General features: G+C 40.3%; 1 protein-coding gene across 8 annotated transcripts; it reads left to right on the top strand.

The window, feature by feature from the left end:
- The first annotated feature begins 32,587 nt into the window (after nt 1-32,587).
- pbx3b (pre-B-cell leukemia homeobox 3b) lies at nt 32,588-92,598 on the top strand. 8 transcript variants are annotated; one of them, XM_050051382.1, is made up of 10 exons: nt 32,590-34,097; nt 34,691-34,770; nt 79,626-79,867; nt 80,853-81,043; nt 82,079-82,214; nt 83,001-83,030; nt 86,909-87,074; nt 87,680-87,757; nt 89,160-89,249; nt 90,873-92,598. In XM_050051382.1, the coding sequence occupies exons 1-9, from the start codon at nt 33,850-33,852 to the stop codon at nt 89,204-89,206; spliced, it is 1,218 nt and encodes a 405-aa protein (XP_049907339.1). In that variant the 5' UTR covers nt 32,590-33,849; the 3' UTR covers nt 89,207-89,249; nt 90,873-92,598. The 8 variants fall into 8 exon arrangements, with proteins under 8 accessions (XP_049907344.1, XP_049907347.1, XP_049907339.1 ...); XM_050051383.1 differs by having other exon boundaries at nt 32,592-34,097; nt 34,697-34,770; XM_050051387.1 differs by lacking the exon at nt 87,680-87,757 and having other exon boundaries at nt 32,588-34,097.
- The last annotated feature ends 17,561 nt before the right edge of the window (nt 92,599-110,159 follow it).

The raw sequence follows: 110,159 nt of genomic DNA, 5'->3' as shown, positions 1-110,159 counted from the left end.
TTGTTTAGTGGACTAACTTTGCACTTGAAGGGATGCCCGTTCAATTACGTTTTAACAGATCTGACGCTACGGCTGTATCTAGGCTAACGGCTAACATGCTAACTATTATCTGTATGTCACTAGTCACTTGAACCAAATTTAGGACGATAGGAGACGGGTTGAAATAAACCGAAATTTCCCTTTAATTCACTCATTGTTTTCCGTTATTAGGATGTATAAAGCTGCTAAATGCACACTGTGTTCAGAACAGATGAATAGACCTGCTTGTGTTAACGTCATATTTTGATATTGCTAGGATGCCTAGGAATATACACCTGGGTGTAAGTAGCCACATTGGCCTTTTACACCACAGGTGCAAACAGCATTGTTGGGTACTTGGTGCAAATAGCATCTGCCTTATCAAGAGTCAGTATTGGCCAGACAAATGCTAAAGATATTCCTTGCCTACTGGATGTTTTAATAAGCCAATGCTGACTTTTCAGCTTCCTCCAGTGCTCCCAAACGTGGGTTATTGCTGCTTTAATGGTGTATGTAAATATAAAATCTAAACAGTTTTAAGTTCTTTTTTCTTGTGTCCTGCTCATATATATAACCCCATTTGTCACTTTAGAATTACAAGTTTCTGAACACCGCACAGTATGAAATATATTAAACATCTTTAGCAGAAAATCCTTTATAGCAATAAAAACAATTGAGGTCTTGTGTCCTTCCGACACAGATAGAGGTAAAGCTTCCTCTTGATAACAGACTTTACAGAGTGAAATGCTGATGGCAACATGTAAACCTTGTGCCACAGCAGAGGCATCTCTAGCAAAGGGGTTTATGGGAAATGTGGTCTTGATTTTGATAAGCGTGAACATCAATAAATGTGGTGTGAGACAGGGGCAACCAATCATCTGGACTGTTGTCTCATTTGTTTGTGGTAATTATACCAAGGTGTCACAATTAATTTGACAATGACAAATTGATGTTTAAAAATGCAACACACTGCACCTTTAAGCAGTGCTTCAGATATTTTATGTAGTACTTAGTGGCTATTCAATATTACTGCTGCTAATGATGACCTTAGTATGTCCCGAAAAATAAAAAAAGTTTTCAAGTGCATGTGTGTCTGTGTGTGTGTCAAAAATGTCCTAAAGACCACGCTGGACCCCAGGCCAGCTTCCAGCCTCTCTCCTAATTGCATTGATTTTTAGCACAGTAAATCTCGCTGTGTCACAATCTGCACTCCCCAGGCATGATGTACTGCTCCAACGCCAGCCTGCACGTCTGCTCCCAAATTTGCTGGCTTAAAATTTGAACTGTAATGGCGTGATTAATGGTTAAATTAATTAATTGCTAAATGTATGCTAATTGTTTAATTGGTTGCCTGATCTATATAAGATCATTTATAAATTAAATGAGTTGATTTACAAAGTTTATTGATTAAATGTGACAATGAGTTATACGGCTGACTACCTGATTTGCAATTTTCCCAATTAAATTCACAAAGTGTGGTTTTGCAAAGTGTGCCCTATCCAAAGTGATCTATACCAGACCTGACACTGCTGTACTTATTTATGAAATCAGACAGCTGATAATGATGCATTAATATTAATGCCAACTGTAAATTTTCATATTGCTCTGCAGAAACCAATCCAAGAACATTTGTCACTGTAAATCCATCTATATTTCACATTTTTAATGCAAATTAAAGTGGAAGTCCTCTGTAAGGTCAAGTATCTGGGAGGAATCTGATTTTTTGGTTCAATGAGCTACAGGTGAATTATCTCGGGAAGACGTGTGAAGGGCAATTTTAAGGAAGCGTTCATGAATAAGCTGTGATTTCTCCTTCACGGTAAAAATTTTAACACTTAGTAAATACATTTTGTCTCATATTTCATACATTTCTGTAACACTCTCCTTAAGACATTAAGGAATGCTTTGGCATTTCCAGCACACATAGCATAATGCTATGCATGCTTTCAAACTGTTGAACAAAAATACTGATGAAAGACTTTAGAATATTTTCAACAGGTCCAGACTCAATATGCTCATTTTGATTAATATCTGGTTACAATTCTCTCCAATGATGAATGGAATTTATAAGACCTGTATGAAGATACAACACGGCTAAATCCTCATTATGCTTTGATCCTCTCAATAAAATAAATAATCCACAGAAACAATCACCTGTAGTTTAGTATTATGACCCTACCCTACACTCATCCCTCTGTCTGTACCATTTTTGTTGTTTCTCCCTTGGGGGCTGGAGGACATGCAGGGATGTTGGGAGTTATGGCATTATGTCAACCAATACGTGAATTGTCGCTTTAGACATGATGGTGGAGGACTGTGTATGTGTGATGATCTATTCTTGGCTCGGTAATGAACCAATTTTCCTCTGATTCCAGGTCATACAGATCATATATATTATTGTTACAATAACACTGACTGTGATTCTTAGTGTTGTATTTTGATAACACTGTTTGAATTTACATATGTGCATTTTTAAATGTTCAGTGATGTATATTTTAACATCTATAACTCTTCCTATAAAGCAAGCATTGTTTTTAAATTTATGAATCAATTAATTGTAGATATTTATTGTAATAAATTATTACATACATTTTTTAATTATATTTATTAATCAAGTATTTATGAATACATGACAACTGAGCAAACTGATACAGATGTGGCTGAAAGCTTCAGAAGAAATCTAGTAAGAGGACATTTATTTCTTCTTTTCCCCCCCTTTGGTTAACGTACTATTTCAAATGTGTCAAGAATTGAACCTTTGTTAGTGTACTTGTGTAATCATTCACATAAATTAAGGTGATTACAGCTGTATCATACTACTATCAATAATTCAGCCTTGTCTCACACCCAGGGCGTCCAAATACGCCGCTTAGGCAGTTTCCTGGCGGCACCACTGGTCGTGGTGTTTATGCCATGAAAGCTGATTGTTTTTTAGCAACATTCACAGTCGTTTTCTGACCAAGTAACCAAGTAGTTTTGTTGCCTAAACCTAACTACTAACCTCTTCTTACCACTGAATCCTCTGCATAAAGATACAAAGCAAAAGGCTGCCCCTAGTATTACTGTGCCAATGCTTCTGCCCAAACAGCATAATATGATTAGATACATAAATTATGGATCTTTTAAACAAATACATCAACAGACTCTAAAAGCCCTTTCAGACAACATGATTTGAGCTGCGCTTGCTGCTGGGTTCAGCGCACATATGACTCAGTGTTCAGGTAAGTCCAGGAGGACAGAGCAAAATAGGCGCATCTTCAAAACTTCTACGTCATTTTGTTGTTGCCAACAATAAAGATGCATCTGACCCATGTTGTAAACCATATAACAAACTATATTTATCATGTAGGCTACACATATTGCCAACCTGTAAGCTACTTGTTAAAACACACCTGATAAGCCTACTCGGTTGGAGGCATGTTTCATAAACAGGGCTTTTCTCCTGAGGTTTAGATACAAGTGCAAGCTTGTGTTGTACAGATCAGGGAATTCACACACACACACACACCAACACACACACTCAATGTTAGTTTTTCCTCAATATTGCCTTCTGTACCCGGCTGCCTGCCTCGTTTCGTTTGGCCACAGCATGCAGTGTCAGAACTTGCTGAGCGGCATACTGCACACATGCTTTGCCCGATGCAGTAAGCAGTTGGCCAGGTTTCACTCCCAGAGCGTCAAAATATGCTGCTTGTGTTGTTTAGCATCTATGTGAGATGCATTAGGCTTTCCACCAACTTTACTGTAAACCCATTTGCATCATCATTAGAGGCTCAGAGCATTGGACGTAGTTTAAAAAGAGTTAAAGTCCGCTCAGGTTTGGTGGGAGGGGAAGTGGATGGGTCAAACAAACACCGGACTTTGACCCAGGAGAGCTCGGTGATTTTTAGCATCAGCTGCGATATTTTCTTTGCGATAACCAAGTAGTTTGGTTGCCTAATCCTAACCACTGATCCCTTCGTACTGCCAACCCATTTTGCATGAAGACATGCAAAAGGTTGCCTCAGGCCTCATTTTAGTAATGCTGGGGCTTCTTCTCAAGTGGCAAAATATGAAAAGTAGGGATAAGAATTATTACTTTCAATAATGTTGTTGTAAGCTACTGTTATTACCTGCATCTCTCTCTCTGTGTGTGTGTCTCTCTCTCTNGTGATATTGGGCTTTATAAATAAAATTGATTGATTGATTGATTGATCATGTTAGGAAAATGGTCATGGAGTTGTTGGAAATTATGGCTTTCAAAATGACGTGGTGTTGTCGTATAAGGACCTTTACAGATGTCCTTTTTGTGCTTACAGTTGTATGATAGTTTATTAGCTGTTTATATACTGCTTATAAATGCTAAATAATGCTGGGAGGCTTATGGGGAGCCATCATTAAGTTTGATGAAGAATCAGGAGTCTGAATGAATTTATCAAAAACCTCAAAATGAGGGCTGATCATTTTTTAAACTTGCTCTTAAGTAATATATTAAAAAGGTGTGAAAAGATGAAGAGTAGCTGTCACTCTTTTGTTAATGGCCTTCCGTGCCAGAAGTTAGGATTAGCCATCTATACATGACAGATCATACTTTTTGCTAATGTGCACTGATGTAAATATTTTAAATAAATACCGTAGGTAATAAATAAAGCTGTGGTCCAATCTAGCTTGCTAAGCTCAGCACTAGATTGATAGGGAGGGTAATTTACTGTATTGAGCTACAGGGAAACACTTTTAGATAAATACATGGCGCATGGGGCAGCCACTGTCTGCTGCAGAGTATCTGGATGTGGTGGCAGTGTGCAGAGAAGGAGAGATGGAAGCCGAACATGAAAGCAGTAAGGAAATCTGAGTCAATTTCAGCACTTTTTTTCCCTAACTGATGAGTTAATTGTAAATACTGAACTGTTCAAATGTGGAATAATCCACTAGGCAGATTTTTTTCTATCCAAAACTGTTATTCCAACTGTGCAGTATTAACACATTTGGACGCATAAATGTTTTTTCTACCTTCACCATTTGTATCCATGGTGGGCAAAGCTGTGTCATACTGAAGCTGGCAGGTGAATCAAAGAAGATAAACAAAAACACATGCTCAAAGAGAGGGACAGGGAGACTTGGGCTGTCTATGACCAGTTTGGCTAATTTGTTGTGGTCCACGGCCAAAACTCCCATGTATAAAGCATGTGAAAGTGCACCATTGTCTGGACAAACACTGGAAGTCCTTTTCATGCAAACAGATGATTCCAAAAATGAAATCCAGGTTTTTCGCTGAATTCAGACCTGCCAAGAATCCTACCTTTCAGACACATTCATCTTCGTCTTTGTCTTGTCTCCCACCGTCTGTTTATTCTGGCATTCATCAGCGCCATTACTGCCATGCCCGTCAGATCCCTCCGAGGGAAATGAAAAAGCAGTCATTTTACGGTGCAGGCTAAAGGTTAGTTCATGTAGAGGGAGTCTGGCACATCATTTCTTGTGTGCATCTCTCCCATGCTGGTGTATTCTGTATTGCACTGTGCACACCGGAGCAAAAGTACAATGAAAGTTCACAAAATGCCTCTGAATTTGGGAGCAAGGTTTTAGAAAAGGTTACTGGGGGAAAAAATGGAGAGAATACAGAAAAGTGTTCTGAAACTAAGAGACACATTGGGATTTGATTTTATAGGCTGTCAGGATTAGTTCATGAAGTTAAAAAGACCAAAAAAAAAAAAAAAAAAAATCCACCACAGTGTCCTTAACTTCGCACTCGACACTTAAGAAGAGATTTACGCTTTGAAAAATCTTTCCATGTGAGAAAGTCATATTTTCCGTCTCAGATGCCTCATTAGATTATATCCATCCCTGCGAGTAAATGAAGAGCAATTAGCTCTGTTAGGTTCTCCAAAAGGCCACATGGGCAATAAAAAGGAATGATTGTATAGGTGGCAAACATTGCCTTCTCTTTGAGAGAGGAATGCACTTTTGCTAATGTTGGTGGTGTTGGTCCAGAGGTTACATGGGTAGCTCGTGGTGAATTTTTTTTTTTTAGCTTTTTGTAGTTCCTCGGAGGTGATGAATGGCAATGGGTATAGTGCCAGTAGCGATGTCTCTAGAAGTAGCTTATTCTGTGCTGCCAAGCATGATTTATGACAAGAAAGGGAGGGGGGAATCTCTGACTTCACCATTTGCCCTCCTGCACTTTTCCATATCGTCCAAGAGGAGTTTGGGGGTATTGGATTGACACAGCAACTGCACACATCTGGTTTGGAGATATAGCCAGACCGTTTTCAAGCCAACAACCATTTGAAGGGAATAGGTGGAAATGGGAAAATGGAAATATGATGTGGCAAAAAAGGAGTGTTCTAGACAAAGATTATTATTGCTTCTTTTAGAGATTCTACATTGTTGGATTTCAGGAGTTTGTTGTCTTCTCCATAACTCAGACTAAGAATAAATCAGTAAATGTAGATTACGGAGAGGATGTATCTTTAAAGCATGTGTTACACACAGACGTATTGGATGCTGACTGGTGATTGAAATAACATTGCTGAGTGCAGCTTTTCTGTTGGGTGTGTCAGTTGAAATATTACTGCGACCTGACTGACTGGATGATTTAAGTCTGTTTTTTTATTTCTGAGATGGAAATCACGTCAAAATGTGATGCATTTATGGCAGCTGGAGCTAATCTAAATCAACAGGATTTCTCCTTTTTCAGAAGAAGCAGTAACATCACTTTTTCGCAATATATAATTTATTGAAAGGGAGTTAAATACACAAAGTGCAACTCCACCATGTTTTTTTCTTTTTCATTTTTCTCCTCTAAAGTCGAATTGCTCCACCCATGATACTTTAAGACATAAAATAAAAAAATAAAAAAATATGGTCACTTCCCAATACTGGGTTGTTGTTGTTTTTTTAGACCAAGTTATTTGTCAGTTAACCAAGTAAATAATAATAATAATAATGCAGCTCAGAGGAAACTAATCTTGTTTTTTCTATAAAAGTTACCAGCACATTTTAGCTATTAAGCATTTGTAAATTGCAGTCTTGAAATGCGAAAAAAAAAACATTTACTGCAGTACTGCATTTATGTTCTGTTTTGTTTTTCATCCTCCTATTCCACTTTTCCATTTCCATTTCATTGGTAAATAACACACTCTTTTACCACATTTACTTGAAAGTTACTTTGCAGATTAAGATTTAACAAACTAAACCCATGATCAAAATAAGCATGGGTCTTCAACAGGGGGTCCTCAGAGTTACTGCAGGGGGGCTGCCAAATTATTGTTTGATAGCTTTTCAAAAAAATTTAAATCGGTCTGGAAATGCACATGAACAGGAATCCTTCATATTATAATTTTTTTTAAATCCAATCCATTTAATCAACAGTACACAACACTGATCAATACAGGCTAACTGTTACACATTAACTCTTGTCAAATGAATAAATGATGTATAGATATAAGACTCTGTCAATAATTATCATTAAGATAAGTTAGTATTGTATGCACCATACAAAGGATTGTTTATACATGGCACTTGAGGCCACCCTACATATTATTGTAGACCCAGTTTAATATGCAACTCAATTTAATATATGTATTCGGAGGTCCCTGCTCCGACTCTTTCAGCTAAGGAGTCTTTGACCCGAGAAATGCTGAAACAATTAAATAACCAGCAATTAGAGCAGTTTAAGTCAGTTCCTTCAGCTACCACATTTAAATGCTGCTAACATGTGAACACATCACTAAGTATAATACCATAAAATAATACACAATAATATAAAACTGACAGGGTCCATACTGTTGTGCTATAAACATGTTTACTTTTTGATACCTAATGTACAATTAGCTGATGATACATTAAGTAGGGGTCTGAATGCAGGACTTTTATTTTTGAAAAGTAAAAAAAGAAAAAGAAAACTAACAACAACAACAAAGGTCCTCTAATAAACCATTTTTTAAAGTGTTCTCTCTCAATTTAATTATGCTTTTGGTATTAACTAGACTGTAAAGAAGAAGATATGATAGAGATGTTTACACTGGGGCAAGTGCTGTGTTCAAACTCATAAAGATATGGTAAATACTGTAACCTCTGATGCCAAAGAGCTCCTTATCTGCCCCATAAACTTTGCACTTAAACAGATTTGTAGCATTAAAGAGGTATACAGTGTCCCTGTAACCTCAGGCCATTCGTCCATTCAAACAGGACTTGAGAATTTACTTTAGTTTGTTTTTCCCCTCAGCCGTAAAGCTCAGACATCTATTGACAAAGTTCCAAACAATCCACTCTAATATACAGCAGCTATGATAAATTTAATGCTAATGATGCAACTTCAGTCTCAAGTAATTCAGGTTGAGCATTTTATTGTTCAGACATGCTTTTAAGGACCTCTGTCTTCCTAAATAATATTCATATAAAATCAATGCGGTTAAAATGTTCAAGGAGGATTTTAGCACCATAAGGATGAATTAGACATTCAGAAACTCTATTAATTTCATCAGTACGTGGCGTCATATTTAGATTTAATAGAAAGTTTTTAATGAAGCAGATTGGAAAAGGGATCCTTGCCTCCATTACCGGATGATGGATAACTGAGAAAGGTTAGCACCAACTCATTAACACTCTCTTAAATTACGAAAGTACTTGCCGCTCTTTTTTCTCCACCTTTCATTTTTTCCCTTAAATGAGATAAAATAATATTGAGAGGATGAGCGTTGAATCAAGTCCAACCATAATTAAATACACTGATGGGGTTAAAGTGTTCTCTAGTGCTGCCGCTGTTTGAAAATGTTGCTGTGAGTTAAGATCATGCGAGGCACTTAATGTTTCAATCCGCACGGCTGTCTGTGGGAGTGTGATGGATAAGTGCGGAGTACAGATCCATGTGTTCGCAAAGAAATATGGTGAAAAGTAGACACTTGTATGTGTTGTTAACCCTTTAATGGCCCCATCCATAAAAAGAAAATAATGTTTTGCATCTTTGCCTTTTACATAACATAAAAATACCTCTCTTTTTCCAACTGACCACACCTTTTTCATGAGCCTCTACCAGACTGTAGCCATCTATTTAAAGTAGCAGTACAAGTAAGACCCAGATTTGTGCTACTTTCATTTTATTAGCCCCTTAAAGTTGCTAATTAGCTTAAAAAAATAGATGACAGGCTGTGGTGACACTGGAATGAACTGTGGGCCCAAAACAGCCTCAAAATCAAAAAGTAAAATTGACAAAATCTACAAAAGTGAAACAACAACAACAACAAAAATCAATAAAAGCAACTTTTACTCAGGTAAACACCATGCCATTAAAATTCTGATTTCAGGTGTCCACTGTTAGAATCTGAAACATTTACAAAAGCAACATAACCAACAGTGAAGTCTTAACAGAATGGGACACAACCAAACTTTAATGCTTACATTTTGATTTGTTCGCTGTAATAACATTATAGCCCTTAACAACGTTAAAGGGTTTTTTTGGGGAGTTTTTCCTTATCTGCTGCGAGAGTCCTAAGGACACAGGGATGTCGTATGCTGTAAAGCCCGAGGCAAATTGTAATTTGTGATATTGGGCTTTATAAATAAAATTGATTGATTGATTGATTGATTGATTGAATAACACACAACTATGGGTTACAAGCAAGCATAATAACTCATTTTGCCTTTAAGGACCAGAGCTAGAGCTGAACAGTTAATCAAAATTTTGTCAAAATCGCAATATGGACCACTGCAATTTTCAAATCGCAGAAGGTGCAATATTTGTTAAAGGCAAATGTGTGTCAAAATGCCCTTTTAAATTACTGTACTTTATTTAATTTATGAGGACAACACACATTAATCAACAATCTTTAAATGTGCCAGTGTTAGCCAGCTCGCTAATTTTCAACTGCAGTCCTTTGGCAAGATGTTTTGAAAGCAATACAAGGATAAAATTCACGGGATAGTTCACAGACAAAGACAGCATAAAAACATTAAGACTTTAAAGATTAACTACAATAAATTAAATATCGTCATGCATTAGGAATCATCACATTCTGCAGACTTTAGAAAACATCTTCGTCATCCTACCTTGCAAAAATCACACCATCAGATTTTATGTTTTTCAGTTAAAATGAGAATAAAAATTCCCCTCAATACTGCAACTGTAATATCGGCCAGAATAATTACAATTGGATATTTAAAAAAAAAAAAAAAAAAAAAAATTCAAAATCAAAAACTCTGCCCAAACTAGAGCTATTGACATTTGGATTGAAGGTAAGATAGACCGATTCATATGCAAGCTTCAAACAGTAGGTGGGACACCAGTGTCCTGCTGAGACTGATAGTGTTATGGTAAAACTAACATTATTCTCTTTGTAATGGACAAGAGCAATGTGTTTAACTCAAGGAACAAAACGTTTTAAATTTAATATAAACATGAAACATTAATGTTTGAAGATAAATAAGATGAAAAAAATCATACAATCTGCAGTTTGGTCTTTGTAAAACTGAATTAAAGTTGCTCATCTGTGGTGCGCCAACAGCCAAAAGTGTTCTGGGTGATGGATCCTCTTTTCGTGACTTGTAAAAAGTTATTGCTGGCTTGTTTTCCTAAAGTATTTCCTATATATTTTGATAAAGCCACACCCTACTGGGCAGTAGTTTCTCCACCCAGAGTGATCAGAGTGAGGTTTGTCCACAACTTTAATTGTGCATCAGTTTGTTTGGGTTTTTTTTGGAAATATTATCATCAATATTATCAACATCTCCCTGGATTTGTCTGATTGGTATTTTTATTTAAATGTCAAACAAAAGAAAGAGAAAATCATACTGATATAATAACTTCTCCTCTATACAGTGAAAGAGCGTTGGATTTATCACAGCTTATAATCAGAAAACTTTGTTCTCCATGGCAATATTTAGTTTTTGTAAATGTGCTCTGCCAAACGATAGAAAACACCATTAAAGGGATATTAATTGAGTCAGCAAATGGAGTCATCTGCTCCAAATTACTATAATATCCTGAAAGAAAAGGATGAGGCTTTAATGTTCTCAGTTTTTAAATGTTCTGAATATATACATTGCATACATTCTAACCTGTCAGATTTATTCTCACGGCAGGTTAAGAACTACAGTAGATACAGAAAAGGGAGACAGGGGTAACAGAGCATCTGATAAAAATAGAGGTCATAAGGTATTCTTCATTTCGCTGAGTGCTACAGAATTGGAACCACTTGGGATGTTGGTATATAGGACACCCGCTGCTAAAACACCGGCATGCAGCACCATGATTACGACTTGATCCTTCCTCCACTGAAAGCTCATGCTGGCGGAAATCAAGTACCCCGAGGCTTACAGCTCGCAGCCCAAGGCCTAAAAGGTAATAGCATGAAATATAGATACGGAGGTGACAGATGTTTACAGTGCGTCGCGAGATGGCATTGAGACACAACACAGTGGCTCCCTCCATTGGAGAGGAACCTGATGAGTGGTATATAGTAAAGAGATGGAGTGATATAGGAGGCGCTCCGGCAGTGTTTGCAGGCAGATCATTAGGGCCCCTCTTTAACTCAACCCCCAGTGACAATCTATTGCTCTCCTCCCCTGTCAGCGAATCATTATGGTCTGATCATTAGTGACATCGCCACATGCCCATCACTCAGGCTGGTGCCATATTGGCAGATGAACAGCCTCTGCCCCAGGCCCACTAATCTAGAGACTTCAGACAGGGAGGATGAAGGAATGTTCGCCGAGCATCAAAAAGACCGGACTCACTCTTTCTGCTCAGATCAAATGTGGACTCCTCAGCATAAATGCACATAGAGGGGAGCTATTGTAGGTGTTATAGTGAAAATGAAGTGCACATGATTATAGTCTTGAGTTTTGTTGTTTATTTTATGCTTACATTTTGTTCCTCAGTGACTTATGAGGCTCAGGTATATGCAGAATTACATGTGACTACTCCCATACTGGTGTCTTCTGATACCTTTAAAAAGTCACTATCCCTCAGGTCAGCTTGTACTTTTTCTCACAACAGCAGATGAACGAAGGAGAACATGATGAATTTGTTAGAACTCCCTAAATTTCAAGTTTCCAAAGACACCAAATACATCAAATCTTTCAAAAATGATGCACAGGACCTCTGAGAATATTTCTATTTGTTGGGATGGTGCTGCTATAAAACACATGAAGTCTTTTATTAGATTTCACTCAGTGTAAACATCATATAACTTCAGCAAGGAGAATATATATGTGATGTTGTCTAAGGCGTAGGTGATTCTTCCAATATGGAAAAAGGTGTTAAGGGATTCAGTTGTTTTAATAAATCTTTACAGTTTTTCTGTTTTTCACGAAGGTTTGCAGCATTTTTCATTTGCACTGTCTCTTATTTCAAGACACACACTGGTTTGAAACAGTTTTTAGTACGTACTCTTCTAATCATTCAATTTCAACATCCACACAGCAGCAACACTTAATGGAGGGAAAGTAAGCAGTTTAATTAGTTTGACTGTAACATACATTTTCTTCATACACATGGCTGATGGAATTTCAGCCCAGTCACCAGCAGAAGATGCTGGCATTGTATGTTTCTGCCAAACATGAATATGTTACATTTGTCCGGTTCATGTTTTATATCAACCTTTCAAAAGTGACGTAGTTTATGAGCTGATTTTGTCATCAGGACGTGGAAAGGATGGTGGATGGTGGAGGTGGAATGAGACGGCTAAGCCGCACCCACTGTTTGAAACCAACAATCACCAACACCAGTTGTTTTTAGCAAGTCATCGCTGTTTTTCAAGCGCTTTTTAGCCACCAAATGTGGGTGTTTTTTAGCGATCTGCTGTTGTTGTGGTTCCAGCGAGGATGGTGCCAAAAAAAGTGGTTGTTTTGTATGTAAACATCCCTGCTTTTCCAGCGGGGATTGTACCCTCATGACCACAGATTTTAAGCCAAAACCTCTTCATCTTTTCCTAACAAAGTGTTTGTGTACCTAAACATAACCACAAGTTAACCCAAAAAGTTTGGAAACGTAAAGTTTCAATGTATCGAATATAGTAACATTCAAATGTAATGTGTCTGTGCTTTGCAGTAATGTACAATGCCAACAAGTTTTCTGGTGATTAGGTTAGGAATTAAAATTCAGCCAAGAGAGATCAAGTTTGAAGTCTGATTTCAAGCTAGGTTACAGTCCTGACTTACAGCTGACACACTGACCAGTGTGCTTAAATGATAAACTCTCACACCAGTGTAAATGCTGCTGTACTGACATCACATTAACATGTTTATCATTGCACTGTTATTGCTGTTGATTCAAGTTTTTCACAATAGATTTTATAATTAATGTCATCAATAAATAAATATATAAATAAATTCAGATTGCAGTTCATTTTTACTTTTACCACCTTTGTTTTAAAATCATTACACATATCAACATTGTCAATATTGCATGCAGTACCCTTTCAATTTCACATTTATTTATGTATTTATCTTTGGTTGGCTCTTTTTCTCATCCATTCACATTTATAATCAAACACTTACATGAGTAAAAACCCAAACCATGCATCCCACTCCAACATGTATACAAATACCGGCACAAAAAAGTCATTAGTTTTGAACATAATATGCATGCTATGATTGATTTCATGTAGAGGAGCTCCAGAGATGCTCTCAGCTCTGAGCTGTATGTTTTGAGGTGATGATGCAATGAAAACAGAAATGCATGGCCTCTGCTCTGTGACCTGTAAATAATTGATAAATCAATTTTCTTGACTAGAACACCAAATAATGAAGCAATGCAATTCTTATCAATTACATTTTCGTCTTAATTGTTGACTTCACTTAGCACAAAGCAGCACAGCGAAACACCATGCCATTTTTCAATTAAAAGGTCCAGATGTTTTTGGAGGCTTCAGTAGACACAGGCAGTTGTGAGAAATGCTTTATCTGCATTGTAATAATCACTAGAACATCAGCTCCAGGCTGCATTTACATACTCATGTTTTATTCCAGCCCTCTTTCTAATGCACCGCTTAATTATACTGAGCGCAGACAATGTCAGACCCCCATAGCCCCAAATTTATTATTGCACTGTGTGAAGCAGCAACCATCAAACCTAGTGCCCCTCATCACAACATACCACACTCATCACCGCTCTCACACTATGAAATACAGTACATAGCTCTCAGCATTGAACACATATCAAAATCTCTGATTTTCTAATCACATTTTATTCCAATTTTCTTCCCCTAGATGAGAGCAGAATGTCTACAACATTTATTCAGTTTTATATATTGTAAAAAAACAAACATTTAAGTACAGTATAAAAATGTAACCATGTCAGGAATGTTTTAAAGTCTCTCTGGTTCGGATAATTCCTCTTAATATACCTGCAAAATCCCATGATTTATTCATCTTTGGCACTCAGTATTGACCCAAACATGCAAAATGGGGAGGCGTTTCATGATGCACAGTGCAGCAACAAGATCTCTGTCTAATGGCTAACTGCACGCTCATTAATGTCTATAGGGTGTCTAAATAATTGCCATTGAGAGTTTGTATTGTTAACTGCACATGCTGTTTTTCACGAGAAAGATTACATTGTTGTGTGAATCAGAATATAAATTGGATTCAAGATGAATAATCATGAGATCTAATTACTTTCAAAGGCCATGTAGCAGTCTATCATAGGGAATGTCTGCCTCAAAACTATTGTCTTATTTATTTCAATAATTTCCTTTAATTGGGGCATTTCAGTTGTAGCCTTCATTCATAAAGCTGTCATGTGCCATGTGCAGTGGGAGAAGAAAATATTTCCTTTGCTAAAGTACAAATACCACACTGTAAAAACACTCCTTTACAAGTAAAACGCAGGCACGGAAAATGTACAGTAAAAGTGTTTATGTGTTATTAGCAAAACTCAAATATATTATTGGAGTATTATTACTAACATGTAAGCAGCATTTTAAAGGTGTAGGTGTTCAAGGTGGAGAAAGTTTTTACTACATTATTTATCGTTTAATCCATAACAACTAGTCACATCATTTTAACATATGTTTTTATAAAAATCTGAATCTTTAAGTAACTAACAACTTAAACATTTTGGGGCAAAAAGGTCCAGTGTTTTCTCTTATGTGAAGTGAAGCAGAAGTGAAGCAGTAGTATAAAGCATGGTTTACACTCGCTGTAGTGGCCTCGGTAAGTATACTGTAGCTGCAGCTGAAGCAGCTGCATGCCTCACCCACCATACCTACATGTCAGTCCATGATCATCCCTCTTCGCTCCTTGGTTTGAAAGCAGAAGCCCTGACAAAAAAAGCTAAGTTAGCGTTTAGCTAACTGTGAGGTATTAGGTTAAAAGAGAGGTGGTTAAGGTTAGGGTACAGGTAATCACGTCTCTCTATATAATGAATTATTACGGGGATTACTGCTACATTACGCCTCATATTTGTTCACTACGAACAGGGTTCAGATAACTGTCTCATTGCTGGGCTTGTCTTGTAATAGTGATGGGCGTGGTTTGTCGGGGTGTTGGGATTCACAGGGGCATGTCATATACGCAAGCTGAAATGTGTCTGCAGCCTTACATTTCTCCCTTGGCGCAAGGTTTATGCACCAGAAAATGTTGTATTCACCCCCTTCGCTTCAAGGGTGAAGGCTCTGAAAGTTGTCGTGGCGCTTGGTCATGCACCTCTAAATTTTTGTAACTAGGCGCCCCCTGCACGCGCCGCACTTTTTAGTTCAACAGGGAAGACTGACCGAGAAGGTTCGCCTGTACAGTCATCTCTACGTCTCTTCATTGAGAGACCAAAGGGACAAATGGTTTTAAATTCTTGAACAGAAATAACCATCACAGTGGGGACAGATGGCTAAAGGCTAAAAGTCATAGAAAGACTTGAAACCCACAGAAAAATAAAGTGATATTAAATAATATCAAATTAAGATGTAAGCAACAGTAATAACTATAGTACACAAATGCAATATCTGTGTTAACTACTGCTGCAAGGTAGCCTAATCTTTGTGCCTGGTTCTTTGTGTTGGCTTCTTGCCTATCCACAGAATATTTTGTTTGCACGCTCCTTGGCATTTCCAAACATATTGAAACAGACAACATGTTTAGATGAAAAACAAAATCATACAATCTGCAGTTCAGTCTTTGTTAAACCGGATTTAAAGTGGTTATCTGTGTGGTGGGCCAATGGCAATAAGTGTTTTGGGTGATGGATCCTCTTTTTGTGATTTCTAAAAAATGATTGCTGGCTTGTTTTCTTAAAGTATTTCCCATACATTTCAATAAAGACACTCTCTTTAAGCGTGTTGTGGTCATAGATCACGTGCTACCTATGGAGGTCCACACCACGGTGTCTCATGTGAGTGTTAACAAAGCTTAAGGTGGCGTAGGATGGAAATAGTAAAATGAAATATCTCAAAATTATATGTTAAAGGACAGTGCTTACAAGTAAATGTTGTTGGTTACATACCAACACTGATTATTTATAAATTGCACACACATCTTACAACTGGCAAGACTGTGTAACATTTAAAATATTGAGTATTTTAGCATTCCTATGTGGTCGGGGGATTATGATTTTAACTGAATTCACCTTCAGAGACACAAATCAAAAAGAAAACTAAGAATAAACCTCTCATGCAACTATAAGTACAGTCAATTCCTATGAAAGGTTGATCTTTGGTTTGGTTCTTATACAGGGCGGCATGTCTTAGAATAAAACAGACATCCTAAGTGCACAGTACATAAAAAAAACACATCTTATAGCAATACAAGCCGACATCTCCAGTTTGGTAAGGTCACATGTTCCGTTACAGTGAGCAGAGAGTGGATCTCCCCCCCCCCCACCTCTACCGTACATCCAACAACTCAGCCCTGCTGCACACCAATCCTTCTGAGGACAGCCAAGCATGGAAGAAATATTCTTATTTAGATGAGGGCTCTGCGAGGGGCATAGTATGGCATAACAGAAGAAGAATACAATGTACTGTGGCATGCATTGAGAGTGACTCCAATACAGCCCCCTTTACAGAAGGCAATCAAATCTGGCAGTCATGTGTAAAGATACTTATCTGCCTGGAGAGGATTTCAACACCATATTTCTGGGAGAAATGGAAATCAATGCTGACAGCAGCTTGTCAGTGTTATATATTCAGAACATCTGATCTCAATAGAGAAACTTCCTCGAGAAAAGGCGAATAATGAAGAGATATTTCGTAGTGAAAGGTCAATCCTACATTGTGAATAAAGTTAAAACACAGAGCAGGGAAGATTTGCTCGGGCTGTAAGTGTTCAGTATCCTGATGAGGATGGATATTTTAAGAAAACACACTGATTTTACAGCTTCAACACACTATATATTTCCTATTGCCTCCTGCTTTTGTTTAAAATTTGGCACATTACACTGCTTCACATATAAGATTTAACATATTTCTGAACTCATAAACAAATACCTCTTTTCAGATATGTTGCTGTACAGAAGCCCCCTGACATATCAATAAATTTAGTGTCAAAACTAACCACAGTGGGGACTCATGAAATATGACAATACTCCAGTAAAGAGAGACTTTGGCATGGACAAAGGCACTTTATGAGCTGGTATTCCTGCAAATGTGGAATTATCACCCAACCAGCGAAACGACTTCACAATCCCAGCAAGCGGCGTTAATCAGATTTTCCCACCAGAGCTGTAGTTCATTGTCATTGCTAATGGAGCCTCCTCTGCAGGTTGTTGCTCTTCACTAAATTAGTGTGAAGTCTTATCCCAAAAACATTGACTAATACCGCACTTAATCTTAGAAACTCTCAACTCCCGTGAAAAATCTCATCTGGAATGACACTGATGCATCGGAGCGTCGCCCCGCATTGCATTCATCATGTTCCTGACAAAATTAATCTTGATAGACTGAAACCAAATTACACCTGAGTTCACACCCATTGCTCACCACAACCGCTGAATAAATATTTATTGATGATATGTGTAATTTTCTTCTTCTGCATGTGGTAGAGTTGTTTTTGCAAAATAAAGATGAAATAAGAAACTTTCAAAACAAAATGTGGGATGTTTTTTTGGTGGTTGAACTCGGATAAAGAAGACGCTCCCAGGCAAAATGTAGAAGAGAGCCACGGGCATTTCCTCAAGGTGGAAACACTTGAAAGACTTCACTGAAGGCAAGTTGAAACTGAAACAATTAAAAACTCAAACACTGCACTGTGCCTTGACCATACTGGATGTCGGAGTTATGAATTATTTTAATATGAACTGACCTTTTAAGACGCTCTTTTATCTTTGACTTTTATCTTGATGCTGCTTTGTAGTAACAGAAAACTCCAAATACTTGAGCTACTTTTAAAACATGCTTGTACTGACACCTCATAGATGAACTCAGTGACAGAAACAAGTAAGCAAAAGTATTCCTGTTTGTCACTGCATGGAGTCATTAACTAACATTTACTAACATTAATCAAGTAGCATTGGGCATGATTACAGTGCGCATATGGCAATATTTTGAGCATGTTTCCAATAAATCCCTTCTACAAACACTTGTTTTATTTGCAGTATACTCTATAATTTTATATTATTTTAAAGGATTATAAAACCATCAGTGCTCCTTTTTAAGTAGCTTCGTAAGCTATGCAAATTGCATCTCTCCTCTGTGAGAGACTGGAGTGAAAAACACCCATCTTTAGCCCTGCCAACCAAAAACAGACATGCACAGCTCATGTTATTTATCTTCCAAATGAACTCATTTTTCACGACTAATTAAAACATGTTGAGATGAGGAGGAACATGGAAGAAGGGAAGCATTTGTTTGAGATCTGCACAGTCACTCATTTAGACACGTGTGTTTGGCTTCTGTTTAAAGAAAGCAAAGTGATGTACGAACACGGAGCAAGTTGTTGTCACTAATAGCGAGAGGGAGTCGTTTGTATTGTTGCCGTGATGCTGACACACCGAATGGATTGACAGACCTTAAAAATATTGGGAGGTTTGCCAACCTTTTCGGGCGCCATGTTTTAAAATAGATCATCCCGTCACTTCTTTAATGTACCTTAATCTATTAGGTACACAGCAAACCAACAAGAATATTTTTAGATGATGGGTTTTTATGGCTTTGTGTTGGTGATTAATTGAATAAAAAGATGGCATTTCACAAATCATCCCTTTAATTAGTCTGCAAGCGTCAGAGAGACGACGCTGCCTCTGTCTGAAAACAGGGAGACAGGGCTGGAGGTACCAGCCAGAGCTCCAGCAGGGGCCGGGGGCCGTTAGGGGCTTTGGAGGAGGGGGGGCATTGGGTAGTGGTGGTGGTGGTGGTGAGGGGGGGTGAAGCGTGCGCAGCCCCCGGCAGCCTGTGCTGCACACCCAGGTGCTGTTGTCAGCTGGAGTCCTGCTCCAGCTGCTCGCCAAAGATTGATTTAATTATTTCCATTCCCTCTGTCCCTGTATTTCTTTAATTCTTTGTCTTCTCTACCTTGTTGCCTTTTGGCTTCTCTCTCACTCTTGACTCCATGGTGATATGAAAACCTAAAGGTCTACTGTTATCAAAACAATATATATTCAAATCTACACGTTTGTTCTCATGCAAATATGAAGCTTCCCCGCAGTCTGTTCTTCACGTTTCAAAGCAGCACACAGAACATCTTTAAATTGAAAAACACTTGATAGCTCATATTTTCTAAGCCAAAATTTGACTCGCGTATCACTTAATCTACTCCTTTCATTTGGTTCATTTTCACACATAATGAGACAGATTCATTTTATAATTACGGATGTACTGTATTGTTACAGTCCATAAGTGCTGAAGGAGATTTCGGCTCCGCTCGCTGACTTTGAGGTCGTAGGACTTGTGTTATCAATTCTCAATGATTTAAATTACTAAAGTTCTTTTTCTCTTATCTGATCTTTTAAAGGGCAATGAAAAGGCCCATCTTTTCACTGAAACCCGTCCTCAATCACTGTTAATGTTAACTCCATGTACACATAAGAGGGCTGATAAAGAATCATTAGTCTCGTTAATGGAATCACAGGTCCAATCCCTCTATCCTTTTCTATTGAAAAGCGCTCTTCATTTCAAAGTTGTTCTGCTTTATTAAAGCTCATTACCATTTCTCTTTTAATAAGCACTCTTTAAAGTCATTACCTGCAGTGGAGTTAAAGGCTCAGCTATTAAAAGGTTACTTTAATGTGAATAATGGCCTCCCGATATACTCAAGTTAATTACTATTGGATACTGGATCTGGTTTAATCTAATGCTTAAACCTTAATGAAAGATATGTCACAGTACAATGAAATGGCAAAAAAATTGTTCCTGATCAACACAACTATTTGTGCTATCTCTCCTCACACAGGCAACATTCCTCCATCTTCAGCTCCAAAGCAGCCCTCCAATACATTGAGTTGCAATATGCACCGTTTTCTCAGAATATCAATAGACACATGGTTAGCATGGTTAATTGCAATTGAAGTCAATCCTATTAACGTTGTCTTCATCAATCACTTTTTCTAACATTATGTTGCAGTCAGTTAGGCTACCGCTCTTTTCTTTAATTCTTTAGGCAAAGACATTATCCTTTTTTTTTTTTCATTTTAAATGAAGACAAATGTGGCAAATGTTGTGTTCATATGTACAATGTGACTTACCTTTTGTTTTTAAACCATTTCTAAAAGGGTTTTTGGTCTGGACTGACAATCTGTTCACTTATAAAAATATTAACAATAATTTGACATTTATATATTGCAAATTTTAACAAGTCCCCCAACCCATATGACTAAAGGGACCCGCAGAAAAATAGCGCCACTACCAGCCACATGCAAGGGCATTCATTTTGGTAAATTTTGAAAAACTAATTGGTGCATTTTCTGTGTCAGAAGAAGAAAAAGAAAAGAAGATATATAGTTTATTAATCCCTGAAGGGAAATTCATTTTTTCCACTCTGTTTATACACACAGGCCCGGAATACATGCACAAACAGGACCTCTACATGCATTACATGGAGAGATGTCAGAGTGAGGGGGCGTCCTTGGACAGGTGCCCCAAGCAGTTGGGGGTTCAATGCTTTGCCCAAGGGCACCTTGGCAGTGCCCAGGAGGCGAACTGGCACCTCTCAAGCTACCAGTGCATGCTCCATACTTGGTTCGTATGGGGACTTGAACCAGCTACCCTCCGGTTGCCAAGCCAAGGCAAGATGGACTGAGGTACTGCCACCCCATTATGATGTAAATGTCTTTAATTCTTTCAAAGTAAAAGTCCTCTGCTCCTGTAAGGCTCCCCCTCAGTCTTCCCTCAATATTCTAAAATATATTCTATATTGAGGTGGACATGTCCCCTGATTCCCCCAGAAAACTATGCCTATGCCTAAATAACAGAATAGGTTGTACATGACTCTGAACAGTCACAGCTTTAAACATGTTAACGTTTTTGGTTTAAGCAACAAAACTACTTGCTTAGGTTCTGGAAAAACATGGTATGGGTTAAAATGCACATGGTTGCTATGTTGTCATGTAATGTAAGTCTTGTATGTCACATGACATTAAGTGACGTTAACTATATTACGTAGTTAAATCAACTCAACATTGACTTCCGATTTCACATGGAACACGAACAGTGGTCTCCTGGGTCAAAGTCCTCTTTGACCCATCCATACGCAGACTTTGTTGCTCTTTGTACTACGTCATCTGACTTTCTCCTTTGCTCCCGTCATAAGTGCTACGATCACTAGAGGTCGTGGCCTAACAATAACTTTTATGTGAATGGTAAAACACTGTTTGTACAAATTAACTATGTGGTTGCATTTTGGTGAAGGTTTTAGAAGTTTTGGGAAAAACAGAATTCTGCCTTAATAACACTGCATTTAACATAATAAAGAAACATTTTTAATTAAGTCGCAAAACGCTGTGAACAAAATGCATCAACATGTTTATTTGTTTTAAGTTTAAGTTTAAGTTTATTTCCTTTATTAATCCCCCTGAGGGGAAATTCAATGTTTTCACTCTTGCTTGTCAATTACACACAGGTCCAAAAGACACACACATGCACAAACAGGACCTATACATGCACAAATTGGAGANGTAAAAAAGCTGTCCGTAGCCAAATGGTTTGTAAACCCATTGTACTGTAGGCCAACACTACCTGGCTAGCATCAAACCATACATGGACAACGTTAGAGACTAGCTAGTAAACACAGTGCTAGAAATTTCTACCAGGAGAAGGTGGAGAACAAAACAGAGCTAAAAGGAGACTGAGTATTGGACATTCACCGAGTCTCGAAAAACTAAAAGGACTCAAAAAAACTGACTCAAAAACTGTGCTGTTTTAATGCCAAGAAAAGATTGAAGTCTTGTTCAGATATTTTCCAAAGTGCTTTTGTTGCCACATGCTAGACTTAAGGCCAAAACACACTGGTGCCGTACGACGCGCGTCAAAACAGCCGCCCCCATTATTTTCTATTTACAAACCCACACCGGCGGCGGCTCCATGCGCATCGACGTGCCGCGCCACACTACACTACTGTCCTATTTTTCCAGTGTCGCCGCCTTGAAAAAGCGGTTGGCAACCAGTACCGTCACCTAGCGGACTGGAGTGTGCAATAGAAATCCGTTTGACGCCCCGCAGCGCGACGCTTTTTGTGTCTGTTGGGGGCGGCACTTGACTCGCGTCAATGACACCACCGTCATATGACGCCACCGGTGTGTTTTGGCCTTAAGAATGTCAACCTTGATCACTGGTGTCAGAGCCCTGCGCTTTGTGTGCCTGACGTCCACCACCATCCCATGATCCCCAGACTGGAACATATTTTGTTCACTGAGAAAAAATGTCTCCACTGAGAACAACCCTGACAACAATTATGTTCAGTAGTATACGTATTTTCAAGGGGACTGAGTTGCATTCAAGGTAACAAATTAGTGCAGAATGAAAGGCCCGTAGAGCACACCAAATATGTGCACATATTTGCAATAAAAACAGTCAAAACCCAGAGGGTGCACATCAAATTATTCACCACTCAGAATTCACTATAATCCTAGCCCTGTAATACGACACCTTTGAACTCTGTGTTATCTTTCTCTTTGAGGGCACACGGTCAGATGATGAAGGCTGACCTCTGCGTTTCAAACAGTTTTAATTCACAAGTGAAAAGCCTAATTGCAGTGATCTGCACAGAAGGCCAGAGGTAAAGGCTCCTGAGAAGCATTAACCTTGAGATCTTAGTGCGGTACACTTTCCAGAGAAATCAGCGCTGCAACTTGGGAGAGAAAATTGAGATAAAATGTGGAACAAATTTTACCAAACATATTACGTCAGGTGCCGCTGATGTGAATCCACAGCATATCTAACAGTGCTGTTAAAAGAAAACCTGAACACCTTTCTTCTAGCACACTCACACTTTCCACCTTCCTGCCAGACTGACATACATAATTACTGAATTTGAAGATGCTCTTGCTGACATACTGAAAACCTCTCAAATCAGCAATTTCCCCTAATTTCACATATTCTCACAAGAAAAATAATTATAGCCATGATGATATCACCATTTAACAAATTACATGTAATTGCGAAAGAGCAGATTCCCTTAATGTTTAAGATAAAGAAAAGAACACATCACTCTAAAGCTCCATTTTTATTTTTCCTGAAGTGAAATATGTGTCGTATTCATGCACAGAATTAATGTGCACCAAATGCACCACATTAGCATTTTCCAGTGATACGTTTCCCTCTCTCTTAAGGTCATGTGGCTTTAACGGGAGGCTTAAGTAAGACTCATGTGCATGTGTATGACCCATTTCATAAATCCCATCGCCTCCTCAGTGAGATAGTGGATACTAAATGTCACAAACCAGTGGGTCATCTAATCCCTTTTCCCCAACAAACTGCATTAAAACAATGATAAGGAATAAGCAGCGGTTGTGTTGGAGGGTCTTCACCGTGCTAAAATACTCTGATGACAACAAGCATTTTCCATCATGTCAACAACAAACGGCACATTCATGAATAGGTTTGTTGAGATGTGGTGGACAGATGTTGTTATAGTCATTGGTCTCCATGCTTGACAGATTATTTGCAGAACTTCAATGTATCTTTGAAGCCCAGGGGTCGCCCACTGCCAGCCAAACAGAAATGGCACTGTCAGAGAAAGGATGGACAAGCGACTTCCAGCAAAGAGCGGCATGATGAAAAGACACAACATTGTTTTTTGATCAAGAGCATGAGGCTTCTATTGAGCATTGGCTTTTAAGATCAAATATTTCAACTGAAAATTGGCTGCAGCACAGGCTGTACAGTGGTGTGCTTCATAAATATTGTACTGTATGTTTCACATGAATGCCTTGCTAACAAGACGAACGGGACACAGACAGATATATTCACCTGGAGATGTCTGAAGAAAGCTGACAATAAAAAGTGTAATCTTGTGACTTCATAAGAAGCTAAAAATAAAGAATTTTGCTTTTAGCATTTATTAAAATGCTCCTGATTACACAAACCAGGCTGACTGCTGAGACGCACCTGATCTCTGTCTTGCTTTCTTTTTGTTTTCATTTTTCTTGTCTTTGAGCTCTCCATCCAGGACACTTAAGAGGAAAAAAGACAGCTATTGGTGAGTACGGTCACATTCGCACCACTGCTTGTCAGCACTCCAACATTAATGAACTCACCATTGAGTTGTTATGTACAATAGGATTATTTTCTATCTGCCATGTTTTCATGAGAAATAAAGGATGACATATGTTTGGAAAGGGGAAAAACAACTGCCTTGACTGCTGCCTGACATGTGTGTCATCACGTCAGAATGAAACATTAAGAAGTAAACCTTATTACTGTAGAAGGAAGAAGCTTATTAAAAGCTTATTATAAGAGTTTCTACTTAAGAATTAGGAAGAAGTCATAAAAAAAGACTGATGTTTTTGGGCTGTCTCTCAGTCATTGGATTGTTGGATTTTTTATGCTGCAGTAATGTGTGCAAAATTAAATAAATAACATTTTTGGAAATACATTTATTCACCTTCTTGCTGAGAGCTGGGACAAATAATACCACTCAATATGGTCAGAATGAAGTTAATAAATTCACCTGCCTGCATCTTTAAAGTTCACGTTATATCTAGTGTTTAATCTTTACAAAAACCAAAGTGCTAAACATCATGCTTCTTCTGTTTTCAGTGTTTGTGGTAAGTTAACTACCCAGGTGCTAGCAGTAGCTTAAAATATACTGTTCAAACATGAGAGTGGTATCAAACTTCTTAGTTAATGCTCAGCAACAAAAACCCTCCTTTAAAAAATCCAGCTGTTAGTAAGCTACCTCCACTATTGCCTTGATCTTTTACCAGTATGCCTCTTTCAAAGGTTTTTTTTAGTTGCATGGCATCAGGCCTTCTGCAAATTGTCATCCCCTCTCTATTCAGATCCTATCTGAAGGACAGGGATGTTGATTGGACATTGTGTTGATTGGTAATTACACATCTGAGCAAAAATAACATGGAGTTCCTCAAGGTTCCGTTTTGGGGCCTCTTCTGTTTAACATATAAATACTTACTTGCTCATATTATGTAAAACAGCAAAATATCCTACATATCTACACAGATGAGTATGAACTAAATTTTAACATCCACATTAAGACAGTTACAAAATCAGCCTGCTATCACCACATGAATATATCAGAAAAATGTGTCTACGTAGGCTCAAGTACTTACTAAGACCAAAAGAGTGGATCACATCTCTCCAGTTCTCAGATCTTTACACTGGCTTCCTGTGGGTCAAAGAATTGTCTTTTGACGTTGACTTTTTATATTGTCTTATGTTTCTCAGTGCCTTTTATGTGTTATGTAAAGCACTCTCAATTGCCTTGTTGTTGAAATGTCACAAATAAACCTGCCTTACTCTCTGCAAGAAAGCAAAATTCAAAATGTCAAACTTTAGCTTTTTGTCACTGGTGAAAACATTGTCAGGATTTACATGCAAAATATGCATTATGCTTCCTTTTGCTATTTTTTCATTACATTTTATCCAGGATGTGATCTGTATGTGTTTGAACCCCACTATTGTTTTTTTCATGCACGAAAGATTTTCAGAACAATGCCAGTTTTAGATAGTAAGACAAGCTATTTCTGAACAATGCACAATATACTGCTCATACTACACTATTTCCCTCAATTGAGAAAAGGGATAGTAATACTGCACCTCCATGAGAGCCTCATAAAAATAATGAAACTCTGGTGCTAGCTGCTCTCGCTGCTTCCAGCAACACTACATTTGAACTGTATGTCGACAAAGCAACAAAGTCATCACTATCTGCAGCGAGCGCTTGCATTTTGCTGATGAATGGAGAGCCCTGCCAGATTACTTGATTTGATAAGCAGTACAACCCATCGGTAACATAATACATCACAAATTGTTTTGTCAACAATTTATGATACCATTTATCAAATGACCATCGCAGTGGGCTGAGTTATGGTGTCATAGCTGGCATAATGTCAATACTCAAGCTGAGTTGAGGGCAGTCTGGCCACAGTGATTTAGACACGCTACACTCTGACCTCTTCAGAGATTTTCTCTTCATTACCAGACAAATTGATGTTGAAGGGAGAAATAAAGTTGTAAAATTTAATGTTTAAATCTTTACAATTAAATATATGAAGGAGATAAAGTAGTGAGATAAAGCCTAAAGTCGATGCTGTGTAGGCTTGCTGCGGTTTGATGAAGACTTCAGTTTCACAAAATGGGCACACAGTTTAGTTTAGGATTTAATTTTAACTTTAAAAATGAAGCAGCTTATGCTCAAAAGAAATTAACATTAAAAGATTTAATTATTGATATTTTAGTTTGACTGGAATTTTTAAATTTTGTCTGAAGATTTTTACATCCATCTGTCCATTTTCTGGTTGTCCCTTTCCCCAGTAACTACCTCCAGTCTTTTGTCAAATAAAAAGTCTTAGTAATCTGCCAAACGAGTGTGAATTTTGCAACGAAAGCACTGCAATCAAGGTCGGATTTTATTCCATGCTTGAGAATCAATTTGGGCTGCAGCCTGGATGTCAATTAAAATGTAAGGCCTTAAAATGCCTCCTCAAGTCAATCCGTGTCTCTGGTATTGACCACAATATATGGCCCGTGTCCAAGCCGCCGCAACTCGCTGGCCAATCTTAAAGGTTACTGCAACCACTACATGGACCCACATTAGCAGGACACTCACCTCTCTGGGTTTATGGCCTGTGTAATAATTTTAAGCAAAGAGAGAAGTGCATTCAGTGGAGACAGTAACAGCGAGAGAGTCGAGGGAGGACAAGTATAGTATGATTGATCGTGGTGAGCAGTGTAGCTGTGTACCTCTCACCTTCCCCCCCTGATTACTGCCTGCTCCTGATCTCTCACATCTGTCTTGACTTCCTAAAGAATCAGATTCTTTAGATATGATACTTTTCACTCCTGGGATTAAAACTTTGTCAAAAGGTCGATTTTTTCCTGAGAAATATCCTGCTTTACATTTGTTGAGGTATACACATGGATGAAGTGTACACTGAAGTTACAGTAGGTGTAATATATTGATTACAGGCATTTAGACCTTAGTAGTTCAGGGAATGGTGAACTCCCCTTTGGATTTTCATCACCCCAAATTTTTCCATCCGCTCCAGACCAAGTCACCGACTACATTCACTCCTGTCCCACAAATACATTGGAGATGTATCAACTCTCTAATTGTGCATTTAACATTCTTAACAGTTTATTAGTTTACCTCCCACACTAACACTTGAAATGATTTAATAACCACAGGGGGAGTTAACTACACTCATTAGCAGATGCAATATTTCCTACATAGTTATCTACCTTTCAAGCACAGTACTATACATGCAGTCTGTGGTGCAGGGATCTAACAGTGTACATTGACTCAAGTACTATGTTTAAGTACAATTTAAGGGTACTTGTACTGCTGCTTTATACGTCAGGGGAAAAATACTACACTTTTTACTCTACTAAATGTATTTCATAGCTACAGTTACTCCTCACTTTGCATTATAATTAATATTTTACATCCAAAACACATGATCAGCTTGTAAAATATGACACATTGCTGTAGATTTAACAACTCAGCAGTATACAAACTATTAAGAATCTGCTCCTTCTCAACCTGATTATCCATAATGAGCACTTTTGATACTTCAAATAAATATTGCTGAATGGAGTTTTCTTCACACTGTTGTGCTGCTTTTTCGTAAAGGTGGACGCAGAGAGATTGTTAATGTTTGATGTCCGCACCCAAACAAGTACAAATAGATTGACAATACTGTCCCGATTGCCTTTCTCTTAATAGACCATTTTCAACATTAACATTCAAAATGGGTCCCTTTGTATTTCTTGTTGGAATGTTTTGCAGTGTATGTGAATGACACCAGCTGACAGGAAGTAGACATGGGCCCCAGCTGTTGCTTGTCAATGCAATTAGACAACTGCAAATTGATTTCAATTGCGGAGATATGTAAAATAGGCAGACTTATTTGTGTCGTCATTTCTAGCCGTATCTTTAACGTTTAAAGATATATAGTTAAACAATGTGGTCTGATGTTTTTGCTATGCTTATTTTATCTACTGTGTTGCTTTGCTAGCATCTTTGATTAACCGAATCTACCGGCACGGAAGCTAAGCAATGTGAAGCAATAACCTATATTAATCCCCTAAAAAAAAAATCAATACTAATTTGAGTGTACGCTATATTTGGAGTATTTTCTCCATGTTACTGTACACATTAACCAGTCGAGGTGGCAGTAGATCAGCAACTCCCTTGTTCAGCAAAGTAAAATGGTAATCTTTGTGAATGTAACATGCTGTAACATAATGACATAATGTAAAGTGGCGTAAATATCCTAAATATAGCGTCCATTTATACTGATACTGATTTTTTTTAGGCTATTTTTTTGGTCGCTAAAACCAACCAATTGAAGCAGGGTTTGTTCAGTGCAGTTTCATTCTATGAACATGATGCAGGGAGTTTTCTTCCCAGAAGTTAGTGTAAATTAACATCTTGATTCGCTCTATGCATCCACCGCCTTTCTTTTTTCCAGTGCACAAGCATGAACATCCGCTGTTGCTGATTGGCTTTAATAGTGTTGTTTGGTTCGATCCAGGCAACGTTGTTTTTTTTCCCCATTTACACAGCTGTATTTGAACACCTGATGTTTTTTTCAGCACACACACACTGGACAGCAGACTGGGAGGAGACATTTGCTAAATTTTCCAAAAACGTGTTTCAGATTAGAATCACTGACTGCACCTTTAAGTTAAGGATCTGGATGCTTCCTCCACCAAAGTCTGCAACACACAACACCTGCTATTTTAAACTCTGAAACATACATCAGAATTTTAAAAGCGCCATTCCTTGGATATTAGTTTACTAAACGAAACCAAGGAGCAGATTCAACAAATATTCATGCTCCCTCTCTCTGCTTTCTCGTGTGCAACCGTAATGAAGACAAAGTGCACGCACACCAGCGACAAATACCAGGAAATAAATAAGAATAAAGTATCCAAACCAAATGAAAGACTGTTCATAATTGGGTTAGTAATGTCTCTGGCACCGTCTGCTCGGTCATTTCCTCCAATCTCCCCGAGCAACAGGGGATCATACAGGCGACACTCAAACCAGGAGGTATCTTGCTGCCGTGTGACAGGCTGCCATCACCGGGCTCCAACATTCTTCCACCGTCTCCAGTACCAACTCTGATACGAGGAAGCTCAGAGAAAAGACGAACACCATCTTCAGATGTAAAACACGCAGCCATTTCACAAATCTTTGAATGATTTGTGACCCCTTTGTGGACAGTGAAATTGTGAAATCATGCACCCATAACTTCTCACTTAATCTGTATTACTCTCATCACAACAGAGCAAGCCACTCTATCAGTAAATGCTAATCTCCTAATTAACAAGCTAATTAGGCAATTACAGCTTTGCAGAAGGATGCCTAAATGAAATATGACAACACAGTCACTTTCTACAGCACCTGTGGGTCTTTTCAGATGTCACAATGAGAAGCATGATGACAAAGTGTTGTCTCTACACTCATAGGTGCTAATTCCTATGCCTCGCTTAGCTCATTTGTAAAAATATTGTCATTTTATTTAACCCAATGTACAGTGCATGTGGACACAACTTGTCAAATTACATGTAATTTATTCCTCTTCAAAGACACTGACCTGCAGCACTGTCAGGACTTTTTTTTTTCTCAACAATCTGATTTTGGAAATGAAATGTACAAAAAACAGTGGAGAGCAAAACCTCTTGGTTATGTAAACAAGGTTTTGTGAACTAGTAGCGCCACAGTGTCTTACTGTAGGGAGCTGTCACATACGGAAATGAATTATGTTGACATATGGCTGAAAACAACGGTGAATAGGCCTGCTATGCAATGCAATGAAGAATCATGCACTGCAACAGAGGAGAGGAGCCCGAGCTGTACCTTTGAGCCCTCCTTGACAGGTATGTAGTGTGACTTGACAGCTCAGTATTTCAATGATAAATGCAGTAGACCTGGGACTCCCATTCACTAAACTCAAGAGTGTGTTGCACCGATACTTCAAGGTCAAATGAACGAGCAGAACCACACAGACTGCTAAAGACAATCTGGATTTTTTTTGTCACATGCGGTGATCTTGTGATTTCTAATATTAGAATTTAACACATATAGTCATAAAACTTCCTCAGTGATTTCCTCAAGGTACCTTTCGATGGCAAACTGACCACCTTAATCCTACTACATGATGCTGAGACTTTCATTAATAAAACTACATGTATTCATACGTTTTGATTATAAATATCAAACTAAATTTACCACATTTACTATATGTTATTGCTCATTTATTTTGGGACATCTTTGACTCATCAGCTACATCCTGGCCTGCAAACTGAGCAGCAGGATCATGTTCTCCTACTTTGCTACTAAGAGAGTTGAGGAGTTATTTTAAGTAGTGACTCACTGTGTCTAAGTTTTAATAAAAGTTTCATACTTTTCTGAAGATTAATCCAGTCACTCAGTTCTGACTCATGAAGATGAATCATATCCTGAGATCAGGTGGTTAGTGATCTATCTATACTTTGCACTGACCAGGAAGAACTTACGTTATCAAGCAGTGTTACAATGGGTACACTTAAGTTGGTATTAAGAAATAAGATGTTTGTATTAATGAATTAATTCAATAGAATTTGATTTAAAAATGTATTTCATTATCAATCACAATTGGAGATCATGTTTGTCTGTATGTGTAACATCACTGTCAAAACACTGTATACCTTACCTTAAAGAAATAAAAGCCTTTCTATCGTAGAGATGATGCTCTGCTTACACTTAATCTCAGTGTCACCCTGTAAGTGTGCTTATTTTTGTACTTAATTTTGTTGAAGAGGATAAAATATAGTGTATTTTTGAGTTATTTCTCTTTTCCTCTATTTTGCTGTGAAGCAGTGAAGCAGATTCCAAGCCAAGTCTGATCCAAAGGCAGCCATTGTAAAATACAGCACAGAGACAGTTACAGACTGCCAGTAAAGCCTGCTGTCTGTCTGTTTGTTGACAACATTTTTTGATAAAATCCATAAACACTGATCACAAAAATGCTACACAGTGCCTTTAAAAGTGAAAACATTACACCATTGCATGTAAAAAAAAATTACATCCACATTACCAGACTGCGTAAAACTACCGCCAACAACAAGACCTCTGAAACATGGAGATTTGTTTTTATATAAATTTCCACAGAAAGCGCACACTGCCACTGGTGCCTGCAAAAACAGTGAAGTTATTTTTCCCCCAGCAGATCAGGTTCCTCAGAGTAAACTGCGGCCTGTGAGGATGAAGTTTGTCAGGACGGACTTCTGTTTGGCTCGTCAGTGTACGACTTCAAAAAGAGACTGAAGAGAGGCGGAATGAGACTGAAATGAAAAACCAAAAAGTGGGAAAAGTGTTGCAGACAGTTAGCAGATTTTCCAGGGATAATGCTGATCATGGCACATTTCTTCAAGTGGAATTTTAGGCAGTTTAACACTTATTGATTCTTTGATGACTAGTTTTGAGAGAAAAGACATCCACAGTGGTTATTTTTGGCTGCTGGAGGATATATGTGAGCAAACAGTACATAAAGCTGCAAAACTGTCCTTTAATGCTGTTTGTGTTGACTTTGTGACTTTGTGGTCATCGTCACATTCATATCAAATAAAAAGTTCAGCATGTAAACCTTTTTTTGCACATGCCCTCCCTTGCAAGACATGCTGTCTTTCTGCAAAACTCCAATGTATAAAAAAACAAACCTGCCTTTAACTGCTCACTCTTTATGCTTATCATGAAATCTCCTCCAAAAATTAAGGCAACCCCCTATTTTTTTTTCTTTATCTTTATAAATCCACACTTAGATGCTTATTGTAGAGGTGCACAGTATATTTGCTGCCTTGCATCCAGCTCAACAACTTGTCTGCTGCCATAGCAACTGCGGAGGAGCACCGAGCAGCGCCGCCTGCTTGTGCAATGGATGTCACTCGTGGCAACGACCAATCAGAAGTTCCCATCCTTTTGTACGAGCGGTGTGAAGATGGAGGGATGGAGTGGGTGGGCTCAGAGCATCATGCATCTGCCAGTAATAGGACACGCGGATCGTCAGTCTTCGTCATTCTGGCCTGCGATTGGTCGAGGAGCTTTACTTTCCAATAATATAAACATGTCTACTGCTTGCCTGGCTTGAACCAAGGCTTACAAGGGACTATGCAGTTCTACATCAAACTGTATAAAAACTCTCATTATGCATTTGCCTGTGTTGTTGCAGGGCTAAATCTTTATTATTGGTAGAGAATATGCACATTGCTGCACGTGCACGCGTGAGGAAACGAGGATACCCTGCTGCCGCTGCAACAAGAAAGAGAGAGGGGGACTCTGCCGTGCTTTCATCAATATAATCACCATCCTAAGTACTAGCTCTTAACATTTTGTTTTTCGGTGTTCAGGCGAGAAGTGACAAGAATATAGACCCCTCCTCTGCAGGGCGGAGCGTGCATTTTCATTTCGTATTTTGTATTTTTTTATTTTTTTTTCTACCCCTGTTCCCTGCTCTGACACGTCTGCACTGAGTGAGTGGCATTGGCACACTGTCAATCGCTCACTACCGCTGCCATCAAACAACATAAAACACACACAGGCAGAGGCTGGAGCTCATAAATTTCAGCAGGGCAAGATATTTTTTTGCGCATCGCCTTTATACAGCGTTGTATCCTAATTAATTTCTTCTCGCTTTTTTTTCTAAAACAGAAAATCTCCCAACTTTTTTTGTACATTTCATATTTTTTATAGTCACATTTGGACACCTTATGCCGCAGATTGTGTATTTTTTTTAACGCTGTCAGTTGTCGCGGGAATCATTTCTGTACATTTATAGTTGGTAACACCTGCGAGATTTTTTTTTTATTTGTTTACACGTTTCCACATTGGATATTTTTTTTTGTTGACGGTGCTTCACTAGCAGGATTTGGACATTTTGGAAGAGGAATGCGCCGGGAATCCCATGAAGAGCGCTAATAAATGAGAGATCACCAAGGAGCGTTTCTGTCTGTACCAGCCGTCAAATCCCAGAGAAAAGACAGATTGGCATGAGGATTCGTGCGGGATACGATGGACCGTCAATTCTGACAAAGAAGTGCTAAGAAGAAGAAACAAGATTTATGCATTTTTGTACAAACACAGACACGCGTTTTGGCACTTTGGACCGCGCGTAAAAAAGCGAAAGGACAGCAAGAACTTGGACACAAGATTTACGCTAAAACATCACCACTAGGCTTTTTTTAAAAGACGTGTGTGCTCTGTTACCGCTGAAGAACCACAGCCGTGCATCCTTCTTGTCTACGGCATATGTTATAACCGATTTCGTATATGAGTTTTTCAATTTGTGTGGCTCAGTGCACAGACTCTTTAGCGGCTACTATGGACGATCAAGCCCGGATCATGCAGTCGATCGGCGGTGTCAGTCTGGCCGGCCACTCGGTACAAGGAGGCATGGCACTGCCGCCTCCACATGGACACGATGGGACAGACGGAGACGGAAGAAAACAAGACATTGGTGACATTCTCCATCAAATAATGACCATAACTGATCAAAGTCTGGACGAGGCGCAAGCAAAGTTGGTTGATTTATATGTTTTATTAACTTCGCCCCCCCTCCTCCAAAACGCTGAACGCATCATTATTGAGATGTGGCCCGCTTAACTTAACTCCCCCATGCATAACAATAGGCTGGAGTGGCTTTAATGATAATCATACACTGAGGTGTATTTACTGCCTCGCAAAGATTTAACACAGGAGAAAGTTGTCACTGAGGGAACAACAGCATTTTATTTAAACTGCTTGTGTGCCAGCGTGAACCTGAGTGAGCTTGTGTTGTGCAGAAAGTTTGTGTGCACACATGTGCTGTAGTAAATGTTCATATATCTGCACAGCTATAGCTGGTGCTGAGAAAATGAGATCCATGTCAACGGGCTCACTATTAAATTAGTTGTCAATTGGCGTTATATTTATATTCAGTCTAACCAAACATACTTTATTTTTTTTACTGTATAGTAGCAAATATAACTTTTGAGAGAAATGTGGGTTGGAACATTGCAAGGCATGACATAGTGACAACTACACTTAACATCTTTAAAAAAAATTACTTGTTAATGTCTTCCATGTGATTTTTCAGTGAATTTATTTCAGTATTTTATTTTGTCTTATACTGAAACAGGAAACATGGACTGAACTGTCACAGAATGAAACCAGCACTCTTCAGCGTTCTCTGTGAAATCAAAGAAAAGACAGGTAAGATCTATGTGTATCAAATATTTCAGTGTGAACTCAAAGACAAAACAATAGTGGAGCCTCGATACAGACGCACACAGACATTCTTACCTCCCCTGTGATCCGATGGCAGCCTGCATCCAGGTTACAGGGGACCTCTGCCCAAATTAATCAATCACTTTTCCAAAAAAAAAAAAAAAAAAATGTCAGTGTGCCACACAGAAACAATCCTGTTGTCATAGCAAAGGTAGATTTTTTTTTTCTCCCCTCCACTGTTTTTGCAGAAGCATCATGTACCAGCACTGGTTGCTTGGATTTACACAGAAAGTGCGCTCCAGCTTTCACCCTCACTACCCTGGCACCGAACAGGATGGGGAAATCCCGTAGCATATGTTCTACATAGCTGAGATCACAATGAATTCATGCTTTATAACCTGACAACAATTGCCACGTTTTCAACGTATGGAGGCAACCACACTCTCAGTCAATAATTGTATTCCAATTGCATGCAGACTCCTGTCCTACAAATGTGGGCAGTCAAACATTGTTAAATGCAAATAAGAGAATCAGCTTGTAGAAAAATATTTTAAAAAATGTATTTAAAGAAAAAATATTTTGTTGCATATTGTGCAGTTGCTTTTAATAAGCATCACCTCTACAGATTTCTATGAATAGAGTTGAAAACTTACAGTCTATGCGTACATTAACACATATATGAGAGACAGCTGAAATTATTGCTCATGTTGTGTGTTGTAACTTTTCTTTTAGCTCAAATTTTGCTGTAGTATATATATTTTTAAAGGCACCTTAGAGCAGAAAGATTTCTGTTTCTACACTTTCCCCACAGTGTGTATGGGACATATCAGAATCTACATCTCTTTAAATTCTTAAATGAAGACAAAATAGATTTTTAGAGATAACAGCTCTTCACAGACCATATTTATTATGCTTTATATTTGTGTGATTGTTCTGTTCTTGAAACTAGAGACAAAGTGCTGCTGCACAGATGCCTCAGATATTCAAACTGCTGCACATCACTTTTTATTCTCCAAGTAATGTATATTTCTCAGTTAAAGAAAATGTGAGAATATGAAGGAAACAACGCTGCCCGTTTGGTGTAATTTAGCAAACCTTGTCAGATTTGTGACCTTTTCGCAGTTTATGAGGAAATTGGCTTGGGAGAGATCATAAAAGTTTATGAACTTCCCCAACACAGGTGGCGTCCACAGGGGCAGGCAGAGGGTCCACAGTCTAGCCGAGGTGCTCTGCTCAGTGTGTGTGTGTGTGTGTGTGTGTGTGTGCCTGTTGAGTTTAGACAATGAAAGAGACCGAGCGAGAGAAACCAGAGGATGCAGATCGCACATCATGCAAGATGCCAGCTTTTATTTTGTGTGCAATCATTGATTTGATTTAGAAGCATTTTACCAGCGCTGAAACATTGCTGCATCAGTGGAACGTGCTGTCGACCTCGGTGTGAAAAATATTAGAGAAATGGTATTATTTTAAAACTTCAGACTAAAACTTCTAATTTCATGTTTGTCAAAACTTGTGTGACGTCTCCAGTTTGAGTGTTTTTGAACTAAGCTCTTGAGTTTAAATGACTCAAAGTGGCATCTGCAAAATTTAAATAGATATATGCACATGTATGTGTGTGAAAGAGTGCATGTTCCCCGGAATGAGTGTGTGTGAGAAAGAGATGAAACGGAGGAGGAGAGGGATAACAAGCGTGTGTGTGTGTATGTGTGTGTGTGTGTGTGTGTGCATGGTTAACCTGTGGTTTAGAGTCACAGCCTCCCCCTCTTAGCCATTGACAGAGCTCAGCTGGTCTGGTGGCCTTGTTGACCGGCCTGTTTTTCCAGCACACAGTGAGCCTTTCACTGGCTCCTGTGGCATCGTTCACAGGGTCTTCCTTGGCCCCTTTCATGTTCGTTCAGATGGCACAGGGGCCGCTGTCTTTTAGCCATGGGATCCACCAGTTGGCTGAAAGTGACTTTTAATAATAAATTTGAAAGCGGTCCAAGAGTCATGGGTGTAATTACCGCGCACATGTATCATGTTATCGAGACTTATTGTCCAGTGAGCGCATGAATAGTGAGTTCAGGGTTCAGCTTCAAAGCTTTTAGTGTTTATGTTCAAAGTGTTATTTTGTGATCAATGGTGAGACGAAATCAAAGTGGTGAGAACGGTCGTACTCTTGATTTCCCTGTCCAAGTTAAGAAATGCATTTTCTAGAAACAGTGAGATATTCTGAAGCCTTTTTTAAGGGTGTTTGGAAGTTTCTGGCTCTCTTCTAACTTGTTATTGTAGAGCTACAACATATTTCTGCATTGCTAATGCCCTAGAAGTATTAATTCACTTTGATATGCTAATTAGAGAGCATTATGCAAGAAATGAGATTAAGTGGCAGCATGAAGTCATTTGCCTGTCACTAAATTGAGTGTTTTTAGCAGGAGGGTTTTTTCCCCCCAAAATTTTCTTGGTTTTGCATTTAGATAAGCTAAACCTGAGATCTGGTCGGCGAGTGGAGTTCTTTGTCCTTCAGTGTGTGATGTTTCTCTTTAAGAACATACATTTTTAAAAATGACAATTAAAATGTTTCATTCTCACATTTCTAAGTGTTTCGGGACAAAGGTTACATTCACGTACCTTTCCCCCTGCAGGCTGCACGAGGAGACAATGAATGCATTGAGTGAAAATTGCCTGCGATTCAGATGAGTTTTGCAGTTATTCCTCTGCGCTGGGGTTTGTTTTATCCTGCTGGCTACTCCCTTGTCTTGCTCTCCTGCTTGGAAGAGAGGCTCACAGCAGCAGCAGCAGCGGGAGCGGCAAGAATAACAAAGGTGAAAGATTACCTCCATATGGTATTTCTGACCAGGAAAAGAGAGGTTCTGTAGCAAGACTCCTCTTTGATGTGAGGTTTAATCAATAGAAAGAGATTACAGAAAACTATTACAGGCTAAATCACGGAGTGCCACAGAGAGGCTTAGCCCTCTCCACAGCTCTCTCAGCTGCATGGCGCTTCTTTTGGCTGCGTATTGACTTGTTGTTTTCCTGACCTTTGACTCATCAGGTTCAGAAACAGGGGGTCTGGAGAGGTAGGGGAGGGAGAGAGGGAGAGAGAGTGTGTGGCAGATTCAGCCTGATAAATGCTCCGATCCAGTGTTTAAAGCAGTGGATTAGGGAGGGACTACACTCACAGTCCGAGCCAATGTCGGCGTTTTGTTGCACACGTTTGATTTGGCTTCTGAAAGCAGCTAAACGTGCTTTCATGTATGTTTATGGGTCGCCCGCGTTATATGTAACATTCAGCTAGGAAAGACTGTGTTAATTAAATACAGTTCAGGATGAGACTGTAATTAACCACATGCAAGGCCAACTAAAAGCATTACCTGGAGTAAATAGAGTTAGGACTGAGGAGGTAAGCATTTCTGAAATCTACAGGAAACATTAATTTCAATGTTCCCTGACAAAGTTAATGACCCCACTCATTTCAATTGGGTTGTTATTATTATTAATAATAATATTAATGATAAGGTTATTATTATTATCATGATTATTATTGATAATAATATTAATTGTTAGAATAATAATAATTATTATTATTTAATTTATTAATTTAATTTTTTATAGCAGCTGCGGTTAAAAATAACAATTCCTTCTTACAGGCCAGGGAACATAAAAATATTTTCTATTTCCACTTTATTTTTCTACCTTATGGGTTTTTTCTCAGTTCTGAAAAAGCTCCAGTAAATGCATGACAGAGAACAGAAAGCTATTCAGCAGGAGAGACAATTGACTTTGGCTGCTTTTTGTCTCAGAGAGCCCCAGTGATGCGGCTGCAGTGACTAGATAGTGTTGTGCCGAATGGCTCGCGCACAGCTGGGTTCCTGACTGGCTCAATGGCAGGGCCACTAGTGCTTCCTCCTCTAAAGCACGAGGGGGACCGGGGAAGATGTGGCTATTATCTAAGTAGCTCCCAAATACCCTCCATTTCCCCATCAGCAAAGATGAAAAGAAGAAGAAGCCAGACAAAGAGGAAAGGGGAGAAAAGAAAAAGAAAGAAAAAAAAAACAAGAATGTATACATCAGTTTCATTTGGAAGGGTAAATGCTTTTGTGCTGTGGAGATAGATGCCTCTGCACCGGTGCTGCCTGGTGTCTGCACGCACGGCTCCTCAAATCTGGTTTTTTGTACGATGATTCAGTGCTGTCCCTCCATCTGCACACACGAGCACCCATCTTGCAAACGTCTCCCTCGCTTCCCCCTCCATCGCTCCAAGCGCTTTCTGCGGGCTCCTGCGCGATCAACAGCTCATAATTGTTTTTTGCACATACGTTATGCAAATGAGTCTTTATGGCAACTGGCATAACAATTAGCATCCTCCAACAATATTTTAGTAGGTTAATTGCGAAATTTCTGAATTGTACATCTGAGTTGTTAATTAGGCATGACAGAGGTGGTGAAATAGTTATCTTCAGGCGGTGGCAGCCAGCAGAGGCTGCTTGGGATGCAAAAAGGAAGGATTGATTGAAATGAGTTTACAGCAGTAGGAGCGTGGCTGTTGGAGACTCTTTGCATGCCCCTTTTGCTTTTGGAGGCGTCTGTCTGTCGCTGGATGTAGAAATATAAACCTGAAGCAGACAGGGAGAAGCCAGTTCAAACTATGACCCCCTGTAGAAATAGATTAAACGTGAACGATACAACTTGTTGTCTTGTCGGCATGAGTTAGCGAGGATTTTTTTTTTCATGCATCACTGAGGCTGCACTCTCTGTCAAAACAGTGAGAGACCTTTGACCTGCCAGGCATAGTTAAACCAAATGTTCCTTTTTTAAGGAGATGCAATGTGGGATTTCCACTGCTTGGAGTAAAGATCATATTTTACACTTTTCATCCAATGAGGCAGATTAACCAAAATAATGATAATAAAATAAAAATGAATAATTAATAAAAAAAATCTAAATAAAAATAAAAATCAAGTTGCACTTCGTCAGTGATTTTTGGCACCAGAAACAAAATTAAATCAACGTGTGTTAATGAAACACACAGTTGCAAAGGTTAAAATGATCTTTTAGCGCTCTTATGTTTGATAGGGTAAAGGTTAGGGTGTATGTCAGCTTTCAGCTATACCCTGTATGTGTTTAAAGTTAAAAAAAATATGTTTTTTTAAACATTAACTTTTCCCTGAGTCTCCTGTGTCATGATGTTCATTACTGTGTCACCCGATGGCCGAGTCTATGTAATGCCATGGAGCCGGTTATTAGTGTAAAAAGGGTTAGAGTGAAAGACTGGTGCAAAGCAAGTCCTCTCTCAGTAATGACTCTGCTATTTATAGGTCCCTATTTCATTAGCTCTAGTGTTTCAGGGAAGAGTTTTCCTCATGGGACAGTAGACACCACAATGTTCATTTACTCTGTACACATTACATGTGGACAACTAAATGACCTATCATTTGTGAGTGCAAGAACACTGAAAACAATCCTGCCTTCATCGCTACTTTCCGCTTTTGCTCGAGTAACCTTTCCTCTATTTAATCTTTTTGACAGATATACTTTTACATTTTTCTGTAGGCAGTTAAATGCCTGTATTTTAGACTGTTTTGTCATGTGTGTGTGGAGCTGTTACTCCTACAGGTGATGGATCTCCGTAGATGAAGTGACGAAGGAATTAGAGGCAGAAGTCAGTAAACGTACACATTTGAAATCTCATTTGTAATATTTTGACACCGCAGCAGTCTGTAGCTTGTTACTCGATGAAAACAGAATGACACATTGTTGTCACCTTTCTTTTCTTTACACAAGATTGTTTTCCAAAAACAGGGGGGAAAAAGGAGTCTTTTCCTCATTTGCGAGCTTGGAAATGAAGCCCCTCTTCCCATTGTTCCATATGCCATTGTTCCACATGTTTCATACATTACAATGATATATTGAAGGCAGAAATGGGAAAAAGACTGCAATGCAATGAAATTTTAATCAGCGTCTTCTGCTGCTTTAATAAGGCAAATAATTCTTATTGGCTGCTGTGTTAAGATTTCTAATATTTAATTCATAACAAACCTTGCATTATTCTGCTTTAGCCCTAAGACAAGCTCCACTCTGCTGCCTGCCAAAAGGCAACTGTGGGGAAAAGAAAGATATAAAGGGAACTGCACACTGAGCATTTTTCTTATCAGTTGTGGAAAAATACTATCACACTGTTTTGTTGTTGTTTGTGAATATAAATATGGATGTAGAATCATTTTAAATAGCGGTGTTACTGGAGCTAATGACAGAGAGGCTGGACTGCTGCTGCTGCTGCTGATGATCTGTGTGAAACACCTGAAAATTCCTCTCTTTGTAACTTTGGCAGCGGTCAGTAAAGTATGACCATCCGCTCCCATCTTTTTTATATTCTGAAGTCCTTGAAGTATATTCTTGTGTCTGAAGTAATGGAAAGATGGCGAGGGGCCAGCAGCTAGGTGCTGGCTCATGTTACAGTGAAACGGCGGGCCCTGTTTTCGTCTCTCGGTGAAATGGCTTAATTGGTGTCAGAGCCCCAGGGATAAAGGCCTCTTGCTCTGAAACACAGCCACACAGGCCCTGTCTTCCCTCAAACCAGGAGGAACGGGCCGGCGTCTGCTGGTGAATGAGGACTAAGCCGTGGCATAACAATACCAAATGATGTTTGGGATGACAGAAATTAATATGCGCTTGCTCCCAGAAAGCTATGATTAATGACAGCGAGCAGGGGAATGCTGTCCCTCCTTTTTTGCTCCTCTTTGATGGGGATTGAAAAGCAAAAAAAAAAAAAAAAGGTTTCTCCTCTCTTTAGAAAGTGGAGGTCATCCAGAGTACATTACTGCTATTCTTCTCTTGCCTTTTCCTCAAGCAGGAGGCAGGAAAGGGCCGAGCGCTTGTAATGAATTTTGGAATGATTCACTAACATTGGGAGTCGGTGTATTGTCCCATGGCATGTGGCTCACACACACACACACACACACACACACACACACACCTGTGTATCATTCCTATCATTCACTACTCACAATTTCAACTGTAATAATTAATAGCCTGAATATCACACTGATAATTACAGATATATTTTTCCAGAACTCATGCAGGATCATTTGAAGTGAAAATCTGCACTCAAAAAGATGCAGTTCTAATTTTAATAATTAAGTTAATATCTGACCGTGTCTTCTTTTCATATGGAATTTCATACACACACATTGATTCGGAGCCAAACGTGTGAACAAAATGGTGGTGTGCTGTTGCCATGATAATGATCTGTATCTGTTGTGTCCTAGGAGGAGACACATGAATATTTAATTGTGTCTGCTCGAGAGATCCCCAGACCCTTCTGTTCATTTCTTACTTTCTCTAATGTGTTTCCACCCTCCCAGGTACTTCCTCTCTTAGTAATGGAGAATTAAAGCACGCATTAAAATGATATAAATTGCAATGTGAGGGATTTCTAAGGACATTTGTCTCCGCACAATGCCGTTGAAAAATTCAAATGGCAAGTTTTGACAACGGACATTCTGCTGACACGGCGTATTTGCCTCACGTTGGCTCCTCAAATAAGCATTTCCTCTGTCAGAGTGATTGATATGTATTAAGCATGCACTTTTTCTTACATCTGGAAGATGATGTGGGTGCAGGGATATGAGTTTTAAACAGTGAATGAGTTCCCCCTCATATTGATCTATTTGTGTTGCCGGAGTGGCAGGTGCTATACGAAGACTGTGTCAGCTTTGATTGTTTGTGTCAGTGATCCGAGCCGACACTGAGCTCTCTTACTGTTCGTCACTGCACTTGCTTCCTCTTGATGAATGGCAGCACACTGCACAGATCCTCAAAAAAACCCTCATGTCTACGCCGTCTCACCGACCCCGTGAATCAGCATTGGTCTTCAGAGATTATTTATCGCTCGATTTCTTTGTGCAAAATTGTAGGGCACACCTGCATTCTTTGCAGGAAATGTCCCGAAGGTTGTTTTTGGTCTTTCAATGCAATTATGTAAAAGCTTTCTACGTGAATGTGAACATCAGTTGTTGAGGGACAGGAGGTGTGGTTTCTCTCCTTCTCTAAATATTCAAGATTAGTTCTTAACCTGTGTGTGTGTGTGTGTGTGTGTGTGTGTGTGTGTGTTTGAGTGTGTGTGAGATGGCAGGCCTGCTAGGTTGTGGCGTGAAGGTGAGGTGCGTGAAGCTCGCAGCCTCTGTAAGTATGCAGAGCACGGCGGGCCTCTCGCGGGTGCTGAAGGAGAGCATGGAGTGGCAGAGTTAATTTATTTAATGACTGAGCGTCTTATATCTCCCCAGCCCTGATTAGAATCCATGCTTGATGAGGGAAGCGATAGAGGGGTGTGCACTGCCCCTAGGCCCTAGCACGTACCTTCATGGTTTTCTTTCTCCAGTGCCTTTTTTTCCTCCTACCCCCAATCCACTGGGGTTTGCAAAAAAAAAAAAAAAAGAAAAGAAAAGAAAAAGGAAAAATGCACCAGCGAGTAGGATAATTTCCACTTCTGTCTGCTGCGATATTTTGTGATTACGTCTGTACGTGTGATCATTTTGTTGCACATTGACAGGAAATGCAGCTCTGAGTCTGATTAAATGTGTGTGTGTGTGTGGGGCGTGCTCCGTGATAAAGACGAAGTGCTGTAGAGCTCTATGAACGTGGGAAAGCCAAACAGAGTGTGTCACTTTGGCAGAACGGGCTGTCAGCATTGGGGAGCTGCAGTTGTAAAAACCATGACCTTCCTCTTTGCCAGCATGTCTCTTGCAGAGCCAAAGCGCTGCCCTGTAGATCTGGGCTGGCTGTGGGAGGGAATACAAACACAGAGAAAGGACAGACAGTGGAAAAAACCAGTAAGAGCCATAATTGTGAAGGGGGGGTGGAGGGGGGTTGAAGTAATGAAATACTTCTTGGAGCTATCATGACTGAGAAGGTGAGGGAGGGAAAGCGAGAGGACCGGCGAAGAGGGAGAAAATACTCCTCGGCTTCTAACATTTCCATGAGCCATCATCAGTAATGCCGCAGCAGCCTCACAAACCAGAAATTATTTCTTCAGGCGTCGCTGTCAAGTGTTATTCAAATAACACCAGCCTCACATTTGAATAACAGCCGACATTTTGAATTAATTAATCAGACAAGATAGTCTGGGCCTTTTCTCATTAGTCTACAGGTCAGGCTGGGGAAGATATATGCGCTGGTGATGATATACTTGTCTTTAATAGTGATTTATGGAGATTTTGGATTGTACTCGATTTGTCAAAGGGCCTGGTAGCAGAAAAATAGGACAGTGCATATTTCATTACCTAATCTCTGATACGTTCCACGATGCTAAAAGATACAATCCCGTTGTTTAGATGCACAGGAAGCTCTTTTACGTTCACTCTTCTTGAATGAAAAGGCACACGCGCGCACACACTCGCTCTTGCACGCATGTACACACACACACAGGCACACTTTTAATCTCCTCTCATAGACCTCTCCCATTTTACTTTTCCTATGCAATTAAGCGAGGGCTGTAAATTATAACTGTGTCGTACTTTAATTATCATGGTGTAAAAATAGAGTTCCTGTCTTTGAGAGGATTTCATTAACTTACTCAATATTCCATGTCAGCGCAGAGAATCACAAGATTGCAGCGAGGTTTGTGTTTAACATGCTCTGAATCAAGGCTGTTATTTATTTGGACTTTACTTTGTAAAGTAAAAAATAATAAGCGGGTTTACATGTAAATGTATAACATATTTTTTCAAGTTTCACCTCAGTGCAGCCTGTTTACTGGCTGCTTGTGACATTTTATTTTGGGTTCATATAGGGTAGTGTGTGTGGTCATGGAGGTGTAAATGAAAATGCATATTTTTGAAAGTGTGCTAACGATGTAGTGTCACCTGGGTGTTATATACTAACGAACACATTCAGTTTACCAACACTATTTTTTTTCATACACAGGTTTTAATTATCCAGTGTAGATATGCAGCACATATGCATCTGTGAATTTGTGGTAGTCCAGGTGTGTGTGTGTTAGCGTATGCATGTGTGTGTGTGTGTGTGTGTGTGTGTGTGTGTGTGTGTGTGTGTGTGCGCGCGCGCGCGCACAAGTGTCAGGAAGCTACGAGCTGTTGCCATTCCGGTGAGCAGCCCACACAAAATGCACCAACACCAGTGTGACAAAACATTCAAATAAATTGCTGTCAGGCTGCCGAAACACCAAGTGCAGCGATTTTTATCTGACATGTGGAAGACCCAGACATGCAGTCCTGACAAGTAACGCCGGAGCACCTGTGAGAGACAGGCGATAAAAATCAGGATATGCCTGATCCTCGGCATAACAATACCTATCATTACTTGATATTATTACTCTTCTTTAAGAGAGAGCTCAAGATGGAAAGATAGTGCGCACGTGTTGGCTTTCTTTAAGTCTTGGATAATAAATGATCTTAGGTCGTCGTTTGCATAGGTGCACTTAAAACGTACACTGAAATTGAATTATGCAGTCTGATGGCACATCAACAAGTACTGAACTGGCTTTTATATTCATGTAGAATTGTTTATTACTCAAACTGCCATGTTTGTTTTTTCCTGCAGGCTCATTGTAAACAAAGTCCAAGGTTAGCAGGTTTATTTATTCTAGTCCAGCATCATTGTTCACAGGTGTATTATTTAGAGAACACAATCAAATTTGTGTATACAGTAACTGAAGGATTTTTTTTTCAAATGACAAAACTTTTCATTTATATTTATATTTTTTCCTGAACATACACTGTTTGAAAAAGCTGCAAGCAGGTAATGATAAATTCAACTTTGTAGCTCTTTGCAGTTTAAATAGAATTTAGTCCAAATTCGATACAACTGATGACACTGATTGACTTTGTTTTACTTTTTAAAGCAGCACGGAGGCACAAATAAATACTAAGGGAGCCTGTGTTGCTTCACTTGTTTTCACTGAGTCTACAAAATTGACTCAGTAATTCTTAAATCCAATTGAGAAGCGTAAAAAAAAAATGCTTTTCAGAAACTCAGAGACAAAGGACTCACTGTGGAATGCGCCATCCATTCTCTACTGTATTGTTATTTTCTCCCTTATAGGTTACTAATGAGGAATCGGCCCTCATTATGATTTTAAGGATGAGAGAGGAAAGCTTTTAATTAATGATATGTAAATGGTTCTGAATTGATTATGTTAGAATATCAAGAGAGATGGGTAGAAGCTGTGGTGTAATATATTTTAATTAAGAATTAATTAAAAATGATGGCAATTTTATAGAGGCTCACAGAAAATAGAAGAATTTATTCTCTGTCACAAGTAAATCAGCCCTTGATTAAATAAACAGACACATGCTGTATTCATTGAAGAGTTATATTTATACTTTGCCAGGAAGAATTATCCTGATTATTAAAAAAAAAAAAAAAAAAAGATCAGCGCGGTATGTCAGTGGTCGACCACAAGCTGGGTTCTCTGGGGTTAATGGTGATTTATCTCATTCCTAATTCATGAGATCCTCCTGGTCTGTGTTAGGTGGATCAATAAAGCTGTGTTTCCTTTTTGAATTCAGTGTCTACAATTAGATTTGCAATGTGGAACACAATTATAAGTAAGACATGAATGCATGTTTTTATCACTTGTGGCAAGTGAATGTGCACCCCCAAACAATATCAATCTGTTTATGAGGTAAAAAGATTTGTGTGAAAAAGATGAGTTGTGACTCGACGTGGACCCTAGTTAACCTTTTTAATTGCTATCTGCTTTCTTTCATTCATTCTTCAGGGCGGAGGAAAACAGAAGACGTTAGCTGCATTAACGGCGTGCGCCACTATTAAAGGGAGAGAGGTCTTTGTTTTCTGCTAACGGTGGCATGCATGCTCTGTGCTAAACTCCGCGATCAATGGCAGAGAGGCTGCTATCACAGCACTCGGAGCAGGCGTAGCTCAGGGGGGAGGGAAGGGGGGTCCCTGGTGGTTCATTTTGATTGGAGCACGGAGTTTTGTGTTGAAAGGCGAGGGAGAGACAGGCTGTTGGAAGCAAATCCCCCTGGATCAGTTAGAGCTTTGCAACAAAAACACCTTGATATTCCTGGGAACATTTGCTTAGGAAAAAGAATGAATTTAAATAAACGGGCAACGAGAGAACGAAATGATCTAAAGCATTTCTGAAGGTTTGTGTGTTCAGAGGAAGCTTGTGTATCTCAGGCTGAGAGTTAATTCAGAAACCACGTTTCAAATCAGAGGAAATCGCTGCAGTGTAAAAAAAAGGAATATCGATCTATCTGTATTTTGTTGATACGTTGTTCCACTTTCCTGAAGAGCTTTTTATAAATGAATAAAGATATATGTTTTTGAAGATGGTGTGATTATACTATAGGGTGACTAGCAGACAGAGGCAGTGTGTGAGTCTGTGGCAGCGCAGAGCCTTTATGAGCAAACCAATCTGTTATGGGCGGCAGGGAGGATGTGCTGCTTGAGATGGAGGGAGTGTTGAATGGATTATTAGTCCGAGTCCCCCCATCGCAGGTCACATGTAAAGGCTTAAAGGCATCATAAACAGGCACATGTGCACACACACATCAAATGTCGGGCGAGCACACACACTCACATGCACGATGTGCTGAGGGACGTGCATTGAGAAAAAAACATGCAGGGGCACAGACGTGTGCATGCATGCATATATACAGAGCATGCACGCCAATGGCTGGCAGAGCATCTTCTTTCTGACACCTGCAACTAGTTGCAATACATCACTGTCAGGATCGCTTTCTCCACCTATCCGCATTTGTGCGTTAGTTATCCGCGGAGGCCTTCGTCAAAAAGTTGAGCAGTCTTGACATCAGCTCCCTAGTGGGAACAGAAAAGGTGAAGTTGTGCTGGGAGGTGCCATGGCGGGTGTCATCGCCAGGCTGTACTCTCTGCACCCAACAGCATCCTAATGACAACTGAAGAGAGAAATGACGGGTTAACACACAAATATTATGCCACAATTAATTCAGTAATTGACACGTGAAGAGAAATTCTGAACAGCGAAAGAAACAAATCTTGTTTTGTTGCTAACATTCATCATGAGTCAGAGAGATAAGTGCACCGTGCATGTGCTGTATTTATGGAATAAAGACAGCGGAATGACGTCATGTGAAGCCAAGTCGAGGTTTATTTTGTTTAGGGCCTCTTGTAGTGAGTGTATGTGCTTGTGTAATTGACAGTGAGTGTAGCTTGTGAGGAGGAAGTGAGGGCAAGGCGCCTCCTGTGTGAGCTCACTGTGGAGACGAGGAGAGTCTGCCAGTGCCACTGCTAGTGGTGAGCACCAACAGCTCCGGCCACGACAGAGAGGAGGTGGGGAGTAAAGGGGGGGGCGGGGGGAGGGTCAGCGTCTGAACTGGCTGATGGGAGCCAGAACATGAAACAATGCCGGGGGAACGTCTGGTGGGTTCGCTGCACAGAATTACAAGCGAGGGAGCAGGCCTGCTGAGGCAATTACAGCTTAATGGGGTCATTTGGAAGGCAATTGCCAGGGGTTAATGTAGTATGGAGAGATGAGGTGAGATTGAAGTGAAATTTTTGGCTAGAAAATGTGTTCAAATGAAAAGGGAGCAGGCAGACAAGTTGTGCACTGATGGGGTGGGAGGTTGATTGGGGGAACTGGAATGCAGGCTTTCACTGCCACACAGATAGACGTGAGGCCTGCTCGCTCACTTGTATGGACACCAGTGCAGGCAAATGCACGCACAGGTGCTTTCTACGTCTTTAACCAATCCTCTGCTCACTTTTCCGGCCTCTCCTTACTGCCTAAACCACGTACAAGAGCGCCACTGTTCTACTTGTACTCCTGATCACTGTCTGTTTTACACACAGCCCTACCTCACGGCTGCTTTCTTTTGTCTTGAATTACCTGTGATATCACTTCCTGTATTGGGAACGCCAACCAGCAGGACACAAAATAGAATTCAAAACTGTTTCTAAGTGATACAGAGAAAGATGTGTCAGAGAGACTACAAGAGGCACCTTAGAGAACGAGGATAAAAAGGATCATTATGCGCTGTTACGTTAGCCAGTTCATTACCTTAATTGCCCAACATAATCCGGTGTTGGAAGGGTGCATTGGAGCTTTGGGAAGGAGTCTTTGCCAGGACCTCCTAGCCCAGGTCTCATCTCCCTGATCCCCTGATCTGTAGCAAGCAAGGCCGATCGTGCTAAACTTTGATCAAAGCCAAACTTATTTAAGGTCAGCCATGTGAAATCCCCTGGGAGCCGCCGTGTTCGCCGAAGCGGACTGCAGTATAGGAAGTAGTACAGCACTGTGCCTTGCTGCTGCTGCCTGTGACCGTGCTGGATCACTGGACAGCAATAGCATTATCATCAGCCCTTTCAAGTCTTCAGCATTTTTTCGTGATTATGCTCAACAGTGGAACTTAACATCATCCATGGGTGGAGATTCCTTGAGAGTTTGCTCTCTCTCCTACCCTTCTCTGTCTGTCTCCCTCTCCCTCTCTCACTTTCTGTCATCTGTGTGAAGTCTAGCCCCCCCTCCCACCCCCCCACCCCTTCCCCTCTACACAGGGTTTTGGCCAAGAGCCGGCCACTTCACTGAGGCAGATTTTCCCAGGCTCCCCAAAGGCTATTTTACCAGGATTCCCATTAGGTCTTTACCCATTACCAATGTTCCAAATCATTTACAGAAGAATCTATTTACTTTATGTGGTAATGGATTCATTTGACGTGGCTTGCTCTGAAGAAACTCAACATTTAACATGCACTTTCCCCCAATTGAATCTCTTACTGTATTTTCTATGTTTTTTTTTTCTTTATCTGTTACAGCTGTGATTGTGTCGTATTTGCCTTCAAATCGTCCCCACACTATGCTTTCCATCACAGTGCAATATTGCACAATGTAGAGGTGGTGGAGCATTGTGTCAGTGCTGCAGGAAAAACAAGTATGATGCAACTCTGTTGTCATTTAAGAGTGACAAATAGACAGTGGCAGACCATCAGAAAGGGGGAGAGAGTGGAATGGTGTCGCTGACAAACTGCTATGACCTTTGGGTCCTTTGGCCTCCAGAGTGCAAGGCACATACAGTGTTTACCTCAGGTCAGCAGCGGCGTGAACATGCTGGTTCCCAACAGAGAAATGCCCGGACTATTGCGCTCATCACATTTGAATCGTCAAAATCAATAATCAGTCAGTTAACCTTCACTCAAATTGGATTCATGTGTATGGAATAACATAAAAAAGGAGACGGAATGTTTGTATGTCTTTATACATTTTAAAATACCATTAGTCGGCTATGCTAGATTATACTTAATTCACAAACGGTCCATAAAGCAAAGCAACAGCAAAAGAAAGGCATAGCGCCTAAAGCTACTGCCCACTTCCCCTGCCTCTATTCCATGTCACCAAAGCATCCCATCAAAGCCTGCCTCCTTCCTGTTGTAAGGTAGGGAAAAAAAATCAATGCTGCAATCTTTTCTTTTTGCCTCCTCCAATCCGTAATTGAAATGGAAAATCAAATGAACGGCAAGCAGATAATTGTTTTATCAATATTCCCTGCCTGCCCTACAAGGGTCAGTGCAGAATGATCATGAGTCGGGGATATGACGAGGACAAAATGTGAAATTGAACAGCTAGGAGGCAATAAATCAGCCCTGACAACTAAGAGTGACCAGCATGTAGCTGCAGCAGGCAGCTCTCCCTTCAGAATTTGTCCTAAAGCTGTCTACACTAAATGGGGAATATTCATCTCATTATTGTTGCACTTAATATTGCTATCAAATATTATTCTTAGAGTCCAGACGGGAAGTCAAGGTCACTGGTGCTATTATTGTTGTCACTGTTAGTGTGTGATATTGGAGTATAATAGAGGGCAGAGCTAGATGGTCTGCAAGGCTTATGAAGACGCAAATAAATAAATAAATTTAGTCATTTGTTAGAGTTGAGGAATAAAGAAGTTTGCTGTTTGGCTTCACTTTGACATGTCCACTATCACTGCTGATTATAAATAGGTTTGGAATTTTGAAAACCAACAGAAATGATACAGAGACACTCAGCTTCTATATCAACATTGCTGTTGTCATCAGTAATACCATTTTCTGACAATGTACCAGCCCGTTCCTTTTGTTGGCTAGTTGATGCAATTATAAGGTTTCACTGCTAAACTAGAGCCAGGTAATCTGGAGAAAATCAAATGTCACAATATTTTTGACCAAACAGCTTTATGTCAATATTGCGTTGAGTTGACAATTGCAGCTTTTACAAAATGTTTACACAATGAGATTTTTGATAAATAGTCAACATTAATGTGGATATGATGTCTAATAATAGACGGCAAATAATATAATAGCTAAAACTGTATGGTAAGTTGTAATGCAGCTTTTAAAAACAGGAAAAGACATTGCTTAAGATGTCTTAAGATGAATTACAATATCCAAAATCTAAGATGGCATCTAGTCCCATATCACAATATCAATATAATATCGATATATTGCCCATCCCTGTGTTAAACTGTCAATGTTTGCAGTATTGTGTGTACACCTATATCTGAAAATAAGAATGAATAGATTCAAAGATTTGACAAGAACGTAATGCCACAACTAATGGAATTGTTAACTGTCCAATAATATTCAGTTTTCTAAGACTTCTGCATAAAAAATGATTAAACAACTACTAAAATATTTGCCTTTTATTTTCTTGTCAATCAACTAATTGATTAATGACTATTTGTTTCATCTCTTTAATAATGCACGCCAGCTTATTTGTCTTACATGTCTTTAAATAAACCCATCGTGCCAGCATTCTAAGTCTTGTAAAAACTGCAGATAAAACTGTTGCCAGAAAATCGACATCCTAAATCATGTGACGTCCCTTCCCATCTGGCTCATCCAGTTGCAAGGCATTGACAAAAATATGAAATTGATTTGGTTGAAGGGTGTTAAAGAGCCGACAGGAGAATGTCACAAACAATGAATGGTCACAGCTTGGAGGAAAATCAATGACAGAGGTTGAAGCCAGTCTAGAGTGCTACTTGGCAGCGTTGCACTCTTCCTGGAAAAGAGCTGTCTTCTGGCCTTGGTTGTCTGATCAAAAGGAAGACTTGATAGGTTTAATGAAGGAGGATACAACTGACAAGTGAAATATAGACGTTGCAGCAAAGATTGTTTGATTTCAGCGTAGGTGGCAGCTATATGCACTGTTTGAAACTCGTTTTTAATTTGCTGCTGTGGGATTGCTTTCTATGGCCATTCTTCATACGTATAGGATTGTAATGCAGCATAACTGGCTAGGTTTACATGCACAAAATATCCCAATTTTTACCCTTACTCTAAATAAGACATTCTCCCCACTAAGCTGTTTACTATGCTGACTAATGAAAATGAATATTCCACTAATATTCTGTTTACATGCAGCTGTGTATACTCCAATAACATGCAATAACATGATGTTTATCACGTCAGAATATGGAAAGGTGTCGCTTGTGCCAAGATTTTTTTTTTTTCCAGTTTCCAGCGATGGTGGACTTGTTCAAATTTGCAAACATAACATTCTTTCAAGCACCTTCTTGAAAAGATCATGTCACGATATCTGCGCATATCCAAAAATCTGTTAATATCGAAGTCTTTCATAATGTTTAAAAGTAGATGTGTTTCTTCTTACAACTAGAAATGTTGGCTTTTCTTTTGGACATGCATCTCTACCCCTGCCTTAAACTGTTGCAAAGTTGTTTTTTGTACAAAAAATCCCTGACCGTAAACAAGCAAGATGCCATGTGACCCAACAGTTGGGTCAATATCAATATACAAGTCCAAAGAATGCTCCAAAAACTCTACTAATACCAGCGCATCAGAAAATGCTAAATTTGGAATTAGGCTTAATTAACAGATATACTGTTTATATGAGCGTGATCAAATTCAGAATATTGTTATATGGGACAGTGACTCCCTGGTAGCTCATATGGCAATACTTGTCACCTTGTAAAGCCTATATGTACTATGATGTGTACATGTCATTAGTGTTTGCGGTACAGTTAAACATTATGGAGATAAATCATACTGAGCCAGAGTCAATGGGTGAGAAAAATGGCTGTATTTTACACAAGTTATGTTAATTTTACTGTGTAGATTATGATCCTTGGAAGGAGAAAAAAAATGAATTGGCAGAGTGTCTTTCAAGTGGACAAAGTGATGAAAATCCCCCCTACTTTGTTGGGATTGCAGTTGTAAGCTTTGCACCATATGCTACTTTCCTCTTTAGCTGGGATTATGCCATCATTATTGCTGATAAAAGCTGTTTACTGCCTTGGCTCCAAATCGATGCTCGGGGCGCTCTGAAACTGGCATTCCCTCTCCAGAAGAGTTCATTCCATGCCAGCTGCTCAGGATTCAACCCCCTTTGTTTAAGATTTCACAGTTTTTGTAATGTTTATTTTCTATTTAGTTTCTACCCCCTTACCCTCACACATGAGGTTTTTCCTGCATTAGCATATGTTTGCAACAATTTGACATTTACATTTGATTTGCTTACAGCAGATTGAAGGTGTCTGAGGCATGGCTATACAATAGTCTTGGAGCTACAGTGCTAGTTATCGAAGCAGAGACTGTAAAATACAGATAATAAGGCCTGTTTTGAGGGGATGTTTTCTGTAGCAAAATGCAATCATGGCATTGCAAAGGCTCTGACTTCAGAGCAGTATCCTAAAGGCTCCCCTCTCACAGTGTTACCAATCAATGGCATAATCAGTCAATGCAGATTCAGCCCGACAGCTGTGTTAAGATAACAACTGGTTCTCATGACTATAGCGGCCCCAATGACCTTGTGTGCCTCAAATTAATAATGTAAAATCAACACAAGACAACCACCCCCCTGGTTCCCACGCAGACAATGATGAACTACCTTTTCGCCTTACCATCAAAGGCCACTCAGACTAAGTCATGTTTCAAGGCATGGACCATAATGTCACGTTTTTTTTTCCTTTTCCCTTTTTTTCAACTTAGGCTCCATGTCCCTTAAATAATGTCCCTCACTCTTCCTCTACAGCTCCCTAGTACCCAGGGAAATCATACTGATCAATATTTCCCATTTTAGAGGAACTGCAGCAAACATTCACACAGGATTTACTGTAGCCCTCTGTTAGACTTTAATCAAGCTATAATTTAGATCCAACAAACAAAAGGTTGTGTTGAAAATAAATGGAAAGTCTATTTACAATTTTACAGATTTCATCCTTCATCAGGCTTATTACTTAATTCCCTTTTAGCCTCATTTTCTTTCTTTCTTTCTATCTATCTATCTATCTATCTATCTATCTTCTTACATTTTCTTATTTTTCAGTGACTTGGTTGGTGTTCATGCATGTGCTTGCATGCATTCATAATGTCTTCACAGGGCATAAATCAGAACATGCTATCTCAGTACTTCTTTATATTGGTCAAGGGCCATTGAGCAAAACAGCTTAATGCGCCCTTAACCATTTCAGTCGTGGCAGGAAGTGGAAAGACTGCTGACTGGCTGGCACTGGGGACGACACCCTCTGCAGTCTGTTTATTGTTTAATAAAGTGAGTCTGGTTTTCTCAAAAAAAAAAAAAAAATGCTCCAAAATAATGTTAAGTTGTTGTTGAGGAGTTTAAACAGTGGATGGAAATTAGATGACAGTGTTTTATTTTAAGCCTTGTATGCAAGCTTTTATAATATGCAAACCATTTTAGTAAGCTAACCTTAGCTGTTACGTTAGCTGTTTTAATCAGGATCCCAGGAAGGGCACCAGACTTTGAAGCTAATTTGACATAGTGGCCAAACGGTGTAACTACAACCTCGGATCCGTCACACGATGTCATTGGGCCCAAAATACATTTTCCCATAGACTTACATTGGGAAAGAGGCGTCTGTAAATTAGTGAATGAATTTTTTGAGTGTCATAACCCCCCCGCAAAATGACTCACTATTGGGATACTTTTTTGGCTTCATGCGCCATAGAGAAACTGTCATAGGAGCGAATGGAGCCCTGTCTCCAATACTTGATCCAGTTCTCTTTATACATCCATGGTTGTGATAAGCAAACCGTTTTAGTAGGTACAGTTTTAGTAAGCTAGCTGTTTTAGCTTGCTAGCACAGAATTCAGGTACATTTCAGGCATAATACAACTACCTAATGTGTTAATGCTGATAGCAAAAGTTATCTAACAGTATCTGACAACAATACAAAACTTCACCTGGAGCCTTTGATCATATCAAAGGCTACCACTCATGTTAAAACTGTCAACAGTACATGGCAAGCCTTCCACTTACCAACCATCAAATCAGTGTGAAACATCAATACATTGTGTTGTGAACTGTAAAAAAAAAAAAAAAAAAGACAGAAGAAACAACCTTAAAAAAAGAGAGAACACAATGATAAATGAAGTGTTTATCTGGTCCTCTAATGCCAAGGTTTTGGCAGTTGATACTCCTTTCATACCTCTTGGGTATAGTGTAGCAGCTCCTAGTTCATGCATGACTGTCGGCACACAAACTCAAGCTTAACCCTATCGAGCGAGCGCTCCCAGAGCTCCCAAAGGTTTGGCAAGCTCAGACAGGATGTGGAGCTGAGGCAAATCCATAATGAACACAGTCGCAATTACATGGGACATATACAGTACAGTCCATATGAATGTATAAGGCGAAAATTGGAGATATGTATGTGCAACTCTTCTTTAAGTCAAGAGTTATTGCTGTGTGCACTATTAACTTGTTAAATCTCTACAAACAAGTATGACCACTGAGCATGTTGTTTAAAGGGTTTTATGACTGGAACAGAGTTTGGCTCTCTTATGATATCTACTTGAACTTGATGATAACTCGATGACCAGAGTGCAGACTGTTGTTGACTCTTCTCCATGGCAGGTGGTGACAGAGCATGTGTGGTCCCCATCACAGGTGTGTGCAATTAGCCTGACAGCTAGTCCTGGATTGCCGTGAAATAAGACCCTCAACTGTTTATCTGTGACCGTGTGTGTGCGTGTGTGTGCGTGTGTGTGCGTGTGTGTGTGTGTTCAGGGGTCTGTCTTTTGTGCGCGTATGTGTGCATAGTTACCAGCAAATACAAACTGTTGTATTTCCACGAGAGTGTTTCACAGAGCACTGTGGTATGTTGTTATACAGCGCACGGTGTAGATCCAAACTGTCTGGGTCTTGTTGCGAGGTAGGAGAATCTGTGTATCATTTATTCAGCCTGCTGTAATGGGGAATGGACTTGGAAGAGAAGAGAGGGTAATGTATTGGAAAATATCCCTTTCAGCACCTCAGCATTACTTGTCATAGGTCAGGCTTAAAACGTAGCTTGATACAGTTATTAACTCTAATCCGGGCATAAACACAAATCCTCAAGCACCAGCCCAATTAATAATTTGCATAATTAACATGCATTTTAAATAGAGGCTGGTCTTGTCGTTGCCAAAGCAGGGATGGGGGTAATTAGGGCTAACGGAGCAGTGCCTAGGGCCCTTACCCGCGGACGTGCTGCAGTCGTTTCCAGGGAAGGGATTGACAACTGCAAGACAAGCTCTCTCGGCTTAGAGCGAAACCCCCTTTGACAGAATTAATAGTTGACAAACTGCTCCTAAAGCCCTGGCATTGTTTCTGTCAGTTGTTTGGTTTGATGTCACTGTTAGACATTATAAATCAATAGTGTCAGGATTTAGTAATGTTTATCGCCATCCATGGTTTATTATTTCATGTGACTGTCATGGACAAATAGTATTTATCATAGCTGTCTATAAATTACTGCAGACAGACTGTTGGTTTACCCAAACCCACTCTGCTCTTACAGGGCCCATTCCAACGTCCACTTACATATTTAGAGTAATTTATTTTCTCAGCCGTAGGCCCACATTAACCCTCTGCTTTCTCACACTCCTCTGAGACTTATTGTGGCTTGATTGCTGCGCCTCAGCTGACACATTAACACATCAAAAAAGCTGATCAAAGCTTGTTCAAAACTGCTTGTCGCATCTATTTCGAGCCCGAACATATTTTATCTGCGAATTTGTTTTCAGAAGGTCTTAAATTCTGATAAACAAACCTGACAGCAAGTTCTTTTCATGTTTTTGCCATATACACTGTCACTGACTTCTCTGTCTGTGGCAGAAAATGGCCATTATGTAGTTCGTTTATTCCCAAATAAGTCATTCTTTAAGTGGTGCGGCGAGAAAGTCCAGTCCTGCTTCATCAGTGTCACACTTTTATGTGACAAATTTATAACGCATTCAGTCAGCTTTCAATGCAACAAAATGGTCCTAACCTTTGCATCACTGCCACACTCATCAAAAACAATTAGAATCATCAGTTTTAATGAGATGATTGATTAGTCAGCTCGCGCAACACTTTGTCAACACAGTGCAAGAACACAATCGCTGTATTCAGTGATTGATGCTATCTGTTAACATTACTTACATTAACACATAGATTTGCCTTGTTTACATTCTCCATCACAATGAACATGTAACAATGAGACGTTATTGACTGATGCGCTTTGTGTTCAGCCGTCGCCATTCAGGTGTATTGATGAGTTTCAAGCTTTTTATGTTGATTTTTTTTTTATATATGTATATTTTAATAAGCATAAACATGTGGCTCCTGTGACAGTTTGGTGTATTTTTTAAATATCTTTTTTAAGGCTGTAAAAGGATTTCAGAAAAAGAGAAGAGAGGATAAGCTGAGCTGAAGCAATGGTATTGATCAGCTGTGCCATGGACTATAAGGTCCACTTTCAGCAGGGAGGTCATTAGTTACTCCTGTGTGCTAATTCATCCCCGGGTTGAGGCGTATCCGTTAGAATGCTAATTCACTACTATGATCTGACAGCTGGGGTAAAGAAAGGGGCAAGGAGGCTGCCGCAGAGAGAGGGGAGGAGGGGGCTGCAGCGGCCTAGTGGTCTGGTCTTGTGTTTGGGTAAAGAGGAGGACTTCAGTACATGGGATGTGGCAGAGTGTGCACAGAAAATAGGGGTGCAGAACTGACCCCTGCTGTCTTTGCCCCCCAGCAGTAATGATGTAAAAGAAAGATGACATTTGGTGTCCACATTTAACTTGCATTTGCAGTCCACTTGAGAGGTCCAGTATGCGTGACCTACCTTGATTAAGCCTGGGGCTGCCTAGGACTGTACCCTTTAGACTGAAACAAAAAGTGGAAGCTCACAGGAGAAAGCTGAGCCTGTATAATTGGGCCAAGTAGAGCTGCGGGAGGCAGCCAGTCTCCGCTTTGCCTTTTGTATATTCATGACCCCCTCGACTTGATTGATGGAAGGATAGCATTTGGTGACACTGTCATTTGCAAGTTGAAAAGGTAGTGCAGTGGCTGGAGCGGCGCTGTGGCTGTGCCTTAGAAGGGGCATCGAGAGGAGGCTCATTTCTATGCTGATGATATCCAGCCCCCTCTCATTTTCTTTGTCTCCGTTAGAAGGACATCTGCTGACAACACGGAGTTTAAAAAGAACCAAGTTGAAAATGAAAAGGGGGGAAAGGAACATGCATCTGCGTGTTTGCATGTGAAAAGCACATGGTTCAAGCCCGATTTTAATCAGGGCAAAAGTTTGCTTTTTGATATCTGCATAATTGTGTCTTACATTTCAGTGAAATGGAGCATTTTGAAGCAGATGGCTTAAGAAACATATTATATAGTAATGGGAGACTCACACAGACTGTTTTTAGTGTTTGGCTTTGAACTCATGTTATTTTAGCTGTCAAAGGATCTAATCACAAAACATTAAATTTCACTAGTATTTTTTTTTCTGTAAGCAGCCTGCTGTGCTGTCAAGACTATTATATTTTTAAGATTATGAATGACCTAATCTTCTGTTAACACTTAAAGGTTGCTTTTTGTAATAACAATATGTAAATACAGACTGATATCTGGCATTTTTACCACCATTATCAACAAATCCAACAAACACCAGCCTTTTAACCAGGAGCCCGCTGTTCATTTCTAGTGTGAAACCAGAAGTCAATGGAGTTATTTTAATAACAACGTAGTGTACTACCACGTGTAGCATTCTACATTAGTGACATATATCACAACATTAACATTATGTCAGTAACAACCGTACTTATTTTAAGCTAAGCTGTGATGTTTTTTCTTAACTTAACCACTTGCTTTTGTTGTCTAAACTTAAGGAAATACACGTAAAAACAAACATGCTGTATGTTTATTGTGAATAAGACTGTATCAATATAATACACAGTTACTCTACATTTCCTGTTGAAACGGATGTTTATTTTGAAAAGGCACAATGCACGTAACAAACGTAAATTGACACACCATCCCGGAATGTCAACAGCAGACGCAGGAGATTACCTATCGCATCATATTTACAAGTAAAAATTCACTGACAAAGCGGCAATAAATGACGATTTGGGATGAGAACACATTGCCATTATTAACTTAGCCAACTACATTACCAACATTTTTGTCTTTGGCCTTTTTATACAGGGTGATTTTGTCGTGTAAGTCCGTATTCATGGTCACAGCTCTCATGCACAATTACATTTGTCAGAGGTTACAGTCATTATGAAGATACCTACAACTCAAAAGCATCACGCAGTTGTTATCATTGTGTTTACAGGTTTTCCTCTCAGCGTTGCTACAAACTTGCCTTTCATCTCAGCTAAATGGGAGTTCTAAAGACTGAAGTTTGCTGGAAAGTAATGGTCCAATATACATAATTGAGGCAAACTAACATGTTTTTAATTCTGAAGACATCAAAGAATAACTTATACACTGAAAAACAGTACTAGAAATCAAGTTGACAAGGTTCTGGTGTTACTGAAAGGTTTGCAGGCTTCTATGAGTAATTGCATGCCATGGTTTTCTAAATATATATATATATAGTGTCTGATTTACTCTAGTCAAATGAAGCAGTTTCAGATCTGATAAAAATGCAGAACTATATTTCATTTAATCCATAATGGTAACACTTTCATGTCTTGACAATTAAGTTTACAACTTGGTCTTGAAATAGTAACTATGACATTTGACATTCAGAGGTAAATGAGACTTTCTAAGCCAGGCCATGCAACGATGTCTTAAGCTGTCCAAATATTTTTCAAGCTGTACTGCGCTTTAAATGTGTAAAGACAGATGAGGGCTGGTGACAGAAATATCAGTTTCCTAGAGACACTTCTATCCCCTCAGCACTGCAACCCACACTTATCAGAGCCACAATTTATAGCCGCGGTGTGAAGTGTTCGCCTGCAACTCCCATCTTTGTATTTACACCAATTAGCACATAAACTCTAATTACCGAGATCAAGGCAGCCGGGAGTCCATAAATGCAAAGCGACACGGAGAACCGAGTCAGCTGACAGAGAGGGAAGGTGACAATAAATAGGGAAGTATCAATTAGGCATCAATGACGCGATGATGCATGTGCGTGCTCTGAGGTGTCACACAGAGGGAGGTGGGAGTGTGAAATGCGTGGGGGCAGCAGGGTCCACAGAAAGTTGCGCAGGCTGTGGGGTCTTGTAACTCACACAGCGCGGTGACACATTGACTGTACAACATGTTTCCGTATTAACACTACGGCACAATCAGGCACTTCTCTTTTGTCTCAGTGAAAAGTAGTATTTATCACAGCACTGCTCTGCATTTTTAGGTAACAATTAACACATGCTAATTTGAGGGGCCGGGTGCAAAGTCAAAGGTTGGCTCAAAATAAGAAGACATTAATATGTTACAGCAAAGGGTCATTAAAGAATCGTCATAATTGCAGGACAGATTTGACAGTTTAAACTTGTGTTTAATTATAAGGACTGGACACTCAGTCACAGCAGTAGAAAATAGAAGCTTCTTGTAATGACTTGAAATGGATCATAGACCACGCTTGAACCTCAGGTTAATCCCAATAAATTGAACTTGATCAAAGACTATAGCAGGAAAAAAAAAGTATGACTGCACATTAATCTAACAAACGCATAAAACAGGACTGGCTCAGCTCTATAAATTAAACTCTGGCTGCAATAATGCTGATCAGGGGAAATTCTGCCAGCATTGGCTCAAGCCGCCTCTGTAAGTCTGAAGTCTTGTTATCCCCTTGTCTTGATGTGGAATGGTGTTATCTGTTCCCCTCTCCTTGTGCAGCTTGGGTTTTTTTTTCCATTGCAGGATGGCCCAATGATGGATTTGCAAAGAGGCTGTTTACAAGAGAGTGTAGAGCATTAAAGAGCTGCCAGAAGGTCCATTAACATAAATGTTTAAATCAGACACACAAACTTATGCGCCCAAAATGAAGATGTTTCCTGCATTAATCTGCCACATCTGCCTTTGGTCCGACAATTAGTCCCCTCTTGTCCCATCCACCTCTCACTCAGTGACCAGTGTTTATAGAAGAGAAAGACATGGAGAAGCGGATATGTGGCGCACAATGTCACTGCTGAGGCAGCAGCTTGCAGGGACCCCACCAGGATTCAGAAAATAATTGTCAGTCTTGTATATTATAATGGAGTTTGTGGCGTTACTGTGAGGTCTCGCAGACCTGGGGTGAAGCACCAGACAGTTTACTTCTTCTTTTTTTCTCTCTCTATCAACACATGGCTCCACTGCTGATTTAAAGCCTTGTAAAAATGTCTCATTTTTAAATACTGTTTGCATGTGGGTCCCTGGAAGACATTTCATACTCAGCAGATTTACATTATGGCCATTATTATGATTTTATGATGCTGAAGCCTCAACAACTATTTCCCTAAAAATGCTTGGGAATCATCAGAGTATTGGCAAGTGTAAATATTTGCCGATGATATGTCTGAGTTTTTCTCCCACCAAAAGCCAGAAGGTCCCAGACTCAGACGTCACTGATCACATATTTTTTTTCCCAAAGAGATAACAGCATCATCCAGTGGGGGTTAATGACATGTTTCTCCCTGGTACAAAAACAGTCTCTCAGGTTTAAGTGGATTTCCAAGAATTTAGAGAAAACAATGAAAGATAAAGCGCCATGTGAATAGATTCCCTACCAGTCTTAGAGGTAATGACCTTAATCATGACAAATTCTATCAGAGCTTCATGTTCTTTGCCTCCAGTGGCAGATCCTCCTATTGACATAGGGGCCTATAGGGCCTGTAGACGTTTTGCCCCCCACCCCCTCCAAACAATCCGACATAAAGGCAAAGTGATCCCAAAGAACTGATGCTACTGGTTGGTCTGTAGTAGGGGGAGCACGTAGTCCATCCAGTTTATCAGTGAGGGATCATCACAGTCAGAACATGCAAGATCATTTCTGGGTATGATGTTGTGAAGAGTATTTGGAGAGCATATTAGAATAAAAGAAAATGGAAAAGCAAAAGCCAACCAGGACGACCAGGACCAGGATTATTTTATTATTGTTTTTTGTTTTTTTTTTTTTGATGGACTCCGAAGGAGCTAGGTCCAGCACTGCTCACCTCTTTGCTGTGATAGCAGATCACATGGATTCTTATGCTGCTAACAGCAAGGATAAGATGACAGGAGTAGATTAAAGTAGAATTAGCCTTCACTTATCCTTATCCTTTCCATTATCTTATGCTCCGAGATATCACACCCTGTTTTATCCAAACTTTACAGCATATTCCATAGACATTTTTCTCTGTCTGCTTCATGTCTTGGAGATCCTGGAAGCACTACTGGAAGCAGGCGAATGTAGCTGAGACAAATAAAGCATGTGAATTGATTCCTCCATCACCTGGATAGGCTGTTGATTTTGGGGAGAGTTATCGCTGTTTTCCTAAGTGTGGCGTGGAGATTTGCTGGAGGGCTGAGTGATCGATTCAGCAGCCTGGAGCATCCTAGTGTGTTTATACATGGCTTGTATGGCAGCTTTCATAAGACATTTACCCCATGATTTGCGATGAGCTTATGTGTGAATAATTAATGGCAATTAATCCTTAATTACAGTAATTAGGCAAGTCACAGGAAATTAGGCTGCAGCTGGAGAAGCCCGTGCCTAGGAAAGGGAGGACTGGGGCTGAGAGAACGTGCCATTTAGTGACAGTGGAGCCGCGGTGCAGTGATTGTGTGGCAGGCCTGCACCAGTGTGTGTCTGCTTGCCAGCAGAGATAAGAGTATAGGAAGACACAGATGCTGCTGGCCAGTGAACCTTTCAGTGGTAAGCCAGGCCTGGAAAGCAATCGCAGGCACAGAGCACCAACACACCCAATAAAACCCAACTATAAATGTCCCAGCAAGGTGACCTCTGACCTCAGCACCGCTTAGATTTCCTAGTTTGTTCAAAATTACATGCTAAGAGGTAGTGAACCACTTCAACAGCTTGTGACTGATGAGCTAACAGTAATTGGTTAATGCTACACAACGAGCTCCTTTTTTCTCACTTTTATAAAGCTAGATTTACCACTTATTGGGGCCCCTGAGGCTGCAGACTTTAGCACCCAATGTGCTGTTAACACCAAGTTTATGAATCTCCTGGGGCTGGAAGGGAAGACAAGTCCAAGAAATATCTATTTGTACCTCTAATAAAACAATTAGCCTGCTTAGAATTATTAAAGGAAACTACAGCAGGCAGAGTTGTTTTGGTTGCTGATTTCATTGTTTGGTAATGGTGGCAGAGATTAGGTGGGTCTGTTCTGGGCAAAAGACGGAGCAGAAGAATAGGGACGAGGCTCTCCGTGTCTCGCTCGGAACTCATTTGTGCTTTTCCATGCTTGCCTTGATGAATTTCCGCTTCTTTCTGCTCCTGTTGCTTTCAATTACACTCTTATTCACAATCCTAATTGATATGCCAGTCTCAGTAGATGAACCATGGACTTTTTACAGTCCATTTTTCTATTCTTAGACTAACGTTTCCCCATGACAAAATGGGACCATGGATATCACAGATGTGAATTTTTTAGCCTTTTGTTTTCCTCTGACGTTTATTTTATCACGTTAGAATAATGTACTGCTTGATTGAAAACATTTGATGTGATTTTAATCTATCACACTGATTCTGTTATGGGGCCCAGTGAAATATGATTTTTTGCAGTAACTCATAACTCGAGTTTTTGTTGGCCGGCTGCCGCTATGGGTTCCCACAATCGTCACCTCCTTTCATGCATTGCATACTTTTTCTTTCTCTTTTTTTTTTTTCCACAGAAGGACTTTTAAGCTAACAGGGAATGTAAGTGAGTTGAGGAGGCATCCAACTGTGATATTACATTAACCCATAGTGCTTGGCCATGTCTGTCAGTGACTGCAGAATAAAGAGAACATGCTCTGCTCTACTCTTTAGCCTTCAGAAGTGCTATTAGAAATAATGAGGATTTATAGTAAGATAAAAGACGCTCTACTTGCTCCTGAATTCTGAATAGCCGGTCATATCCCACCACCAAAAGCTAAATAAGGCTTATTGGTGATGCACACACAACCATAGTAATATGATTAGTGTTTGCATTATGTTATGTATTGCATTGCCTCTCATTTCTCTTGTATTCATACACAACCAGATATTGCCTTTTGCTATGATATGCACTCACCCTGTATATGTAATGAAATCTTTTAATCAGAGCTCAATGGGCATGTTATGTTCCTCAGCCATTCAATAAGCAACGGCTCTGCTGTCACACTCAGAGGCCCTTAGCTTCTCCTTTGTGTATAACACGAGCAGGAAGCCACTGAGCGGTTGGGTAACAGTACCTGAACACCAGCAAGGCTCCTCACTAGCACGAGGGGAGATGCTGCTAACAGTGACAAGGTCAGCATGTTCTACAGGGCGCGCACATACATTCCTCACTATAAGTAATATAAATGAGGTTGTGTTAGCCGTAAACTCACAGCATGTTGCCTGTAAGCTAAAGGGTAACTGCGCAACAGCAACGCCTCCAAATCTTCTCCTGAGCAGGTCTGACTACACGGGAGGCTGCGGAGTGAAATATAGAACCACCTGCTTGAATCTCCTGTATGAAGGTTTTTGCAGAATTTGGCAAATTATTCCAAGTATACTTTGCTAAAAATGGTTAAATTGCAAAGTTGGATATATATACAGAAGCTGCTGGATTTGTTTTCCATGATAAATGTGACAGAATGCAGTTTATGTGCAACATTAGCATGTATCTGGAGACTCATCCAAATTTGTTGAGCGTACAGCTTTAAGTGGGAGCAGCAGAGTTTGTGTTGTTAGGGGCATTCTTGTATCTACAGTGGTGTTTACTCACATTGGCAATTAATTATTAATGCAGAAGCACTGAGAGGTTACAGTGATACGGCGCTCAGGCTTTCCAAGCACTGTCTATATATGAACAGTCAACACAGTGAGAGCTTCAAAGGAGGCCTCTGAAATGTTTCAGACTCTCATGGAGAAAGCTTATTACAGCTGAAATGTTTTTCTAGGAGCCCCAGATATTCTTTGTGAATGCTGGAAAAAAAAATATGGAGTATTTTTTTTTTTTTTTGTTTGTCTATATCAAGAGACATGTGAACAAAGAGACAGTCAGCATTTGCAGCTTTACTTGGCGTGAGGATTGCAGTTCACAAGCGAGAACTTGTTTGTGCAAAAAAAAATTGTTTTTGCGAAAAAACTGTGAAGACTCGACGTAGAGCAGAGTCGCAGGATTCCATTTAGCAGTCCAAGTTTTTTTTTTTTTTTTTCTGTCGAATGCAACTCATCACACGTGACATGTGCACGGCGCAAGGCTAATCAATTTTTCCCATTAATTTCAGAGATGTAATGTCCAAGTAGACGCAGGCTGTGAGTGTTTTAATAATGAGTCCAGAGATAAACATCAATTGGCAATCTGCTCTTTTTGAGGCGTCTTTGTTGCCTGCAGAGCCCTCCTGATGACACCTCTGTGGATCTGCTAATGGAGGAGGACCTGTAAGGCTATCCCCTGGCCTTTGTGTGACCCCTTTGTGGAGCTGAATTCTTCAGATGTTTGCAGGATCAAGTCACTTAATCTGTAGCACAGACTAGGGCCAGAAAAAAAAAGAGGACAGGGGAGAGCATGGGAGAGGGAGGTGGGAGGAGGGGAGGGTAGCAGACAAGCGCCTCACTCTGTCTGAGGGCAGAGCATTCAGCGCGCAGGGTAAAGAACTGCAAATGTCTGCCTGTTCTGTTATGCACCATTGTTTCATACAGAGCTCGAAATAGACAGAAACAGTGTAGCAGGCGAGCTCTGGCAGGCGGTGCGTTTTATTACTGCGAGACCATAGACTTAGACATTAGTGAATATGGCTCATTAAATGGCATGGAATGTTACCATTTTACATAATTCCTCCTGTATCGTTGTTGTAAATGAAATCCTGTTTCTGTCTCTGACTGCACTCAAGTCACTCTACAGCCATTACAGCTTTCCCATCAGACCCTAGCACTCCTTGAAAGCTGCTATCTATAATTTCAGGTCTGTGTCACACACACACACACACAGAAAAAAAAGTGTGCTCTACAAGCCTAATGGTTTGGCGTGGTTGATGTGGAAAGGATGTAGCGCAAATAGGAGGAAATCTGAAGAAATATTTGAGAATTAGGCAATGATGTATTCAGATGGCTGGAGAGACTATGGGTGGGCAACAAATATAAATAATGTATGTGGCAGGCCTCCTGAACGTAAGCTGGAATTTGCCGCCGCACTTTTTTGTTCTCAATCACCTTGATGAAACAATCCCGAAGCAATGGCTGCGTGAATGAGACCACTGACAAGCTGATTTTCCACCCCTGGCATGAGGCTGCTTTCTCCACTTAATGTTCTCCGATAAAGTGTAGCACAGAAGTAAACTAGAAGAGCCTCCACTCCTGACACATGTGACAGTATTTGCATCAATTATGCAGTCTACGGCTGCGGCAGGAGGGAGCAGGGAGAGAGGGAGAGAGAGAGGGAGAGGGGAGGAGATAGGAGAGAAAAGGGTTTGTGACAAGATGCAGAGGCAGAAATGAGAATTTCTCTTTAAAATGCATTCTTTAGAAAATAACATTCAAGATCATTTACATGAAAGGGGCTGCAGCAGTGAACTCGACAAAGCAGCAACAAAGTCTGCGGAGCGTTTTGACACTAAAGACTTTGGCAAACAGAGTACAGTATAATGGAGAGTTCTTTGTCTCCTCTGTATTCACTGTACGCTGAATATCTACCCTGAAGAGGAGTGGAGGAGACAGTGAAATGAGGAGAGAGACTGGGTTAGAGCTTAGAGGGAGGCTTGAGTCCCTTATTGCTGAATTCAACCAAAGAAGTTGGGTGTGCAAGGCCAAATAAACAGTGCTCTGCCGAAGAAGAGCTGGACTGAGAGAACACACACTCCGTCTAATGAGCTCCTCTAAATTAAGAATCCCAAAATAAGATGTTTTTCAGCCAACAGACTCCAAATGCAGCAAGAAAAGAAAAACAAGTTTGTTAAAATAATGTGCTGCATTTGAAGATTTCATATTGTGCCGGCTGACAATTTTCAGAAACGTGCGCGACGAACAATATTAGCAAATCTGTGAGGCTGTGATTCCCTTAAACCCACAGTAGCAGAGGGAGATGCCTGCTTATTGGCAGAGGGAATAACTTTTAAACCGTGTCCCAGTTTCCAACAGACTCCAGCACAACATTTTATTTCACTGTGTCCAACCCTATTTCACATCCTAGTTAAGTACACTTACAAATCTGCTGTGCCATGGTTTCTAACCTCTCATACGCATGTGGATCCACACTAGCACACACACTCGCACACACAGAGTCACATCACCAGGCCTGTCACTGCCTTTTATCCATCGTCAACCTTCAGCTGTATGGTTTATCCGTAGTGACACTATAGCAAAGTGCTTGACTGCTTTTTGCCAACAGACTGCAACACTTTAACTGTACTTAGTCATGCATCATTATGGCAGACTCAAAGCGGTGTGTCTGGGAACGCCTGCAGATGGTGGAGGCTGAACCATTTGGAAAGGAAGCCTCTGTGACAATGATGCTTATTGCATGAGTAAGTGTGTGTGGACACAGGAGTGTATCTGTGCTGAACAGGAGGAAAAAAAAACAGTGTTAATAAAAAAGGGTCAGTGCTGCTAATTCAACAGGCTTGAGAAAACATCCTCTGTTTGTGATATATGAAATCTACATGCGAGTCTTTGTTAGAGGGGTCCTTTTATGTGTGTATTGATCCGTCATTGTTTACTCCAATTGATGCTGACTTTGTGAAATGCACCCTCCTCTCTGTTCTTCATAGAGATTTAACCCTCTTCGCGTCGCATTTTTACCGCTTTGTTCTCCTCTTCAAGCCTTCCTTCAGCTGAAAATGTGATAGCATTACTGTCACTTGTCACTTTCTCTTTATTTCAACAGATGACAAAGCTTTTTACGCTCGGTATTCTGCTCCACGCGTGGATCTCTCCTGCTATTGAAAGATAAATGTTAACTTCATTCAATAGAAACCTCATTCAAGGTTCATTCAAAGCTTGACTTCTTTATTCTTTAAGGAAATGAAGAAACCATTAACGAAATATTCACTCACGGAGAAAAGAGAATCTTATCTTTATTCCGCATGACCATGCAGAGCCATATTCCTTTTGACATCATTATGTAAAACCAATTTCTCTTTCATATCATTTCCGCTGTGCTGCATTACCACATCTATACACTCGCTGTTCTTTATTACAAAGTAGGTGGCCTGGAGGAAAATATATGCATTCATTCCCTATGGCATAAAATATGCATATAGGTGCCTCATTTCATCTCCAATCTGTGTTATTCCTTTAAAAATTCACCGCTGCCTGCAGTCCCTCTTTAATATTTAATTTGACAACTTTTTAATCTGTCTTTATGTGATGATGAAGTAATAGTCAGCTGTCACAAAAATGATTGAATTATACAATAGGATCGAAGTGACTCATAGGTTGTAGGCTTCATTATTTGTTTTGCTTCAGCCCTAACGTGAGCTTGAGGGAAAGAATATCCTTCCACACACTAATTTATCTTCCATTTTTATTCATCTTTTCTCCCAGGCCCCCCACACCAGGCAGAGCTATGTATAACATTCATACATCATTCATAGTTTGTTTACTAGCTTTTAGTTTGAAGCAGATCAAAATACTAGAGCCTGCTGTTGGTGGAGTATTTAAAAGACGGAGCATTTAATTGTGGATCCATGCTACTTGCTGCTTTTCCAAAGCCCTTCACTTATTAGTGGGAACCACAGAGCAATGATAATTACTCCCAGTCCTTTCTTAGCTCTTCTGATCTTTAATGATCACAGATTATCCATCACGCTAGCTAAATAATTAGTGGGAATGTCTCATGAACAAGCCACCGACAGATGCTCCAACACCCACAAGGTGAAACGCGGAGCGACCTTTCTCCTCAGCGAGGTGACCACGAAAGATTTGTGTTGGAAAACAAAACAAATAGATAATGGAGCAACTTAAATGAATGTTGCGGCAGATGAATGATCAGCTCCTGCTAACTCCTGTAGCACCACCTCTACCGGCCTCTCTGGCAATCTGGCCATGTTGGGCCCCCACTGTGGAACAGCATGGCACTGGGAGTTGTGGTAGCCAGTCCCCCCACAGCCCCAGGCTGCCTCTACCTTTGGTATGCTACTCAAGGTTAAAGGCATCCCAGTTGGGTGTTTAACAGTGTTGTGCTCGGATCCGAATGGCTTTTTTTTTTTTGACACTATCTGCACTGTGGAGAGTGAACCTCGAGAACTACACATAACTGTTCATCTTTGGAGCATTTTTTCACATCTGCAATGTAGATGCTAGTTCACTATTCCAGCTGTAATATTTCTATAGCGGACCCTTAAATCCCTACACCACTGTAATACTCTTATAAAGTAGCAGGGGTAAGTGATTTGAACCGTTTTACTGTGAGAATCTGCTGTTTGCTGTACACGTGCAGCTTTTGCTGACATTCATTTTGAAACCACTCGGAGCACTTGCGACTCAGAGTAACAATGCTGAGGGAAAAGTGCCTGCTGAGCTCTACAGTGAATATACCTCTGACCCAGACCGAGGAAAGGGAGATTTATGAAATCCACATGTTTAATACATTTCATTTTGTCCAAGGGATTTGTATTGCTTACCACAGTATTTTAGGGTTGAAACACTCTGTATAGTCACAGCTTGTATTGTCTGAGGAGAATAAACCCTGTCTGGTTCTGGCTGCTGAAGATTTGTTTTATAGCACCTCCTTTTGCCTTACACACATCAGCCATGCGCCGTCTGAGGTATTGCATTTTATTGTGCTGAGGTGTTAGGTATACACACCCTTAATCTTTAATGCATAATCCCCTGAAAATCCGCTACATAAATGAAAAAGATAACCCTCATATCAGTGCAGTGACAGAAAATAAGATAGCTAGGTAATTTAATAAAGGATTGACGCTGGCCCCAGTGTGATATGGTGTGTGACCTCTGTGTATTCATTGTGTAGCACGGAGCAGGTGAGCCACTGCTTGTATAAGAGTAGTTCTTCCCATTCTGAAAAACCCATCCCGGGAGTTTGTGGTGACAAACAGAATGCACCATATGGATTAAAGCGCAGGGAGGGTAGTCACTGAAATATTTGCTTTCCCAAAGTGTTGACACAGTATGAAAAAAAAGGAGAACCACGGCTGTGCTTTCCCGCTGTAATCAGGTAGCAGTTATCGCAGCGAAGTGTTTGCCTACCTAATGGCGTTTCCATTTTCTGTGAGTCTGTGTCATCGGCTTCCCATTTGGAAGCACAGGCAGGAAAGGATCTGCCTGCTCGTACAGTAAGTGCCGGGCCTACCGAGGCTTAGTGTTTGTTCTGTCTGTGAGAATCAACAAACAGACAAACTGATGACTCGAGTGAGAAAAGAGAAGTCCTTTAAAAAAAACATCATAATGTGGTCAGCCCCTGCTGCAGGAAGCATCGGGTTCATTTAGCAGCTGACCACATCAAGTCATAAATACTCCTCCCGGCAAGCGCTTGTTTTACATCAAAAATGCACTTGAGTGTAATGTTGACAGATATAGCTTGTGACGAGTGATAGTCAGAATGTATGAGCGCCCATTATGCCGCTGTCAACCTCTGGTGCCAGACTGAAAATAAGCAGTTCACCTCTGTTTTCATTCAGGAGAGTGCAGCAGACAGCACCGGCTTCTCCGCTGTATTTATTGACTTGTTTTACTAGCCTGAAACAGGGTGCTTTTATACGGGCCTCAGTCTTAAGACTCTCCAGACATTTACATTATTCCTGACTGAGTTACACACACGTATAAAGGAGCACGTCCGCAGGCTAGGTTAGATATATGCTCTCCTTCCACCTCTCTTTCTCTCTTACATTCATACACACATGCACCATTTTATTACCCCACCATTTTAGATATTGTTACACTGTACTTTTCCTCTATTACTGCTTCATATGTGCAACATTGAATCATTTTTGTTTCTACTTAGGCTAATTAAATGGCTTCCTCTGTTTTTAAAGTGTATAAAAACTGGCAAACATGTTTGAATACTGCATAAAAAAAGACTTTTTTTTTCTGTTTATGCTGAAGCTGATCCAGTTGTATAACAGCATAGATTTCAGGAGGCACTAAAAATCATCTTTCGCTGACTAATCTGCACAACTGCAGCGGAAGATAATGAATGCCAGCACCAGAGTCACAGCCAACACTGTGATCCCCCCCACCCAGCCTAAACCTCCAGCAGTATTTAGATGATATTTCATTTTAGAATAAACCTCTTTTCTCTCCCACTGTGAAGATATTGAACTCTTTCACACAGATGTCATCTTAACCAAAGCTTATTAAAAAGATGGACATCAAAGTTGTGGGTGCCCATTTATCTTATAGCACTCTAATTGGCCACCACAGGCAAGAGAACAACTAACTCCAAAATAGGAGGCGTCGAGTGGTTGGGCTAAAGAAGAGGATGTCTAAAGACCTCTCAGTGGATTCATTGCCAATAAATCCTCTAGAATGAAAGCAGGGGCTTTTCTTGGGGGGTATGGAATTTCGCAAATACATTATGAAATGTGATACGCTGAATTAACTGAACACTTATGGCCACAGGGTTTGGTTTCTTTGTTCTGGTGTGTTTTTGTGGCTATGTTGTCCTGCTCCTGACCTGCAACTTCAATGTTTGCTTGACATGAGGCAATACGCTCTGAAAAGGTCACGCGGCGCAGTAGCCATGACTGAGCTGAGATTTCATTTTGCTAACTCCACATAGTACACTGCATTGTTTTGAATAACCCCGTCCACCACAATGAATGAAATTCTTTAGCCAGAGTCACTGCTACTCAATCACACACCACACACACAGGCCTGAGGTGAATAATGTATTATGTTTTCCACTCAAGTGGGCAATAAAAACACAAAAACAAAGTCATTAATTGCCCACATACAGTAACCAAATGCCATCAAGAGCCTGTGCTCTCATTAACCTGGCACCTAATTATCTGCCTCCAGTCTGAGTCCTGACAAGCCCCACCGTCTGAACCCTCAGCTCGGTTGTGTTGTGTTGTGTTGTGTCAGCACTCGCCAACCGCAGCCAAGGCACCATTAGGTACAGAGAAGACAAAAGCTTCTTGCAGCAAAGGTTCCCTCTGCACGCACTGCCACAATGTTCCTCCTGTTAATGCCTTCCCTTCCAATTAAATCTGCAACTGTTAATTATTGTAATTACCCCCCACCCCCTCCACCCCCCCTACTTCCAACCCCTCCCTTGCCGGTGTGCGTAGACGCTACGGGAGCTGTTGTGTTGCTTCAGTGGCGCCTCGTCTCTGCTCCAGTGAAGCCCTAGCAGGGAATTGGATGCGGGCGGGGACTTGGTACACATGACAGGGGTGACGTGAGGGAGATTGCACGGTTCATCTTGGATAACTGGGCGAGCAAGTCACAGCCGATGGCCACGCCTCCAGTCTAACTCATTAAATGGTGTGTAAAGTACATGCTGGGAATAATTAGCACCAAATAACCTTTTTTTGCTGCATTGTTCGTGGGGTATCGCAACAAAAAAAGAAAAAAGGTGGCATATCATCTGTAGGTGTGCAATAAAAGGATTCAGCTGGTCAAATGAAAGGAGAGAGATGATATTCTCCCAGAGATCATTCATTTGCTTTGAAAACCCCACAGTTATTCCACTCCTTTCTTATGGTAATATGAGACCCTATTCTTGCCATGTTTCTTTGAGAGACTTGCGATGGATCCGAAGTGATGTGTTGAGTATAAGGAGAGCTGAAAAAGAGTGGATGGCAGGCCGGCTGCCTGTTAAGTCTCTGCGTGTCTCAACATCCTCTTTGGCCTGCTTCTGTCACAAGCTGTTGTTTGGCCCCGGACCTGATCCGCACAGCCACTCCTTGCACTGCACTCTGCAGACCTAACCTGCAACATCAGGCTCAGGATGTTTGCAGAAAGAGCACTCTTGTTCGGATGCGTGCAACCTAAGACACTGGATGAGGATGTGTTTTTGTGAGCTTTAGCAGTCCAAGAGATGCTCGGAGAATCAGCACGTCAAGAGCAGCCTTATCCGATATAACCTCAGTTGCCTCGTAGCAGAGTCCTTACACGCTAGCACAGCCTAGCAAAGGATTCTGGCTTTACAATTTGGAGCTGAATTCTCTTCTATAAAAGACACTGAAGGAAAGAGCAGCTCCTTCTGCTTCAGGCAATGCAGCCTTTTCGTGGATACACTGCAAAATCTAAATGATGGACTGTCAACTCTCTTGCAGAAATGCCACTGCAAAGAATAATCTCTCTGGCAGTGGATCATGGTTGGCTGTATGCTACCAATGCCATTTCTTTGTTTATGCGAGCATGTAGCCTTCACACGCACACATGCAGACATGAGTGTATGCACATGCACAGATACACACACACACACACACACACACAAAGAAACACACAAATAACAGAACACATACGCAAAATGCTTCAAGCCTAAATCCTTTCTTTGGGAGCATACAGTGAAATATATGGGATTAATAACGTGAATAGCATTATTTTTTCACCTCTAGCCTTTAAAATAATGCATGCTTGGCTTGGTGTCTGGATGAAGTTTTTGCCTGCGTATTTGCCTGGTTATCGGTGTGTACAAGACCTGCTGTGTGACCTGGTTTCATGCAATCTCCATCTTCTAATTAGGAGGCTGCAGAAAGGCTGGAACGAGAGGAGGAGTGATTAGTTGCCTTTGGGTATTTCATAAGTGGCTTTCAGTGCCACATTTGCATTATTTGCTTGGGGTCTGAATAACAAATCAGCCTACCTTTGCAGCAAATTGAGGCTAGCAGCTAAAGACCATCAGTACATGAAATATAAAATGAAACTGAAGAAAAGAAATAAGCAAAACATGCTAACACAATATAAGAGGATAAAATGAAATATTGAAACACGAGACACAATAACTGTCTGAGACAGTCTAAGTTTACCTACAGCACAGATATTAAAATAGTCTTTGACTGTTTTACTGAGTATATTTTCCTGTATGTTCATCTTAGATTTGGGATGTCTGCCCGAATAACACGCGAGCGTCTCAGCGATTTGCGGCTCATTCTGTGACTAGCAGACCATGTGAACCATGTGAGCCCTATGTTGGAGCCCCATGCTGTATGTGTCCTGTAGGGTCAGTCAGTGTGCTGATCTGTAGCGGAGGTCCTGTCCACTCATTTGGCCAGTCTCCCCAACCGCTGCGTGCGGCCGCCACCGCCAGGCCTGGTCAGCCATCACTACACCACTTGGCCGTTTGCCCACATTGAGTCTTAGAGGGCAGTAAAACAAAGCGGGACACTCACACGTCCACATATAAACACACACATCGCACACACATGCAGGCATGATCACAGCGAGTGACAGTGGCTCTTGTTTACCCAGCCCTCCCACCCTCCCTCACTCTCCTTTCATCCTCTCCCTCTAGTCTGTCATGTTGTGTGTCACTTCCCACAAATGTCAGTGCCACCATGGGACAGTGATTAATTTTGGTGTGCTTGGCAAAATGTCTTCAAGATGTTTGTTTGGGTTGTCTTTTCCCACCCCCTTCGCCCACCCCCGCTTCCCCGCATGTCTTGGAGTCGTGGGTCGAGAGTGGCAAGCCCCCTCCCCCTCCCCCTTCCCCTCACGCCCCTCGCCCCCGCTGTCACAGCCTCCTCTTATGGAGGGGGAATGGGGTGGGGGGGTGGGCTCATCATCATCGAGGGACAAAGGCTACCTGAACTGACAGAGATCTTCTTTTCTGACCAGAGCCACTCCCCACCACCACCTCCATGCGCTGTCTGTTTAGTGTGTGCTGGTGGTGTATGATGGGAGAAGTCTTGACCTAGCACTGAGGGGCTGTAACACTTCACTGTCAGCGCGGCTGATTAGCTTATCACTCACCGCACTGGGAGGAAATACATCATCATTCTAGACAGGGATTCCCCAGTTTAGGGCCCATTCCCTGCCTTCTTTTGCTCCGCATTTAATCACCAGACGCTCTGTCCCCTCCAGTATTTCAGCCTCACCTCTAAAGCCAATCCTTAGTGGATTTCAATGAGAACTTTCCTCCTTTCAGGTATGTTTTTAGTCAAATCAGAACAGCTACATTATGTGTGTAAAAGCTCCTTTTGGGTTAGGCAGACACATGCACTGACACTGATATTTTCAGAGGAAAAGCAGACTGAGCCATCTTTCCAAGTGATTCTTTTCAACTCGCTCAACAAAGAAAGTGAAACACAAAGTGGCAAATGTGCTTTGGCTTCCCCACAGTGCGGTATCAGGTATGGTAATTACTCTGCCATTAACATTGGGAATAGTTAATGTGTATTAATGTGTTAATGGCATGTTAATTACTGTACATGCTAGAGAGAGCCCGCAGGCATTCTCTCAGATTCTTTGTGCCATGTGGATGTAGGCCAAGCTTAAAAAAGCCTTTAAGAACGTCGATGAAAGAGGATCCTTATGTTTCATTTGTCAGAACAAAAGATTTTCAATGGTAATTTGATCCAGCTCCCCGCTTCTGGAGCTGAAAGTCACTGATCCAGGCGCCACGACAAAGGAGATGATATGAAGTCAAAGGAGACGTGGAACACGGCTGTAGTGACACTGGCCTCTTTGTGAAATGGATACTCTAAGCCCTCTGTAGTCTCTAGTGTGTTGCTTTGGCAGCGGGTTTTAATAACACGGTGGATTAGAAGCCTTGGATCCTGAGTGCCAAACTAGAGTTAAAGCTCACCTTGGACGAGCCTCAGTAACAGGCTAGATGCCACGGTCCTCCCCCTCCTCCTCCTCCTCCTCCGAGCCGCCTCTCTGCTCACACCGTCTACTCCACGGCTTTAAGAGAGATGACCTTTGCAAATATTGACAGAAAATAAATTCTGTTTCGATTAGTTAGCTTTGGGAGACCTTTGCGGATCAATGCAATTAGATGAACAGAGTGTCGATACGTGGCCGGAGCCGTTTCACTGGAGGCACTGGGTAGGTGAGGAGCTGCATGAGGTCAGGGTTACTTGTAATGAACAGGATGTTTTGGAAACAGTGGTGGAAGCAACTGAGAAACAGAGTGTATTGTCAAACACAGTTAAACAGGCAAGGCTTTACAGCAAGCAGCAACATTTTGGTATCTCAAAGTGTTGCAAAAAAATACAAAAAGAGAGAAATCTCTGGCTTTATCTGCACAAAAGCGCTGCTCTTCTAGTGTATTGTCTGGCATCTGACAGTGCATTCAGTGCAGCAGAATGAGGTGGAGAAGCCCAGAGCCACCCCTTCCCTCTTCAGCAGGCCACATTAACCCAGCAGGGCTCTGCCTTTATGGCTCTCCTGCTCACACTTCAGTGATGAGAGTAAACAAGCAGCGGGCCAAAGGTCAGCTAAGCCCACAGAATAAAAGAGGGCACAGGGGGAAAAAGAGGTGGGAGGAAAGGAGAGCGGCCCGAGGCAGTGCTCAGATCACTGTCAGGGCTTCAAGCAGGGAATGATGTACGAGACAACAGCCCAGAACCGGAAATGATTATAAACAGAGAACAGGGGAGAGTATATGAGAGAAAAGGGCTGCATTGTCTTTATCTGTCAAATTTGTTACTTCCTCGGATCTGATACGGACGGTGAAACCTGTAAAAAATGAAAAGAAGAACCACCTCTGACTGATAGGGATGGATTAATCACAGTGTCTCCTTTTGTCTCAGCCACAGAGGAGAAATGAGGAACAATCATATAGGCAAGTGCTTTCTCCCCAGCTACTCCACCTGTATTGTCGAATGACAAACGAGGCAGATTAAGGACATGTTACATTATTATAACAATTTCAGATTTTTTTTTCTTTTTTTCTCTTTTACATCATTAAATTCGTTCTGGTAATTAAGTGAGCCGGCATCATCAGAGTCCTGTGAAATAACCAGACCATATATAGATTTTTCATTCTTAAGTTCCAATTGCTCGCAGGCTTTACCAAGGTGACACGACTCCCACACTTTCCCTTTGCACTGAGATTAATCCCACTTTGACTGTGGAGGTGGATTAGAGCTAAACTCGGGTGCCCAAACTTGTTTTAATACCCATATCGTCAGACAAAAACAGGATAAAGATTTGAGCAGGCAAGCAGCATTGCAGTGCTAGAATGTGACTGTGGCTTTGCAAGTTACTATACAGATTTGTCAACCGCACAGCAAATTAAAGATATTATCTCGCTGGAGCCTATTTTGTGGAAGTCGTGTGATGATGCCGAGCTTAGACAGTGAATCCGCAATCTGTAGCTCTTCCAACAAAGGTGCACAGCAAGATACATGTTTTAGAAAATATATATTTATTTATTTATTTTATTGTTTTTTTACTCTAGGCTATGTTTTCTTATTTTTCTAATTTTTCTGCTTGAGACGGACGCATCATCCCTCCCAACGTGTGTGTTATGAATGGCCAGGCGTAGCCGCTGTGGCACAAATACACCCTGGTGGACTCCTGCAGGGGCCGTCTGCTTCTCAGGGCAGCGCAGTAATCATTTTTATCCCGCTGATTTCCCAAATAGAAATGGACACGTATGATAAAAATGTCACGGCCACTCCGCATGTCAGTGGACTAACAGGATTACATGTCACTTTCTAATGTCTCGCTCTGTTTTCCTTTGAATGGCCACATTATTGCACACAGGAACTTTGTGGTAATATATGGTAAGAGACTAGTAGCTCTTTATGGCCTGTGATTATTTAGTTTGAATGAAACCGGTGATTTATGCCCATTTAGCTGAAAAGCCCTGTAAATTCCCTCAGCTGCATTTCCCCTGGATATAGAGTGAGTGGAGTGAAAGTGACAACTGGGTTTGGTGTGGAAATGTACGCTGCGTCCCAGAGTTATATTTAATATACCTGACATGAAAAACATGCCTACCTACTTACCACCACCCGCAGCACAAAGGCAAGTGCAGCCTGCTGAGCTTGAGTTGAATCAGAGAGTGGGAGTAAATACTGAATTAGGAAAATATGAGCTGTAGTGGCAGACAAACCACCAGCTATTAGAGCATGTTGAGATATGTAGCCAGGCGTCTGGTCAGTCAACATTTGAATCATGTGCCATTTTGTTTTGGTGCTGCACAAACTGGAATAGAAACAGTCGAGCCTGTCCAGAACGAGAGCTTTGGGTGGAGTTGCGCAGATGCAGTGCGATGTGGATGAGGGTTAGTGGAGCAGCGGCATATTGTCCACATGGATGGCTTGGCTCTGCGAAGCCTGATGGAGCCTTGTCCAGCATCTCAATGTCTCCAACACAAATAGCCACATTCATCCACTCCTCTCACACCATTACACCTAAAAGACTCAAAGCCAGCCGATCCATAAATAGAGGCAAATTTGTTTTTCAGTGGCGCTGCAGTCGAACAAAAACAAAGATGAAAACATCAGAGGAGTGGCTACAAAATGATGTGTTTCCTAATTTTTATTTTATTTTATTCAGGAATGTGTTTGTAGGAAGACAGACAGAAGAAAAGGAGCGCTTTCCCTCTAGTATTTCCTCCTGTGGATGGTGTGCAGGGTCAGTCGGTCAAAGCATGGTAAAAGGGCTCCTCTGATTGCATGCCTACTGGCTGACACAATAGAGCCACTAATCTTCTTATTTAGCATCCAGTGGCTGGCCATATCTTAATGAAGCTGTAATGAGCTGTTGAAAATCCCTGAATTGCGGGAGGGATTATTGAATTGAAACAACTCTGGTAATCATAACGTTCGAGTAGCCACTCAGTATTTACTGCCCATTGAGCCACATTTTTATCCACTTATTAGAGTGGATTGCTCCAGCTTGTTTTTGTTGTAATTCTGACCCGCAGTGTTCTTTTGTTTGTTTATTCTCTGTAAAGCCTGGCATTGTGGCTGCATTGCCAATGCATCAAGGTGTGCATGTACGCTATCTGCTGGGTGATTACGACTTGCTGACAGACCGGCGAGACAGAAAACCGGAGGAAATAAACAGCAGGGTCTGAGAGCGAATTCATGAATGAGCAGTTTACATAAAATTGACTCCGTGCTCATTTTGCCGTATGTAGATTTTGACTTCACCAGCACATTTTTATTACTTCTTAGAATATTGCAAAATCTGGATAGTAAAATAATACAAGATTCAAACCTCATAAGCAAATAGAAATGAGGTTACTTTTTTGGAGTTCCCAGCATTCACTGTGTCAAAGACAGAGACACTCACTGGAGGTATAGTTTTCTGTTTAGCATCCTTTCGCAGAGTAGAAGTGCCACTTCACCATTGAGCATTTGTCAGTTTATGGATGTTGCTGTCATGTCAGCCTTCCCGTACACACAGTGTGCAGCGCAGTGTGTAAATAAAAGAGAACAGGCATAGACATGGGCGACAGGAACACAGCACATACACAGGAGGCACCCAGTTCATACCTGCAGGGGAAACATCACACTATAGCAGACTACGCAGACATAATGCTTTTAATTGCTGTTAACAATCCAGCCTGCCCTTATTTGATGTGTTTAATTTTTCATCATTGGTAGTATTTTATCCAGTTTTAATGTCACTGGATGACATTAACTTACCCGCTGTCCATGTTTTGTGTGTTGGCTGCAGGTCTCAGCATCCGTGGTGCCCAAGAGGAGGACCCCCCAGACCCCCAGCTCATGCGCCTAGACAACATGCTGCTGGCAGAGGGCGTGGCGGGACCAGAGAAAGGCGGCGGATCCGCTGCTGCCGCAGCTGCAGCCGCGGCCTCCGGCGGGGCGGCCGACAATTCCATTGAACATTCCGACTACAGAGCCAAACTCACCCAGATCAGACAGATCTACCACACGGAGCTGGAGAAATACGAACAGGTGAGGGGGAGTCTTTGCAAGAACAGCGTCAGGATTCAGGTTTTGGCTCTTCACGCACCACTTCCAAGAAAAAGAGAGTTATATCAATTTTGTTCTGCTTTCACAGTCACAAGGTTTAAATAACCATGTGACTAACAGCTATTCTAAATTTCAATCTGCGTTCAAATGGACCTATTGAGTTGTACTTTATACTTCACATCCCTTCAGAACACCCAGAACAGCTTATTCCCTGCATTAGCAAGAAAATTGCAGAGAATATGCATGATAGGGGAGAATGTGTTATCAGCTTGGGGAGAAAAAACTGCAGCATTATTCACTGTGTTGTAGCTGATTATAGAGATCCAGAGGAGAACCTTAGTCATCTGTGTTAAATGAAAGTATGATCAGCTCCTTCACCTAGCACTTTGAGCTCGCCATTAAACACAGGCATTATGGGCGAAAATAGAAGGTGTAACAGTGATGCCTCAGCAAGCCGGTGAGGTAAATTAGACTAATTTACTCGGTGCTCTCTGAGAGAGGAGGTGGGTACGCGGGGGCACACAACACTTCGCCCGGAGTAAATGCATCTTTCTTAAGGGTGTTTCCAGGTTTTAATTATCTAAATGTAAATACTTAACGAATTTTACTCAGAGTAATGAGCTAAAGTGTGCACTACGTAAATGAGTTATTCTAATTAATCATGTATGAACTACTGGTTTAACGAAAAGCTGTTTAAATTCGCCTTGCATTAGGGCCAAGCCAAATTGCAAATCTGCATTTATATTCAGAGATGACTTCACCTATTATGTCATCACTGTGATATATAAACAGGGCACTCTGTGGAAGCTTTTAACAAAAAGAGCTTTCATGTAATAAACCTCCGCTATGAAAAATGTGCACAACTTTAGAATATCAGTCAAAGAGCTTTTGTAAGTTCACTGCTGTGACTTGGGACATTTGCAGAACTCAATTTGGCTGCACTTTGTGTCTCTCTGTCACTTTGCAGGCATGTAACGAATTCACTACCCATGTGATGAACCTGCTGAGGGAACAGTCTCGCACGCGGCCCATCTCTCCCAAAGAGATTGAGCGCATGGTGGGAATCATTCACCGTAAATTCAGCTCCATCCAGATGCAACTGAAACAGAGCACCTGTGAGGCTGTCATGATCCTGCGCTCCAGATTCCTTGATGCCAGGTCAGTGGATCGTGTAGCATATATATGTGTATGTGTGTGTGTGTGTGTGTGTGTGTGTGTGTGTGTTGGTATCTGGAAACTTTTATTGCTTATGTATGACCCATATAAGCAAATCCAGTGGGCGAGGTCATTTTTAGACTGTGTGCAGGTCAGAAAGTTTGTTTCTTTCTCCCACTTTTCTGGCACAGCACACAGTATGAGCACCGCAGAGATGCATGATTTTAATTATGTCCATGTTCCATGCATTATCCATTTCCAAGACTATCATGGCCCCGCACCTGAGAACAGTTAAGACCAAATGAAATGGGGGCCGAGTCATGTGTAATGGATGGAGGGGAGGTCATCAGCAGGTGTTGTGGATTACTCTAATCACTAACAGTGTGGTGCACTGTGGGCATTCGGTGGAGAGCGGTACAAGTTTCGGGCCAAACAAGCCGAGTGGAAGCACATTGGCTTGCCCACTGCCTGTGTGAAGCGCAGTAAACAAGGCAAAAATAAGCAAATGCTCAACAACATGATAAGTAGTGCCCTTGGGAGGGACGGGGACCCAGATCTAGTTAGAGTTCGCTTGTTTCTACTGGAGATCCCTGGGGCTGTGGCACTTCAGGAACAATGCTCAACTGTGCATGCCGTGATTTCTATAATGTACCGAGATGCACTCCGACTGGGCTTTGCGCTCCATCACAAAGCCCACCCATCCGCTGCACTAAACTCCGCACATTACACGCTTGGACTGGAGATTGGAGACCAACAGACCAAATTAAACATTGTATGTGTTTTGTGACTGTGTGTGCGTTTGTTTGTGTGCTTGTCAGTTTATTGGTCGGAGTCTGTTCTTCTGTGTGTTGACGAGACTCTTGGAGCAGGACACGATATCCTGCTCCTGAGGGCCCTTAGAGCCCCATTCCTCATTATTTTCACCATTTATGTGTGAGATTGATTGTGCAATTTGTGCGATCCAAATGGATGAGTTAATGCTGGTCCCCACTAATAGGCTCGCTCGGCCTTTTTTCTCTCGTTGTGCTCCCCACTCAGGCGGAAAAGGAGAAACTTCAGCAAGCAGGCAACGGAAATTTTGAACGAATACTTCTACTCGCACCTCAGCAACCCGTATCCAAGCGAAGAGGCTAAAGAGGAGCTGGCCAAGAAGTGCAGCATCACAGTTTCCCAGGTGGGTAGTGCTCATCTAACAGTAGCTGGTGGGTAATCAGGGTGGGAAAGCCTAGAGGGATAGTTACCGTAGGTCACACCACCAAGACACAATGTCCTTAGCTAACCTTGACATTGTGGCTGCCTAATGATGCTTCAGTCAAGGCTGGTCCCAGTCAGTCAGAGCAGGGCCACAGGGAGAGGAGGCCTATATCATCTCGGCCTCAATCAAAGCACTATGCTGTCCTTCCTTAGCCGCCCCCCCTGCCCCACAACGCTGGGTCCCCTGCCATTTTCCCCTCTCATTCCCATCCACCATGTGTGCTCTCTCTGTTGCCTGGTCAGTCGCTCAGGTCATAAGCTGGGAAGAAAAATGGCATCATCCATTACTTTAAGAAAAGCAGTTAAGTCTGGTGCTTCAAAACACTAGATGATACCGGCTATTTATTTGTATGCTTGCTGCTCAAGTGACCTTGCAGGATTCTCTGCTAATTCACAGTTATATTTTCCCACTTTATATATAGCATAGCCTGCTTGCTGGGTAAACCTGAAGGCAATATCTCTCACACCTAACCCCCACATCCAGAGTATTATTATCCTGTGCTCTCTTTTTCTTGCTATGATTGTGACTACTATCTAGATTTTTTTTGATACTCTATTGTTCTATGGTTGTCCTCATGAGACACTATATCACAGAAACGTGAATCTATACAATAATCTGCCGTGTTTTTTTCTGTGTGGGGAGGGGGTATTGAGTGTAGTCATGAAGAGTCAGATACTGTAAAAGCCCATTCTTTTTTGCCTTCAGGGGGTGGGAAGCACCATCACAGTATCACAGGTATGTCATGACTTCTCCTGATCCACTGTTTTCATTTTTTGTACCTCCTCTGTTCATGTATGTAATAGCCTCACAAGTTTTTCCACTGCACAGAACCTCCCTCCCTCACACTACTGGATCAATGCTAATGTTATGAATTACAGTGTTTCAAGTTTGAATTGACATTTAAAAAAAGAGTGGATAATCAGCATTTACATCCCACCTGTAAGTCACACAAGAACACAGATTTAATTGATCCATATTTTTTAAGCTTACACCCATGTTCTCACCATATTATGTGTGTACAAATGTGTCACATGAAATTTTACTTTTTTGGCTACTGTTCACCACATTATTTATTTTTTTGTTTGTTGTAGAGCGTCGACTAATTGTGTGGTCTTTTCAATCTTCAAACTGCGCTCTGAGATGATTTACCCCCCACCCGCTTGTAGTGCTTAAAGAAACGGCCACCGACCCTCACACTCACAAATGGAGCTCCACTCTGTGTTCTGAGTGCCTGGCACAAAAAAAAAAAAAATACAGGCCACCAATCCAGTTCCCATGAGAACAAATCAGTCTATGCAGAAATTAGAGGGCTTTTAAAAATTCACTTGAACTCATCTCAGGCCCCATTAGTGGCGTACTCCTCGACCGGCTGAGGCCACGGCAGACATTCTTATTGACTTATTCTTAGTGCTTTGGCTCATTTTAAGTGAGTAACAAAGTTGGAGGCTCGACGTGATGCCGTAAGTGGGTTATCCCTCACCGTGGCCCCGGCCTTTCAGAGTCGGACGCTGCTCGCTGCGGCCACTCTGAGGGCCTCGGCTAAGTAATTTTTCAAACACCCACAAAATACTTTTTTTTTTTTTTTTTGCGGGGCTTTGCTGATTGCACGAGTGGTTCGTTAAGTAAAAACCATCCGTCGTGAATGGTATGCCAATAGCAATCCGCAGCTTTGCTCGATACATCATCGCTGACGAAACACCCTGCATCATTTCAACAGGGATCATTGAAAATGCAAGTGATGCACAGTCGACTTCCCTGAGAGCAAAGCCTCTCTACCTCAGGAGATCCCTGCAGCTCAAATCCAGTGTTTTATCTAAATGCTGCAGTGATAAACTTACCTAGCGTTGCCTAACTTGTAATGCTGAATCCTGAAAGTACGATGAGCTGTTGACATTATGATATATTATGCAGGATGCGGTGTTATTCCCTCTGTCACTCTGCATGCGCTGTGCTGGGCTCCTGAATGAAGGCATGGGATTGGATGGCTGTCGTTTGTGTCAGGGTTTACAGAGGCCATATTTGATATAATGTCCTCAACATTTAAGGCACATTCCTGCGCAGAGACTCATTCACATTGCTGACATTTTTCTTCTGAGCGACACTTTTCAATATTTCAGATCATGGTGAATTTAGAGAAGCTAAGACTTGAGCTCTCATTCATTATTAATGCTGCCTGTATAATTGATGGTATCACAGCTAGCGAGCCCACCTTTGTATTTGTATTTAAGGCTCAGGGCATTGTAAGCTCAGATATATTAAGATCATAGACAGACCATGCATTGCCTTACATTGACTAGTGAGGAGTATTGACCTGAAATAGGGTGAAATAGTTTGAATTATTAACTACAGCTCCGTGGCCTCTCTAGTGGGCAGCGATGGAGGCAACAGCATTGTGCTCTTGCAAGGAGTCTGCATGGTCATTATACAATCGCTGCCTTTGAGGCTGCTGATGTCAGGTAATTCAATCTCACAACCTGGCTCTCACCACACATAGGAGTCAATTGAATGCATGGCCTGCCACAAGATAAAAGGGAATTAGTTCTGTAGATTGGGTTGTGCTCCACACCTTACAGTGCCGCGCATTTTGTTCAATATTTAGCTGAACCTGAGAATCACTAAAGCCAGAGTTCAGTGGGCAGGAGAGAGAAGTGCGTTGTAGAGCGGAGAAGGGGTGGTGTAACATCCGGAGGGTTCAATGCCAACACTGCTGAGTCTGTCCAGGCTTGTAACACCATATAGTGGCAGAATACAGTCATAACACACTTCATCAGAATGGACAAGAGCAGAGTAAAGTATTGAAAGTTTATTCTTCAATCGTTCCTAACTTCTGAAATCATCACATTTCAATATATAATGGTAGAATAAGCATACATCACTGCCGTACCTGGTAAAAAAAGTAATCTAGTGTCTATCTACCACTGTCAACTTTCAAGCTTAATGAGACAAATATGTTTTCGTGTGCAAACACCCCAGCTGACATAAACGCAGTTCTGTGTAATACAAACATTTTTGTTAAATTAAACAGACTGATGAGCTTTAGAAAACATTTTCTATGATTTCGGGGGGTTTGTGGGCACTTTGTGAGCTGTCGAAAACAGAGAGAATATTGCATCGTCTTTGGCTCCACAATCCACCATAAGCAGGTTAAGTAAAAAGGATGATGGCCAGGGCTTTCATTGCTTCCAATTAAACCTTGCTTGTTAGTTTAACCTCTAGGTAAACCCATCAAACAATTGATGTCAAGGAAACCCTGCCAACAGTGAGCCTCGCCTGAATGGTCATTAATTTTAATTGCCTAGATATTAAAGATTTAGAGCACAGAGACGTGCAGGATAGAAATGATCTGATGTCCTGCAAATCCAGTCAGTTTTTACGCCACAGCATTGGCGGGCTGCTGGGGATATTAAAATTTAAGCACATGGGTGGAAATTAAATAAAGCGTCATTAGGGGCAGCTGCTCTTTGGCTGGTCCAGCCGTGGGCTGCAGGGCCTGAGAGGGGGGCAGCGGCACAGCGACAAGACACTCTAATTTATAGAACCATTAAAAACAAGCATCATCTCATTATTATTCCACTGTTATTGCAGAGCCAGCACTCACACATAAGGTTCACCCCAACTTTTCAGTGTCTGACTGATGTTGGGTGTCATCGTTTCAATTCAACAAAATTAGCGTTTGCAACTGCTCTAAATCTGAATATACACACTTGCAGACATTAATTTGAACTTCCTTGTGCCTTCAGAGTTTCATTCTACTTTGGTAAAATATTTATTTTTTCTTTAAACACATCAATTAACACCGACTGCCCCGACAAACTGTGTTTACTGCCTCACATGTCTGCAGGTCTTTACCCTCTAACTCTTGTTTTTGATAATTACAAACAAAAGTTGCTCCCCGAATCACTGAGCATGCTTGTACACACACACACACACACACACACACACACACACACACACACATTGCCGTATTAATGTTTTCTTGTTTTCAAAATGAAAGCATTTATGTACATTTAATTAAGATCAACAGTTTATAAATATTTAACACAGATATTTACAATGTATTCTGTTTTTCTGTTTATGTTAATTTTGACATACTGCCTCACATGTAATAAACTATTTGTGGCTGCATTTGCTACTGTCTTATAAAATGAAATCGCCTAAATGAACTAATTGTAATTGTATTTACATAAAGTGTCAATCACCTAGACTCACTGATCTGGAATTAGTGAGCATTCTTTAGAGGGTAAAATATAAACATTCATATATATATTCACACGGGGACATGATAGGATTTGTATGATATCAGCCCTGATATGAGAAATATATATAATACATTGACTTAAGTGTCTGTGCAATAGGAGCCCCTTGTGTTTTAGTTTTGTCAGGAGACAGATCCGAGAGCATGTCATGCTCCCATCCATGAGAAGACACAAGTGGCTCCTGATTATGGCTTAATTAGCTTGTGTACCCGGCGGACATTACTGCAGGGGCTGGGAATTGGGTACTTGATGGACCCAAACATGACATCTTGAAACAATCACACTGCTCAGTGCACGGTGCTGTGGCTGCTTGACGTCTGACTCCTCTGCTCCTCCTCCTTCTGCTCTACCACACAGGTATCCAACTGGTTTGGCAACAAAAGGATCCGGTACAAGAAAAATATCGGCAAGTTTCAGGAAGAAGCCAACCTGTATGCTGCCAAGACTGCTGTAAATGCGGCACACGCTGCAGCCGCTGCAGTGCAGAACAGCCAGGCCAACTCCCCTACCACACCTAACTCCGGTAGGCACTCCTACATATAGACAAAAAAAATAAAAAAAAGATCTGCCCTCTACCTCAGCCCTTAACCCGCTGCCTACATGCCTTACTCTCTCATGCACGATTCACACAGCCAAGAGTGACAGGCTCTGCTCCCAGCTTGGGGATCACAGTGTCTCCTGTCTATAAGACGGTTGATGCCAAGCAAACTCATGCATAAAGAGAGCGTTCCTGACTTGTGAACCGAGAACACATGTATTTTTGGCAAAATGAAAAAATAAATAAATAAAAACGAGAATTCAGAAGGATGCCAGTGGGATTTGTTTTCCCTTGACTTTCTGTCAACTTCCTGTCATTTGTAATGTAATGGTATGTAGCCCCACTGAATGGTAGTGCTTTTTTTTTTTTTTTTTGCTAAATAAAATGACGCATAATTTGCTGGGAGCATTTTACCTACAGTGATAGTATTATGTCAGAATGGCATTATATGCAGCTCATATTGAATAAGAGTCAAAACAGGAAGCCTGTTTAGTCCGGTTTAATGAGTGATGTAATGCTGAGTTTGGACTAGGTTGACCTGCGTCGGGGTGTGGTAAGCTTATGAAGTGGTCCCTTTTTCTTGCACCCAGGATTCCAGATGAAAGATGAAGAGTTTCAGCTGGATTCTGCAGAGAGCAAAAACACTCTTTTAACCAACATGTTTACTGGTACTGGTCTTTTCATAAGCTTCTTATTGTCCTTGTCATTTACCATGTGATACCTCCCTGCCAACGTTAGATTGGAAGTAGGTGATGTGGAACAATTGGGAGCTTAAGCGACCAACCACATATAGAACCGGCCCCCTACCCCCCCTTGTGTCGTGTGATTTTCATTTCATTGTGTCTACTGCATTTGTTAGAAAAAAAAAGATCCTCCTCAGTCCCTCTGCATATCGTCCCCTTCTGTTTATTTCTTTGCTTTCCCTACTTTCCTTCATCCCTGTAGTTGCCTGCTTTATGGGAGTCTTTCCTCAGTGTATTTGTCTGCTTGAGTTGGGTCTGTGTATGCAGACGTGTGCGTGGTGAGTGTGTGTGTGTGTGTGTGTGTGTATTTGTGTGTGTCTGTGCTCTCCCTTTATAGCCTTCTCATGTATTCAGCTACTTACATCCTCCCTTTCCAGGTTCTTCAGGTTCTTTTAACCTCCCAAACTCTGGGGACATGTTCTTGAGCATGCAGAGTCTGAATGGGGATTCTTACCAAGGGGCACAAGTCGGAGCCAATGTACAGTCACAGGTAGGATCAACAATCAGGGACAGTTCCTGACTACCAGCGCAGAGAGCTGTCCTTGTCTTGCCTGTGTACTGAGCCATCCACAGTGCAGTCTGAAGCACGTTAAAATAGAAAATAAGACCAAAAAAAACAAAACACGCTGCCCATGCGAAGGGGGCAGTTCAAATTACAACAGCGAGGCCTCCCATAACCTCCGATTGACTAAAGTGTTTACTGACTATTTCGCTTTGGATGGAATATTTTGGCAGCCAAAATATAATCCCACCCCACTGCTATCATGCCGCAAAGCAATTTCCTGGTTACTATTCCAAACATCTAAACATTTTTGTGAATGCATTTGGCTTTGACTTGAACTCTTGGGTTGGTATTGGGTTTTTGGTACTGTGTTTTCCCCTTTTTTTCTGTATTCTATATATTGCTATCTTCCTGTCTCATCTTGTTATCGTTTGTTGTTGATGTCTTCCATTTTGTAAGTTTAACGCAGCTGCACAACACAATCGCAACCATGCAGAAAAAAAATCTACGCTTACTCATGATTTAAGTAAAATAAATGCTCATTTTAAACATACATATTTGTAATATTATTGTAACTTATGCTTTTGTTTATTATTTCATAGCCATAATAGAGGATGTCATAGATCTAAGCATGCTAGTAACGTCAGTATGCCTTTGTTTCATTAGAAAATCTATTAGCTGTGTTACAAATGTGCTGTCTCAGGAGTCCCTTTGTGATTTCACACTAGTCAGTATCTGTTGCTTCACTGAGCATGTTTACAGTTAGTGCTGACCTGCTTTGAGACACTGAGTTGACCAGCTTGTCCACCTTGTCTGTCCCCTCAGGTGGATACCCTGCGCCATGTTATCAGTCAGACGGCAGGATACAATGATGCTCTCGGGGGGAACACGATGTATAGTCCACATGGGTTAAATGTAAGTAGAGTTACTGAGCAAAGGTGAAATTAGTTACTGTTTTTTATCAAAATGAGCTGTTATATTTTAATTACATTCCATGAAGGTGCAGTGCATTATATTGCATTACACTCATGGCAGATGCAGATAGACATAACCTTCCCAAAGCAGACATAGCATCTTGTCACTTTGTCACCTGATATGATTAAAAGTTGTCTTTAATAAAACACATTACACAGCGGGGAAATAAAAATAAACACCTTTAATACTTTGTTAGAGTCAAACCCAATTTTTTTTTTTCCCCACCGCACGGTATCTGTTGCATTTAGCTGTTTTGAAATGCTTCACAGAATTTTCCATAGCCTTATCTTCATGATAAAATATGAACATGTGATCGCCCGCAGCCCTTTTCCCGACATGAATTCCATCTTCCTTGATGAGGTTTGATATGGCTCCTTTTTTGTAAAGCAGCGCGCAATCTGAAGCTATCAGAGTAAAGATTAATTTCGTTGATGAGAGAGGATGAAGAGAGAGAAAGTGAGAGTGAGAGAGAAATAGTGTCAGACAGCTCTCTCTTTCTCGCTCTCTCGCCGCACTGGATCACAACCTCAGTATTTGCTCTCTTCATATTGTTATGCCTGTTGGGTAAAAGGCGCACATATTCACAGTTTAATATTATTTAAGGCTTAAACATCAAAAATAAGGTATTAGATTTGCAGCAGTGTTACTTGAAATTAAAATATATATATATATATATTTATTTGTGTGAAAAAGAATTAGCACATTTTGTGTAAACAAATGGTGGGGGCTGTTGCCAGCATCCAATGCTTTTGGTGTCATTTTGGCTTTGCTGAAGCCTTATTGCTATAAGCTCTTTAGACATGTCAGCTCCTACCAGGATCAAGCGTTTTCACTTTCTCACAAGGTTTCTCACTTCCATGTGCAGTGTAGACCTGTGCCTACTGGCTCACCAGAGCTCAGCATCATCCCTACTAAAACAGCAACTGACGGCGCTGAGCAACCATGACAGGAGAGAATCAGAAACAAAATAATGGTAATAAAATATCTGGAATGAGCCAAACTGTGGCTCTCATTTTGTAGCGACAAACCTGAAAGTTCCGCATAGATATATTAGCATAGACTAACCTTTAGCTTTGTTGGTGGTGACGTAGAAGGATCCAGTAAAGGCTAGGTCACGCCTAGAGCAAAGCAAAGTCAGGCTGGCTAAGACTGGCTCTCTTGGAGAGGCCCCTGCCCTGTCACTTTCACTCAGCTCCCCCCACCTCACCCGGCCCGAGCCCTCCCTCTTCTTGACTGACAGGAGAATATGTAGCGACAAGCTGTCGGCCGCTGCCGAAATCTGCTTAGACACTGATTTCAGGGAGCGCTCCCATTGGTCGGGACACGAGACAAATTTGTTTCCAAGAGCCTCTTTGCTGATGCTACTGTAATGCGGAGACTAATCACACAGCATCGTTGTATGTAAAACATTTTGATATCAGTTGACACATGAGTGCAACCAGAATCTATAAGTCTCATTTCCATTTTTGGAGTGTTGTGTTACATTTTGGGGATAAAAATGTACCGAGCTCATGTTGCAGAGTGTGTGATTGTAATCTCAACCTTTTCCCATTTGTGTCCCAGGCTAATGGGGGATGGCAAGATGCAACGACTCCGTCTTCTGTAATATCTCCGACAGAAGGACCCGGAAGTGTGCACTCCGATACCTCGAATTGATCCGCTATTAATGCATCTTCGCCTCGAGCTGGGCATGGACTCTTTTCACTGGCAACTGCAGAGGATAATACAAAAAGAAAAAACTTTTCACGACAGATTGGTTTTTCCTGTACCTTCAAATTTCCCAAGAACCACGCCACACACATCCTCCATCATTAACACCCAGTGTTTCCTGATCGTTCAGTGTTTTCTTTCTGTCTTCATAAATCAGATGTATACTCTTATTTGTTTGTCGTAGGGGTAAGCACACACACACACACAAACACACACACACACACACACACACACACACGTACAATACTCAGTAAACTTTCAGGATAATTAGCTCCTCTGAACTTAAAGTACCGGATGACACTCGCGCATTTAATGTGACATTTTAAACGGCCATTTGTTTGATTCTTGATTTAATTACCACTTCCCATTTTGATAATTGGATTCTCTTTCAGTTCTTACAATACATAGATTAAAGCAGCTGTTTCTTTGACTGTAATGTGCCCGCAATCTTGTCCAGCAACTCGACAATGCTACCGCTGACAGCTCAATGGCAGCTTTGTAGTTACTTTCAAGATTTATTTTTGCCTTACAGCCGTATACATTAGTAGAAGGAAATGGCTATTCAAACTCTGGAACATAAAGAAGTGTAATTGATTGCTTGACTATAACATGACACCATTCCATATTTTATAATTTGATGTTTAGTATGTACATATGTAAACATTTTTTTTTGTACTGCTTATCAACAAACAGTAGATCATTCCTTCGCAGCACACACAGGAGCAGGCCCCCGTTACACAGGGAAAAGTTGTACATAATATAGCTTAAGAGTAATTATACATCCCACCAATCAATACACAGCTTTATTACCTCATTCAAATTCATGAAAACCAGTCATTCCCAACATTTCTGTAGCTTAGAGTGCTCACTTACTACCTCTAAACAATATCACCGCCATAGTTTCTTTTGCCCTTATTTAATGTTTTTATGTAGTTAATTTGATTACATCTTGTAACACTGTAAACTCTTCATCCTCTATGTAATCTAATGTATATTTTAATCTTTTAATAAAATGCCGTTGCTGTACGGCAAATTAAAATGACAAAAATAAAAAAGTGAAAATGATAACAATATTAATACCATGAAAAAGAGACGGGGTGGGTGGGTGGAGGGGGGCGAAGGAGAAGTTGTTGGTCTGTGGCTTTTACGAGACGGCGCGATGAACATTGTTGATAAATTAACACCAAACAGTGAAACTGTTGTAAATACTGAAGAAGAAGAAAAAAAAAACATTTTGAATGTTGCTCATCTTGTTACTAAATCATGCGGGAAAAAAAGAGAAAAAAAAATCATTATAAAAAATGTAATGCATAGAGGTTTCAGTATTCAGAACTGTACATTTCCAGCTCTGTTCAACAGGGTTCAAAACTTCTTTTCTCTTTTTTCTATTGTATGTGATTCTGAAACTGAAAAAGTCATGACAAATGATTTGTGGCAGTGATTCTAATGTATTAAAGATGTTTAGTGTTACTTTCTAACCAGACTACACCCTGGACTGAAAAGTCTTCCTTGTGGTAGTTGTGTAATTTCAAACATGAATAAACCTTTTGCTTTCATGACAGCAAGTTGTGCTCTCTTTTGTTGGTCAGGAGAAGAGGCTTGGCTCTTCTTTTTACATCGCAGACTACAAATTTATTTAAGCCTGTACATCTGCTGTTTCTTATAACATATATTGTCCTCATCCAGTGCCAGACCTAGCACATTTGGCACTCTGGGCAAACTCCCCCTGGCGGCCCCTGTCCCCCTCAAAAAATATTACTATCTTTTATATTGATTATCATTTTTACTAACAAGAACAAGAGCTTATGAGAAATAATACAAGTACACAACTTAGCTAACAAGCAAGAAGCATAAATAATAAGAGAATACAATTTGAGCAGTTTGCAAATTTGTATTCTTCTTGTTTTATTCATTTATTTTTTCAACTGCGCCCTGGATGGCTTTAGCCTTTTCATTTTCACATACTCTAATGTCCTCCACATACACTCCACTCCAGCATTTCCTTCATGTTGGATTTTTTTGAATGTTAAAACAAAGAGAAAATTTTTGTGGGTGTCTCGGCCTATTTTTGCATCACCCTAGGATGATAGGATGATTTGTTCCTGCTCATAAAAGATAAAACTACATGTATGCTTTAAGCAACTTTATAGTGTTTGCTTACATTTGCTTTATCCACCCGTTTATCAAATATAAATCCACTCTGTTGCACTTAATTTATTCATCATTTGCATGCAGTGATCCCTGCACATATCAGCCCTGCACAAGGCCTTTGCTCCTGTTTCATATGGTGAATAGAAGGTGAAGACTTAACCTGGTTTGCAGCTACTGTGGAGCTGACATGGTTAGCGCAATTAACTGAAATGTCAGGCACTTCTAATTCAGGCTATTTTGTCTGTCTGTTGTGGAAAGGCTGCCTTAATGGATCATTGGTTACCAATTCCACATGGAGATTGACATCCATTTATTCTCATTTTCTCAGCAGAGTTCTTCATTCCCGTCTTTCTCCCGTGCTCGTGTCCGGTGTTAATGTCTCTCAGTCATGGACACTGGATTTTTGACTATATAAATACCACTTAAACGCAGTGTGTTTGGACACTATATCACCACTCACAATGTGCGGCCAATTTGAAGTGTTTGTGTGTGTTTAGTATTTGTTTGATTTCCACGTGAGGGTGTGGATAGACAGTAAAAAGAGAAAAGAGATGTAACAGCATAGCATGAGTTTAATTCAAGCGCAAAGCACAGACGGTTTCCCGGGAGAGCATATTTGTCCACTCAACCAGTGCAGAACTTCATTGAACACCTTTCTCTGGAAATCATATCTTTATCCTGATATCACACACCACACATGTCCAGATGCATGGAGACACTTTTCTTCATCGCGGTTTAGATTAAAAGAGTAGTGCTGCCTTTGAGGTAAACCAAAACAGAAACTTTATACTACTTTGCATACAATTATTTGGTGTTATCATTTTTAATAATGATTGAATTCTGCTCAAGGGAGTTTTTGCAACAGCTCACTGTTGTTTTATTTAACATTTAGTGCATCTGTACAAGCTAGTTTGCTCCATATAATGCCGTTTAAGGCCATTCTTTTCTAATGAAATGAAGTGTGCATGTGCATGCATATTTCCTCTTACAGGAATTATGAAAGCATTTGGAGTTTGAAGTCCAGCGCTGCTGTACTCTGCCATTTGAATTACAATCTATTTGCTCATTCTTCCTTTACAAATAGATACATTTGCTTCCCCAAGACTTCAACTATTGGATTTTAAGTACTGCACTCAGCAAAATTGGCCCCAGAACCTTTTAAATAAAGAAGTTACATTTTCTGAGATTATGCCTATTAGAGATTTTTCTAAGGTTCATTAAAGACGACATTTTCTAAGTAAAATTCACCATGAAAAGCATGCATCATTAAATATGGAAATCCAGAATTATATTAGCAATATGCACATAGCTAGTGCCAATTAAATTAGAGAAAGATATCATTTATATTATTAAGGTAGAGTTCATATTAGATTAAATATAAAATGTAATTCTTTCACGGTTTGATTTATAGCTTATAGCGCATTGTTCACAGACCCATGTTATGCTGTATTTCAACAGAGAGATTGTTTATATTAAAATGTAAAAAGCTGTAATTGCATCACACTATCGCTAAATTAAATTGGTAGGAGGTTCAAACAGAAATTCATAAGCTGGCACATATCTATTTTTCACTCTTAAATGTGACTCTGCATACACACAAAGCCCTTACAACATCATTAGTGTCTGCAGCTACTTCATGAAATCAGAATAAGTGAAATCCAAGACAATATGCAGCATGTTGTAGCTTTGATCCTCGAACAAAGATTGGGATATGTACAGCATCAGGAAAAACAGAAACGTAATAGATTATGATTCATTAGAAAGCAATTTGGGAGATATTAAAGAAAGCAGGTTATTGCAAAAGTTGATATCAGTTAATTTACAACATTTCTTATACTTTCTCAAACCAAGCAGCTAACAAGATCAGGATGATTCAACAACTGAAACACTTCAATCTGCACCTGACTTGGGTGCACATGTCTAATATGTATCTGAGATGTCAAGCACAAATCAATTACCAGTGAAGAAGACAGACATTTTAGACACAGATGCAATGTTCGGAGCCAGAGAGAAGCACATACAGTTACAGAATAACGAAAGTAAAAGCCTCTAAAGCAATGTGACTATTTAGGCATCATTTAATTGTATATTTTGAATCAGTTTCGACAAAATGTGGGTAATGCATTGTAAGGTGTGTGTGTTTGTGCACTTATCTTCAAATCTTGCCTTTATTATTAGCATGGATCCTCTGTATGTGGTTTGTATAGGAAATGCCAAGATTACACTTAATGGTACAAAAAAATTGACTTTAATTCCCCCAATTGAGCATTTATAAACAGAACTTAGGCATTTAAGTCCTTTATAACACACCATAACACAGTTGTACTCAGAAGTAAAGACATTTTTAAGTGTTTATATAATAATTATACATTCTCCTGAGACATATTGTATATTTTACAACAGTGCTTCACCATATCATCTATTGTCTGTTTATACACCAGCCTCCACTATGGGTGCCCACAGGAGGAGGAATTATACCTTTGACAAATACATTAATAAACATGTAAATCTTGTGTGTGATAAACCATTTATTAAATGTTTATATACTGCTTAAAGTACAGGGTTGCTAAGACATTTAAGAGATCTAAAGCAGCAAGTCTGAACAATTTATTTCTTCACCAGAGTAGTAGACAAGAATTTATTCTTATCCAAGTGTAACCGTGCTTAATGATTTATGTCAACTACCAGTGACAGGACAGTGGGAAAGACTGCAATTAACCCTTCAGTTTGGTTGTCTTCCCTTTTACATTTTTTTCGCACTCAGCCCATATTGCATCTGAATAAGAGTTAATGGTGAGATTGCTACTATTGAATTGTGATGCTGATCTAAAATGATTTGCTTTATTTTAATTGTAAGATGTAAGATGTACTTAAGTCAGTTGATGTGCTTTGTGAAGACTTTACACAGATAAAAATGATGCCTCTCTGTGAGCAATATATTTGAAAACCCCTGATTCCCCCTTAATTTCTATCCAACAGATCTAGTTAACATGCTATTTCATTTCTTCTGGAATATCCCCTTTGCATAATGGTTTTTGCTTTGTTAGAGCTTGCTTCATGAGACGCTCATAAAGCCAGAGACATGAGCCTGAGAGTCGTGTACAGTAGTTTGATTTACTCAGCAGGAGTATAATGGACCACAGACTGCCTGCACTGATCTCTTCAGCAGCACTGACTGCTATTACGGGATGAGTCCTGAGTGGCCTTTGAGCTTAAAACAGTGGAGTTAATTAACATTTGATCCTACCTCTACCTTACATCTTTAGAAGTTCATTTTCAATTTCATTTCAGCCCATTCGCCTATTTTGGTGCTTGAAGATTGCTTTACAATCACGCGCAGCCTCGTCTCTGAACTGATGGTGGCTTATCATAGCTTGTTGGGCAAAAGCAAGCATGTGAAGGCTTGTGACAGGAGACAGATGTTTGCCTTACCTCTTAGCAGACGCGTGTCAGCAAGCAAGGGCTGCCTTTGTGCTGCTCAAATATACTGACACCAAGTCATGAAAAAATAGAAAACAGCGAAAAAACAGGACCTGTATCTGTCTGTGTCTGTCTCACACACACATACACACATTGCACAATACAAATTCAATAATTATATCATGTAACTTTATTAAATCAGTGGCTGCATTTATTTAAGGTTTGGACCTTTCTAATTTGGCTTCATAAAGACTTCATTACTGAGCCGAGCGTATCATCACTCACTGAACTGCACAACTTACAAAGCAGGTGCACGTCACAGAGGCAGATGATAGATGTAACCTATAGTACGGAGCGCAGTTTCATACAAGCCACAAAATATATAAAACTGATTGTGGTGACAGCTCTTAAATTCATCTGATCTACAGAGGTGCAGCATCTGGTTGCTCATTCGTACCTATTTCTTACTGTTACTTAAGAAACAAATGTGTTAATACATGTGTCATTTCTATGAATGAAAAAATAATGGGAGGTGTGTTTCAGAGGCAGGGATATCATACACTAACTTAATGCAACCATGGCACCTGACACCCTGAAAACATACCACACTACTTGAAAGTGGTTCATGTGCCACTTACACTCATACTAATGTTCCCATGGTGCTGTGACTGGAGCAACTGGGAGGCTTACCACATGAAGATGGATTCAACCACAGCTGAATTTAATACATTGGTTCAGGTGATTTTTATTTAACCTCAGTAACTAAATATAATACATGAAAATTAACCACATTAAAAAATCGTTGCATTAAAAACTACTGGGTTTATGTTGAGCCAAAAATATTTTGTGATTTGTAATTTGAGTGCCTTATTTTATGTGGACTTCCAGGTTAACATTTAAAAAACATATTGTGTTTTCACAATTCACAAAATGTGAATTAAAACATATGGTATTAGCTTTTCTGTGACAGGCAACCCCGCACCACCAAAGTAATCATTGCTAAATGTAATCCTAATCATAAATAAACTTTACAAATTGCCACTGTTATCTGGTTGTCGCATTACAGTGTGCTGCAGTTCTGCATGTAGTTTGTTTAGATGGTGTTGCCGTACCCCATCAGAACCCAGCTCACAGGTGTATTCAACTAATGTTAGTGTCTTTATTATGTTATTTATCATGTTTATTATGTCAGATAGCTCAGAAGTCTGAGTAAAGTGTCAATAAGTTATGTTGTGCTGCATGTGTAATTCATGTAGACAGCAGTAGCTTTCATTCATTGCATAGTCATCGTATACTTTATATTTATGTTTAGTCATTTTATATAATATAATTAAGTAGGAAATAAGCTTTCAAATTTCGAATATTTTGACTTCCATACCCCCAGACCCCTCAGCAGATTTGGTCCCCCAAATGTTGACTCCATGGCTACGGCCTTGGCTCAATCTAAGAAATATCTACTTGCATGTTGTTGCTAAAATAAATTATAATATGGGATACTAAATCATGGTAATTTGGAATATCGCTTCACAAGCGGCTTTTCAGTTTACAGTTAGTGCAAAGTTGGGACGATACATGCGTTATTCATTCTACTAAGGGAATCCGACCTGTCGCACACACACCCCGTTGTTAAATAATGCTGGTACTTAAAAGGTACCCTGAGGCACTTTTTACCACTGGTAGTGCTATGGAGCAATGTTTGTATGAGTGCATCCCCATTTTGGGCACTATCGTGCACCCAAATCAAGATGCATGTGCACGTCCACATCCACAGGCACTGGTAATGCACCAACATACATAACAATTCACTGACACAGGCAATGAAGAAGAAGACTGTGAGCAAAAATGAAAACGATGTAGAATTAAAAATATTTTTAGAATATGCTTTACAATTTTTATGTGAAAGAAAATACATTAAATGCACTTGTCTGACATGACACATATATAGTGCACTCTAGTGAGAAACAGTGACTGTGTTTTTTTATGTTTTCATTGTTTAAAAGTTAATTGTGGCGCATATCTAATGTACCCATCACTGCATGTAAGTCTTATTATCTAATTTTTGTCTTGCCCACAAGGAACTGAAATTATATATTATTACCCAAATGATTACTAGCCTATCTTGTCTTGTTGGTTTAAGTAAAATAAATATTTTTCAGTGGTTGTTCAGAATGTAAGCCACGACTACCTGTACGCATCAGTGTATCTGAGACACTCACTGGGCTCCACATGTCTCATACATTTCTCAAGAAAACTCAAGGACAACATTTCTGGAAGGCCATGGGTATGAACAGTGAATTTTTGGTATCGGTGCATGGTATGTCAGCGAAGAGTTGGCAGGGCATGCCCATGGACAATTGTATAACTGTTAGGGCTGATGGAAAAATTTGATTAGGCTGGCAGGGCACGGTAAAACGAGTGCTGAGTCAAGGGTGCAGCCTCACCTTGTGATTGGGCAGCGGCTGTGGCATGAAAAATGACCCTGTTGCTTAGAGAAAAATCCGGTGATGACATACGCATGTGACACATATCTGTGGGTTGAGGGTGCTTAAACTAGAGAGAAACATAATGTACAATTGTAAATAGGTGCTCTGGGTATTTGGCTTCTTCTGTCTTGCTTAAAGATCTTAAGCGTAACATGTAAATTCAATGTCCTGTGTTCAAAAACCACCCAAGCTTTTGTCTCATGTTTTATTTTCTTCTTTCTCTGTGTGTCTTGTCTCTGTCTACCTGTCTTTGCTTGGATATACATCCTGACATCCAAAAACAAATGATCCTGTTGTTTACTTCTGGAAAAAAAAGATAAAGCAAGCTGAACCTATTTATTATCCAAGATTTGGCAAGTGGGTCACTGAATAAGTACACTAGACAACAGACTAAATTCATGTAAAAGCTTTAAAAGAGGTATAAAGTGACAAGTCTACCTAAAGTGACAACATGTTTTTGACCAGATGCCTCTGATGTGTGTTTTTTTTTCTTCTCCGAAACATAAAATGGCCTGTTAAATATCCTTTGCTACATTTTCTTATGCTGGAGGTGGGATGATTCAAAGAAGGATGACAACATGCTGAGAAAGATTATCAAAAGCTTCAGAGAGTATTCAGAGTAGTTTTGAGCTGCTAAAGGAACTCTACAGTCAGAGTTATATTTGAGGTTTATAATCTGGATGAACCTTATTGTTCACCCTCATCACTGTTTACTGCTGCAACACAAGAGTTGTTTCAGCAATATCTCCGAGAGTCTACAGAGAGCAGTCGTTTGTTCTTAGTGCAACTAGACTCTGAAATGAGCTCACAATGGAGTTGCACCTAACCCATCGTCTCCGTGCCTCTTTCCAGCAGCACAGATACAGATCATTGCTTACAGGAGAGTAAGATGCTTCTGTGTGTGTTTTCCTGTGTGTCTTTGTCTGCGTGAGCCATGTAGTGGTTGTGTTTTGCTATTTGTGCTATAGTTTTTCAACTGTGGAGGCATTATGAAATCATAATTACAATTAAATAAGATATTAGTCTCTCCAAAGCTTAGACCCAAGCACAACCATAGACAAAGGCATTTGTAAGGTGTGTCTTACTTTGTATTCATATGGTGTTTTCAGACTGTGATGAGCAGCTTGACTGCATACAAAGTCAATAGAAAGGTGCAAAAATCTGATGCAAATTTGCCCAGTTTGGCACAAATGACACAAGAAGCATCACATAAACACAGGCTGCACAAATTCACATGAAATTTACATGAAAAATGCAAAGCAAATATTATCTTCACTTTCTGCTTGAGCACACCTTAAAAGGAATTATTATACTATACATAGTGGAAAATACACTTACCGGTAAACTTCAATTAGTAGCCCCGGCTATTATTTGCTTAAATCACTGAACTCAACAACCTTATATTTGAGACAGACCTTTAACACCTTTTACACAAAACTTTGGCTCAGCAAAGATAAAAAATACAACAGAATTGTTTCTTTGAACCACTATGAATATAACTTGTTTAAAAATTCGGCTTTGAATAACATCAATTATGTGTTATGTTGTAACATTTGTTTCACAACACCCAAGGATAACAGCACTCAGCATACCGACGCAACACCACTTTATCCTGTTAAAACAACTTGCATTAGTTTAAATAAAAACACTTGGTTGACATTTAAGGTCATCGAGGAATGGACACATATTCTGACTTTATGACAGCTTCAGAGGTAGGAAGTCACCACTTTTTTCTGTCTCTCTTGTTTACTTTGCTGGTTAGTGTATTTTTTGGTGCTCATGGTTTCAGTAAAATGAAATGAACCAAGCTAACGATATGTAGCATTTCCATATTGACAAAAGTGTAAACATTTATATTTATATGCATTATCTAAGCAGCTAACTAATGTTGGCTGATGTTGATAGTCAACAATATGATTTTATACATGTAAAGAACCACACAGGGCGTCTAATTGAGACAGGCATTTATTTGTCAAAATATGAAGCCACACAAGGCTAGTAAAAGAGACTAGGCGTTTGATTGGGACTAGGCTGCTAACTGAAGTTTTACGGTATTTGTTCTCTTTCCAAGTGTTGGATGAGATGATCGATATCGTTCTCATACCAGTCCACTAAATATGCGGCTACAACCAGCAGCCAGGTAGTATAGCATAAAATCTGAAAACAGGGAAACAGCTAGAATGGCTACGTCCAAAAAGAGAGGGTATGGATTTATGGTGGGTTGTAAGCTGAACTATTTGTTCTAACTTCCTGTTGTCATTTACATTGCCAAACAACCAATGGAGACTCCAGGAAGTTGCTGCTTTTGCACTTAATCCCAGTAAAATGGTACCTGGTTATTTTTACACTTAGTTTTTGCACAGATTAAACAAAAACTCTATAATATAATAGTACATATATGACCATCCCCAAAACAACATACAGTATATTACTGTCCTAGTGGTTATGAACATCATAAACATTATGAAATGATTTCTGTTTGTGGTTCAGTTTGTGGTTCGGTCAAAGCAAAAAAGAAAAAAAAACAAAAACGAGGTGGTTAGGATAGAAAACACATAATAGTTTGGCTTTAAATAAGTACTTTTTTTAACTAACACTACGTCATATACTGTATGTCACATGACAGACGTAACTAGTGTAGTATGCTACAGATACTAGCATAGGCTACTGTGCTATGTTATTTTTAAAAGAAGTCACTGCTGACTTTAGGCCACAAACACCAGTCTTCTAGGTAAAAGTCCTACACTAGTTTGACCCATCCTCCACACCTCCCACTCACCCTATAGGGAGTTCTTCCATCTTTATACAACACAGACTTTGCTGCTTTTCACAATACTTCACCTTAGTGCTTCCTCCTCTTCTCCCCTAACAATTACTACAGCCACTAGAATGTGCTGCCTTACAATAAATATAAATAACAGTTGTAATAAGCTGCTTTCATAGTTGACTTTTATTCAGTGAGAGCAGCCAGACTAGAAGCGCTGGTAGGGTGATTATTTTTCTTTGGACAGAGCCAGGTTAGCTGTTTCCCCTAATCCCATTCTAGTATTAATGCTAAGCTAAGCTAAGCTAAGCTAAGCTAAGCTAACCTACTGCTGGCTGTGGTTTTGTATTTAGAGGACAGATATGAAAGTAGTATCAATATTCTCACTCTTCTCTCAGCAGAAAAGCTGTGGAAAATTGTAATTTACTGAAATCAATCCAGACCTGAAATCCAGCACCCAGCTGCTTTGATTCTGGTAATCACTTGAAATGACAACTAATTTTTGCAACACATTTTCCCTCCTCCATGCACTATCTGGTGCAGTGTGGCTATAGGCTACATTGTGTAATGGGAAGTCATTAGCTTTTGGTCTGATGCAGTTTGTTCTCAGTCCCTCGCTGCTACATTTATATTTCATATCTTATGTTTCACACTGTATTAACAGCTGTGGCTTGTTTTTGCCATCTGCAGACAATTACTTTAGTTTACTTGGCTTTGTAATAATAACATGTTTTCTTCTTGCAACTCTCTCAATAGACAACATACTGCAAATTCTTGACAGGTGCTGAGGCATTTGCTCGGGAGACATGGTGAGGAGGATTATTACTGCATTATTTAGTTCTCCTGAAATAAACAAACACATTCCCTTCCTGGCATCATGCGCGACTACCAAGTCAGCATTGTGTTTTGCATCGCTCCAGCTCGGAGCAGCCAATTATGATTTACGTCGACTACCAAGAACCTCAGTGCCCCTTTTCACTACCAACAAGACCCACTTAGTGTCGAATATTTTCCCCTCCATACCCTCTCATTTGCTCGGTATCTCCTCCTTTTATGACCTTTTTACATTCACCTTGCCTTGTTTCACCTACTTGCTATCACCACAGTAGCTCAGGTTCCGCTCCACAGTCTAGTTTCAGTATAATAACTTGACACTTCACATTGCATTAGTCTTAGTCCCGACAACAAGGTTATGTGACCTATAGTGTCAGAGAGCATACACCATACTTGCCTGGAGTAGCTATTTATCAAGACAGCTTTGGGCCACCTATGATTCAGAGCAGAACAAATACAGATGTGAGGCGGTTATGCTGAGGACATATTTGTCCAGCACCCAGAGTTTTGGCTGGCAAACACCATCACGCTGTTGTCTCTCACAGGGGCTTGAATGGGACATTTAATCCTATATAAGTCATCAGTATGCATGTGATTACATAATTACACAATCAAATCATAAATGTCTTTTTTAAATTCACTCAGTGTGGTGTGAAATATGGAATAATATTGTATTACTTCATTAATTCTAGATTAATTCTTCATATTTTATTCTCAGCTATTGATTAGGAACAATGAGCTGAAGTGTGACGGGCCATGCACTGGGTGGATGGGGAGAGGAATGAAGGAGGCTGGCTCTGGACCCCGAGGAAGTCATTAAGAGACTAGTGACCTCACTGGTGCAGCGCTCAAAAAAGCTGCCCACTGGCATGATGTCATATTTTACATGCCATCAGTCATTCTACCACCCCTGGCTATCAAACCTGACGAGCATACAGATATTGACCATTGGAGATCAGGAAGAGGAAACACGTTTAAAGTGAGTCTGCATTTATGTGGGCATTTTGTGTTTATAACAACAGATTTCCGATCATTTGGGCATTTTGTCACTCTAATCCAGTGATGTGCAAAAATCAACCCTTGAGCAACATCCTCCACCACCCTCCTCACTGCACATCTGGTCCCCATAACAATCCCTCACATTGTAAGAGAAATAACAGGCATGTAAGGGGATTATAGACGTGAAGTTGCAGTTATGAATTGCCAGTATACATTCAAATGACAGCTGTTAAGCTTTCTGAGATGAACACTCACGTCTTTAAAGTGAACTTTGACCACGCCTAAATCATGTGTTTGCTTTGGGTGTATGATTTAATCCTAACCATGTTGCTGTCTTCCTCCCAGCACACAGGTTGTGATCAGAAGATGTGTGATGAGTCCATTGAAGGAAACATGTGGCTATAAGTGGCACTTACAGGATAAAGGTGGATTGAATTTCCCTTCATTTCCCAAAAATCTACTGATTCTGCTGTTTCATAAATGTGTGTCTCCTCCTTATAAGCATCTTGGGATCTTGATGTAGTTCTGGTGGGTAGGTAAGGAGTCTGGAAGCTTTATAGAGAACACATATGGTATGCCTATTAAAGGGGCACACCAATGATTTTTACACATGAAGATCAGTTTTCTCATCTTGAGGAGAACTATTATGGGAGCACTGGAGAGGATTCTCATGCTTGAATAGTGTAATGGGCAGTGGGTGATTTGAGGGGGAACGCCATGACCCTTGTTCGCAAAACGACCAAAATGCATCCCCATGGTTAACATCACTCTTCGTCTGGGTCTAGACCCAGACACTGTTGGAAGGACGGAATTCTTAGCTTTCTAATGATATCAGTATTGTTATTGTACTCCAAACATTAATCAAAATACATTGCTTTACATATTGATGGTCACCAGGCCATGATTTTGATAAAAAGGCCTATAAGTTGATCAGTTACAAACTAAACGAATATGGAAAATCATGGAATGGACATATGTTAGGACTTCAGGTAGGGAATCAACTTTGACGTCTCTCTTCTTTACCATGCCGACATTCTCGGAACCCATCGGCTGTATTCGGCGTCTGACTTCCAGCAGACGGCGATACAGCCTCTGGGGGCAGACCCCCGATTTTTTGGCATTCCAGTTTGAGGAGGCGAATTTCCGTTTCCGACTTCCGTTTATATACAAGTAAATATGCTGAACCATTGCGATGGATTCAGAGTTTGCAGTGACGCCAATTATGTTCCGCCTCGTTAGTTCACCGCACGGAACGTTTAACCTGGCAACAACTGCAGCCAGCTCAGACGTGATTGGTCAATATCACGCGGACTAGAAATAGCCTACAACCGGAAACCAGGGCTCTTCCGCTCTTCTTCCGAAGGCAAGATCTCTGGGGTTTACCTACAGACTCTACATTCAGTGAATGTAGAGTCTGTATATAGAGACTACCATGCCAATAAATCTGAATGAACTACACTTTGGTGCTAATGATTTCCGTAAATTGAATTTAACGATTGAACTGTGGAGAATCTACAGTAAATTAGCTAACAATGTGCAGCATGTCCATATTGACAAAAGTTTGACCATTTACATTAACGTAATATTTTGTTGAGTGATGCTAAGCTGCTTAGAACTGACCCAAACTGGTTGCCACTGGACTTTAAAAAGGTTTTAATTTTCTAAAAGCCAAGATTTTCTTTATTTGAAATAAGACAAAAACACACTGTGCCAGACCCTGCCTTGTTACCATAATGTTAAACCTTTTAGTCCTAATCTCAGGGAAACATAGCAGGACAGAGGGAGGGGGAGTGGCACCGAGTAGGACCAGAGCACGGTTGAAATGTTCGTTGCTAGCTTGTCAGCATGCCTTTACAAGCTTCCAAATTGTATTTGTCCTCTGACTTTGATGATAAGAGTTTCATATTCTGAAAGCCGAGACTCAAGCGAAACCCCGAAATGACCTAAAATCGAGATGTTGACAGAAATCCATGTTTATTTAGAAATTAACGAATCGCCTACTGGTTATGGGTGATATTTGATATTTAAAATGCCTAAATAGGATTCAGCAATCTAGATATGAACTACTGTTGCTGATGCTGTAACACATAACTTCCTGTTTGCCAGATGAATTCTTCTGTTCTCTATATGTATTTACTTAATGAATTGTACATTCTATTTATACATTTTTTTATTCAGTCAGACTTTCCCTGTGCATTGGTCCTTACAGTAGAACATCAGACAAGGGTCATCAAGCAAGCTCAGATTAAACGTCATTTAGCCACAGACACCAACTGTATAGTATGTTGTGAACTGCAACAGCAGCCCTTTGACAAACTGACATTATCACGATTAAACCGCAGAAATAATAATTATAAGCTCACTGGTAAATCGGGGAGTGGCATTCAGAAAACACTGTGCACATTCACATTCATCAAAAACCCCTCGAGACTTTTCACATTTCTCTGCATTATGCTTTAAAGTGCCTCAAGAATCACCTCAGAAGGCAATGTAACCAGTGTGGATACTATGCTGATCTCTGCTACAATCTGCACCACTGTGCTGCATAATTTATTTTATTGCACAAGAAGTAAACCCCTATCACTCTTCCACACAATCGCAGCCTTAGTAAATGTGTTTATCTTGTTTATTTCTCCCTCTCTCTCTCTCTCTCCCTCTCTCTCTCTGGGTCTCTGGGGTCCAAGCGGCCCCTGTCTGCTTCCTGGTGGTGTCTGGGAGCCCAGGTCTATGAGGCACCAGGATCATTTTCCCTCTGTAGCTGTTGTCACTAGCATGGACCCAGCTAATTCATCTTGCTAATGGCAGGTGGGTCAGTTGAGCGCTATAATTGTGATTTCCGTTTTTTTTTTATACTGTTGTTTTTTTTTTTCCCTCTCTTCTCTTTTTTTGTGTGTGGCTGTAGGTCCTTGATCTAATAAAAATAGCAGAACCCGCTTTAGAAGAAGACAGCTCTACCTGCCATCAACATGTTTTACCATATCATTAGGAAGATATGCAAATTCAATCATATTTTCAGTTAAAAGCAACGAATGACAAATTGTCAAGATTCAGAGTTCAGTGTTTTTTATATGTCATACACATTTGGTTGAACAGGCTGTTTGATTAAAGACTTTTATTCCAAAATAAAATACACTTTTTTCCTTTTTTTTTTGAGTGAAGTTGTACCAAATTAGGTTAGGTTTTTAGGTAATTTAAGCCCTTGAGTGGCACTTAGATTGTATCTGTGTTGCAAAGAACCAACTGCTGGTCATGAGATAAATAATAAAAGACCTTTTTTTCAGAACATATATAATGAACTCTATGCTTCTTAAAGAGTTAAAAGATTTTTTTTTTTTCCTTTTCATTTTACCAGAATGAAGTCAGCAGCCAGTTGGAGTCACTGGGGCATGAATCTCCAGAGAGCAGTGGACATGGAATGAGCCCGGGCTGATTTCAGTCAGGAGGAAGGTCGTCACCACACAAATGAAAAACATGAGAAGTGGTTGAAGGTCTAATCAAGTCCTCAGACTGCACTCACTGGGAGCAATTAAGTTCTTCCCTCTCCCTCAACATAGGTAACCAGATCCTCCTATTGACATTCTCAATAAAAGGTCATTTACTGTATGGATAAAATGATCAGCCTCTATAAGCCTGAGAACCTTACAGCATAAAATGAACTTGAAAATTGTGGTCAGAGAGCTATGACCAAAAATTGCACGGTATTTACAAAATCGACAAGGACATAAAATCGAAGAAACCGTTCACATAAAAGAATGAGAGGAATACATTTAACGCAATAAATGCCTGTGCTGTGTGTTTGGAATCTACATGCAGCATCTTCACTGCATGACTTTCAGGACCTTGGCACCGAGTCCAACCCAACCGCAGGAATTCATTACCATCATTGCTAGTCTGACACAAATTAAGTCCTGGTACTTTCTGTCTTGCCTCTCAGACCACAATACTTCATCATAAGTCATCCTTAATTTGTATGGTTGTCGCAGGCACTTGTTGTCAAGTCTGTTAGCTCGCAGCTCCCTTTGTCAAAGCCTGTCAGGACTGCACAGACTGGCAGGGAGAGAGAGACGATTTTCACACTCTGATTCCACCTAGAGTGCCTACAAAACTCTTGTTTGCCTCTCAGCCAAAATGTAAAATATAGCCTTTGCTTGTTGCACTGTCTCCCTTCATATGCATTTTTCAGGAAATGTGAAGGAATAGAAGACACATTATATATGGCACCATTTTAGACAGAATTCTACACCGTCCAAAATGTAATATGATGCTGTTTTAGCTTTACAACCCCATTTCTAAACAGGATTTTACTGCTGGTGAGAACATGTTTCCCTTCTCCATTGTCACCCCCCAGGAGGAATCAACCTGTCCCTGTTCCTTCTCTGAGCATCTGGCTTTTACAACACAAATTAAAATTAAATGCAACTTTGATGCTTACAAAGTAAAATTGAATAAGGGGTGAAAATGCTTAATGATACGCTGTAAGAGTAGTCGTGATTGGCAAAGGTTGTAGCTGCAGAAAATAGGCAGATTTAGCGGTGACTTATGGCTCAGATTGTCTTTTCCTTTTGCCAGGGTCATAATGAGCAGATAAGCGTGTCTACATCATCTTAAGCTTTAACACAGTGAAACAGAGTAACACGTATTATGGCCTTCTTGTGGGCAGCTCTTGAGGTTTAACAGCCATATGTCCTCAGTCAAGCACACATAATGGAGATGGGATGAGAGGTTTGGCAAAATCACCCTCTCTGCATTCTGACCAAAGAACTGACTGAGTCGACGCTATGAGAATAATAACATGAGAGTCCTATGACAGCTAAAAATAGCTTTGAACGTAATACCGTAGGTAAACATACTCTGTGCTCCAGGACAACATTAAAAAGAAAAACAAGAATTAGCAGCAGAGAAGAAAATTTAACTGTCTGATGGTGGGGAGTCAGCCGTCATTTCACTTGAAATTCTTTTGCTGCCACCCCTCTATCTTTGTTAATTACTTCCCCTGCGATACACACATTCCCCTGGGCTCTTTACCAAAAAGCAATAAACATTGTATCACACTGACTCACCAATTGGCAAACAACTGTAAAAGAAACAAAAATAAAAGTAACCAATTAACCAGAAAACCCATTTGCCCTGATTGGTAACACTTTAACTTTTCTGACTGTATTTGACCTCAAGACATCAAAGAAATCTCTCCCCACCTTATTTTCATATTAAAAAATAGTAGGCTATATGCAGTGGTATAGTGGAGGGTATACGCATCAACTACCCTAACACCACTGAGTCTATGCATATCAAATTAGCTTTGATATTGGCTGTTTATAGATAATAAAAATATGATAAATACTTGTTCTTATGATGTACTATATAACGATCTATCTATATCTTATCTGTATATAACTATCTTTAAACACCATGCTATTACAGCATGTTTCTCTCCACGTTAGTGTGCTCCACCTAGCATATATTTAACACCTCGTAATATACAACATGACATTTTGTTAAAGGACTGATATTATGGAAAATATGCGCCTATCCCTGGGTTAGATGAAAACATTTATTCCATTCTATAGGCTACCTGCCAAATAAATGTGAGGCTACCACCAGCAGCCTGTTAGCTTAGCTTAGCATAAAGACTGGAAAATGAGGGAAATGGTTAGCCTGGCTCTGTTCCAAGGTAACAAAATCAGCCTACCATTAATGCTAAAGCTTACTTATTTACACGTCATATTGCTGTTGTCACCATGAGGTTGCTAGGGCACTGGCAGAGACTTCCAACATCTTTTCATCCCAACGTCAAATATTGCCGCTTTGTCAGTGGACTTACACATCAAAATATGATGCACAAGGTACCCTCCAGCGTCAATTTTGGACAGGATGGCAAGTCTATTTATGCTTGTAACATGCATTGTGTCTTTTCAAAATAATATTACAACATAGGTAAACACTTTATTTTTAGGTTTAGGCAACAGAAGTCTGTGGTTAGGTTTAGAAAAAAATCATGGTTTGGGTTAAAATAAGTACAGTTGTTACGAGCATAATGTCACATCACGTGACAAATGTCATTTGACCTGTCTCCAATATTGGAGACAGGTCAAAAACTATACCTATCCACCTTATTTTCAAACACGGAAGTAAATAGTGATCAACTTCCGTGTTTTTGTGTGCGACTTCCGGTCAGCCGCTTTCCCTCATGCTTTCCCTTACCGGAGCTAACGGTGACAAGCTAATTTTTTTCAATTTTCAATTGTTTATGTTAGTCAATCAGTTAGTTAGTTAGTTAGTCTGTGTATTTTATATAGATAACTGTGCCCACATTTCTGTTATCCGGTAATTGCCGGTAAAAATAATTCCCTCTAAACGCGAATAAATCGCACGTCAATCAAAAACTATGAACCAAAAAAGCACAATCTATCCCGAGTGAGACAAACTGCTTGATCCCTGTCTCCAGTGTACCAGCAGAGAACCTGCAGAACCGAATCAGCGAAAAAACAC

Source organism: Epinephelus moara, chromosome 8, assembly GCF_006386435.1.
Source record: "Epinephelus moara isolate mb chromosome 8, YSFRI_EMoa_1.0, whole genome shotgun sequence".
NCBI classification, from domain to species: Eukaryota; Metazoa; Chordata; class Actinopteri; order Perciformes; family Serranidae; genus Epinephelus; species Epinephelus moara.
This window is presented reverse-complemented; position numbering and strand designations above follow the sequence as displayed.

Excerpts from the sequence above, each read along its gene's own strand:
- pbx3b (XM_050051390.1), top strand. The coding sequence starts at position 33,850 with ATGAGTTTTTCAATTTGTGTGGCTCAGTGCACAGACTCTTTAGCGGCT. Across the intron at positions 34,771-79,625 it reads TGAAATCAAAGAAAAGACAG|GTCTCAGCATCCGTGGTGCC; the intron begins GTAAGATCTATG and ends TGTTGGCTGCAG. Across the intron at positions 89,250-90,872 it reads ATAGTCCACATGGGTTAAAT|GCTAATGGGGGATGGCAAGA; the intron begins GTAAGTAGAGTT and ends TTTGTGTCCCAG.